Source organism: Epinephelus fuscoguttatus, linkage group LG1 (genome assembly GCF_011397635.1).
Source record: "Epinephelus fuscoguttatus linkage group LG1, E.fuscoguttatus.final_Chr_v1".
Lineage (NCBI taxonomy): Eukaryota > Metazoa > Chordata > Actinopteri > Perciformes > Serranidae > Epinephelus > Epinephelus fuscoguttatus.
Window position 1 is genome coordinate 32,035,964 of NC_064752.1, and position 144,179 is coordinate 32,180,142.

At 41.8% G+C, this 144,179-nt stretch overlaps 1 protein-coding gene across 1 annotated transcript; it reads left to right on the top strand.

The window, feature by feature from the left end:
* Positions 1-587: 587 nt before the first annotated feature.
* On the top strand, positions 588-56,928 carry LOC125891103 (A disintegrin and metalloproteinase with thrombospondin motifs 9-like). The gene is made up of 40 exons (XM_049580124.1): positions 588-971; positions 1,290-1,684; positions 3,461-3,623; positions 5,759-6,096; positions 7,284-7,367; positions 7,462-7,586; positions 7,876-7,916; positions 8,057-8,162; positions 10,042-10,188; positions 10,927-11,068; positions 11,736-11,840; positions 12,824-12,969; positions 13,378-13,559; positions 13,709-13,845; positions 14,728-14,845; positions 15,386-15,481; positions 17,181-17,347; positions 17,564-17,693; positions 19,686-19,812; positions 19,914-20,124; positions 20,246-20,410; positions 21,224-21,385; positions 23,119-23,238; positions 25,016-25,123; positions 25,205-25,372; positions 27,796-28,044; positions 29,542-29,703; positions 29,881-30,057; positions 36,604-36,774; positions 40,021-40,197; positions 46,826-46,996; positions 47,232-47,426; positions 47,658-47,787; positions 48,199-48,293; positions 48,871-48,965; positions 49,115-49,248; positions 49,684-49,775; positions 51,588-51,692; positions 52,886-52,994; positions 53,240-56,928. Exons 1-39 carry the CDS (start codon positions 875-877, stop codon positions 52,973-52,975), a joined length of 5,823 nt encoding a protein of 1,940 aa, XP_049436081.1. The 5' UTR covers positions 588-874; the 3' UTR covers positions 52,976-52,994; positions 53,240-56,928.
* The last annotated feature ends 87,251 nt before the right edge of the window (positions 56,929-144,179 follow it).

Here is a 144,179-nt window from a genome sequence, read left to right on the forward strand (position 1 = left end):
AAAAGCGTTACCATTATCCCTACACAATACCTTTTCCAGCACCTACTTAAGACCTCAAATCACTACTGTATGTGGCCACGCTGCTTGCCAGTTTGCATTTTGTCACTCTATGATCCCATGAATGTCTAAGTATACAGCCATGCCCAGATTATCTTGCTTGTGGCCCCAGGGCAGGCATTTCCTATATGGGCCCCACCTCACTGTCATGGTCACCAATCTGCTCTGCACACTATGCGACTGCCCACCCCTCTAAAACCTGGTTAGCCCAAAGCCGTTGAAAGTATGTGAGCATGTCAGTATTTTTATAGCAGTCAAATATACAGCGGAATCACCCCATTAATGTATGTACTTCATGGGGTCAGTTCATTGAAACTCTTCATGGTCACTGTGGTGTCCTGAGTATGGATCCTGTACAGGCTGGTGTTAACTTAGACTTGTACAACAGCCCCAAAGCACTTGTGAACAACCCAGTCATCGATCATATCACATCATCCAAAGTTGACACATGTGACCACTTGTGTCACTACAGTATATAACGGGAGTGGCTTCACTGTAGCACCAGTGTACCTTGCCTGGCTGATCCCGCCCCTAGCTGGGGAGAAAGCTGGTGCACAGGCTTGCAGCGGAGCCCATCGCAGTTGACTGTTTGAGCAGCCCACCCCTCTCTCTGCAGTATGCATGTTTGCCAGGGACTCGCGTTCACGTCCCTGCAGTGTACTTCACCGGCCAGAGACCATCTACTGAAGAGTCGAGGATAGGCCTAATAAAATTGGATGTGGCAGGCGGACCGGAGGCGGAAAGCCCGGAGTGACCGGAGGAATACAGTATTACTACAGGAATACAGGCTGCCGCTCTCCTCTGAACGTGGACAATCATGCATGTGCTCTTCTGGGGCTTGGGGTTCCTACTATTCCCTGATTTCTTGAATGTAGTCGCATCTACGGGGAAATTGCTTTTGAATTCAAGCACAGGTAAAGTATGCCGCTCTGACAACCCCCGCGTTTTCCCCTCATGGAGTTATTTTCTAACACTGAGGGCAGAGAATGAATGAGTTTTGAATTCAGCCATGCACATGACTTGCAGCGCTTTCTAGATACCTAAAGTTCACTGACTGATTATCATTTCTTCGCAGTGCTGTTAAAAACAACAGGTTTTTCAGGAAAGAAGACACTGATATGTAAATTATAATCTATCGATGAACACATCTGGGCTCTCTGATTTGTACTGATGCCATTGGACTGCTACTTAATCCTTAATTGCATTGTTGTTCTTCTGCCTTTATTCCCCAGTAAAAGAGGAGATCGGCGCTTATGAGATTGTAACACCGGTGCGAGTGAATGAAGCCGGTGACAAGTTTCCAACCAGTGTGCACTTCAAGAGGAAAAGACGAAGTTTGGACGAGAGCACCGGCAATACTACGGATCACTGGGCCTCGCCAAATATTCACTACAGGATATCTGCTTTCGGACAGCATTATCACCTCAACCTCACGCTGGATTCGGGATTTATCGCACCTCTCTACACTGTGACAGTACTTGGAGTGCCCCGAGGAGATAACATAACGGATTTTGCAACAGACGGGGAGGTGGAGGAGGAGGACACGGAGTTAAGGCACTGCTTCTATAAAGGACTTGTAAATGCACAAGCAGAACACGCCGCGGTCATCAGTTTGTGCTCCGGACTGGTGAGTTTTTACGCACGGTTAGACTCGTCGTGCATGTGATGACTTTACGACCGGGTGTTTTACTTTTCCACCATGGGTATCTAGGGGCCATTATTGCTTATACAAGAGTCGTAAAGCTGCCTCACCATTAGCTCAGAGAAAAATCAGTTTTGTAAACACATTGTCAGTGCAAACTTTGCGCGCAACCTGATTTTTGTATCGATCGTGCAAATATCATACTTAACATACATTATTGCGCGTGTAAACATGTTGGTGTTTAGGAGAGAATTTAAAACGGCCTATAACCCGGTAAAGAAAAAAAGTTGTATAAACGTATTGGTCACAGTGAGGTGAAGCTTAAGCTTATTTAAAAATAATTGAAAAAAAAAAACAGTGTTTGACTTGTTAAATCCTTTATTTGTAGTAGGACTCTGTTGGGGGTGCTTCCAGGGACTAAGTAACTGTCAAAAAAGTTAACAACTGTGCTGGCATGAAAGAGTCCCCAGTTATCTGCCTATAGTCACGTTTAATGAACACACTCTAAATCTTACTTCCATGCCTCTCTCTTGTCTCCCGTTTGTCGGTGACGTCTTTACGCACGCTAGTACAGCGGGAGTACGGGTGGTACCGACGTCATCACAAATTGGTCCCACTCCCAGGCTTGCTGAAGCATGAGCTTTGGAGTGGAGCAAAAGTGCAGTCCGAGTTTATACATAAAAGCCACAATGAGGTGACAGATATGAGTAAGTGGGCAATATCTTCCCAAATGACAAATCAAATTAAAAATGCTCTGAATGCTCTGTGGAGAGCTTTGGAGAGTTGAGCTGACATTTATGGAGCATATCTTAATATTTATTCAAGACCTCTGAGGACACATTTGTTCTAAAACAGGCAATACTGCTGATGGCCTCAATCTCTGTACATCCTAATGTGATACTTATTTTCTTGCAGGGAATCTTGTAGGGGGATTCTCTTTTGCTTTGCCAATTCTCCAGGTCAATCAAAGTGCAGGTCCTAGCATAGTAATGGGAAGAGTGTGTTGCTCAAGGGAATGGAAGGAAGGAAGGAAGCTTCTCCTTGTGCCCTCTCGCTGAAGAACAATCTACCCTGAGGCACATTTTAGTACATGCAGAAGATTTTCTTGTTTTTCTAATGATAATCTTTTTCATACTTTATTATCAGGAATTACAAATATGACTTGTGCCAAAGTTTCCAAACTTGAATCAGCCTCCAGGGCTGCCACGATGATTCTCCACAGCCAATAAGCAACAAGTGAAATGTGCTTGGGTTGGCATGTGCCTTATCTGGAGCATCATAGACCTCCAAGTTGGGCAGTCACACTAAACGTGCCATGTGAAATACATAGAACAAGGCTTTCAACAAGCTTGCCAAGAGACTACAGTCTGACTGTTTTCCTGATATCCATCACAGGTCTCACTCCAATTTCCCTCCTGTTTTGAGACCATTCTTACATGCATGCAAATTCACTTATTTCACCTTTTTATGAATGCCTTTGGGTCTCTGCATTGCTTATTTTCTGTAATCAATATTAAATGAGCCACATTCCACTGTTGCTTGTTATGAATAATTTGTAAGTAAAACATACATTGGGTTAGAGTGTTAAGGAGGTTCACTGATTTGCAAAAATATCTTTGAATTAGATATTTCCCTTGGTCCTGTCTGTGTGGATTTTATGCGTTCTCACTATGTTTGCGTATGTCATTGCCGTAAAAACAAAAGTGTTTACAGAAAATGGATGAGTGAAGTTTAACTGGTGTGTTTCTTTCTGCCATCCAGCTTGGCACTTTCAGGTCTCCACAAGGGGAATATTTTGTGGAGCCCCTACACAGCTATCAAGGAGAACACTATGAAGAGGAACACACAAAACCTCATATTGTATACAGGAAGAGTGCACCCAAGAAACAGACATCTGGGGAGGACTCAGCTTGTGACACTTCAGGTATAGTGTACTACGTGATGGGTATGCATGCATGCACGTTACACTAATAAGTCATTACGAATGTACACACACATACTTAAAGCACAAACACACACAGATGCAGTCTTAATGCCTCTACAAGTACACTTGCAAACACCAACATGCACAACTACTGTATGTGCAACCAGTGTTAATCCAGACCTCACCACTGAGGTGGCCAATCAGCAGAATTAAATATCTGCTCCTGTCAGCTGTCGCCCAGTGTCTCCTTTCTAGCTAACCAGCACACTGCTGCTTGTGAGCACAAAGCTCCTCAGCGCTTTATTTGTAAAAAACAGACAACAGCAAAAAAGTGTGTGTGTGGTTGGTTCATGTGCTTTCAAGTGCTGTCATGGGATGCATGTGGATTGTGTGTAGAGAATCGGCTATTTGTGTGCCTGTATGTGCATGCATTATGTGACCTTTAAATTGGTTCCCACGGACGTAAGCAGGCGTTATCATTGCATTATCCTCACGTCTCCACTATCAGCTGTAACAGGAACGCATTACATAATAGTAACTGAGCTTATTGAGCAATTGCTGTAATTCTATCACGATACTGTAGAATCATATGGAGCTTATCTGGTTAAAACAAGGAAAACCTTTTGAGTGTGTGTCTGGATACTGAAGTTGATTTTAAAACGCAAAGATTCAAGTGAAAGAAAATGGCTCTGCAGAGCTGGATACTTCACTGTCATCCAAGTCATAGAAAAATGGAACAAAAAAGGAAGGATGGGAAATGAAGGGAAAGGGAGATTGTAATTGAATGAATAGCACACTGTGGTTAACCATTCAATTGTTCTGTGCTAGGCTACACATTGTGATATATATGGTAATGAAATGGCATCATGAGTAGGCTACAAATAGAAATGAACGATGGAATTAAAGTCAGTGTATGGTGTGACACTATCTCGGCTGACATATCATGTCATAGCCTGCACAGCGCAGTGCCTACAGCTGCAGCACAGTAGTGAGGATGCTTTCCAACTCTCACACAGGAAAAATCATTTGGAAGTTCACTCTTGTATCATTCCATCTCAGTTTACTGGCTGAACTTCCTGTTGACTCTTGTACTTCCTTCTCCTCTTTGATAAGAAAGTTGGGTAGACCCACTGCCATGAAACTATATATAAACTGTATAGTAGAACAGTCATGCCACTTGAAACTATCACACGATAAAACTTAGAAATAAATCTAGAAATATTTTCTCTTTGTCTGCTGGACAGCTTTCTGCAGATGTTTGGTTTCACTGTGTATATAGCTGTTTGTGTGTGTGTGTGTGTGTGTGTGTGTGTGTGCGCGCTCTTGTGCTTTGTATTTTGTGTATTTTTCTTTTGGTCAGCTCTGTAATACAGTATGTGTGTGTATGTGTGTGATACCATAGCCTGGAGGAACATAAATTTGACTAAGAGCCATTTGTGGCCAAGAATAATTCATCCTTGCACAAAGTTCCATTGTTACCTTGTAAGTTTTGAAGTAGAGCAAATTGTTCTTTTTTGATCATAAATCATGCAAACTGAAAGCAGAGCCACTAATGTGATACAGTCCAGCTTACTGTTATTTAGGTGGTGATGCATTGCTGGTGGTCCAGGAAGGGCGATCTGCATGTGATGAGGAAGCAGAAAAAAGACTGGCATTCAGCAGTTTTGTTGCCATGTCATGATTAAAATCAGAATTAATTCCCCTCAGTGCTAAGAGGTTTTACTGCCCAGTTGTTGAACTGCCTTCTTTTGGTGTGTGCACTGCAGTTTGTGTTCCATTTTTTATGGCTGGGTGCCAGGTTTACCTAGTCTGAACTCTTTGCCCTCATCTCTCCCCTCTCCTGAAAGAGTCGGGAGAGGGGAAAAAAGGCATTCCAGGCAGCGTTCATTTGTCAACCCACTCTTTGAGCAACAATAAACAAAAGAGAGAAAAAGGCAGCAACTTATTTTAACAATACTGACTTCCAGACAGCCAACTTACCTCATTTATCTCCACCTTTAAAGACCACCATGACACACTGTCACAACAAACTTTGATTCATACCTTGTCTGTTTTTCTGATTGAATGTATTTCCCATCATCACTTCATCTTTGTATATTTACACATGCTCCATTCCCTCTGACTTCTCTCTCTAGGGCACAAACACAGACACAAGAGACACAAGCTTAAGAGAAGGCCAGTGGCCGGGGTGACCACTGTGTCCAATGCAGCCCCTGTGGTCAGCGGCGGTATACTCAGTGCTGTGGAGTCACTGGGTGCCAGCCTGGCCAGCAATGCTTTGCTCAGATCAGAGAGCGGCAGTGCTAGCGCTAGACCATCAAATGATAGCAGCGGTGACTCAGGACCTCACAGGAGATCAAAGCGCTTCCTCTCCTACCCGCGCTTTGTTGAAGTCATGCTGGTGGCTGACAGCAAAATGGTGGAGCATCACGGCAGCAACCTACAGCACTACATACTCACACTAATGTCCATCGTAAGTTCCGCTCTGTCTTCATGACTGTGAGTAGAGAATGTTTGGTTGGTAGAGGCGGTTGGCTGGGAGACGGAAGTGTTTTTATGTGTGTGTGTATACTATGCACATATATGGCCAGAAAGTAGCCACATGTGTGCATGTTTGTGCAATAAATGTATGTACCTGTTCTGCTGTGCTGCAAGTCAGTCAGTCGGCCTTTGGAGGAGGGCCATGGGAGGGAAAAGGGCAGCCTAGGGCAGGGGTAAACACCACTTTCAAACGGCCAGGGGGAAGAGAGGGCAGCTTGAGGTAGAGCCTGCCTGACAGCTTTGATGAATGTTAAAAATAAGCTCAGGTATGTCACATAGACCGCATACTCTCGGCCACTTCAAATACCAGCTTCCGCAGGCGTCTGGGGCCGACAGTCCTCAGGGGGAGGCTTAGATGACCTATATTCTGTTCTTGGCAAAGCTTGCCTTCTCCACAGGGGCTCAGGCCATTATCAACTTGATCTTCCAATCAACCAAATTCCCCAGTACTTGCTTGAAAGTGCAGGAAGGCAGTCCATGACAGAGTTACCAGTAAATAAAATGTGTCACATTTCACCTGGATTGGAGGAATACTTCACCCACAAAATGATCACTTGCATATTAGTTACTCACCACATGTTATGTTGAAATTGTGAACAAAACTTTGTTTTTCTTGCATGCTTCCATGGTGAATGAAGAATCCAAAAACAGAGAAAATTCAAAAAGGGGATAACATTTAACAAGAATGAAACCATTTCAAAACATGTGTTTGCATACTCTCACACAACTTGTGCAGTATTTATCCAGCTGTATGCTCAATACTTCCCACACACATGCATTTTCCCTAAAACCCAATATATAAAACATTTGGATTATGCTGCTTGGGGTTTGTGAGAGTTTGTTAACGGATGTTTTGATATAGTTGTGCCGTTGCTAAATGTGGTCCGTATGACTTCTTAAATTTATCAAGAATGTCCACCTTTTTGGAATTTTTTTGGTGTTGTTTGTTGTTGTTTTTGAAAACAGTTTTCTTCATGAATTCAACACAACATGGAGTAACTGATATACAAATAATTTTTTTGTGGGTGAAATATTGACTTAAATTCATGAAAACACTGTAAGATATTGATCCTGATATTAAAACTAGGATTGAGCTCATGTTCTGTTTCCTTTATTCAGGTATCATCCATCTACAAGGACCCCAGCATCGGCAACCTGATCAACATTGTAATTGTAAAATTAGTCATAATAAACAACGAGCAGGTAAGACTGCGAACTTTAAATCTCCATACTTACACTCTTAGAAGAAGAAGCATGTGGTGTGTGTATTTATCAGTTTATCTGTGTGTGTCCTCAGGATGGTCCAGTCATTTCATTTAATGCACAGACCACTTTAAAGAACTTCTGCATTTGGCAGCAGAGTCAGAACATCCTGGATGATAACCACCATTCCCATCACGACACTGCCATCCTAATTACCAGGTGCAAGAAAAATGTGAAGTTATCATATTCTTTGCTGAATACACTTTGAACAGGTTTTTAGGTCTTTCACACAGCCAAGTGTCCCATGAGCCAAATTACATTGTACTAAGTATAAATTATCGGAGAACCAGCTGCATCAAAGAGATACATTAAATGGGGTCCAGATGCCTGATGAATCGAGCTGCTGTTAAAAAATTAACCTAAATAAGAAGGATCCCCTTAAGGTTGGGGAAGTATTCTTTTGTACTATGCCACTGACTGTGACTCATCATCTGTGTCTTCACCACAGGCAGGACATCTGCAGAGCAAGGGATAAGTGTGACACCTTAGGTAAGTGGATTTGCTTTTATATGTGTCGATAAACTTGCAACCTTTAACTAATATAAACTGTACTTTATATGTCACTGGTGGAATGATCATGAGGGAAAATTGGTCAAACTGAATTGAGCCTCTTTCTCCCCGTTTTAAAGGACTTGCAGAGTTGGGGACGGTGTGTGATCCATACAGGAGTTGCAGCATCAGTGAGGACAATGGACTCAGCACTGCATTCACCATTGCCCATGAACTTGGCCATGTGTAAGCACAGCATGCTTCAACTGATTGTTTACCTTAAGTGCTGTCATTACTCCTAGTTAAGTGAAAGTTTTGGCTCCAGTGAGACATTGGTAGAGCTTCAGAAGTCTTTCTAGGAACCCACACATGCCTACCAGCAGATGGGGATCAAGGAGTCTTGCATGTTTGAACAACACAACAGCTGTACATTCCTTTATTGTTTTCCCAGTAATTTCTGATGCTTTGGTGTGTTTATGATCATATCTCCTATTTTTTGCCTGCCTTTAATTTGGAGAGGAAAAGGAAAAGGCAGTTTGTAAACTGGATTCTTACGTGTTCGAATTTACCAAAGGATTGTGTGGCTTTTGCGGCCCCTAAACCTGCACAGATAAAACAAAAAGAGTTCTCAAAGCGCCATCAAAGGGTGAAATGGACCTCAGACTGCTCTGCCAAGTAAATAGGACCATGGTGCTCCTGTGCTATTTGTATATATTTTAGGTAATATGCATACAATTGATGCAAAATTGTCCATTTTCTATGCAAATAAGCCTCATTGCACAAACAGTCCAATTCACAAAGATCTGCACTAAAGAGCCACACACAGTTACAGTGAAATTATTTATGTCTTCAGAGAGTTGGTGGTAACTGAAGCACACTGGTAGACTGGGATATTAAATCTCAAATACAGTTTCTTTCTGTCACGTTTAAATTCCCTAAAGTTTTGAACAATGGCTATGCACCTCGTTAGTCAGGACCTGTAGCTTGCAGTCTTAAAATTTCAGTTTTCTATTATCTCTGTCATTGTTCTTCTGTCTGTGTTTTTGGTGCAAAGGCAGCACTTATACTTTACCACATAGATAATTGCAGTCAGACACAAAAAGGGCAAATTGCACTCAGCTGCAAAACTTTTTGGGCATATTTGGGCTGTAATAGAACAATGGGACCTTGAGATGCAACTGATAATGGTTATGAGTGATGTGTAATTCATGGTATTATCAGAGGCCGCAATCTAGTCTTTAAATTTGCCTCTCAGAATTAAGGTCAAACTGTCCAACATCCTGACTCAGCAGTGGGGTTACAGTGGAGACTGTTACAGACCTTAACAGCCCTCATCATATCTTACGAATGCTACGACTAACCACAAAACAAAAGGTGGGATTGTTCAATTCCACGTTTATCCGCGTCAAGTGGTGACCACATACTTGACGCCTGCTTAGCCCCAGAGCTCAGTGTTATATGGTACCTGTCAGGTAGGGGGCTGAGTAGCTCAGAGGGAGGGCGGCGGGCAGGTTGGTGCTGTACGTATCCACCTCCTACCGGGATCTTACTTGCTCACCCAGCAGGAGCCTGATTGCTTCTTTTATACTCACTGTGCCCTGACTTTAATATCTAAATTTTTCCTCTATCTTATAACCAAGTGTTCATATAATTTAATATTGTGCTAGTTTCATTCCAAACTCCCCACAAGCTGGAAATACAAATGCTCTGAATCATTTTCAGCTGTAACTGTGAACGGGTTTCCTAAATCCAATATCACAGTGACAGCGGAAATATAGAATCAATGTTTAGATTTAAAACATGTGCTAAAGCAACTGAAACACACTGAAGCACAAAACAACTAGCATTTTTCAGTTGGAGTCTTATCAATGTTGGTTTGGCGCAATACTAACATATTAAAACTTTAAAGTCCCAGTCAGAAGTAATATAGAGGCTTTCATCACCATGAAACTGGCTTTTGTTACATTAATCTTTGCCAAATATTGCTCTTACGCAGCAGTACATCTGTGTGATATAAACTCTAACCAACAGAATCATTACTAGAAGAAGGAAAGAACTTCACTTTTGATGTAACATATTTTCTGATACCTTAACACAATGATACCTTTTTGTGTGCTCTCTGTAGGTTCAACATGCCTCATGACGACAGTAACAAGTGTAAGGAGGATGGAGTTAAGATTCAGCAACATGTGATGGCTCCCACACTTAACTACAACACAAACCCTTGGATGTGGTCCAAGTGTAGCAGGAAGTACATCACAGAGTTCCTCGAGTATGTCCTACTTTTTTCTTTAGGATTGTTATAAATATGCATGTAGATTATGTTTTTTTCTGTTTCTACTAAGTTTCTGAACTCAAACAGCCTGAAATCAAATAGGATATGCGAAGTAGTAAAGCCAAGTCAAATAACTGTACACTTTAACTTTATATTTTTGTCTAAAGTCATTTTTATTTTAAGCCTCTGGCCAAATATTCTACTGTACTTTTAAAACCATATCACAGAGATTTCACAGAAATGTTTCCTTAAACCTTCAAACACACACACAGAGTGCACTGTACACTGTATGCAGTTTGTTCCACTTTCAGCAGAAACAGTCTAATGTTTAGGCCTAAATACAAATAAACTGTCATCATTTCTCAGGGCTGTTGCAGCCTCTAGTCTCTTCTCTCCCTAAGGCTCCTCATCCTGCTGAGCAACACCAGGGAACTCCTACTGTAGGGAAGAGTAAAAGGGATAGTATCTGGCAACTAACCAAAATCCCTTTCTATACCCCCTACTATCCAGAGTTCTCCCTACATCCCCAACTCTTGAGATCACCACTACTTACCACATATAGCTGAATACAAACAGAAAGCCGTCAAGATACTGAGCAAGCTGTGTTTACAGTAGGGGTTCTATATATGTACAGAAAAATGACCTCTCCGGCTGTACTGAGTGTGTTTTCTGTCTGTTTGTGTCTCTTGTTTCTCCCTTTTTTCTTTAAGTCATTTTATTTTTATTTCTTAATAGCACAGGATATGGTGAGTGCTTGCTCGACGAGCCCGTTTCTAGGCCGTACAGTCTTTCGCAGCAGCTGCCTGGACGGATATACAATGTCAATAAACAGTGCGAATTGATATTTGGGCCAGGAACGCAGGTGTGCCCTTATATGGTAAGCAGAGTCAGTGCACGAATCTAAACTGTCATGTTGCACATGTTGGTCTCTGAGGGAAGCCTCTTGTGTTATGATCATGTGCTCAGCTGAATTTAAAGCTTTTCAAGTCACTTGCTCTGTTTAACTACATACTGATTGTTCTTTCTGAGATATAAACAAACAAAAACAACTTTTATTAACATGTAAAGCGTGATCTCTCAGTGCCCATCAATTCTGTTAAGACACGAAAATGAGAGGGGGTTGAATCTGGCATGAATCATCACATCAAACCATCCAGATGTCTTGTTGAACTTTAAATGAATACTGCAGAAATGTCTCCAAAATAGGTGTAACACCCTTAAGCAGTGTGGAATAGTTCTCTTGGCTTGTGTTTTCTGGCCAGACAGTAAGGTGTAGAGAGCCACTGACTGAGACACACCTGGCTAATGAGATGGCTGATACAGCAAAGTTAGTGTATAGAGTCACCTTCTGGCATAATGTTTTATAATATGTAATAAATTGCATGTCTGCCAACTCGGGTCCATATATTAAGAGTTTCTCTAAAGTGATGCTACTCGTATGACATTTACGTGCCCTGTCTTTTCCTGTAAATGTCTCATGGTTAACACTGTGTGTGTGTGTGTGTGTGTGTGTGTGTGTGTGTGTGTGTGTGTGTGTTTCTCAGTTTCAGTGTCGGAGGCTGTGGTGCACCAGTCCAGAGGGCGCCCAGCGGGGCTGCAGGACTCAGCACATGCCGTGGGCAGACGGCACTGACTGCTCCCCTGGAAAGGTAAGTGTCGTGGAAATGAAGACAGATCTGGAAGAAAAATTTAGTACTTTAAGTATTTTTCTGATAATAAAAATGAGTTAGGAGCAAGAAGTAAGAAATCAAACTGTGTTTTATTAAAAGTTGTAATTTTTTAATGCTCCACGGAATTGCCAAAATTTATCCATTATTACTCATATGGTTCTGTGTTATGATCTGACAATTCTCGCCGCATTTCCTTGTTTTGATCTTACGACTTTTCCACTGACTCATGACCATAAAATTGTTCACAGGCATTGTGTGCAAAATAACAAAAGAAAACAAGTTTCTAAACACGTCCCAAGAATTTACTCAACCATCGACACATGTGTAAACTCTAGTAATTGAACATGGCTCTCATGCAAGTAGGTGACATGAAGTTGCGAGTGATGGAGTTTTCTCTCTGGGCGACTGTCTTGGTGCAGCTTTTAATTAGGACTTTCTCACTAACCCCTTGCTTCCTGCCACTAAGACTGCGAGAACATAAAAGCGACATGAAGTCCAATGACGCTCAGATACACACACATGTTGAAACCTTTTCATGTTCACACCAACCTCTCATCCCATGCCATGCCGTGCAACAGACTAAACACTTAAGATGGAGTCTATTTGTTAAACAGTGTAAGACTATCCTCCTGTTATGAGCTGAGATATATTTACTGACTGTGTGCGTGACGTTTCCTTGTCTTCTGTCCAGCAAGATCCAGCCATGGAATATCTTTTCAGTTCCTATTTTTTCCATTTGCATCACTGTATAATTTCTCCCAGATTAGCATCAAAGCACGGGAGAGCAGATAGATGTGTTGCCAGTTCTATGGATAAGATTTCATATGCTCACTCTGGCTGTTCCTCTCCCTCTTTCCTCCTCTTCCTTTTCTTTCACCCGCTTACCTCATTTTCCTCCCTCTGCTCCTATTCTTGCACATTCATTCATCTGACTTTTTTCTTTTCTGTTTCTCTCACTGCAGCACTGCAAACACGGCCTGTGTATAGCCAAAGAGCACGATGCCACACCTGTGGAGGGGGCATGGGGAGTTTGGAGCCCTTTCGGTACCTGTTCACGGACATGCGGCGGGGGCATCAAGATCGCCGTGCGTGAATGCAACCGACCCGTGTGAGCAGTCCCTCTCTTTGTAGTCATGCATGCCTACTGGACCTTGTCTCCATCTTAGCTGCCAAAGTCAATGTTCCATAGATCAAGCCTCCTTAAGGGAATTCTTTCCATAGCAAGTGTTCATCAGGACAGGCCCTCTGATGGCAGAGCTTGCAGGGTTGTTTCCTGGTAAATAAAGAGATCACACAAGTATCTTTGAATGTTGCCTTTCATCCGAGATTAAAAGACAGATTAAGGATGAGAATGACTTTGAACCTGAAACAACACCAATGGCATACTCTAGGTGTGTGGTGGTGAGCAATGGGGTGAAAGGGAGAATGGGCAGATAGATGAATGTTGCATAAGGTTAAAATATTTGCTAAATTAAACTAATGATTGGTTCCTTCATTTCCTCGATCTTGCTTCCAGGCCCAGGAATGGAGGAATGTATTGCGTGGGTCGCCGAATGAAGTTTCGTTCCTGTAATTCTGAGCCCTGCTCCAAGCAGAAGAAGGACTTCAGGGAGGAGCAATGTGCGGCTTTTGATGGCAGGCACTTCAACATCAACGGTCTACCTCCTAATGTTCGCTGGGTGCCCAAGTACAGCGGAAGTAAGAATCCTTTTTTTTGTTTAGCCAATGCATCCTGCTCGCTTTTTTTTGTCAATCTTGTTTTATTGGCGCATAGTAGACATGATGCAAGTTTGACATTGACATCTATTTGTATTAAGTGTGTGTCTCTGTCTCTATTCCTTCGTCAGTCCTGATGAAGGACAGGTGTAAGCTGTTCTGCAGGGTGGCAGGCAGCACGGCCTACTATCAGCTCAGGGACAGGGTCATTGATGGCACGCCGTGCGGACCCGATACCAACGACATCTGTGTCCAGGGCCTGTGCAGGGTGAGGTTCCTAACTCTTATTAACTCTACAACACTCAGCCGCATGGTTCAAATGCATGTGTATAGCTAATTCTGTTATTATAACAAATGGTGAGCATTCTTCACAGTTACTGTGTGATGTGTATATAATCCATTTTCAAAAAGCTTTTCAATCCTTTGCCAAACCAGAGTGTGTTTGTTTCCTCAGACCTGTGACAGATAGAGTTTTAGTTTGAAAGCTTGATTACTAACATACCGCACACATCAATATGCTTGAAAGAAGCAGTGGGTTGCTTTGTGTACACTCTAAACCACACACAGTGTTTTGGTTAGATTGTGGTTTGGTAAGTTCTCTTCCTGGCCTTGGCAAGTGGATTTTGATCCATGCAGTGGTACTAAGGCTAAGCTCTTCATCCTTTACAGAAAATCGAAAATTTATCTTGCTAAAACCAGTTACAAGCAGAGCTCATGCCATTTCCTAGTGTGGTGTTTTAAAGGAAATTTATTTCAGATGGGCGTCAGTGAAAATGGCAATAACTCAATAAGTCCTTATGTAAGCATTTAAGGGTCACTGGGTTTGATTTTTTTCTTTCATAATCAGTATTTCATCAGGAAATAAAAATAAAAGCCAACTAGAGAGCCATTTATCTGACATGTAAATACTGCAGTGTTGATCTTTTGCCAAGCAACTGGAATTAAAGAGTGTTAGCTGAAAAAAGTCTTTATTTTGTTTTGGAAATTCAGTCTTACTCTCTTTTATCCCCCATCTAATCTTCTATCTTGCTTTTCATCTTCTCTTTCACTTTTTCCTCCTTTTCCCCTTCTCTACTGCTACCATTTATATTACTCCTGACATTTTCTTATTTCATATTTCATCCCTCCCTTCTACCTCTTTACTGCGCAGCAAGCGGGCTGTGACCATGTGTTGAACTCCAAAGCCAGGAGGGACAAGTGTGGCGTGTGTGGAGGTGACAACTCTTCCTGCAAAACTGTGGCAGGCACCTTCAACATCGTCCGCTATGGTGAGCTACAGCCTCTTTTATTACGCTATCATTTCACTTTCAGCAAGTATAGAAGACAGCAGCTCTTGTTATATTGCTTTAACACATTTTTATACGAGCTTAGTTGTCACAGTAAGTTTCACTGAGAGTGGGGCTCACTTTATATCATAGGCCCTGACTGGTTATGTCAAAAATATTGATTTATTGATACACATTGATTCTGAATATTTCAAACAGTTTCAAATTTAGCATTACTCATTTTCCACAGTATTAGTACATTGGTACTAGCTGCGTGTTCTTGCTGTCTCCTCTTGTTAATGTTAACTAACCAACGACCTGAAGTTGTCATTGTCATGTTATAGCCTTATTATAAATATATTTTAATTAAAACTTTAAAATTGAAGGCCCTCACTGTCAAGTTTTTTCTCATGGTGTCAAAGATGGTATTGAATATCACATTTTAGGGTATTATATCAAAGTTAAAAATTTCAGTATCACAACAACACTAGCACAGACCTCAGTCTACTAATGATCTAAACACACCGCTCTTGCTATTTGCAGGCTATAATGAAGTTGTGCGAATACCCAGTGGTGCTACAAATATAGATGTACGTCAACACAGCTACTCAGGGAAACCGGAGGATGACAACTACCTCGGTAAGGCATCCAACATTTTCATTCATTCATTCATTATCCGTAATCCGTTATCCTGATTCAACACTTTGTTTAAAAGAAACTGCTGTTAATATGTTCACTGTGTTTCCACATTTCCATAAATACATCCATTTCTAAAGCAGTGTGCTTCTGAGAGCTTCTGTGTTTTGTCTCTGCCTGCCAGTATATGTTACTGAAGGTGTACAGCTTTTAGTATAAGGTCATGTACTGCAGACCTAAGGAGTTGGCATATAGTATGCATGCTAAAAGGTTAATGAGCCAGAACTAGGCCTGTGGGTGCCATTCCAGCAAGGTCAGATAGTTTATAAGTATTTGCGTCTCGTGTGTGTGTGCAGCTGTGTATTTTCCTTGGTTCTGTGAATGCATGTCTGTCTGTACCATATGCCTGTTTGGATATGGATGCTTTGTCAGCCATTAGTGTACATGTCATGTTGGCATGAGCATGCTAATACTTGAGCTCACATAGCCCTCTGGCTATCATTCCATCAAGGTCAACAAATATGTGTCTGTATGTTTAGCGTATATTTCTGCATACTGCTGTTTTTTGTTTTGTTTTTTCTTTTAATCATCAGCGTTTTTGTCTTTGCCATTTGTACTCGATTATATGCCACCACATAAACTTATGAACATGGTTTTTCAGTTGTCGCCCCTTATTGTGTGTGTATATTTGTCTGAATTTGTTTATGGCACAGTTATTAGGGGCCCAAAGTGGAGATGATTTTGCCGGAATGAGGGCCGCTCTCCACGGTCACATTAGTGTAATGTGTGAAATGGCGAGGAAAGTAAAGGCAGGAAATTAGCTCCATAATCGCATTAGGGTGAATGAGTGCAGCAGACTGGCTGTTGAACAGAGCAGGATGCCCCTGGATGGGACTTTTACAGGAACAGATGATTATTTCACCCCAAAAAGACTTTACTGCTGCCTACTGCATGTGCCTTACTGTAAATGAAAACATGAGCCATGGTCTTTTTAAGCAGCCCTGTCACATGTAATTGTGTACTTTCACTTGTTTCTCTCTTCAGAATGATCAATTGCACAAATCATTTTACTTTCTTCATTTTTTCTGCAGTTATTATGTGTCAATTATGTAAGGCTGAACCAAATGTCATTTTTTATATATTCAAAGTTTTTATTGAGGTTTTGAAATTAAGATTCAAATGTCTGTCATCATGTTTCCACTTATCACCCTTAAAAGATATTTTAAAAATCTGAATACATAGAAAATTCTCGATTGGAATGAAGTGTTTCATCATTTTTATTACATCAACTTTATTTAATGACTATAACTTGTCACTTTCATCAAGATAAATACATTTAGGCAGCAGGCTAATCTGATAAGGGCATAAAATAATGATGAAATGATAAACACGCCCTTAGGCTTTTAGAATCATTATGCTACGACACAACAATCTTACGCAGCCACCACTGGAATCTAATTTTTATAAAAGTATAATATTAATGGTATTAGCATAGCCTAATCTTTATCTGTACATGTGTAGAAAAACTGGGTTTAAACAGAATGAATGAATGAATATGCAAAAAGCTATGCAGCATTAGAAATCTGAAAGCCTTAAACTATTCAGTGCAGCCCTACACTTAAGCAAGGATAATTCAATCTTACATTCTGTCACTCTGTCTCTGTGGGATCAAGCACAGTAAGTGTTTTCTGTCTCTCTGCAGCCATATCAAATAGCCGTGGAGAGTTCCTGCTTAATGGAGAGTTTGTGGTCAGCATGTTCAAAAGGGAAATCAAAGTAGGAAATGCCATCATCGAGTACAGTGGTTCTGACCATGTCATTGAGAGGATCAACTGTACTGACCGCATTGAGGAGGAGATCATTGTCCAGGTAAATTGTCCTTGTCATGATAGCTTAGTGTGCCATGCAGAATATGCAGAGCTAGACTGATTTAGAAGCAGTGTCATGAGTGAAATTTGTGCCACTTAAACTTGAATACATCTACAGGCTTGACCTCTTAAAGTATTTTTTTTTTTACTTGATTTGTACGATCTATGATGTTTAAAACTCATAATCTTATTGTATTTTAATGCATATCGTCCGCAGGTGCTGTCTGTGGGGAACCTTTACAACCCAGATGTCAGGTACTCCTTCAACATCCCCATAGAAGACAAACCTCAGCAGTTCTTCTGGGATGCCTATGGGCCCTGGCAGGAGTGCAGCCGCCTGTGCCAAGGTGAGGGGGAGGCACAAGGGGTTGGCACAGCGAGATGATGGGAGTGGTCAATGATAAATGGTGTGGTGAGAGTAAAGATGAGATGGAACAGCGAGAGGAGACGTGGGAACCACTGAGCCTGAGGCACAGGAGAGAGAGGATTGTCTGGCTAAACTTGACAGCTTCATGCTAGACATAAACGGTTTGGAACAAGTGATTAAAGTTTGACCTCATAGTATGCTGGGTCAGATTATCTTCTTTGACATGACCTTGGATATGTTGGAGTATGTAGGCGTGCAGAGGCGGATCGCAGGTAAACTCTAAAACCTGTGTGTAATGACTCAAACACTTTGTCTGAGAATTTCGTTCTCCACTTTTTGACACTGCGCTGCTTCAACAACCAACAGTAAATTCCAAAGAGAAACCAATGAGTTCACACAGCAGGATAAACAGATAACATGTAAAGCCCCTCAGCAGCTTTCGATTTTCCAATTTATGCGGCCTTTCTGGCAGTCTGGAGCACACGAAGCTCTCACAGCACTGAGCTGCAAAACTTTGTAACATGAGGTACTGATAGAGAATCTATTTCCTGCAGCCACATGAGGTTTAAATCTCTCTCCCCTGCACAGTCGGTGCACTGTGATTCAGTGCAGGGATGTCAACACAAGAGCCAAGGTGAAGCAAACACACTGCTGCTGGTAGTCATTGCGATCCTATCATGATCTATAATGTACTTGAATGAGCTGTTGCACTGGCTGAGACAACTACTTGTAGGTCTTACAGAAGCTGAGGTCAGGCAGTGGAAGGTAGTGGGGTTTGTTTGAGGATGAAGTTACAAAACCTTGGACTGCAACTCGTAAATTTTTACACAGTCACTCATGTCTTTCTCATCAAACAACATACAAATGGAGCAAAATACATTTCTTTATTTAAAACCTAAATATACAAGTTTTCCTTAAAGGGGTTCTTCACCCCCCACCCTCCCCCCAAATGATCATTTGTTTTTCAAATACTCACCCACTGTTATGTTAAATTTTGTGAAGAAAACTTTGAGTGTTTGCATGCCTCCATGGTGAATGAACAATCCCAAAACAGAGAAAATGCTTAACGGACTGAAGTCATAGCAACCGCGTTGAACAACAGCAAAACTATATCAAAACATCCGTTCACAAAATCTTACACAACTCATGCAGCCAAGTCTCATTGATGCAGTTGTATGCACAGTGCTTCCCAAAAATCATCTTCCTATAAACAGTGCAGGCACACTACTTGTCAGTGCATGAGACTGTTAAAGTGTTTAAAAGGTCCAGTGTATAGGATTTAGTAGCATCTAGCAGTGAGGCTGCAAAACTGAAAACTGAAAACGCGAATTGCCCTATCTAGAGCCAGTGTTTGATTTGACTGTTTTGGGCTATTGTCGAAACAACATGGTGGACTCCATGGAAGAGGACCTGCTCTGTATGTAGATATAAACAGTTCATTCTATGGTAACAAAAACACCACAATTCTTAATTTTAGGTGATTGTAAACTGATTAGTATGAATATTGTATACAATTTCTGCCAATATATTTCTCTAAATCCCACACACTTGACCTTTAAATAGCAGAAATGCACGTTTGGGAAGTAATGAGCCTACAATTGAGTGAGACTTGGATTTTGCTGCCAGTGTTGTGTGAGAGTTTGTAAACAGATGTTTTGATATAATTTTGTTGTTGTTGCACATGACCTTCTTTTACTCCAATTCATCATGAATTTTCCCAGTTTTTGGATTCTTAGTTTACCATGGTGGAATGCAAAAATTCAGTAAAACACAGTGTGAGTAATTGATATACAATTGATAACTGGGAAGGGGCAGAAGTATTCCTTTATATCATTAATGGTGGAGCTAACAAGAGATGGTAATCTCTGCAGTGTTTCAGTATTTGGTATATGGTGCTTAAGAATTCAAGACAAACCTTTGACTTTACTTTTAGATTTTTTTAATTCCAAACTTCATCATCATGTCTTCATAGGAGAGCGCAAGCGGAAAATTCTGTGTAGCAGAGAGTCAGACAGGGTGGTGGTATCGGACCAGAGGTGTCACGGTACAGCCAGACCTGCTGTCATCACTGAGCCCTGTAACACTGAATGTGAACTCAGGTTTGTACAGTTCAAACTGCTTTTAGTACCTGTATGAACCAAACAATAACTTTTTTTCCTCAAGTCACTGACAAGGATTTCCCCTACCACCCACGATGCAGGTGGCATGTTGCTCGTAAGAGTGAGTGCACAGCTCAGTGCGGCCTGGGATATCGTACCCTGGAAATATACTGTGCCAAAATCAGCCGTGCAGATGGTAAAACGCAGAAGGTTGATGACCGCTACTGTAGCGGTCAGCGCAAACCTGATGACAAGGAAGGTTGCCATGGAGACTGTAACCCAGGTGGCTGGGAGTACTCGCCTTGGACAGAGGTAAGATTGTTGTAGGAAGCGTGGGGTTTGTGTGTGAGCATAATCCAAATGTTTATCAAAGTTTATTACAGGTTGTGTATACGTGTTTACACTCACTTATGTTCAAACACTTGTGCTGCAGTGCTCCAAGAGCTGCGGTGGAGGCACCCGCCGTCGAGGGGCAGTGTGTCGAAAGGCAGCCGAGGCTGGCGGTGATGAGAGCAAATGCAGTCAAAGGGACAAGATGACCGTCCAACCCTGCAATGAATTCCTCTGTCCACAATGGAAGACTGGCGACTGGTCTGAGGTCAGTTCAGCTCTTATTGTGCTCTCTTGCCCTCAAAGGAAGAACAATCTGATATTTACTACTCACATAAAGGAGATTGAGGAGATGATAACATATACACTTCATATTTACATGAAGTGTATATGCTTCATGTTTACATTAAAATGTTCCTATTTAATTTACAATCACATACATAAAAATAAAACATCTGAAGCGGAATGAAGGTTATGTCATCTGTTTCTGTTAAAGCATACATTTACATGTGGCTTGTGCATATATATTTATCTGTGAGGAAGACTTCCTGCTGTTTATGAAGCTGTGTTTAGTCAATGTAAAGAAAAAGCTGTTTAAATACTGTAGTTTTAAGCCAGCAAAGTTCTGGGTCAAATGTAAAATCCAGTGTTGATTGTGCATGTCTCAGCTTTGGAAGACTTACTCCCCTCCTTCCAGTATAGTGAGTGTTGGGAAATCGCTGATTGCAGGGTGAGATTGTACTTAACTGCTGTACAGTTCATACATTGTAGCGAGGAGCTTGCAAAGCTTTGGGCCTCATTCCAGGAATATTTCAGATCTCCCATGTGGTGCTGATAAATACAAACATATACACTGCACTGTACTCAAACATAAATAGACACCCTGGCCCCGTCTTTTGGTCCCTTCAAACCGCTTTTTGTTCTAAATCTGCATATCCTGCTTTTCACAACACCAAATGATCTTCATCTGTCTTCTTCATCTGTGAACTGGAATTCCAGCAGCCTCAATGCCTGACAGTAACCAGTGTTCATGTAATATACTGTATATGTATCTCTAAAACCTGAAATGTTTTCCTTTCAGTGCCTGGTGACATGCGGGAAAGGCTATAAGCACCGTCAGACGTGGTGTCAGTTTGGTGAGGACCGTTTAGATGACCGCTTTTGTGGCTCATCTAAACCTGAATCGGTGCAGACGTGCCAGCAGCAGGAGTGTGCCTCTTGGCAGGTTGGACCATGGGGACAGGTGAGTCTTAACAATAGTGTATAGCACACACAGTGATCAAAAAAATAATTTGTGGGGAACAAGGGTATGTACTAATGCCGGGGTGTGGCAGATGAACAAATCCAGGGGCATACCTATTTTTAAGGTATACTATGCAGGATTTTCCTAAAAAAAAAACAATGTAAAGACTCTTACAGAATTGAACTCTCTCAATCATCACTTATGACCCACTAGAAGTTTGTGGCGGTGTATTTATCTGTAGAGACTCTGCACAGTGGGCGGATAAGGTCAGAACGGTCTAAACGTAAGCTGGTGTAAAATGATTAAAACCTGGAGCACTTATGAGGTCTGGAGTTTTCGGTTCTGCTATTGGTACCTCAGGAGTTGGGATTTTTTGTTGAAAGTAAGGTTTATTGAGCAATTAATATCAGCTTCGCTAACAAGCATGACATAAATCTGCAGAAATGCAGTTCTCAAATGTTTAGCTAGCAGCCCTCCATCCTTGTGTACTGCAAGTAATGCTAGCTATGCCATACAGAGTTTGTTATGTTATAAGTTAGAACAAGGAAAAGGATAATAAATGAGGGCTCATCACTTCACTAATTGTTTAGCTACAAATGTCCCTGAACCTGGGGTTGGCTTCCAGTTTTGCAGTTAGTGACAATTCCTGCATTGTACACATTTTAAGGATGTTAATTAAACCATTTATATTCCAGAGTAGGTGAAACAGCAGATCGTCTGTGGTGGAAATTGCACTGTTAGTCTTATAGAGACATCAGGTGCTCTTTTCTAACATTGGTCTGTTAATCTCATGAAATGAAATAATCTGAATCATACAGTGCAATACTGTACTATACATCTGTGCTTGATTTGAGTCTTATATCAGGAAATTTTTGTGTTTTAATTGAAGGCTAATTCAGATATCTTGATCCACAGCCACTGCTTTCATATATATGTGTAGAAGTCTGCCCAGCTGATGGAAAGCAGCACAGAGGCTGACATTTATAATTACTGTTGCGTCTCTGGTGAATTCCCCTCTGATGTAAACCGAGGGGAGGACACAGATAAGCTAAGCTCATCATTTAGCACTGTCCCTTTTTCTTTCGCCTGTTTATACACAGAGCACATCCTGCCAAAGTACATAAACAAAAGCTATTGATGATGTGGGTGGGCGTGTTCTTTTACAAAAGAATTATATAGAGCTGTGCATACAGTATATAGTGTCAGTGTGTGCAGGCTCAGTCTCATTTGTGTGTGTGCACAGAGAACTGAACACCCAAAAATTTGAGATATTTTTGTGCCCCCCATCAGAGGATGTGCGCACGTTAAGGTATATTTGAAGTCGTTAAATGAAGCGTGGTCAAATGGTTGTTGAAGTTGCCGCCACACAAGTTTGACCCTGTTTCACTAGAGGCAGTGAGGCAGAAGAGAGCGTGGGGTAGTATCCTCTGACTTGGCTACAGTGGAAAGAAGACAAGTGCAATGTATATGAGCAAATAGGCTCCTCATGTATTTGATCTTGAGAGTCTTATCTGCTTCAAGCTCTGATCTTGGGATATTTGTCAGAAGAGTGGAAGGATAAAAGAATTCTTTTTATTTGCCAACCCTGGTTTACAGTTCTTTTTATTTGTTTGTGTGTGGGAGTTGCTGTTTTGGCTCAGATGAACTGTCTGTTTTTTGCTTGCCGTTTTCTCTTTGGCTCAGTGTTGCTAATGTTCCCCCCACCACTCCTTTTTTTCCCTCTTTGAACCCAGTGCACTACCTCGTGTGGGCCAGGCTACCAGATGCGAGCGGTGAAGTGTGTAGTTGGCTCTTATGGTGCTGTCATGGATGACACTGAATGTAATGCTGCCACCCGGCCCACTGACACCCAGGTAAGGGGGGCATTCTCTTCCTTCTCTCCTTGCATCTTTTCTCCCGCTCTAACACCTTTCCTCTGCTTCTCACAGCTGTCCACAATCTCTTTACCTACTCCTCGCTTTTAGAGCAACAGTTGTTACATGACTGAGTCTCAAACTGATTCATGCTGTGAGGAGAGAGGGAAGCATCTACGTTCATGCACACTGACACTCAAAACACACACAGACAAACACACATTTCATTTCCACCTGGTCTCAATAAAGCTCTGTTGTCTGATCTAGTCTGGACTAGAGGGAAAGACAGAGGGGGAGGTTATACCAACCTTGCTATCCCCACATTGAGACACACAACTCTCAGACAGAATCCCCCAAAGAAAGCCCAAATGTTTTACAGTGTTGTTCTGCAGAACGCTCTTATCTTCATTATGTAAGAGACACTAAAGTCTGGCAGAGGGTATGCTCTCTTCAAAGTATTTGCTCTTAGTTTGAATCTTGCCTATACCTTCACTTTAAAACATCCCATAGTTGTACTAAACACCTAGTTGCTCTAGTTGGAAAAGGATTTTACAGTTTAAAAAAGTTTGCTCCTATATACTCTACCCACTGGTTATGCAGGCTGAGAAAGGGTTTACATGTGGAGTGGTTTTTGATGTCTAACTGTGCTAGTGCACCCGTTTGTTAAGTGTTACACACACACACACACACACACACACACACAAAGAGACACAGGAACACCAAAGAAACCTATTTTGAGCTGAATGAGAGTTTTGTTTGGTTAGCGAGGGGCGTAAACCCATTTCAGAGGGCTGAGCATGCACACTCAGTATGAGGCCCCCTCTAGTCGCAGCGGCTCTTAATTCCGGTGCCTGGGCCGACAGAGCCAGTGACCCTGAAGCAGTCGCCCCACCTCGTTGTGATTCTAACCAGCCAGCCATGAAGTGGGCCACCAGCCGCCAGTCCCACCAGCCACCAAGCAGGGCTTAGAAAAAGGACAGAGAGTTGGATGGAGGTCTGAGTACAAGAAGGAGAGACGTGGAGGCAAGAGATGCTTTGCTCGATAGCTTCGCCTATTGATTGTATAGAGACTAAAAAGTTGTGAACACTGCTTGGGTTTGTTAGTTATAGAAGCCCTAAAGGTGTAATGTACATGCATACACATAAACTCAAATGATCATCACAAAATCATATTTTATCAGTTTAAATGTAAAATGTGAGTCCAACAGGAAGTGTGCGTAGAGCTACTTTAAGCGCTACCATGACGGCTATTTGTTTCCATCAGGAGGCAGAGTGTGGAATGTGGAGCCTGCTCAGGGCCTATGCAACCTGATTAAGGCCCTCATTCCTAGAGACTGGGGGTCAGAGGGCACCAGAGGGCATGGGGGAAAACTAGGAAAGGGCGGAAGGTGAGGGACAAGGGGGTGGATTAGGGGTGGAGTTTACAACCACGCCAGCATGGGCATTGGAGCCCTGAATACCACTCCACTATGACCTGTTATGACAGGGATCAGGGCTTTATGCTGAGTGGCTTACTGCCACAATCCATAGTTTTAACTGACGGGGCGGACCCTGTTAATGTTGTTTTGGTAAGGTGGGGGGAAAGGGTTGATGGGAAACACAACTGCCCCCAAATGTAGAGCTGAAGGAATATAGTTTAAGTTGTTAACAACTGTCCCATGTCGGAGGAGCTATCTCTGATATTCATGGTATTTTGTGGTCAGGGACAGATGTTGTTACAGTTTATTCATTTTGTTAATCACTGCATGAATGGGTGTATGTGTCCTCCCTTCCACAGGACTGTGAACTGGCCCAGTGTCCCAGCAGCCACCCTGTTCCCCCAGGGACTAAAGTCCCCTCCCACCAGGGCCACAAAACCCAGTGGCGCTTTGGCTCCTGGACCCAGGTTGGTATTCCTGTCACATCTTCAATTTGTTTGTCTTTTTGCTGGTTTCCTGCTTCTTAACCTCTCTCCTCTGCACAACAGTGTAGTGCCAGCTGTGGCAAAGGGACACGTATGCGCTACGTGAGTTGCCGTGACAACCAAGGTGGTGTGGCAGAGGAGTCGGCATGCGCCCACCTACCAAAACCCCCTGCCAGAGAAGTGTGCTCAGTGGTGGCCTGCGGACAGTGGAAAGTGCTGGAATGGACAGTGGTAAGAAAACCACCTGTTGTAATGTAAAGTTGCTGCACCTAAATGTATTAAGTCCATCCACTGTTGTAGAGAACAGTTTCAAATAAGTACAAATTAGAAAAAAAGTTTTTCCTATTGAATCAGAAAACATTTTCCCTCAAATCTGCATCTTGTTATATGGACAGACTGTTGATTAACTTAAACTGTGTGCTGTCAATATCGCCATCCAGATGTTTTTCTTCCTGCAACGTTTATTTATTTCAGTATACTCTAAATTATTTTTCACCCACACTGACAATTAGTGTTTCCACACGCTATGTAGATGTTTGTGTGAGGAAAGATGTGGAGACAGGGTGGCAGCTGGAAGGCAAGTGTGTATCAAGGCCTGGAGGAGGGCTGGAATAAGGTTACAGAAGGAGAGTGTGTGTGTGAAAGAGAGAGAGAATTGGAGAGAGGCAAAAGTTGCTGGAGTTGCGAGATGCAAGGGGCTGCAGTGAGGGGCTCCAGTCTTGTTTACAGATGTTTCTCATCAGAGTCCTGATGATACAGTACAGCCAGACTGCAGGTCTGGTCACCATACACACACACACACACACACACACACACACACACACACACACATACACCCGCACCATCAAGCCAAAGACACTCATTGACCCCCCAAAAGGAAATAGTTCATCCCAAGGCCAAAAAAGATTTCAGAGGCCTATCCCAGCACACACACACACACACACACACACGCACGCACTAGATTTACTGACCCAAAGCAAAATAGCCTTCTTTGTCCTGCAGTGACAGAACCACTCCAAGATGACAGAGTTTTGTTATAGTTCTCAGGACAGGTACAGCCCGCAGTATGTTATCCAACAGCTTCATTTAGTATCACATCATATACATGGAGTTACTGTATGTAAAACCGCCTGACAGTATCTGAAGTCATATGAAATCCATAACACTGTGACAGTGCAGTATAAACCTCTGGTCAGTGTAATCCCAGGAGAGGTTTTAGAGTAGGCAGCTGTTGCATAAGTATAATAGATCACCTTCTGCAAGACAGAAAGTGGACTCTGCTAGGGAGGAGCTGAGTGAGACACCATTAGTGCTTGGCAGAAAATCTGCCTTGTGTTACTTTCCTAAAAAGAAAGATATGTGTGCATGGGTCCTTTAAGGAGATACTGTGTTGTGAGCCAGCACCAGAGCAGCGGCTAGGCCTATTTGCTACATGGCACGCTTAACTGGAATTAGAGCTGTGTCGGAATCCTCAGCACCAAGTCAAGCTTGCTTTCAGTTGGTGTTGCACCCTGGCAGGAATGACCCTTGTTGTTTTTAAGGCCCAGCTGAGGAATGGAGGGTTCCCACTTTGGTGGCATGAAGATTTCATCTGTTTGTAGGTGACGTAGCTCTGCTGATTGCCTATAGTTTTGGCCATCAGCAGGCTTTGGGATCATGAGTTTCCAATTGAGTGTCCACTGGAAATGGGGACAACACGTACATATCTGAGGCAATATGAAATGGGTCACCAAATTGGGAGTTGTTTGCTGCCCTCCAGTGAGAGGATTCAAGTATGTTAGGGTCTTGAGATCTACAGTTGGATATATGCAGCAGCCACAGTTACTCAGACATTGCTCCATGCTATCATGGGGAAAGAGGAGCTGACTCTGAAAGGGAAACTCTTCCTTTCCCAGATGAGTGTCACCTATGGTCATAAACCACTTCTTGAAGATCTTTCAGTACCTGGGAAGGATGACAAAAGAAAGAGAAAGGCTTTCTCACCTTTATTTCATCAGCCACACACATCACTTTCTGTGATGGAGATGTTTAGCCACTTGTAGCAGTGTATTCTGCCCATGCATGTGATGGTATTTGGAAGATACTCAAATGCTAACTCAGTCCCCCAGAGAGCAGAATTTATGGATGAGAAGGCTTGTGATCATGGTAATCATATCATAACCCCATAGTTATTATAATCCATGGTCACCTTTCTATGTCAGTGTTGTCAAACCTCTGTAAAGTGCAGGGTAAAGAGACAGGGCTGATGAATCACTTTCAGCCATTCATATTAATAGCAAGTGGGTTAGCTGCTAACTGCTATCAGCTGCTTTTTAAATTTCCCGCACACATAACACATCATCAAAACATCCCACTCATCTCATCTCTCCGGCTGTTGATTCGGCTCTATTACTGCCTCCACTACCAGGTTAAAAGCGAGAAAACTCTGTCCCCCAATTCCACGATTGTTTGTTTTATACAGAATGGTGATGCGGAATAATGGCACAACATTCCCACCTTGTACAGGCAGAGTAAAAGGGGCTAATGGCTAATCTTTTCCCACGTCCATGCCTCTCTGCGTGTAATAATAACTGTTTCTTCAAACGTGTGTTTGTATGTCTATTTATACTCATGACAGATCTGTGTATCCACTGTGTGTTTGTGTGTGTTTTCAGTGCTCAGTAACCTGTGGCCAGGGGAAGACGACACGGCAGGTACTGTGCGTCAACTTCAGTGACCAAGAAGTGAATGCTAGTGAGTGTGACCCAGACGATCGTCCTACCACAGAGCAGGACTGCGCTATGTCTCAATGCCCGTCCCGCTCCAGTGACTCCCGACCTTTCCCGTCCTCACCAAATGCCAGCAACAGGAACAACCTGCCCCGCAGCCAATCCCACCAATGGCGGACTGGACCCTGGGGCGCGGTAAGGCATTTTACACACAGCAGTATTTGGGAAAAATGGGAAACGAGACATGTTCAAATGTTGCCCTGTAGTCTCACAAATAGTGAGTCCACACAGGATTAAAGGAAAAGTTTGATACATTGAGAAATATGCTTTTCTACTTCACTTTATTTGCAAGGAGAGTTAATTTAGAAGATAGATACCACTTTTATGTCTGAACAGTAAACACGACACTATAGCCAATAGCTGGTTAGCGCCAAGCTAGCTATTTCCAGTCTTCATGCTAAGGTAAGCTAACCATCTTCTGGCTTTAGCTTTAAATTTACCATACAGACATGAGAGTGGTTTAGATCTTCACAGAGCTCACATCAAGAAGGTTAAATGTAGTTCATTTTAATGTTTTCACAATACCAGAATTTAACACTTCAACACAATACTAGTAAAAAAAAAAAAAAGAACAATACTTGATACCTCTTTTGATACCATGGCATAATACACTAGCCTTGGCTTAAAAAAATCTGGTAGTAGATTTGCTTTGGTACTTTTGATATTTTCAAATATATAATTAACAGAGATCATGTAGAGATGCACCAACCGATTGCCATTTTCTTCCTCTCTAAGAGCTATAATTGACAGCATACACAACATTTTTGTAACTTTTCTTTAATGCCTCAAATTACAGGATTGCATAGTTTTAAACACATGGTATCAAAAAATGTAATAAGTGCCCTTACTAAATTTGTCCCTTGTATTGCAGGGACTTGGGGTGGTTTAGGCACTGATGTATATTGTTAAGTCCAGCAATTTGTAAGAAAGTAGAAAGTTTGTGAACTAGTCATTTACTTTCTACGATGTGTTTGGCAGACTGATGCAGACTTTGACAAATGCCCATGAAGTGAGTTTAGGCCCTGCTCTCTTTTTTTAAACAAGGCCTTAGCCATCATGATGTAACATCGCAGGATAGCGTGACCTAAGAGCCAAAGACTGTCTCCCCCATGGATCTTGTTCTTTGTATTGTTCAGCTGTTTTTTTTTTTTTGTTTTTTTTTTAAAACTGTGTTAGTGATAATCTCTGTCCAGAAATAACTCTGACCTTTAAATAATTCTGGGAAGTGATTAAAGCTATTTCTGGTGACTCTTCCTGTCTCTGTCCTGAGGATATGTATTTTAATATAGCAGCAGACGTGGTCAGTCATTTGACATTAGATGTCTGTTGTTCTCTGAAAGAATGGGGGCTTTGTGTGCACACAATATACACCTCACAGTGCACGTCGATTTGTGACGTGTACTTTTTGCATTTAACAAACTAGGGTTTTTTTTATGTACTCATTGACACATGGATTTAATATTTTGCAGCTGGGGGTTTAACTTAAGTATGTGTCTGTACGTCATCATGTCTAAAGGAGATGTAAATAATACACAGTATGTCCCCCGGGACGTATTTACACCTCAACACTGAGCATCTGTTTGTGAGAACCGTCTTTTTGACACTGTGCTCTTTGCATTCTCTGTCCAACAGTGCTCCAGCACATGTGCAGGAGGTTTCCAGCGCCGTGTAGTAGTGTGCCAGGATGAGAACGGCTACCCTGCCAACAGCTGTGAGGATCGCAGCCGGCCCAGTGAGCAGCGATCCTGTGAGTCAGGGCCATGTCCACAGTGGATCTATGGCAGCTGGGGAGAGGTAAGACAGACACCATGGCTTTTGCGTCTCCTTGACAGATGCTGGTCTAGCTGAGAGAGAAAACTGTAAACTGTGTGATGCTTATTTGTGTTTGAGTAATTGATGTAGAAGTTGCTTTGTGTGGAGGTTTGAAAATGCATTACAAATCTAAAACACAACCTCTCCTGCTGTCTTCAGTGCACCAAGCCGTGTGGAGGTGGGATCAAGACTAGGCTGGTGGTGTGTCAGCGTCCAAACGGCGAGCGTTTCAATGATCTGAGCTGCGAGATCCATGACAAGCCACCAGATCGTGAGCAGTGCAATACTCAGCCGTGCCCGTCTAGCCCCCACTGGAGCACAGACCCATGGAGCTCGGTACGCTCATAAAAAATACTCTATACCTTGTTTTTCAACCTCATATTTTTTTCACCTGTGGTCTTACTCTTTCACAAACAGTCTTAAAGGGGCTTTGACTTTGGTGCTTTTGCACTGGAGAAATCACACTCCCATTTCTCTACTTTTACTTTTAACCTCCTCCACTTCCTGCTCCCTCTCTGGTGCCTGCGATTGGTCAACGTTTCCTCAAGACATTCGGAAAGTAAATTTCTGTTGTGCTTAAATGGCAAAGACACGCTTGGTTGCAATATGCCAAAAAAAAGTACTGTCAAAAAAACTTCAGTGACAGCTGTGACCACAAGAACATTTTTGTCAGTCCTAGTTACCATAAAACTGTTGTTGAGCCTTGTATTAGTATATGAAAAATTCAGGATCACTTTGTATCACAATCAAAGTTAGTTTTGTAAAATATTGTTTTTAAAGATAATTTATTAAGATATTTTTTTCCTTTTTATCTTTTGTATATAGCATTAACTTTTAAAAGTGATTTATTTTGTGTCTTAGCTCTTTGTATTCGCACATTTAGCCAATCTTTGTTCATATGCAAATACTGATGAATGTTTTTGTATATCAGGAATATACAGTACGATGCCTTGTTCTTTTATTATCCAAAGAATGGCCCATAATCCAAATATGTGGTGCTACACAATGTAGTCAATGTTCTGTTATGAACTTTAAAAACTTACATAGGACTGTATTTGGGCTGTGTACTATATATATACATCTTTGTACTATATACATCTTTGAAATGGCTATTGTATCAAGAATTCAATTTGTCTCAAGGCACATGTGGTTTTTTAGAGAAGTTACTAATCTTATTTAGACACTTTATTTTACAGTTTATGTATTTACCCTCTGCTATGAAACAAACAGTGGTGTTGCCCTACAATGACATTGACGCATGAATATGTTGACTCAAAAGTTCCTGAAACGTCCAGTATCAGTAGTAAACACCAGCAAACAGCAGCTGTACTAGCACTGTAAAATAAAATGTCTCACTGAGTTTGTGGTAATTAGTACTAATAGCCATTGTATTCCAGTTTGGCAGAGGGTTTTGACCCAGATTCACTTAGTGTGGCCAAAACAATAGGTTTAAAGCTCTCTGCTCCAAAGGTGCTTGATATGAGTGTATTTATATTGTGTTAGTTAATGTTTTCTTTGTACAGTAAGTACTTGGAGTTGCTAAATATGCTATGCTCAACAATACCTCATTTGGAACAAAACGCAACTCAACTAGCCATTAAACTATGATAACTTACACTACAGTGGTGCTTTGGCCAAACAAGGGAGATATAAGATATAGATATCAAAAATGAACCATCACGTTTTTGGTTGGTTAGGTGTTTATTGTGGCACGTTGCTTTTTTTGGTGCTGCCTTTTCTGTACTTTTTGTTTCTTTCCATGAGCAGTTAGTGGATTGATCAGATTGATCAGCTAAATGCAAAGTGTATCACAGATTTGACGAAATAATGTTGAATTGTTTTCGAATGTCCATCAAACAACTTACTCAACCTTTTTAAGAGAATGGGCTGTTAAAATGTCGTACTTTGAACACGTGATACCTGTGACCACAGGGGAAGTTAATAGTGTTTTGTATCCAGAGCTCTTATTCTGAGCCAACCTAATGTGTCTACCTCAGTCTCTGTTATGATTGCCCCCCTGCCGTATCTTTCTCTCCCTTGCACTGGAGGGATTTTGGCTGGCTAAGATTAAGCATGAGTTGTTGAGGCTACCCAGTGCAGCTGATGGTCCTAAACACAGATCCAGGGTGTGTGTGTCATCTCCCCACCTTGTAACACCCACCATCCTGTTGAGGACAGTGAAAACTGATCCAGAATCTGTGGTTAGGGGCAACTTTTGCCTGCAGCCCACCCAGTTGACTCCTCCTGGTCATAAATGTCTGTACTGACATCACACCTTATTTTAAGGGCCTGTTAACACAGCAGCGAGCACATTTTTTACCACACATCATTTACTAATGAGAACTATTGCTTGTAATGACTCCCACATGTGTGATCGTAAGGCAGCATAAAATCAAATTTAGGTTGAATCAGTGAAAGTAGAACACAGTAACATTAACACGGCACATCCTATTATTCCTCTTTAGTTTCATTCTTCAGTCTTAGCAGTTTGACTCGTCGTGGTCAACCTCTCGGTGCAAACAGCAGTACAGGTCAAACACCATATCAACAGGCTCTTGAAATAAGCATATTGTATGTCTCTTATTCACAAATGGCAGTATTAGTTTGTGTTTCAAGAAGATTTCTGTATATTTATGTAATTACTTGTATTTATTGTTACTTCATTATAATGTCAATATTTAATTTTTTTATGGATTTGTTGGATTTCTGTTCATTTCCAGAAAAGGTTACGATTAAAGTGAAGTAGAGGTACTATCAAAGGCTTTTTTCATTCTTATGTGAACAGTTTATTTTGATTACTGTTAGGATTGTGGCCCAAAGTCAGCACGTTTTTCTAATGGTAAACTAACTTCAAACCAAAACTGAGCAAACCTTGCGCTAAAACCTAAAACCACAGGCAATGGCAATACAATTATTAGCCTCCCTTAACAACAGAGGACAGTCTCAGCTGCCACTCAGTTGACCAGCAGACATCAATGGTGGATGCTTATGTATGACCTGTGCATGGCCCTCGAGGATGGTCACACTCATTCATTCATCCTTTCATTCATTCATTCATTCATTCATTCATTCATTCATTCATTCTTTTGTATCTACAATTTAAATGTCGTACTTCTAAATGTTCTCAGATTGTGAACCCTTTGTTCCCCTTAAAGGTTCTGTACGTGACATTCAGAGCATTAATACAGCAGCTAACCACTATTTGCTATGTAAAGATATCGTGGAGTAATGGTCTCCTGAGCAGCTAGTGACGTCACACTATATCCGTGTGTATTGTAATCTGAGCTTCTCTTGGGTTTGTTGTCATAAGTAGCGCATGCATGTTAGTGCATGTGTTTAGCCCACTGGCTAGCCCTGTGCTCATATGGCCTTTATAACTATTTGGACAGCGTCATCGTGAAAACGTAGCACCCATCCTCCAGTTCCCCCCCAGTTAACACTCAGTACGTTTACATGCACGCAGTAGTTGAGCAAAGTTCATAGATCGGCTAATCAGTGAAGTCGGACTTCTCGTCTTGTCTGAGTATACATGCAGAAGAGAAAATCGGATTTCTGACCAAGTACGTCTGACTCCACCTTGATGGGCGGCGCTGTGTCCTTTTTAATAACGTGCATATTGAACTAGTTTCCGGTTCTTGTTCAGACACTTTTTTAAATAAATCCGCGTTTCGCGTTTTCCTACCATCCATAAACTTCAAAATGTTTAGCTCTGGGAGTTACTGCACTGCTGCTACATCATCTCCTTCTTCTTCCGGGTGAAAGCCCACGAAAGGTGCATGCACACAACGCTTAGTCCAACTGAAATTGGACTAAGTGGATACACACAGCAATAGTTCGATTTTCAGTTGAATTATCTAGGTGTGTTAGTCCAATTTCAGTCGGACTAAGCTGTTTACATGCAATTAAAAGTCCGGTTTCAGTCGTACTAAGCCAATAATTCGATGTTCTCAAGCTGCATGTTAATGTACTGAGTGTTAACACGGTCACCACTGTTGCCGTTTATGGACTTAGCACTAATAACTGCTAGCGTCTGCCTCATCCACCTCTATGGTGAGAACCATGACTAGAGCCCCCTTAACTTCACATCTTGTTCACTTGTACCTACATAAATGTAATGATATATACTGCACTGGCACATGGTATAACATTTACATTGTACATTTTAAAGAATTACACTGTGCGTTGTGGGCTCTAATCTAAAGCGTTATACCAAACATGTCACATGCAGTCAGCAGGTCACTGCAAACTGAGGAAAAGGAAAAGAACTCACTGCTCACTGGCAACTTAAATGGACTGTGCCCAAAAAGTCAGAAACCAAGATATCTAATGCAAGTACCAGCTTCTAACAGCACTCATTAAGCCAATAGCCTCACTGCTTGCAACATTGTAGTCCTGCTGCTAAGCCCTATAATGAAGTATTTAACTCAAGATTACCAGCTCCTGCTTTATGGTAATTACAGTGTGTTTCAGGATAAGGAAGTGTCCTATATTATTTAGTGTTTTACCTTTGACTTCGGCTAAAAGATTTAACAAGAGAGGCCTGGCAAATAGCTTATCAAGCAGTCCTCCCCGCCAGTCTATTCAACGGGGGTGTTTTTCCTGAATGAAAACGCACAAATCACTGAGCAATATCCTTGTTATTTTAAGTGGTCAGTGCCTCTGCTGACCTCTTTGAGCAATCGTGCTTTTACCGTCTGTGTCAGGAGTTCAAAGCTCATCCCATCAAGGTAAATCTTTGTCCTGTGAAACAATGCCTCAGTATTCCTCGCCATTTCATTTACTTTGTTCATTCACTCTTAATGCCTACCCCGGCTTTTTCTGGGACGCCTGGTGACGCGTGCTCTGCTATGAAGTCGCCAGCACCCTTTGCCCCTTTCTGTCAGGGCCCCTCTACTCTGGTCTAATGCAAGTTGATGACAGTGGACCAATATGGGGGCCAGTGACAGTGACTCGAATGAGGGGGGCAGTCAGCAAGACAATGCAGTGGTGTATTGGTGGGTCAAGGGTCACGTTTGATCTGGGGAGAGGCCCCTTCCCGGTTCATCCCATCAGCACAGACAGACTTCTGGGAAACTGCTGTGATCCGGGGGGAAAAAATCCAACATAACAGAGCTGAATAGGATTCTCAAACATTATGCTGACATTGGAAACTGGTTTATTTGGGGGGGGGGGGGGGGGCTTTACCGATGCTTTGTCTGTCTATATTCTTACACCTAAAGCGTAAAGCGTTTAGTATCTGCAGTTTTATGGATGGTAATCACCCTTTGTGCTGTGTTTAAAATGCAGCTTGTTTAGATTCCATATAGCATTGTGGTGAATGGTAAATGCTTTACAGTGCTCATTCACCCATTCATACACACTGATTGAACTGCAATGCAAGGTGCTTGTCTGCTCATCGGGATCAACTTGGTTCAGTTGATACATCACTTTAACATGTGGCAAGGAGGAGCCAGGGATCAAACTACCCACCCTGTGATTAATGTACAATCTGCTCTGCCTCCTGTGAATAAAATTGATGCAAATAATAATGTTCATATAGTGTATTTATTGTATGATGAAGTATGAAAGGTTAAGTTCATGTATGTGTGAGCAGTGGTGTTTGTATCGGTGAACTGCTCTGGATAATTACAGAACCCCAGAGGACTTGTGGGCAAACTTAATGAACCCCGCATGAGGCGGTTCATGTACCAATACACATGGTGTTTTAATTTGACCCATTCGCACTGACTCTCAAGGTATTCTGAGGGCATTTCAGCACGTTACAACAGCAGGAAAGCCCTTGTAAAAAAGTATATAAACCTTTGGAGGAATGGCCCGATGTTTGAAAAGAAAAGCAGCCTGGAGGAGCGTCTTAAAATGCTTTCCTTTAATGACTTGAACCTTTACTGGAAAACCCAGTTTCCCCTGCGATGACCCACTTACTCTCCACAGTTAATGTAAAAGAAATGTGCTGCCTTAAAGACTGTTCATGTCAGGGAATAACATTAAATATACAATCTTATTATTAGAACTTTAAAGGATTTACTACATCAATTATTAAGTCAGTCTTCTACTCTTTGGAAGTGCGGTCCCAAAGACATACAAGCAACACAAACAGTGTCATTCTTCATGCACATAAGTTTCACACACTTGATAGGATTCATTGTCTTTATTTCTTGGCAAAAAAACAAAACTCAGTCATGATTTTTTCATCTTTATTGATTGCCAACAATAAATCCAGCACATTACATCCCACAATTAAAAGGGGGAATAAGCATTTTATTAGCCCCCTCCCTTTGTGAGCTCTTCCTCCTCCCGAATGAGGTGAGAGGTCACAGCATGTTCCTGTCTAGTACAGTCCCTTGCTGGTCAGGACAGCACCACACGCTGGGCTGCATACTCGTTCAACTCTGAGCCTGTCGCTTCCCATCCATCCCCACATGCAACGCCCCCTTTGATTATCAGAGCACAGTCCAGCCCTTCTCCAATCCCTCCTGTAATGTTGCTGTGTGTGTGTGCATGTGTGTGCGTGTGCCTGTCACATCGAGTTAGACTCCCAGTAACTCGATGAACCCGGAGGTGAAACAAAGTGCTGCCGGGTGATCGGGCACGCTTCGCCATTGGACCAGCTAACCACGTGGAACTGGGTCTCATAACACTTTTTTTTTTTTTTTTTGTAGTGAAGCAACATCCACAAGGTGATCAATGTTAATCTGTTCAACAAACACTTGGCTTGTTTTTAAATAAAGCTGTGCTGACATCTACTTTTTATCAATTTAACAAATGATATGCATTACGAAACCCATCATGTTGTTTGGAAAAAAAATTAGAGTGTGTACTTGTTTTTTTTAGAGTCACACTTTAAACACAAAACTTACCTTCTGACCCATTCATATTCTGCAGTGCTCTGCCTCCTGTGGAAGAGGATTCAAGTCCCGTAAGGTGGGCTGTGTGACCGGGTCAGGCCGCCCCGTCCCAGAGGAAAACTGCCAGCATCTGTCCCCCAAACCCAGGAAGCAAAGGCGCTGCAGAGGTGGACAATGCCCTAAGTGGAAGACTGGCAACTGGGGAGAGGTAGGACTCTTTGACCCTGCTATAAAACACTCCTCCACCACTCTTGTTCTCACGCTGCCAGACATGTAAGCTTTTTCTTTTTTTCCCCTCTCTCTCTTTCCACTGTAATGCTTACCAGCTTGCTGGCAACTATGTGCATATGTGTGAAAACATCTGCAGCTAAACCTGACTGTGTTTATACACCATGCCAGGCCACTAACTAAGGCCAGGTGCTTTTACACATCACATGGTGGTTTGCGGCACAGGCCTGGGGCGGCTGCTAACAGGGGATTTGAGGTAGCGTATGACAGGGCTACGACTGCACAGGAGAGGGACATCAGGAGGAACCTGTACCCCCCCTCCTTGATCTAAACTTAAAGGAATACTGCACCCACAAAATAATCAATTGTATATCAGTTACTCCCTGCGTGTTAAGCTGAATTCATGACTTTATTTTTCTTGTATGCCTCCGCGGTGAACAAATAATCCAAAAACAGAAAATTCTTGATGAATTAAAGCACAAGGGGGTCGAATTTACTCATTTACTTACCAAAAACATGCATTTTCACTATAACATTACTATTTTAGAGTAGCACACCTGGGCAAGCATGTTCCTAGGCATGCTACCCATTTGTGTGTGAGAGTGTTTATGCAAACTATGTTTTAAATATTAAGGTTTTAGTCAAAATGTTTAGAAAGTACTGAGCATATGACTGGTTAAATGAGACCTGGATGATACTGTACGAGATGTTGTGATATAGTTTTGGTGCAGTCTCCAATTCATCAAGAATTTTTTCAGTTTTTGGATTCTTCGTTCACTGTTGAGGCAGGCGAGAAAAAGTTTTCAGCATTCATTGATACACAAAGGATCATTTTGTGAGTCAGACCTTCCTTTAACTGATGTAAAGTCCAGCCAGTGTTAATCTACCCCTCTCATGTCTATATTTTCTCCCCTCTCTCCGTCCCTTTTATCCGCCCTCTCTCTCTTGCACTTTCCCCCACTCCACTGATCACTTTTTCTTTCAAGCCCTCTTTCTCTCTTTCGCTTTTCTCCCTCTGTATCTCCTGCCTCTCTAATGGGAACCACATGCAAGTCTTTTCTTTGAATGTCCTACTAAAGCGGCAATCCACTAACGTCATCATGCCAGACACAATCACAACGTGCACCTGGGCTGCTGCTGCTGCTGGAGAGCCCGTCTGGTGCCTGTTAGCTTTTTCTTTCCCTCCCTTTTACTCTCTAGGTCTCTCTCTTTCTCTCTCGCTCTCTTTTCTTGTGTCCTCTTTCTCTGAATTCACCCCACTGGCCAAGAGTCCAAGCTCAGAGCCACATCTGTGCTCCACACGTCAGAGAGGATGTACGTTTGCTCTGAACAGCTGTGGAGCGGGACACATGCCAGGAGAAAATGATACTCCATATGAGGCTCTTAGTCAAGTACAGCAGGATTACCCATGATGCAGCAGGCAGAGAGATGAGATGATAACATACAGTGAAATATGTAAAATTGATAAGGTGAATATCAAATATCACAATTTTTTTTAACAAATACCTTGATATCAATATTGCGACAATATTCTAGGGTTGACTATTGGTGCTTTCACTTAAATATACAATGTACTATGAGAAAGGTGGATTTAAGGTCAGAAATTTACACCACTTTACTGTAATACAGCAGGGTCAGTAAAAAAACAGCACTTACGATATCCAAAATCTAAAACAATATTTAGTCTCATGTCACAGTATTGATATAATATCGATATATTGTCCAGTCCTAGTTGTGTCACATAAGACGGGACATGTGGATGTGTCTGTAGCAGACTGGTGGAACCTCAGCTTGGTCATCTGCATATGTTTATCACTTCTTGCCCCCATAACCTGCAAAAATATAAACAGTTATGATGGTGGTCTCTCACATACACATACACAGAGACTAAAACTTGCATCAGTCAGACTTTTTGTCATAATGTACCCCAAAAATATGTTCACTTCAAAGCATATCTATAATTATATGTTAGCATTACATGAATGTTGACGCAGTACTGGTTGTTTAGAATCATCATCTGTTTGAAAAGAGACCCAAGATAATTAAGTTTTAGGCTAAAATAATAAATGTATGCACCGCTTGTATCGTGTAACAAAACAGCTTCATCATCCCAGGGTGTCTACAGATTTAACTAAGTTAAATTTAAGACTTTTAAAGACATTTTTAATACCAGTTTATATGAAATTTAAGGCCAAACCTGCAATGGAAATACACATTATATGTGTGTGTGTGTGTGTGTGTGTGTGTGTGTGTGTGTGTGTGTGCGACACACATGTAAGTACTCTTTCCAAGTAAACACACTTATGTCAGTTCAAAATGAGCAGTCAGGAAAAATGACAACAATTGAGTTTAAGTTTAATGTGTAAAAAGAAAGCAAAATCTTGTGGCTGTCATAAATGCTATTTATTATTGCAGTTCTCCTGTCTGTCCAATGATTGTAAACAGTCACTGGGTCTGTCAGGCTGGAGACATTGTCGTGGTAATGTGACCAAAAATATTTAAGACCCATTGAATCTGAATTTAAGACTTTTTAAGGACCTGTGGACACCCTGCATCCCTCTCATTCTGTTTTCTGCAGACATGTGCTCTGTATTATAGCAGAGATGACAAGCTTTCATTACAAACATTCCTGCTGTGGCTTTGACACAGCTGCACAAAACCAGATACTTTCCAGGCTCCAACTTGAATTCCTTGACAGTTCTGTAAAAAAATATATCTATTAGAACATGGAGGTGCTGGTGCAGCCATTTAATCATCACATATTTTCCCAATAGCACTTACTAAAACCCTGAGCGCTGTGTTAAAGTAACAGTTGAAATGCCAATGTCTCAACCTTGGAAAGTAAAGGAAATTAAATTAATAATAACCATAGACATCTGTTAAAATCAAATTCAATACTGGCCACACATACAGACAGGATGTCAACATAATTACTTGAGTCAGAAAAAGTTTTAGGTGAAGCAACACAAAGTGACATCCAATACAAATCAATAAAGTAGATTAAATATATGGTGTTAAGTAAATAAATCTGTATGATTCATAAAAAGTTAGCAAACAAATGAGAAATCCCATCAGGTGGTTGAACTCGCAGGACTTGTATTCATCGCGACAGTCACAATCTCACAGGAATAAAAGCTGATTTGTTTCATATGCAGTGAAACAATAAAGTTAAACAGAGTAACAGTCTGAATAAACTTTTCAAAGTACTTATCCGTGCCTCTTCCAGTGTTCAGCATCGTGTGGTGACGGCATCCAGCGACGGGAGGTGTTCTGCCAGGTCGGAGCCCGCCGCAGCCCGCAGGAGACCGGCTGCTCCCAGCGCTCCAGACCGGCGTCCAGCCAGAGCTGCCGTGCGGCCGACTGCCCCTCCCGGTACCGGTGGAGAGAAGGAGACTGGCAGACGGTAAGCTGCCTGTGCAGTAAAGCACGGCGACCTGCTGAAACGGGTTCTTGTTAGCACTTTGTCTCCAGCGGGCGAGGATGAATTTGCTCTGTCATATCTGAGGTACGAGTCGCTGCTGCAGTCAGAGGAGCTGCTGTCAGGAGGCCAGAGGGGAGGAGAGGAGGAGAGCTGCTGCATGGCCCTTATGAAAATCAGATGATCGAGCTTTTTTTTACCAACACATCCGAAGCCTCGTTGTCAAATGAATTATTCCGTCTTGATGCTGATTGGCTAATGCACTTTTTGGGAAACAGTTGAAAAATCAAGTAAATATGAGTAAATCACACCAGTTGTCAGTTCTCACAACATTAACAAGCTTACTACATGTTGCTGCTCAAAAGTTAGATTAAAGGCCTCTAGGAGAACTAGAATTGTCTCAGTTAGCTTTTTATTATGAGCAACACGAACACTGTGTTTTGCCAAAGTTACAACAACTTTGGTTATTTCCTGAGATGTTCGTTTTTCTTTTTTTTCTGCGCTCACACTGGTTTAAAGTGGCAGTGTCTCAGTAGAAGATAAGGGTGCTTTCACACCTGCCCTGATTGGTTCAATTCATTTGAACTCAAGTTCCTTTGCCCCCTAAGTGCGGTTCATTTGGGCAGTTGTGAACACAGTAATCACTCGGATGTACACCAAAAAAAACGACGAGACCTTCTTGAAGAGGTGGTCTCGGTCTGGTTACAAACGAACTCTGGTGCAGTTTGTTTGTGGTGAGAACGTGTTCCGACCTCGATCCGAACCAACTGCAGTCACATGACACATTGTTTGGGTTAAACATGAGCATGTTACAGTCCTGGAGGATTATTAATGTGCACCTCCTCCTGTACTGCCTTAATATGCACATTCAGCACATCCAACGCATCAAAACATTGTTTTCTAGTTGGAGCCACGCCTCGTTTTCAAACTGCATGGTTTGACTAAAATGAACAATGACAGCAATATAGTACAGGATGAGCAGCGCTAAAACCAACCTGCGTAGTTGTCCCTCCATTGTGACATTAGAAAGTGTCACATTCATCTTGCAAGTGTACTCTTCCTCAACGTTTTGTTTACTTCCTGGATTTTTCCCGCACGGAAATTCTGACCAATCAAGAGCAGCTTTCTCACACAAGGAATTTGATCTGTTCCGCTTGTAAATGCTGCCGTGAGAACACGAACCAACTCTAGGCAATTATGCAACTTTGTAACAAAATTAGTTCCCGATTCAGACCAAAGCTAGACAACTCTAGGTCTGAAAGCACCCTAAGAGATGTGGCATACAGCTGTGCACCAATGAGGATTTAGCAATATCTGATCAAAACATGATGGCAGTTTTAGGGCTGTTTGCTTTTGTTTTCCGACCACTGTTGATTAGATTTCATCAAACCATATTCCAGCAGCCCTTGTGAAGCAGCTTCGCTGAGTTTTTGACTTTACAGATCGAGTGTGTAGGATTTAGGCAGATATATATATATATATATATGTATATATATACATATATATATATATATATATATATATATATATATATACAGTACAGGCCAAAAGTTTGAACACACCTTCTCATTCAATGCGTTTTCTTTATTTTCATGACTATTTACATTGTAGATTCTCACTGAAGGCATCAAAACTATGAATGAACACATGAGGAGTTATGTACTTAACAAAAAAAGGTGAAATAACTGAAAACATGTTTTATATTCTAGTTTCTTCAAAATAGCCACCCTTTGCTCTGATTACTGCTTTGCACACTCTTGGCATTCTCTCCATGAGCTTCAAGAGGTAGTCACCTGAAATGGTTTCCACTTCACAGGTGTGCCTTATCAGGGTTAATTAGTGGAATTTCTTGCTTTATCAATGGGGTTGGGACCATCAGTTGTGTTGTGCAGAAGTCAGGTTAATACACAGCCGACAGCCCTATTGGACAACTGTTAAAATTCATATTATGGCAAGAACCAATCAGCTAACTAAAGAAAAATGAGTGGCCATCATTACTTTAAGAAATGAAGGTCAGTCAGTCCGGAAAATTGCAAAAACTTTAAATGTGTCCCCAAGTGGAGTCGCAAAAACCATCAAGCGCTACAACGAAACTGGCACACATGAGGACCGACCCAGGAAAGGAAGACCAAGAGTCACCTCTGCTTCTGAGGATAAGTTCATCCAGTCACCAGCCTCAGAAATCGCAAGTTAACAGCAGCTCAGATCAGAGACCAGATGAATGCCACACAGAGTTCTAGCAGCAGACCCATCTCTAGAACAACTGTTAAGAGGAGACTGCGAATCAGGCCTTCATGGTCAAATAGCTGCTAGGAAACCACTGCTAAGGAGAGGCAACAAGCAGAAGAGATTTGTTTGGGCCAAGAAACACAAGGAATGGACATTAGACCAGTGGAAATCTGTGCTTTGGTCTGATGAGTCCAAATTTGAGATCTTTGGTTCCAACCGCCGTGTCTTTGTGAGACGCAGAAAAGGTGAACGGATGGATTCCACATGCCTGGTTCCCACTGTGAAGCATGGAGGAGGAGGTGCGATGGTGTGGGGGTGTTTTGCTGGTGACAGTGTTGGGGATTTATTCAAAATTGAAGGCACACTGAACCAGCATGGCTACCACAGCATCCTGCAGCGACATGCCATCCCATCCGGTTTGCGTTTAGTTGGACGATCATTTATTTTTCAACAGGACAATGACCCCAAACACACCTCCAGGCTGTGTAAGGGCTATTTGACCAAGAAGGAGAGTGATGGAGTGCTGCGGCAGATGACCTGGCCTCCACAGTCACCGGACCTGAACCCAATCGAGATGGTTTGGGGAGAGCTGGACCGCAGAGTGAAGGCAAAGGGGCCAACAAGTGCTAAACACCTCTGGGAACTCCTTCAAGACTGTTGGAAAACCATTTCAGGTGACTACCTCTTGAAGCTCATGGAGAGAATGCCAAGAGTGTGCAAAGCAGTAATCAGAGCAAAGGGTGGCTATTTTGAAGAAACTAGAATATAAAACATGTTTTCAGTTATTTCACCTTTTTTTGTTAAGTACATAACTCCACATGTGTTCATTCATAGTTTTGATGCCTTCAGTGAGAATCCACAATGTAAATAGTCATGAAAATAAAGAAAACACATTGAATGAGAAGGTGTGTCCAAACTTTTGGCCTGTACTGTATATGTATATATATATATATATATATGTATGTATATATTGTCAGAAAGTGAATAAAATGTTAATAATTATGTCTCTAGAAGTATTATTGTGTTTTTGTTACCTTAGAATGAGATTCTTTTATCTACTTACGGAGTGGGTCCTCTTACACAGAATCTGCTATGTTGTTTTTCAGTAGCCCAGAATGGACAAGCCATGCTCTAGATAGGGCCATTTGGGTGTTTCACATCAGCCATTGTAGTTCTCCTAAATGCTTGGCACACAGGGGAACTTTCAGTTGGTTGCAATCTACAACCCCACCACTAGATGCCACTAAACCCTTCACTCTAGACCTTTAAACTCTTATTATTAATACCTTAATGTTTTTGCTGCTAACATTTTTTGTTTATTTAGTCAAGAATTAGTTTTTTTATTATTGAGAAATTGATTTGAAACCACATCTACAGAGACATGAAAACACAAAAAATACTTTTTTCACATCATAATCAAATATGAGTAAAAGTCTTTTATCTGCTCTGATTCAGTGAACAGTCAGAGCTGAAAAGTCTTGCTGCTTGATATAAGTTTGCAGTCTTACCCAGACTATATTTAATGGGTCCGTTCCCACTGAGTAACATTCAGCTAGTATCTATAGGTTAGAGGCTACAGAGCCTTGTAGAGAGATGGAGTTATTAGAACAGGCAGCTGCAGCAGGAGTTTCTTCTTCACTTTGTTCAAATGATGTTGAATCTGGGTCACTGAGCAGCATGAAACGTCTTCTACGAAAGGAGAGTCTAATTAGTTCAGAGAAGTGTTTGGAGCTCCCTGCCTGGGTGTCCCAACATTTTACTTCTTTGCACACGTAGCTTCTCTCTATGGGCCTAACCTTGCTAGAATTGAATATTTTTGCTTATATTTCTGTCTACTGTCGATATTATCAAGCATACTGAAACTCAGAGACCCCTGGACCTCTCATGCAGGTTAGTCTCATTCCTGCACAGTACAATAGAACAGCTCACAATTACAGTTCCAGGCATTTCAGTTGTTTGACAGCGTTGAACATATTAAGAGTGATGAAGACCAGCTGGGGTTGGCTGCATTTGTAACAGCACAGTGTTTCTGACGCAAGTGGAAGACTCTCTGAGCCCTTGCTAGAATGTTATGTGCTTAACTTGCCTCTCTTGCAGATTGAATGTCATAATGGTTGAGTTACTACATGGACCTGGATGCAGTAAGGCACGTCCAGGTGGTTCTGTGGGTTTGAACCTCTCAGTCAAGTACACTTCATCTAAGGACACCACTTTTACTATTAAAAATAGGTTTCATCGCTCTCTTGCTGAGATTTGGATGAACAGATCTCATGTCTGTACGTTAAATATGAAGCTTAAACAGACACTTTGTTTAGGTTACAATGCTATTAATAAGCTGATGGCACACTAAAATGTAAGTGAATTCCACCAGAGATAAAAACTCATAATTGTACCATTCTCATATGGTTCTAGGAAAACTCTGACCAATCAGCCGAGCGTCCTGTCTGTCTTCCCCATGTGGAGGCCTCCGACTGACGTAACTGCTCACATTTAAAACTCCTGGGTTGCGTTTGACTGTCTTGGTTGTAATGTTACACTCACTCTCCTCTTCCGTGTATCTAACGTTACCTTGCCAACGTCTACATCTATCATAGACGTAATGAGGACGTAATGGAGGAGGGGGAAGTAGGCCTTTGGAGGGAGGTGGAGTTGCAGGAGGAGGATGGGACTTTGGAGGGAGGTGGGAGTTGTGGATGTGGAATTTTTTCTAAGTGCTGTGTGAAATGCAAGAAAGGTAATAGTTGCTTTAATGCAGCCTGAGTTACCTGAATGAACTGTAATCCAGTGAGTGTTTATTTTCATCGTCTGTACATCTTTTGCACAGATTAGGTTACATAATGAATTACTCATATTGGCTTTTCATGGGGAGTGCAGTGGTTCTCTGTTACGCACCACTGTGTATCTCTTCTCCACTCACAGTGAAACCCCATGCACCATAAATGTAAGATACTCTCACTCAAAGCTAAAATGAAGCGAGTGCTCATAATTTTGGTAGAAAACATAAACAGTCTCATACTGAGTATGTGCTGTCGTTTATGGCGTGTGGTGTTTCGCTGCGGTCGGGGCTCAGACCCTGCTCTTACACACACAAGGGAGCAGGACAGTCAGAGACAACTGTACTCTTTGCGTCGCTGTATGAAAGCTTCACAAGTAAAAAACAGCCATGTGATATCTGATATGAAACAAAGGATCAGCTCCTCTAAATAACTCAATATAGCTGATCCTGATCATTAAAAGAATGCCTTGAGCGGCCCCAATCCCGATCTTTGAGATCAGATTGGACATCCCTATCAAAAGGTTGAACTATATCTTTAAATCCCCCCTTTCTGTATCCTCTGGGTGGCTCATAAGAACACAGGAACCCTCCTCTCCTGATTGAGAAAACAATAGATCAGCACTCTCATGGTTCCCTTTTCTAGCTGTTTTCCTTTCTTACCTAGAAATGTGCACCAACATTTACCAAGAGCAGAGAACATGATGAGAAGCCTGAAAGTAGACATCAGTACCCATTACGGTTATAGTAATCCAATAGAAATTACAGAATTATGTGTTCACCCTTTCGTACCAACACTGACCCTTTACAGATATGGTGCCAACCCAAATTGGACGGGTTGTAGTCACAGAGATATTATTCAATGGCATATGTTGTTGCATATCTTTCCACAAGCAGCTCTGTTTAGAAAATCCACAGTATTTATATTTGGTCTGGTCTAATTCATGGTTTAACAGTGATGTGAGAGACTGATATACATGAGTCAAACACAGGTGTGATGTATGAGTTTTATCTATAAAACACTGAGATGGTGGGTGTCTGCCACTAAGAAAACAGCTCAATAATTTGTCAAAAGCATCGACCGTGTTGTGATATTCTTGTCTTTTGGGGGACAGCGTGCAGTCACTTACTGCTAGTGAATTTCAGCTCTGACCTTTCATCGGACACATTGTTGGCATGGACTGTGAACTGTTTCAAGAGTTACAAGTTGTTAAATCTCATCTCAGGATTTGGCCATGTCCTCAGCTCAGGTTCATCTGCTCAACACTCTGTGCTTTCCTCCCTGCTCTTATCTACTGTTTTGACATCTTCACGCTGCAGTCCCATGTGGTGAAGGTAGCACTTCACAAGGAGACACAAATCACAGACTGGCGATCCGTTACACTGAGAATTTTGATAATCCATACCTTAAAAAGCTTGTAGTTGCACATGCAGCTTCCTGTTTGCAGCTGGACAGATGTGTATTCATAATTGGTCCCCTTTAATCAAAAGAAAATATAACTTTTATAGCATCAGTTGCAATGCACCTATTTAGGAATGTCGTAGTGTTTCTCCTCATACATGCTTTGCCATCTCTGTAAAAGTCCACTGTCTGTCTTGTCTCCACTACAGTGCAGTAAATCATGTGGAACGGGCCACCGACGACGAGCCTTGCAGTGCATGGACCACAACCAGCAGGAGGTCCACGAGATGTACTGTGTGAACCAGATCAGACCTCCAGACATAGAGAGCTGTAACACCCATGCTTGTGAATTGATCTGGATCACAGGAGAATGGACTGAGGTGAGAGCCAGAGAAGCTGTGTGCCATTTAAGTGATGTAGTCCCACTAAAGTCTTCAGCATCTTAATTGTAAGAAGTCAGTTTGATCCAAATAGGCAAAACTTTACTCTTCCAAAAAGCTATTCATGCGACTCACCATCTTCAGATCCAGTGATGCGGAAATGACAGAAATCAGCCATGTTTCCTGTGTGGAATACTGTTGTTATTTCATGCCGGTGATTTATTCTCTCCTCCAGTGCTCAGCCAGCTGTGGTCAGGGCTACCGCCAGCGTCTGATCTCCTGCAGCGAGGTGCATGTGGAGAATGACAACTATGAGTACGGCCATCAGTCTTTGTCCAACTGCCCGGGGACCCCCCCTGAGAGCTACATGCCTTGTAATTTGGACCCGTGCCCGCAGCCACAGGAGTGGAGGGTTGGAATCTGGGGACCGGTGAGCGAGTCTATGTTTCTAAATGTTGTCCAGGCATTCATCAGTATTTTGTCTGGGGGCACATGCATGTTTTTAGTGTTGGTGTCCTGAAATCTAATCTTAACGTAAATAACCTTCACATTGTACATTACACTTTTTGAAGTGGCCACTCCGAAAGATGAAAACAGCAGACATGACTGCCATCCACAAGTTTTATTTTCACACTGTCATGGTTCTCTTCCTCCCCTCCAGTGTTCAGCGAGCTGTGGTGATGGTGTGATGGAGAGGACGGTGCAGTGTGTGTCAGCAGATGGTCAGGAAACCAATAGGTGTTCTCAAGGTGCCATACCAGAGGCCAGGAAAGTTTGCAGAAATCCAAGCTGTGAGTCCTGCGAGAAAACTGCTGCTCTTTTAACAAAGGTCGAGGCAACCGGGGTTAAGCACAGGCCAACTGAATGCATCTCGAATTCCATTATTAGGTATGGCTTAAAATTGAGGCGGCCAACTCAGAGATTCGGCCTTTAGTGAAATATTTATGATCCGAGGCTAACATCAGAGATTCACTGTCCAGTGTATTTGCCCTCCTACCGTAGGATGGGACATCAAAGAGTGAGTGGCTTTTCGTTTTCTTTGATTCGACGCAGCGATTTGCCACACTTGACTTAACTCCTGAAATTTGTGTTTGCATGCATGCACGTGTGTGTATAAAGCCCGAGTGCCTGTCCTGTGTTAAATCTGTTCACAATACACCACTGTATACGTACTTATTTATACTTTTTTTTGTGCCTCCAAGGCCATCTGCCCTCTAGCTGTCAAGACGTCCAGAGCACAAACGGCCCCCTCCCAGACGGCGAACACCTTCTCAATATTCAAGGAAGAGCTCTCAAAGTAAGATTATATGTTCTTGTTAAGCACACTGTTTATGAAGTCATAACAGGTTGTATTTATGAACATAGAGGGACAGCTGTCATTTCAGATGACTGAGACACTGACAGAGCATTTTGTTTCTGTGTTGTGACTGTGTGACTGCCTGCATAACAGTGCAAAGTGCTTAAAATTCATCTCTACTAGCTTGTGTTTAGGTAATGTTTGGTACTGCTGCTTGTACAAGATTGCAGAAAGATGCAGCATGTTTCATAAGAGTCAGAGGAAATTCTTTGACTGCCTTCAAAATGACTTTTAAGGACCAGTCAGCTCAAGTCAGCTGGAGGGATTGTCTGCACTGTGCTCCTGTATTTGCTGGGGCTTGTAACTGCAGTCGTAACATTTTCTATTTAACTCCTCCTCACCTCTTCACACCATTACTGTTCCTCACTTCCCTATCTGCACTTTATCCTTTACTTTCCTACTGTATTTTTTTCCCCTACCACTTCCATCTCTTTGTTTACCCTTGGTTTCCTACTCCTCCTCTCTGGATACCACCTCTCCTTTTCCTCCTCCTCCTCCTTCGCCTTTTTCTCCTCAGGTCTACTGTGCAGGAATGCAGACAGAGACTCCGCAGGAGTACATCACCTTGACGACCGGAGAAGGGGAGAATTTTTCGGAGATCTTTGGCTTCAGGTAAACAGCTAACAGGATAACACTGAGAATAGCCTGTATCATTACAAAATCCAGCTGACTCCTGGCAGTGTTTCTTGTCCGTAAATGAAGAAATTCCACGGAAGTGTAAAACTGAGCTGAGGTATTTTGTGTTTGTGTGTGTTTCCCAGACTCAATGACCCCACCCAGTGTCCAGCAAACGACTCCAGAAGAGAGGATTGCGACTGTCGGAGAGACTACACCGCCGCTGGCATCAGCACCTTCTCCAAAGTCCGCCTGGACCTCAGCAAGATGAACATCATCAGTGAGTGGCTCAGATGGCACACACAAACTCAAACACAAACACAAACACATACAAGAGCATCCTGTGCCAGTGTTAACTCTACATTACTCTCAAATAAGAACTCCCTTTGCCATTTAATTATGTCCGTGCTCACGAGGGTTAATGGGCTCAAGATGTTTTCAAGGTTCATTTAAGCAACACACAATTACAAGGCTTGGGGGGATTAAACAGAACTGCTCTAAGTAGATGAAATTATACTGATATTGCCATTAGGCTGACCCTAAAACTAAGGCTAGATTTAGACCGGTTAAATAACACAAGTCATTATGGCAGAATGTAAGCTATCATTATGAAAGTTCATCTGAGGTCCTGTAGCAGCAAATTCTAGGAAACAGACTTCCAGGAATATTTGTCAGATTTTACATGATTAGCTCATTGGCTCATGTTGTTACTCAGCTACAGACTGGCAGTTTGCTGTCACCCGAGAAGGCAAGAGTGTTCCATTCGCTACAGCTGGAGACTGCTACAGTGCCGCACGCTGTCCACAGGTGAGAACAACAACAGCAGCTGGTAATTGTACCACAGGGAGGGAAATTCCTTTTTACAGCAGACTGTAGAATTATCATCGCAGGAAAAGCACAAGTTTAACTAATAACATTAATGATGGCTCAGTTCTTTTAAAGGGAAAATTCACCACCATTTATGAAGATGTCAAGCTAGTGTTGATGGTAAATGTTGTTGAACACTGAAGCAGCAAATTCCTCAGTGCTTGCTATCTGCAGATCCCCCTTTCACACCAACATGGAGCATTTCATCAGGAAAAAGAGCATGCAGTGGTCTCACTAATAGTTGGTCCATGCTTGTTTAAAAAAAAAAACAATAACAGGACAAAGCTAGCAGGTAATCGGTGCGATCTGTCATCTTGCTACTACTGTTTACCTCTGTTGTGCATTGTGCAATGAGCTCCGTTGATTCTGATGATTCATGGTGATTGAAACTGGAGGAAACGTTGACTGGTTCACTAGATAGCACCAAGGATCGAAGAGTCCTGAATGGAAACGGTTCAAGAACCAGAGCTCATTTGGTTGAAAAGGGGTAAGAGGAAGTGGAGTGCTCCTGCTGGCGTAGCCGTGCCCTCAGTACCTGCATGCACGAGGATGCACTGTGCACATATACTAGCCTATAGCTATTATTTTGTTTCCCAAAACATAGCGTAGCCAAGGTCTATAAGTTCTTCCTAGACTTCTGCAGGTAACAAATAAAATCTGGAGGTTCTGTAGTTTGAACCAGAACAGCAACAATCTTGATTATTTTTCCCATTTTCCACAACAGCGCATTACCGCCTCAATTTTTACCCTTCACAGTAAAAACCCAACTTAAATTACTCAGCATTTTGCTAATAAGCAATTCAGCAAAATAGCTTACAATAGCGTTTTATGGTGAAAATACTTGATGGCCATCTACCCACTTGGTTCTGCTAGTCTTGGTTGTCTTTTTCTGTTTTGTCTTCGGGAAGGTCTCCGACACACCTCTGTCCAAGTGAAGAGCAAAACATTCATTCATAGTAAAGCACACACAGGCTCTGTCAGGACTGCTATCAGCAACGGCCTTCAGAAACTGCCTGCACTAAAATTCATTTCAGCAGGCTGATTCAGTTTCTGATGGCATCGCAGGGCAATTTGAGCGAAGGCACCTCCAATCAGAGTTTGTTCTCGGCAGCTCAGGTTCTAGAGGGTCTCTGCCTACCATATCCTGCAGCAGTTTAGCAGCAACTGCAGTTTCGGCTTCTCTTTGCTGTATTTCTTTGCTGAACACTCTGGCTCAAATAAATACGGCTAAATATCTGAGTCAGCCAAAAAGCTTCAAATGTATCCTCGTTCATAACATCCCCTGTCCTCATACTGTGGGATGCTATTTTTGCTGTTGGAAACATGGCTAGTTTGCAATACAAGCAAAGACAACAAGGAAGTTGTGTTTTTAGACCATGCCCCCTGGCTACCTGGAGGCTAAATCCAACCTGTAGTTCTTCCTTCTTTCAACTACGACACTGTCACATCAAATGGCGACACTGCATGCAGGAAGAGCAACAGGTTTTGCAGCTGCAAACCCAACTGTCTCGTTCAATATAGCACGCACTGCGGATTTTATTGCTTCATTGCTACATTTACTGTCAACACTGATTAGCTTTCACATTAAAGGTGAGGATTTTTTAAAGTGTCCTAGTGAGCCATTCCAATAAGCCAGAATAAACATGCATAAATGCTTTGCAGTGCTATTGACCTCCTGCTACAGAGTGGCATGTAAAGTGTGCTTTCCATGGGATGTGTTATTCATGTTCTGTCTCTTTCTCTTTTTTCCAGGGGCGGTTCAGGATCAATCTCTCAGGAACAGGTTTTAAGGTGGCTGAGGACACCTCGTGGATCTCCCAAGGCAACTATGCAGTGGCTAATATACGAAAATCACAGGTACTGGCAATATGTCCCATACGTACATGCCCATGTTATGGAAAAACTCCCAAAATTAGAGCAAACTTCAACTAAACAGTGTATTATCAGTAAGGTCCTGGGCACCTGGCTTGTTAAAATAGTGTAGAAGTGTATTCTGTAACTTTATATCATTCATTATTGCTCATTGTCCTCTGGCAACTCTTTAGAGCATACATTTACCTACCTATCTTTAATTCTTTCTTTTACCGCCTCATCTTCTCTATTCCTTTCTGTTACCTCCTTTACTCCTTCCCTCCCTCCACTATTTATCCTCTCTGCATGTCCTCTTGGCTTCAGAGCTCTAAGTGGGCATAGTCCCAAGTGTGTTCTGTATTCCCATCTCCACTTCTCCCTATGAACTCACTGAGAAAGGACCCTTATTGGGCAGCTGCTCTCTCTCAAGTGCCCCTACACCCTCCTCTTTTGAAATGGAGCTCAAGCTAGAAAGTGCATTTTGGTAAGGCGAAAACAGGAGACAGTTGTGATGCCAGAAAGTGTTCACAGCCTGATTTCCATAGCCAGCATGCCGCTGTGGGCACTCGAGGCAGTTTAAATAAAGCCAGGTTGTGACAGTGGGACGGGGAGAGCACTCCAGAGGAGATCAGACAAACCACTCGCTACACGCTGAGGCTTTCATGTCGTGGGATAGTGCTTTCGGTGTACTCAACTGATGCAATTTCCTTTTTGTTGCTGGATGTTTGGACGAAACCGTTCATTATGCTGCATGTGATTACCCAATTCATACCTGGTGACAAACTTGCCTGGTGGGCCTCGGTCTTTGTGTGCCTTATGAAAAAGAAAAGCTAATTTAAGAGTTACCACAACAACCCTCCCCCAAATACCTTTAAAAATGATGGGGGTTTTTTCTTAACAGATCCCTCAAACTAACATCTGTTTTACACTGACAGCGATCAGTCACAGGGGGAAAAGTTTCTTCAACACAGGACAGAGAATTTTAAACAAGCTTTTTATTATTTAGCATCTCTCTGACTGTTCTACAAACTGTATTTATGTTCCCTTAAATGTATAATATACAGGAATTGTCACTAAGTGTTTTCTAACAGTACTGCTAGTGAAAGAAAACGTGAGAGCCAGCCTCAGATTCACTCTTGTTTTGGATCACAATCACATACCAACTTTAACAAATGATGTTATGCCTTTTGTGTCCACAGGATGGCAGCAGAGTGTCAGGAATATGCGGAGGCTACTGCGGGAAATGTACACCGTCCTCTGGCTCCAGTCTGCCTGTGATAGTGGAGTAGATCTAATACCATCAAACAGGTGTGAGATGCATTTTGAATATTACAACAATAGTTTTTAATCAAAAAAGTGACAGAGGAATAAATTGTGAATGAAAAATTATTTTTTCAGTCAGTGACACCAGTCATGTGTATATAAAGTGTGTCATGCTGCAAAAATATACCACAGCATTTCTGTTCACTACACATTTCTCCTTTGTCCGATCATTATGCAGGTTTATGAGGTGTTAATGAGTAAGTGACTGATGTTTACATGTCTTTTTTTAGCATCTATGTCCATTCATCTCGGCAGTCCTCTTCAGGTCCTCATTGTGTCAACACGTCCCTCCTCTTTGGTGCTACGGCCAATTCAGAGCTCAAACTCGCCCTGACCTCTCTCACTTCCATGTGTGTATAGTGTAAATGAATGTGGTGTAAGTACTGTACATAGCAGGATAAAAAATGTCTTATTTATTGTACTCTCCATTTATTTTTGTATTGTAATATAATTTAACAGTTTTGTTGTCTATAGCGAACACCACACAGTTACACACAGTTTATCAGAGTTTAGCCAGAATGTGCCTTCCAATTTGGACATTTGCCATTTGGAGCTTTTCATACTGTTGTTAAATCACACTGCATGTGTTACAGCCATATGTTCATTTTTAGACCAGTTCATTATGTTGGGTTTATTACAGTTATGTTATTGTTGTGATGGTCACCAGACCTGTTCATATTCAGGGGGGTGTCAGTCAGTGGACTATTTTTTTTAAAATCACTTCGGGCACATACACAGATGCCCAGTATAACTATAGTCCTATTTTATACTGTGTGCCAACAAGCAGCTCCTTTAGAAAACTTTCTTGATTTAGTGAAGTGAGAGTTTAGTGATGTTCTCAGTAAGATGGCACCAGTGAGTCCACTTCTAAGTTGTAAGTAACTGTTGCTGTAAATTCAGTCCAGCTACTTCCTGGGCTGCTCTACTCTGTGACAGTCTGCAACTTTCAGTGCTTTGCTCATCAACAGCTTCTCAGCAATTTTGAGGTGTTGCATTTGTAGCCAATTATATCCAAAAGTGTGGACTAGCTGGATTGTGGTCAGGCTGCTCCACCTGCATCTCTCCAGCTGTCAACTGCAGCTGTATGTCTTCCTCCAGCTGGACAGGAGAGAGGAAAGTGCGATAAATAATAACACACGGCAGGAAAAAGCCAGAGGCCTGTACTACAAAGCAGGATTTGGGGTTAATGAGGTAACGTCAGTCTCAAACCTAAGACTTTCTATTTTCACTCTGGTTTTAAAACAGCATCTGAAAAGAAGGAGAGATCATGTAAAACACTAAACACATAATGATGATTCTAGCTTCATTTTAATTGTGCAAAGTTTACTTTATCCCCACAGTGATAGCTGACAGTGTGGCTCATTTTACACCGATTCCATCACAGCAGCTCAGAATAACATGAGGCACCTGTGTGATGAGAACAGGAAATAAAAACATGAGCTTGATTTCTAGTAATGGCCTCTGGTGTTGCTGCCACGACAAACACACCTGCATTTTGAAGATACACCCATATTGATACTGTAATTTGAAGTTGTTTTACTGAATGTCAAAAGACACTCTGGGGATAAAGTCAATTCAGTGTCTTTTAGTTTTGTACCAAATATAAGGTGAAACAGTGAGCACTCTATTTTTCAGTAAGCCTGAATATCTGAACTGTCTATGATACATACATCAGCATCAGAATCATTCTCAGTATGTTTCAATTTCAGAAAAGATCCATTCATGCTTCTTGCTGAGTTGTAGCAATCACAGCTGCATCCTCTCTGCAGTACGAGGACAGTGGGTATTAGAGAGCAACTGTGAGGCAGTTGAAGGGAATGATGATAATGTATGTTCCCAGAATGAAGTGTGCTAATGCCAACAAAGAGTTGGCGTGGAGGTGGGATTTACAGGCCAGACGTAGGGAGGAAGTGAGATGTTTACCCATGCACAAACACACTGTACACACACACAAACACACTGGAACACATTACTGGGTCACGAGGAGGAGGCTGTACTGTAGGTTACACGAACTGTAGAGATTACGCTGCCAGACATCAGAGAGAACCGAATTCCTTTGTGTTGTTGCATATCTCTCAGGTAGCGTGCGGTGACCAGGGAGAGCCATTAGCCTTTAGCTTTTACAGAACAGACAGGTTAGCTTATCTGGAGCAACTTGAAAGAAAGACCTCACCTCAGGCCAATAGAATTCCAGTAGACACTCCGGAGATGCGATGCACTGGTTCGGCCCTGGAGACACCTCTAAAACTGCTGAGCCCACAGGTCCCGCAGCGTGATTTCTGTCCAGATGCTGCCTGTAAACTTTACCTTCTGTACCTCACATTCTTCTCTCCATCTTTGTGTTTTTTTTTTTTTTTTTTAATGAGTCTATCCAAACTGTACATACCGATGTGCTCCTGTGTGGAGCATTCTGACATGTTGTTTTTGTGACAATATCAGGGTACTTTTTGTGTATATGTATGTTTTTGTATTTCTTTTGCAGGTTTACACAGTTTTTATGAGCATTTTTTTCTGTTTCAGAAACATTGAAAGACACAGGAAGAATTCAGACATTATTTAAAGGAACAGTGTGTAAGATCTAGGGGGATTTAGTGACATCTACTGGCAAAGATTGCCAATTGCAATCAGCTGAATCTTGTCCCAGTTAGAATTCTTTTAATGTCTGTGGTTCAGGAGGTTTTTAGAGTGAGTCGAATTATCTGCAGAGGTCTGCTCCTCTCCAAAACAATGTGATTGAAACTGATAAAAAACACTGAATAAAGCAGTTTCACATTACAAATCAGTGTTTCTCAGACACTGTTTGGCATGGCGGAGATGGCCGCTAGCCCAGCACCTGCTAATGTGTGCTCACCTTTTTTCTCTGCCAACTTAAGATTCAGAGAGCCAGGAGCCAAATTGTCTTCAAAAGTCTCTTCCTCTCCAAATCAGATGTATCTGGTGATTTAAACCAGTAGAAACACAGAATAAAGCAGTTTCACAGGGGCTGCAAACTACGGGGAAACTCGAATGGCCCTGTCTGGAGCTAGTATTTGGTTTGTCTGCTTTTGGATACTGTAGAACATGGTGGTGCAACGTAGCAGACTCCGTGGACGAAAACCTGCTCCATATGTAGATATAAATGGCTCATAAGGTAACAAAAACACAACTATTTTTATTTTCAAGTGATTTATACACCAACACACTTAGTGTATTATATTCCATTTCTGCCAATGTGTCCCCCTAAATCCTACATGCTGGACCTTTAAGCCTTAACTGTGTATAGGGTAGATGTGCAGGGTGCATACTGTATGTACAACTGTTTAAGAAGCCATATTTGCTTTTCTAAGCCTTTCTGTATATGGTGCTATTTCTCAGCCTCACTGTATGTGATAATGTGCACACTTCAGCCAAAGGGAATTTCACAGTCTTAATCTGCCTCTATACCAGTATGAAATTATTTCTAAAGACACGGGGAAGTAAACATTTTGTGTCTTACTGACAGTTGCAACTGATAAATGCACTTCTCATTGTGAATGTCAGAAGTTAATCAATAGAGTTCTCAGGTGTCATAAATGAAGGGATTATTATGATATTTAAGTGTATTTATCTTATTTTACACATTTGCCACATGTTTATCAGGTAACTGAAAAATGTATTATTAAAGTTTAACAAAGTGTCATTATATTATGCTTTATTTTATATGCAAATATTTATTTTATCTTTTCTTTGTGTGAATGTACATAGGCTTTGGCCATAAGTGACTATGAATTACCATTCATTATGGCCATAAAATGAACCGTCTGGCAACACATTTCCTGTTTTGTGTATACGTTTATTTATATGTGTGTGTCATATCTGCGTACACTGTATAAGCAGAGTTTGGTGCTGCCATATGAAAAGCATGATTTATGTATGAGATCAGATAAGCAATGATCAGAAGGAAATAAAATGCCTGATGCATGCCATGCTTGCCCGTCTGCTTTTCACACTAATATATCAGTTTTACAGTTTGTCCTTGATGTACCATCCAGCTACAACACCGGCTGTAAAAATCCCAAACACACAATAGTTAGATTAATGCTCGGATCATAAAATTCTCGCTGCATAGTGCTTCTGCTTAATTATGATTACACACCTTCCTCCATCATAACAGTCTGGCTCGTAACCTGACAGATGTGTTTTATGGATCTAATCTAAGCTCTGTCTGTATGCATAACAGTGAATTATCAGGCTATCCAGCAGGTGTCAAAACTGTTCTTCTTAAATAAATATAATTCACTGCTGAGCAGATTTCAGAAGACAAAGGAGCAGACGGGGAATGACCTTTATCAAAGCCAGATTTTTCAGGACATGTCTTTTAACTCCTTGTAACTGAAAAATTCTGTTTGTTTCAAAAGTTTAACCGCTGAACAAAAATGTATCGTGCCTCACTAAAAACCCCTGTTCTACATCCTCTTAAAGTTTCCTCTCAGCAAATGACTTTGAGGACAGTCTTCTAGTGTTGATCTCTGAACATACATTATGTCGCACAGTGAAAGTCAAACATTCAAATGAAGCAAGCACATAATCATTGCATATCGCCAATATATGAAACATGTAAATATGTCCCCTCCTCAATATGTGTAATAATAAAAGTCATCAAATGGCTTCAAAAGCTAAAAGAAAGCTACAGTATTAAACCAACTGCAAAACACATTAAAGCTCACTGAAGTCCTCCTGCTTCACTTTGGTTTCCATGGCAACCAGCAACCGTCAACAAAACAGATGTGCGCAAAGTTTTTGGTCATTCGGTATCCTCAGCGCACAGCTCACTGATAGAAACGGACCACTCACATGTCCAGATGAGCGAAACACAGCCTGTTTAAATTGCAGTCACATGTGAAACATAAACCACTGTATTACTGTTGGTTTGTCTGTGTAACAGGCTGGACGATGACCTGAGACCGTAGTATTTTTCAGCATGTTTTAGCATCATAAACACTATCAAAATTATTTTACAGTTTTTACTTGTACTGTAAAACGAGATAATGTAACTTTTGAGTGTAGAAATAGTACCGTCTTCTTTAAAAGCTGAAATATTGGATTCATAACTCATCTCCATATGTGCAAGAGTTTTGGTGCCATAGTCTAACTTGGTCTGGTATCACCAGTAGGATATGGTGGCAAACTATTGCTGATGACAGATAGCAGACATTACTGAGTCAGTTCATTAACGTCTTTTCTAATCTACTTGTGCTACTGTTATTGTACTACGTTTCAGTATTTTCCATTATCCCATAATTGTCAGTTTGGGCCACAGTCGTCACTGTTTAACAAAAGTCAGTTTGGGGTGCAACTTTAGACGTAAAACACAGTTGGCTTGCCTGTATGCAGCTGTATGCAACTTAAGAAGGAGACAGACAGACAGACCTTTTTAACTCCCCCCTGAGTGTTTCTAAGTGGTGTTATTGTTGTTGCAAAGATAATGCGATTGCTTTCCATTTTCCTCAGAGCATAGCAGCAAATCACACCCATATCTGGGAATCAATTATAAATATCAACACACTCACTTGTAAGCATTAACTAACAGCAAGGAAAAACACTATTTTAATATCAACCACAACTAATACTGCGGCTCCAATTACGTCACCTAGGTGAAGCAAAGTAAATTACTATCAGAACGAAGTTTTAGGTTTATTTCATTTAAAGCAAAATAGGTTTAAACAAAATTTAAACACAGGGAATCGAGTGAAAAAAAAATAGAAAAATAGAAAAACAGGTCAAATACAATTAAGAGCCAGAGAATAAAAATGGTTTTGAACTAGTTGTGGATGGTAGATGGTGGCCTAAGAAATGCCTAGGTAGACAGTAGTCCAGCCTGGATGACATTAGTGTATGAATGAGTCTTTGTAGATCAGTGAGGGATACAAAATGTCTAATTATGGAGATGGTTCTGAGCTGGAAGAAGCTGAACCTAACAACAGAATTTAGGGGGGCCAAAGAGTAGGATGTCTGTCTTGTCCTCATTTAACTGTAAGAAATTATGAGCCAACCGGTCTTTAATGTCCTGGAGACAGTTTTCTAATCCAGTTAAGTCTACTTGATTGCGGTAATTGAGGGGAAGGTAGATCTGAGTATCGTCAGCATAACAGAAATGTTGCAAAATTGAATGATGTTCCCCAATGGGAGCATGTACAGACAGAAGAGAAGAGGACCTAAAACTGAACCCTGCGGAACCCTACATCAAATATGTGCAGGTGTGGAGTATGAGCTGCCAATGAAACAGTGAATTGTCCAGTGAACCAATCAAGGGCAGACCCTGAAATGCTGACCCTGCATGTCAAGCACTCCAGGTGGATTGTGTGGTCGACAGTATCGAATGCTCCACTGAGACCTAAAAGGATCAAGATGGAGCATTTACCAACAGCCGCATCACAGAGCACGTCGTTTCTCACTCTTAGGAGAGCTGTCTCTGTACGATGGTGTTCCCTGACTGGCATTTCTTAAAGATATTGTTTTATTTTTTAAGAAAAGAGGACAGAATCTGATTAAAACAACATTTTCTAAAACCTTAGATAAAAAGGAAAGATTGAATATCGGCCTGAAATTACTTGTAATAGCCAAACAAGACCAGGCTTCTAAGGGAGTGGCTGGACTACGGCATGCTTAAAACAAGATGGGACTGTACCTGTGGCTAAAGACCTGTTGAATATCATCAGTATGCTTGGACCAATTGCTTCAAATCACTGTTTTGGGAGCTTTGTTAGAATTATATCAGTCTGACAACCAGTCAGCATCATACCTGCAATTATGCGTTTAAGCAGAGGTAAAGTGACTGGGCAGGAATTATTAAAAGCAGGAGGGCTCTCAATAGCCTGTGGAAAATCTTTGATAGGATGCGAAATGCTCGATCTAGTGCTGTAAGTTTTATTTGGAAAAAGTCTTTAAAGAGCTCACAGCTAGTTGGTGACAAATATATTGTGAGGTACACAGAGGTGTAACCAAGGGGTTTATGGTATTGAAAAGGATCCCAGAGTCGTGACTGCTCTTGCTGACAATGTCTGAAAGTTATCTTCCTTTTGAATGTTTAACACAGCACTGGTACTTTTAAGTTCCTTATATATTTCATAGGAGACGTGCAGTCCATCTTTTAGCTCCCTACGCTCTACTTTCCAGCAATCCCTTCAAATAGAGCATGTGGACTCGAATTAATATTGCACTGGTATGATACATGATGCAATGATACATACTGATATTTGGTGGTCTATAGACTATAATGGACAACACAAGTATTAGCCATTTAGCACAAAACCTAAAAATTAATTTTTATAGATCACAGCTACTCCACCACCGTGACCAGAAAGCCTGGGTTGGTGAAGATATGCATAATCAGGATGTGTGGCTTCTGTTGATGAAAACATGTCTGTGTTTAACCAAGTTTATATAATGAAAAATATATCTGGCTTACTGGAGGAAATAACGTCTTGACATATAAATGATTTATTTGATACGGACCTCACATTCAATAGGGCAGATCTGGTCGGGGTTTGATGAGGTAACCTGATTGGTTTAATGGTGATAATAAGATTATTGTAACTGCCATCTGAATACTTTCTGCACGCTACAATGTAATAGCATTTATGTGGTCTATATGTAGCTAAAACTCTGTTCTAGAAAAGCTCTCCGAGCTGTCATGAAACCAAGTTGGGCAGCAGAAGGAGCCAGTGGCACAGACCAGAGGAGAAGGAAAGGACGCTTGGAGCAAAGAAGAAGAATAATTAGTGACCTGCGTGCAGTCTGGGTCCACTGTGGAGCGCTTAGCATTCAGTCAGGGATGTGGAGCTGTAGCAAGTGCATGAAAAATGCTTGGCAAAACTGCACATGCACCTTGGAAGTTGGAGTGGATGGCGTCAAACACAGCGATGTACTTTCTAACATACAACAATACTCTTTGGTAACTAGGGATAGCTTCTGAGAGCTTCTGGGCTGCACAGTATTTGACTCACTTCACTGGCTTCCTGTTAAATATCGCATCGATTTCAAGATTCTGCTTCTCACCTTTAAGGCCCTTCATTATCAAGCCCCTTCCTACCTGTCTGAACTCCTTAATATCTACACACCCTTCCGTACTTTTAGATCCTCTTCTGCAATCCAACTCACACTCATGGCCCGCTTGAACACCATGGGTTCTAGAGCCTTCATTGTATCCGTTGCTGGCCATAATTGCATAATGGAGGCACGGCTTATAGGGGACAAATCCAAATGCAGACGGTGTCGTTATCTACAGCTATTACATTGAGCAATCAACAGTTATTTCATAATAAGTAACATAACATAATAATAAAGCTGTTTCCACTTTAATAATAATGCAAGTAGGGATTCAGATGTTACAGCTGACTGCAGGGCAGAATGAATATACATGTCAGTAGCTCTGACTAATTTACACAAGCGTACCAGATCTATATTTCATGTTGTTTTGCTAATCTCAGGTGAGCTGCAGCAATAGGATCCGACACATCGTTTGGGGATTGATTTCTTAAATATCTGTCAACAGTTTGAGTAAGCTGCTGTCTGAGAGTGGCTGTTATACGGGGGATAAGTACAAGTGAGGAAAGGAAAGAGGGGGAAGGAGGTTTGGGGAGTCTGGAGCTTTCAACAGCTCCAGAGGGCTTGTCTAAACTTAAGGACGTGATTCAGAAGTAGATTTTCAAACATCCCAGGGGTCAGTTTGTTGAAAAACTCTTTGCGTTTCCCTTCTCCTCTCTTGCTCACACATGAAAGCTGTGAGACAGCTCCTCTGTAGAGTAGCTCGATGACAGCAGCGTGTCAGCAGGTTTGTATTACATCAGATATTCCTGAAAAAGAAAAGACAGACTTACAGGGAAATATTCCTCCAGATGTAGCCAAATGTAATCCAAAGAGCTCTGCCTCACCGCTCATAAATAGTTGCATCACTGTTGAAAGGTAGGATGAATTCCTCCAAGCGTGCTGCATGCAGGTTTAACATTACGAAGACAAGTGGCTTCTTGCTGTGAGACTGTATCGGCTCCTCGCCGCAGGTTTTCAGCGGCATATCTGATCAAAGTGACATCAGCACTTACTGTGTGTATAGGAACTCAGGTGAACCGTAGTTTGGAAGATATTCATTTTTTCCATTACAAGAGATAATATGTCACGGTCACTGGTAATCTGACACATCTGATCTGTTGTGCAGATATTGACTGTGACTCAGAGACTAAGTGCACCCTAGCTCCTGTGATATGAATTATAACGACCTTATAATCAGTGGTTCAAGTAGAAAGGGACATGGTTTATTTCAGTCAATGGTACATGTCAAATAGCGTTTGATTCACCTTTAATGCGTATGTGACATCCATATAATTGTGTGAGTTTGTGTGGGTTGTTGAGGGTATCTGTCTCCATGGCGACCTCACAGGGGCGTGCTTTGTTAGACACAATACATCAGCACATGCATGCAGGCTGGGCAGGTGGTTCAAAGCAGGAACATATAACCAGTACTTATGACACCTCAGAGGTAAGAGTCCCAACTCAAAACAAAAGACAATGATAATCTTAATATGCATTAATGAGTTTGTCCAGCCATGCATGTGTGAATTGGCCTTATTTATTCTTCTGTGTATTTGTGATCTGTGCAAAACAACTTCAGCAAGTTTTTGTTGCCCACACTACATGCATTCTAAAAAATGATTCATGGTGTTTACCAGTTTAAAAAAAAATTGTTTCATTAACGTGTTTTAGTCAGTTGACAACTTATTTTTACACAGCAAGTTAGTTATTTTTGGCATTTTGGGGTAGGATGGAATTAAAATAAATAATTTAGAATATTCTAAATAAAATAAGTTGAATACTAAATACCACCAAAACTTACCAAAACTAAATTATGTTGGTTCAACTTAATTTAGATTTCTATTCTGTTCTATTTCAAAGCAAATCATGTTGGTTGTGCTAAAATAATTGGGTTTGTCAGATTGTAAAACACGGTTAGGATTTACTCAATAAAGCCAGAGCTGGAATTACTTAAAAATACGTATGCAAATTGTTACCTTTATTTAATTTAATTTAATTTAATTTAATTTAATTTAATTTAATTTATTTTATTTTGTTTTATTTTTTGTTGAGGCAGTGGATTCATTTTAGAGTGCGGGTATGAAAGCAGATGATTGCTATCAGTTAGATTATATATATCTTTAATAATGTGAACTTAAATGGGGGGAAAGTTTTTTAAATTGTGCAAATTAAAATTGACATTTCAAGAGGGAGAATTCAGACCACATAAAATCAAATACATGTTTTTTGAAGTAGGATATTTATGTGCTATGTATTCAGTTGAATTTAACGTTAAATTTTTTATTGCATTTACCACGTTATTTCCAAATGAAATGACTTCTGAATCTCATGATTATGATTTACTATCTCAAAATTATAAGAGAAGATCAGGATCTCATAACTACAAGATATTTTTCCTTATAATTAGGAGATCTTTCCTCTGAAGACATGTGTAAACTCATGTGTAAATATAACATCCACTCAGTTTGTGTAACTAAGTGAGTACATTCATTGTTTTTATGGGAGCAGTGCAGGTAAAGTGCCTCACCTCAGTGTTCTTGTTGGTATTCTTCACTGGCCTGTAGTTTTTCCTCTCCTTTGGGTCCTTTAAAGTGATCTGAGGCCCTCCTGCAGCTAAATGGCACCAACCACTGCCATCATTTACCTCCACTCACAGTGGGGTCTGAAAGCACACTGATATGTGTCCCTGGCAGAAAACATAGGTCCTGTTATTGCTGACTGAGGAACAGAGTGAGGGTGAATTAGGAAGCAATGAAAGGTTGCTGAAGCCGGGTTTTCTGACTGCTTTTAATGGTGCAAGAGGTTGCTGTCATCTCTAAGTGCTGTTAGGTGTGAGGACGTGTGTGTGTGTAGGTGCCTGTCTGTGAAAAAGACAGCGTGGCGTGGGTGGGAACAGGGAATATTTGACACCGGTGTTGACAGCACTAGCTCAGCTAACTGAGACAGAATATCAGATTTTTCCACTGTGCAAAACAGGTGATATGAATATTAGTGATGAATACCATAAAGATACACATGTACATACTCACAGAGACCACTGGAGTGTATTTCCATATCTGTGTTCTGATGAGTGCAGCTAGTCTCACAGACCTTCCCACAAGGATTAGACCAAAGCAGCTGTAGGTTTCAAGATGTACTAGACGTTCCCAACACTTCTGAACATCATGTCCGCCACCTTCCAAGCAGCCATTTGCTGAAACCAAATCAGTCCTGACGGACTTCTGCAGGTCCAAAGTTCACCAGCGAGATATTTGAGATAATACGATGCAAACTGCACAGCATCAGAAATCCCACATTTATGAAGACTGTTGTTTTCCTAAATGACAGCAGCAAAAACTAAAAAGCCCAATATCAGCTTCACAAACACTCTTTGCTGACTGTACAACCAAAAAAGGAGATTTTGCTCTGAGGAGCTGCACACAAGCTGGTTTTGATTCTGCCACCAGTGCTTAAGCTTTTTTAAGACTTAATGAGGGGAGTTTTAAAGTCATGAGTCCCCAGGGTCAGCTCCCTCTGCCATCATTATCATCATCATTCCTCAAGGTAATCTAGGATGGCTTTGAACTGAGGCTTAGTGGTAAGCCCCAGGCCCACATGCACACACAAATAATTTGGATGCCCAGATACTGTATGTGTTTATCTGAATGTGGAATGGCTGCACGCCTGTTTTGTGTGTGTGCGTTTTTCTTCTTTCCACTCCTTTCTGTGTCTTTCTCTCTGCCATCATTTGATTTCGGACTGCATATGTGTGACAAAGATGCTTCGTGTTTTTTTTTACTTCTATCCACTGGTGCAACTGAGTGTCTCGGAGTAAAAGGTCCGTCCGTGAGACTTGCCGCTTTGTCTCGATTCGATTCAGGGCAGCAACATTTTTGTTTTGACACAGCAACACTTGCTGCTGCCTTCGTTCTCTGTTCTTGCTCCAAAGAAAGTGAAAGACAATAAAAGAGCAAAGATGAATGTTGTGCAAGCAGTAACTCTTCGGGAGAGAGAAAAGAGCAGAAAACTGATTTCAGACTTTCTTTTTTTTTTTTGCTCTTTTTTGTCAGCCAGCCAGATCTAAAGGGGGGAGAAACTAATTTATTTATTTTACAGTTCATTTGTTTCATTATTGTTTTTGCTTTTTCAATGCTTCATCTGTATGTGCATGATACTGATGTTGTCTTCTGACACTTTCATGTTGATGGTTTGAAATAAACTTGAAGGGGAATTAATGTTTTTTTCAACCTGGGCCCTATTTTCTGATCTACTTTTGTCTAAATGAGTGATAGGATGTTCAATATTTGACATTTCTCCAGTACAACGCTAGGGCTGACCTGCCTGCAGCCCGTGAGCGCGCGCTATATTAAATAATAGGGCACTCAGACAGTGTCAAACAACGTCAAAATACGTCCACTAAAAGTGCATTTTTTTCGCACAGACAGGCTCGGATTGTTAGTATGATTATCCGACAACATAACGGAAAGGAGGAATTTCTTTACCTTTAGCTGGATTCTGACATGTTCCTCTGCCTGTTGCTGCTCCCTCTCTCTCCTCATCCGCTCTTCAATTTCAATGAGCTCTGCATTCATGTACTCCGTGTTCAAATAAATACGGGTGGTCATCAAATTCAAATGGCTCATCCAGATCCAGTTGGTCAAAATTGGGTAATAATTCGGACATGTTTGTTGTGGCAAGTCAAAACACTCTGGCTCTGAAATCTCACGAGACGTGAGCAACAGGCAGAGGAACATGTCCGAATCCAGCTAAAGGTAAACACAGACGTTCATTTCTCCTTTCCGTTATGTTGTCGGATAATTATACCAACAATCCGAGCCTATCTGTGTGAAAAATGCACTTTTAGTGGATGTATTTTGACGTTGTTTGATGCTGTCTGAGTGCCCTATTAATGCCCTTATTTAATATAGCGCACGCTCACAGGCTGCAGGCAGGTCAGCCCGAGCTTCATACTAGAGAAATGTCAAATATTGAAAATCCCTGTCACTCATTTAGACAAACATAGATTGGAAAATAGGGCCCAGGTTGAAAAAAACATTAGTTCCCCTAATGTAGAAAGAATGCCAGAGAGACCATAGGTATGGGAGAGACCATAGCAGTTAAGCAGCAGCTAGGAGTATGGCGGAAGCTGTGGTGGAAAATCCTGAGAAACATCCAAGAACAGTTTCAGGAGTGGATGCTCTGGAAAAAAAGAGACGCAGTGCTCAGAGGAAGGATTAAAATCAATGAAAGACTTAAAGAGAGCGCTCCTGGGGGTGCGAGGGATACTGGGAGCTCACCTGCAGGCATACGTCATCAGCACACGTCAACAGTGTGTATATAATTACTCTCAGTGCCAGAGGAGGAATTAAATGTTCTGTACTCTAACTTTAAAGAAATATACAACTACCACTTCTAATATTAATACGTCCTCTTACTTGATGAGGACAGGTATCAATAAAGATAGAATGACACTAGAAAATATTCATATGGAATCAGACCAGTGTGATTAGTTAGAATCAGTTTATTTTCTCATACACAGCAAGTAGAATTTTGATTATTTACACTATATACAGCAAATTAAGAGACACTAATTAGCCTATACCTAATTAAGCAATGACTGTATAGATGTTTGGGTTTTCCAGCTGATAATTTTACTATTTTGGTTCACTCTCATGGCTCTCATAGCGTTGTTTTCGGCCGCAGCTGACAGCTCTTTTCAGTGAAAAGATGAACATAGTGAAGAATCAATTCTCTTTGTTAGGAATTAAAAAACAGAGCTCTACACAGAGGGACTATTGGACTTACATTACACCAGATGGACACAAACATAATCCCAAATGAATAATGCTGCTCTGTATGCTGGATGTGCAAACCTGCAGCTGTTTGCTGACAAGTATTTGTTCCAACTCATAGGGTGATAAGTCAGTAAAAATCAATGTCAGTGTTGTGTTTACAGCTTGTTTCTGCTTTGTGAAACAATCAAAAGCTCCAGAAAAGCTACTGAATGGACCCTGTGGTGAGATTGTTGGCACTGTGGTGAGAGGTTGTATTGCCAACTGGCTATCTGTCGAAAAACTGGTCCAGGGTTTATAGTCATTATGTTAAAATGAATTTTGGAAAGGTCATTTGATTTCAACTTTTAATTCAACAACTTAAAACACTGTCTGTCTTAGCTGAATAGGTACATATGTGTCCACTGTTTCATTTCTCTGAAACGCACTGTTATATTGTTTTATTGTTTCTTTTGTAAAATATTTTATTTTACAGTGGACTGTTTTATTATTTACTTTTCTAAATGCTTTCTGGAGCTACAGGCACAAGACATTTCACCACATGACATGCTGTGTATGGATTTATATAAATGTGACATGTGGTTTGATTTGTGATTATTCTTAGGACTCACGCAGCACAATTCACACTTGTTTAGTTACTCAGAAGCTTCACCCTTTCACAATAAAGCAGGAAAGTGCATTAGAGGCCTGGGTTGTCTATAGTAGTGTTTCTGAGATGGTGTGCCGTGATGCTAATCAGGGTGTGCTGTGAGACTTAGTGATAACCACACATTATTATTGCAATATTCAAATGGGCCTATACAAAAAGTTGAATTTTTAATTGACTGTATCAGTATGTAATGTGGACTCATTCCTTAATAAAGAAAATTTTTAAATAAAAATTAAATTATTTTTTTTAACCCTTTGATGCACAACATGGGTCTAAAGTGACCCGACTGAGTTTTTATGTTCTATATCTTTGCAATAAATTAACTTCATCATTCAGTATTCCAGGTTTTCCTCAATTAACTTGTTTTTGATCATTATACATCCTTATTTTATATTTTACTTTCTTACTTTTTTAATAAAAACCCTTTTTGTATCACTACCCTTCTAATGCACAACATGGGTCTAAAATGACCCATATTCATTTTCTATGATATTTCATGTATGGCTGAGTGTTTCTATGATATATCTTTGAAATAAATGTATTTTATCATTTATTATTACAAGTAATCAGTAAATATCTTGTTTTTAGCACAAATCATCATTTTTACTTTTTCCTTTCTTATTTTATGAACAAGCACAGCTTTTGTATTTCTACATCAAGTTTGCACACATGGGTCAGCATTTGGCAGGAGCCTGTGAAAGTTGTTTGTTTGCAAGTAGGAACATACTTACCACGGACAACTATTCACAGCTCAGCACAGCTCCTTTGTACATCTGATACATGTTAGTCTTGTTTGACAATTGTTCAAACATTACCCTAATAAAATATATGATGATAATTGTGAAATATAGTTGTACATTATATTTGATTAGGTTTAGGTTACCTTGAGAGTGAGTACATTACTTGTAAGTAATTACTGTTAGCTAGCTAGCTGTTGACATATTCTATTTTAGTTCTTTGTAGTTAGCAAACTATTGTAGTTAGCTAAGTCGTTATCTAACTATTTGGCTAAGTAGTTGGCTAAGCTACTTAGCCTAGGAGTTAAATAACTAACTTAATAGGATGGTGTCCTCCAGACTTGCTTCGTTTCAATGAAAAAATCTCTTCTTGAATAAACTCTTCTCTTCACAGAAGTACCCATTAGTAGTTGAGAAACATATAATAAAATTCAGTAAAACTAAGTAAAATTGCAGAGCTACCAGACTTTGCTGCTATAATAGTTGAAGCACGTGTTCTAGAATGAACCACCCCCACCCTCCTTGAAGGTCAAGTTAATTTTATTTAGTTTTATTTTCTATGTAGCACCAGATCACAGCAGAAGTCATTTGAGGTTACCTTTCCTATAGAACATGTCTATAACTTGTCCTTTTATTAAACAAACTCAATAGCCCCATGTCATTTATCTTGTTTACACCATGGCATGTCATTTCTGTCTCTACATAGTCATGTTATCTGTTATCAGAGGTATGTGTATGTGACAAAATGATAAATAAACATGTTGCAAATATTGTATGAGTGTTTGGCCCCACTCACTGCTGAAGTAATTATTTGAAACAAATTATTATTATTGTATTAAGTCATTTGATTTTAAATCACACTTGGATGAATGGGTCATTTTTGATCTGTGTGTAAACTTGATGTAGTAATACAAAAACTATTTTTGTTCATAAAGTATGAAAAGAAAAATGGAAATAATGACCTGTTGTAATCAAATACAAGATATTTAAAGAATACTTGGAATATTCAATCATAAAATAATTTGATTTCAAAAGATAGAGCAAAGAAACACTCAGCCAGCATGAAATAACATGGGAAATGGATATGGGTCATTTTTGACCCATGTTGTGCATTAGAAGGGGTGTGCATATGTTGTGCATCAAAGGGTTAACTTGATTTAATTTAATTTAATTTAATTTGAAAAACCTTCATGGGAAACCTATTTGTCACTGTTCACACGAGGGAATTATAAGTGCGTGACACATCACATTATCTTTCCCATTTAAATGGGTGTGTTATTGGTGCTTTGATGTCATTTTTAGAAGTTTAAAATGAATTCTTGAATAATTTTCTTAATAAATATTTCATGTGTAATGGTTGGCTGTCAATGGTTATTTGATATAAGAAGATAAAAACAAACATTTATGTTGTGATAAGAGTCATAACACACATTATAGAGGCTTTTGTGCACAGATATACAGTCACACGCCTGTTAGTCTCGCCACGAGACAATCAGAGATCTCCGCCTTCTGATAGTCTGGGGACACTCCTTTGTAAAGTGTGTTTAACACACCGGCGAAAATGTCCGGCAACAAAGCAAAGCCTCTTGCATTTTTTAAAAGGACACGCCCTCCCGGAAATGTGCGCTCCCCCTTTTCTCGTCCACAAGGATACAAACACACAGACAGCTTGAAAATGGATGCCGAGAGATTTAACTCCGTTTTATCAAACGTGTGCTCAGTCCACAAGATTGTGGAAATGGACTTACAGCGACTTGAGCCATTTTGTACCGCTGCACGTGTTTCTAGTCGGACTATGTTTACGAGCACAAGAGTTCAGCGAGCCACCGAAGGACCGCCCTGCGGATTTACTATTGGTTCTGCAACGTAGTTAAACTCTGAAATTGTACCCGCCCATCTAAACACAAAATCAGGGAGAAAGTCATCAGTCTTTAGTTAAACAAAGCGTCTAAAGACTGACTTGTGAGTCTACACGCCCGTCAACAATCATGCCATGTTTGAACTTCAGCAGGTCGTCTTGACCATGTCTACCTGCCTATATGCATTGAGTTACTGCCAAATGATTGGCTGATTAGCTATTTGCCTTAATGAGCAGATGTACAGGTGTACCTAATAAAGTGGCCGGTGATTGTAAATACACGTGTGCCTTGAGATTTTGGCTCGCCTTTTGGTGTGCCTTGGGTACAAAAAGTTTAAAAACCACTACCTCTTAGTACCACTCCACTTAAAAAGAAAATGGGTGGTGTGTCCAATAGAAAGAAACCTATCCACAAATGCATGTCATCCCCCCACATTATCATGCATTCCTACACTTTAGAGAGGCTGACGGGGCTGCATATGGTGGGCTATAGAGCAGAGCCTTGAGCATAATGTGTGTCTAGCACATCTTGGTATAGGAGTGCCTCTGAGTCAGAGCTCTCTCACACCGAGGCTGTGTCACCGAAGCCTTTTCTCTGGTGATGAATGGTCGGCACTTGCTGGAGAGAGGCAACGCTGTCAGACCACCGGGAAGAAAACACATCGCCCCATGGGGCAGATGGCAGGCATTTCTTGTGAGGTGAATAGAGGTTAGAAATTAATCTGAACAAATGTGAGGTAAGAGATGCTCAGAGAGAAAAGGAAAGCATGGGCATGAATGCATTGTAAGTGGGAACAGGAGGAAAGAATACTGTGTTGTCCCTGGGTCAGGGTTGCATTCTGTTATACTGTGACTCAACAAGTGAAAGTATCTTCTGAATGCATTCACCTCTTTCAAACTGACTCTTTTGGCTTTTACCTCCTGGCCTGGCAATTTATAGCGAATAATAGGAAACTGGTTATATAAGGACAGACTGTGTGACGGAAAACATTTATTTCCTCAATGATTACAGGGTCTGTTATTTGCCTTGAGATTTTCTCAGACTGGACGTCATTACTCGCCCACACCGTCATTTAACCACTGCATCACTGTTTTTGTCCAAGTGTAATTACAGTTTGTCATTTTTTTTTTCCAAAAGTATTTTTTCTAGTCCTCCATTGGCTGTGAGGGAGAAAAAGGGTGGAGCTGTAATCCGGAACAGCTCCATTCATTAATGAAGCTGGTAAATAGGATAGGACTGCAGCCTGGGCTCGGTGCGTTTGGAAAAGTCGTGAGGACATTTGAACAAATAAGCTCTGGTTCCCAGTTTCCTCTGTCACCACCAGTATCCGCCTGTGCCTCCACTGTCCTGAGATCAGCCTGTCATGTTCAGCCGCAGCTATAAGAGGAAAGATTCCAGCAGATCGGTATGTAGGCAAAACAAAGTTAGAGGTTTGATGTGGCGCACGTATCGACTCGCTTTTGCGCGCTAATTAATAAATACGCACGCGAGTTGTGTTTGTTTGATGTGGAGTTTTCCCTGTTGTGTTTCTGCTCTGTCCTGTTGCTAAGGGCATCAACTTACATCTGCTGTGTGATGATAAGGCTGGCACGAGCCTCATTAACAACACAGCAGGCAACATGATGAAAGATATCTCTGTTTCAAACACTGGCTTTAGTTTTTCAATAAAGACATGAAGTGAGTTGTGTTCAGAGCAAAAATGTTTATTGCTTGTAGGTGTTTATATATTAGTTTCTTATTGTGAACTGTAATCAATGCAGGCTATATGAAGAGCTCAATTTAAAGGGGCAGTTCACCCCAAAATGAAAAAATACATTTTGTTTCTGTCTTGTGGTGCTATTTATCATCTGGATTATTTTGGCACAAGTTGCCAAGTGTTGGAGATATCAGCCATAGAGATGTCTGTCTTCTCTCAAATATGATTAAACTATAGATCCTTTCACTGTTAGGACGCATTTGGTCCGCTTTAAACGAACCCTGATCCACTTCCACGATAGTTCGGTTTATTTGGAGTCTGGTCCAGACCAAACAGTCCGCTTGAAAACTGGGGGTTTCGGTTCACTTGCAAGTGAACCCTGGTATGGTTTGCCTACAGTGGGAAATGCAAACGGACTATCTAGTGAACCAAAGACAGGAAGTGAACCAAAGAGAGGAGGTGACATAGAGCGTCAGTGAGCGTTTCGGGCAATACCGCCCCCAAACAAGCAGCTGTCCAGGTGGTTTGGTCCACTTTAAAAAGTGCAGTGTGAAAGTGAACCGAACCAAATGAAGGTGTGAAATTTTTCGTCATTCCATGCCCAATCGAACCGAGTCCCCCAGACTATCCTGGTGTGAATGCGCCCATAGTAAACAGTATGACATTTTTTGGTGGGTGGGGCATAGCTGGAGGCAAAACAATTCTCCACAGACATTAACCAGCGCTAGCTAACGACTTCTTTTGGCTTGTTTTAGACACTGGAGGAAGATTATACAAGTGGTGCATTCAGGAATACTCATTCCGAGTGTCAGAACATACCCTGGCACAAACTGGACCGTTCTTACATTCATAACGCTGTCAGTTTTGAGCCATGACTTCTATTCTAGCACCCAATAAAACAACAAGATGACATTTTAAGACTCCTATATAGCCTACAGCCTGTGGTGGCAAGTCGTGTTTTGCCTCCAGTTAATGAAATGACGTCATTGTGACGTCGGCCCTAAAAGGGTCTATATTGCACTTGGCTTGTGGTGCTCAAAGTGCCAAAAAAAAAAAAAAAACCTTGGAAAAACTCAACAGCAATGTCTCTTTCCAGAAATCATGACCCAGTTACACAAGATAATCCACAGAGCTTGTTGTGTGTAGTTTCACGTAAAAAGTATTTTCTTTCTACATAATTAAATCCGCCAAACATATCACCATGCAGGAGGATGCATCCGCTCACAAGAGGCCCGTGCTCATGACAGTGCGAGATGTAAACCTTAACGGCGTCTTCCTTGGCTTAGCTAGTTCAGTGGTGTGTGGTGAGCAAGCAATAGTTGCACATTTCCTTCTGATACTTGGCGGGTGTGCTTCGGTAAAAAGGAAATAGTTCCCACATGAAACTGCTCACAACAAGGTCTGTGGATTATGCTGAGTAACTGGGTCATGATTTCTGGAAAGAGACATTGCTGTTGAGTTTTTCAAATACATTTTTTGGCGCTGTGAGCACCACATGCTGAGTGCCATCGAGTTCCATTTTATTTGAAAGAAGGCAGACATCGCTACAGCTGATATCTCCAACACTCTGCAACTCACATCATAACAATCTAAAGTGATAAATAGCACTATAGGTAAGAGGAAAAATATGTATGTTTTTTATTATGGGCTGAACCGTCCCTTTAAAATATGTGTTACATTATCACATTATACTGTATGTGGTGGTGCTTTGAAAACAATGTAGTCACAGATTGTGGATACAGTTAGTGAAGCAGCTCATGGAAGAAGTCCTGACATTCTGACATTTAGACGCAGTGTTGTTTAAATGGACAGTGCTGGTGCAAACTATGACCCATCATCTCCTCTTCCTGTTTCTCCCAAGCTGAACCCTGCAGATGAGCCTCAGAGAGGACAGCCCTGTGTCAACTGTGGAGAGCAGTGTCCTGGTTTTGCCCTGCACAAATGGAGGTAACAGCATTGCTTTACTCCGTGCACCAAACTCACATTGATGTCCACACAGTCGGCTTCCTTTCTGTTGTGCAGATGTTTCCATGCCAAAAGCAGGAGTGTAATTAATATGAAACCATTTTTGCAGATGTGAATTTGTAGTCAGCAATGAATTAATACATCATGACCTGATATATACATATAACCAGCTGAAAAAGCCAACATCAATTTGGCAAGGTAGCCATTCTGTTTTGTGATATACATTGACATGCAACGGCAGTATTTCTCCTGCACTCTTAAGGAACCCTTTCAGGTACTTTGAATAGAATCAGTCACCCATACTGCTGTGAAGAAACCATTGTCCTGCCCCTGTGTGCTCTAAGATAATAGTTTTTACTGTAGAGACCATTCATGCAGCAGGAAGGATTCAAGCCTGCAGCCTCTACAGTCCCTCTGTCACAACCAGGAGGACATACATTTACTTATGTTTTGAAACAAACCATACATTGTAATAAGAAGTGATCCTGCTATGGAGTACAGGTGGTTCGGGTTAGTGTGTGAAAGAGTGTGACTAATGTGTGCAACTCTGTCTGAGGAATGCAGGACAAATAGCATCATATACTGTACATATGAAGAGAGTGCTGAACACTGTTAGTTTATCTGTATCAGCTGATTCCTATAACCACTTATTGCTCTGTAACAAAGTCATGCTATTAGTGGCTTAAGGGAAATTTGAGCTATGCTGGTGGCTCTCTGTTTAGTGGCTGCTGAAGCTCATCTTGTGGAAACAACAAAACCTAAAGGCACATTATGTGCTGATTTACAAATTCCACATTGTAATCGTGGGACACAATAAGCTGCCTGACTTGGAGCACTCAGGATAATTTGGAGAGGAGAGGTCCAAAATTATAAGATCCACAAAACTGAGCAGCAGGAAGACAACACAATAGTTTAATTCAGTTTTAATTTAATTTCCACCTTTATGTCTTTATTCTGTAACACACCAGCATTACTCTTAATACCTCCATTTTCTCCAATTTCCTCCGTAAGCACAGAATAAAGCGGAGAAAACTACAGTGTTTTAGTAAAAGAGAGGTCAGCCAGGTTGGAGCCAGCATATCCGAAGTTAACACGGCAGCCATGGATTCATCAGGCATTTTCCCTTGTAATGGGAATCCACAATAGGAGGGGAGGGTCTGAACCGTAAAGACCATCTTTGCTGTAAAGTAAACTATCACAGGGGCAACAGCGAGCTCAGGAATGCAGCCCTTAATTGCCTGTCTTTGCAGTCCCACAATAAAAAGTCAACTTTTTCCCCTCCGACAAACTGGGATAAAACGTTGTCAGTGGACACAGACTCAAGGAGCCTGACTTTCTGTGTCGAGGCTAAAGGCTGTTTTATGGCTCCAACAGGTCTTTGTTCCTGCGGAGAAAACTTGAAGAATTTCCTGTTGTTTTTTTTGTTATTGTTTTGTTTTCTTTTTCTCAAGCAAAAACAAATGTGTTTTCATGCTGATTTAGCAAGGTAATGTAGTGATGGTGTGTTTGAATGTGGTGGACCCTCGAGGTTAGAGATATGGAGGTGAAAGACGCAGGTGTGCAGATACTGTTCTCTGGTCACATACCGCATGTTGTTTGTCTGTTGCTCAGTTGACTTAAGCAAAACAACAGTTTTGAATGGATTTGGTTTCCTGATGCAGCCTAAATATTAAGAGTTGTTATGGTATTCTCAAACTCACATCCACCCCACAAGGTATGTTTTATCTTGTGTCCTTCAACACTGGGGGAAATGGCAGTCACCAAATCAACGGCATCTTTTTTTGCCATGCTAGCGGTGTGGCTTTATGGATTGCAATGTTTGTCTGTCTTGACAACTGTTGGATGGACTGTTAGAACGTTTGATGCAGATATCCAAGAGGATGCATCCTAATGACTATAAGCATCACTATGAAGTCGACGTGTTGTTTTGAGTGAAAACTATTGGGTAGATTGGCATTAAAATTTGCCGTAGACAGTCATGTTTTCCCGGGTGAATTATTTTAATGTTGGTTATCCCTTAACTTTTTTATCTAGTGTCATTATTAAGTCAAAATTTTAATTTGTCAAATACTGGTTCAGGACTTAGTACCTGCATAACCTGTATCTCCATTGGGCTCAGCTGTACTCTGTATTTAGCAATTGTTAGCATGCTAACACACTGAACTAAAATGGTGAATATGGTAAACATCATAAATATTAGCATGTTAGCATTGTCATGTTTCTACGCTAGCATTAGCATTTAGATCACTGCTGTGCCTAAGAAGCCTCATAGAGCTGCTAGCATGGCTGCAGGGTTGCCTATTGTGAGGCCTGTTTTAACATTGGTCATCCAGGTGTTGAAACTCTTATTTTTTAGCTACCCAGACCATAATTTAGCCACATTATGATTACGGCTGGCAAGAATAATGTTGCAGCTGGTAAATTTTAAGAGCACCAGCTGCTGACGCACATGGAGGTAAAGCAGTGGTTCCCAATGTGACCCCCAACAACTAGCCTAATTTGTCATCTTATTACAGGCTATGGCGCTGGTGTGGACGTGAGCTTTTAGCTGTTTGACCAAGGTTGAATTGTGTCGAATTGTGTCGTTGAAAAGTGTCTTCCAGAGACTGTGAGGCGCTCATTCCACCTTAGGCACCCAGGACCCAGCGGTGCGTGCGCCAAGGTGTGGGCCTCTCTCCCTCCTCCTGGTACTGTGCTGGGGTATCAGGGGCATGAACCAAAAGCTTAAAAAAATAAAAGTATTTAACATAAAAATGCTGTTTTAATATTTATTATTTTGTTATATTCATTCTGTCACCAGAGTGCAGATAACAGTCTGTAAAGCTTAATGTTTTCTGAGGGATGATGCCCACACACCCTGCTTTGATTCTGAAATCCTCCCTATCTTTGAGGTCTCAAGGTTGGCAAGTATGGGTAAAAGTATTCAATGCAAATTAAAAATAAAAGTGAAAAATAATGGGACCCCTCGGAGTCTGCCAACCCTTGAGAGCCTCTGTTGTAAAGCAACCATCACTGCATGGCGCTTAAATTTGATTAACCGAGTTCATGTGCATAATGAAATCTGTATCAAGCTCTTGCAAGTGGGTCTTTTCACACCAGTTTTCCACCATTTCTTTGACATATAATTCACGCGTGTTGCCAGACGTGTTGTTTGTTGTTCACAGAGAATGAATTTTAACTGAAGTTACTGTGCTCCACCGCACAGCCCCACCGTTCACCACACTTTCAACATGTGTTTGTCTCAAAATTCACTGAAATATTGATGATTCTCTAAATATTCAATAGATGAATATACAGTACAAGCACTGTTTTTCCTCCCTTTCCTTTCTTCTCCTTCTTCCCCTCCTCTCACGTACTGCCTTTGTATGAGATGTTTCCACTGAGCTAAACTCCCGGGGGTGTTTCGGCCTGCTCTTTTATAGTAAGTTGACTGAGTGTGTTGAGGCATTTACCAGTTGGAGTCAAGAGAGGAGCCAGTCTAGTGCTGGGTATTTAAAATCACCCAGGCCTACCAAAACATTACCCTCAAAAATTTGCTGTAGATGTTATTTGACTCAAATGTGAATCTGAAACGCAGTGGCCTGTGTCTGCAAACTTTAAAGTACAAAAAGTTCTTTCCTAGTGGCTGAAATGAGGATTCTCTGCACAGCGCTCAGTCTCATTATTTGTGATGGAAGTTTTCTAAAGAGCTGCTGCTTCTTTACAATGACAGAAGCAAGCTCCTGGATCTGGAGGATGTGGAGGTGCATGTTGAAAGGCTTGGTAGAAGATTCAGGATACCATCCTCTGAGATCTCTCTGGATAAGGTGGCGGAAGTTGCCGTGGAAAATGACACCCTGACTGCCCTCCTCACCCCGATGTGGGTAAAAAAAAAAAAAAAAAAAAAAGTGGACAAATGAAAGAAGAGCTTCACTTACCTGCCTGCTTGTGTGTCAGTGTGCCTGTGTAACCCAGTAAGCTGAGTGGGCTGCTCTGGGCTAGTTGGGCATAGGAGTAGATTTTCTTCGCACAACATGCTCCTTGTTGAATTATTAATGTCTGCCTTTGGCTCGATTGATTTTCCTTGTGCTAATGAGACTCATTACCAGGCTTATTAGCATGTGCCCTGAGTGTAAATGTGCTACCTGATCAGCCCGATCACATGACCCTCCTCTGCATGATGCTGGTGTGTTTTAGAGCTGCGTGTAATGTGCGCTTAAAAGGTTACACTTGACCTGATGGTAGGGTTAGGTCAGCTCAGACACCAATCAGACTACAAATGAGGATTTATGCCATGAGATCTTACCATTTGCTGTTCCTTTATTTCCTCCGGCCAGCAGCCTGACGTAAAACTTCATTTAGAGCGGCAAGTTAAGTTCAGGTTTCTAGAGCTGACTGGCACTCGACAAAGCCCATCCTTGTATGCAGAAGGGCCTTAGCTGTAACTTTAGCTGTCTAAAAGCAGCAGTGAGGGGGTAGGGGGGGTTAGAAGAGGAGGAGAAAAGAGGATGGCTGCAGCAGAACAAGAGGGGCTGAGGTTGAGTTTTAACCCGGCCCTGAATGGCTTGCTGACGTCTGTCCCCTCGGTAACCCAGTCTGATCTGCATAACACAAGCAGGCCCCGCTATTCACTGTGTTAACAAGATGGCCTGGCAAATAAAACTGTCAGGGCGCCCGGGCATATGAAAGGCTGTTTCGGCAGAGGAGAAGAAGACTCAGTATGAGGTGAGGGGAGGGGGAGAGAAAAGAAGAATCCATTGGTGGTCGGTGCTACACAATAGAAACTTAGCAGATTTATCACTAAAGCTGTGACTGTATGTTTGCATGGGGATGGTAAGCATCCTCGCTTGATCTCTTCCAGAAAACACTCCCTACCCTGCTGTCTTCTCTCCCTCCCTGGGCTTGTTTTGGAGTGGAAAGCAGCAGCAACATCTGTGATGGCGCTTGTATGGGTCAGGAGGCAAATGGCTTGTTAAGATGGGCCTTTTTATTGTGTAAATGGTGCGTTTTGTCTTTGTCATTTGGAGGAGATTCGTTTTGAAAGGGGTTATATTTTGACGGGATTGCAGGGTCATGTGATGTATGAGTGATGCTCACAGATAATGTAAACCCAGGGAGCTGTGGAGCCCTGATATAAATCATAGTTTGACCTTTGGGTTCTCAGACAGGGTTGGGCTCAACTTGTCGCTTTCCATCTTTCCCCTCTCACTCTGTTGGTCTTCTCTCTGCTGCTGTTTCTTCCTGTTTGCCATTTCACCTTGTTTTACCTCCATCTTATTCTGTCTGAATCACCCCACACAACACTGAGGTAAATACACAAAAGTCAGCATTTGATTTTACTGTAATGGTTCGGACTTTGTGGAGATTAAGCATGGCAGTCACAGAGACAAAGATGGTCTACGCATGCAGCTGGCTGAGGTCCTGAGGGGCCTGTCGGTCAGCTGCTGAATTCCAATGAAATCCCGGCATAAAAATTCAAGAGCTTGTCTGATGTGACACAAAAACACACACAGAGGTCAAAGCCACAGAAGGCACCGCAGCTGAATTCCAGTAGTATTCCTCATTTCCTCTCTCCCCGTGGTTAAGATTGGCCGGGATTTTAATAATAAGCACAGGTAAAGAAACAGTTGTTGTAAGCAAGCACACCATCCTGAGATATTGTCTGATATTGTCATTGTGAATGCACGCAGTGTTTCGCTACTCTGGGCAGGACGGTACACTGTGATTCTGTGATATCATTTTATTAGAATTCATGAATGTATTCTCAAGCACCGATAACAACACAATTTATTGCTTTTCCAGGCAGAGCAGTTTACGCCTCTTCTGTTTGATTTGCTGCGATGGAGCGGTGTTGTGTTGGCTGTTATGTTGGCTGGCTGAGTGTTTGTCGACCCTATCATGAGAGGAAATGATCCCCCTCATCTGGTTTAGATGCAGCTTGTAATTACACACATATGACACCTCTGGAGCAGATGCCAGAGCTGGAGACACAGAGAGCGTGCATGTTTGAGGCTTTCGACCTCATGTCTAAAACAAATTTGGATGTGTCAGCAGAGAGCTTTAAGGCATAACAGTAGATAGAGTCATCTCATCCACCAGGTGGGTTCATGACGTGTAACAGGAGATCCTGTGAGGTGTTGGGTTGCTCTTGTGCTCTATATGCTTGTAATTGCTTTTGTAACTTTCTGTAGCTCCTGTATTATTAGTATTCAATGAGTTGTTTAGGTGAAACCATGTGTATTTTCATTTGTTCAGTCAGTAGAATATAGTTCAGTTTTCTTTAGATTTGTGTGTTTGCCTGTGGAAGAAACTGTCATCCTTGTGTTGTCCCTGAACAACAGCACCACATGAGGTAATAGAGACGCCTAAGTGAGGGCCATTTTCCCACCTCACTACAGACATAGTGACTGCATGCTCACCACTGTTGCCCCTCTTTCTTTACATTCAGAGCAGGCTTGCAGCGGTAAACCTGTTTTCAGGCTTTACAGTGGTATGGAATAATAATAATTATTATTATTATAATTGTGTAATACCAAGTACAGTCCTGAGACAGTTACCTGTGAAAATCTCATACAGTTGCAAACTTAATTCAAACTGAACTATTTAAAGGTCAGTGTGTCAGCTGGCATTATAATTATTCCTGCCATTTAGACTGTGGCAGTTATATTATTTTATGCCTCTGTGTCGGCGTTAGCCGTGACTGGAGGTGTTATGATTTCAGGTTGTCCGTCCATCTCTTGAATTGAATACGATATCTCAAGACTACCTTGAGGGGTTCCTTTTTTTTTGTTTGTCCACTGGGACTCAACAATGAACTGATTAGTTTTTGGTGGTCAAAGGTAAAAGGTCAAGGACACTGTGACCTCTTCCATCTCATTCTTGTGAATGTGATACCTGAAGGATGCCTTGAGGGGATTTCCTCAAATTTGGCACAATGTCCACTTGGACTAAATATGAACTGATGAGGTCAAGGTCGCTCAAAAATTCATGCTCTAATTATGACTACATTTCACAGAAAGGTCTGATAGAACAAAATGATCGAAGTAAAGACATTTTATATCCAAAGTGTCAAAGCTCAGCTTCACTGTGACATCATAACATTCTGCAAAAACATTTTTCTGGCCATTATTCAACATCATAACAGTTGATACTGAATTGGTGATCTGATCACTGATCTTGGGTGACCTGCTTGAAGCAGTGCCAGTTAGATCTTCTGTGCTGCCATTTTGAAGATGTGTGTGAAACATCCATGTTTTTACAGACATGGATGTAAACTGTAACTTCAACTTGACAAGTGAGCAGAGGCAAACAACTGCGAGGTAGAAATTTTAGTCTTAGTTTGATTGTCTGTATATTTGCCTGTTGTCCTATACCCCAGTATTATAGTTTGTATCACATCTTATTTTGTTTGTAGATGATTTATTTGTAGATACAAGATTTATAAATAGCGTTGAAGAGAGGAGGTTTGATATTTCCCGTTTATCCCAAATATTTCCAGAGCTTTTATTTTAATGTGAAATGAAAAATGTTCTGTTTATCTTACTAGCAATCCTCAATTAAAATGCCTTTCTCCCCACAACTGATCTGGCATTGATTTAAATTTTTGAAAAAAACTTTCAAAACATCAAATTAAGTCCTGGTGTGACACATGAAGTGAGAATGAGATGCTCTCCCAAGCTGTTCCGAGGAAGCTCTATTGCTCTGTCCTGAGTTGTTTTCCTCTCTGGTGGTGAAGGACACAAAACTGACCAGCAGGAGGCAAACATGTCCAACTCAGACACACTGAACTCCAGTAGCCACTTGTTTGTAACAAGGTCACTCCCCAGGTCCAAGATAAAATCTGTTGCAGAAGAGACAGGGAATTTAATTTTAATCTGATTAAATTTTTGGTGGGGTGGGTGAGTCTTAGTTGGTAAGCACAAACAATCAGTAAGGAGTTAAGAGAAAAAGGAGACATGTCAAGAAAGCAAGTAAATAAATAAATAGTGCATTGGCATAAAAGTGTCTTCTATAAAGTCTTCCTTTTGTTCATTTCTGTGGTGGCAACAAGGCTGATGATTGCGTTTTTCAACAGAAAGACATGTAACGATAAACCATAATACTGAGCCACCACATTATTTGACTACTCTTAGGCTTAGAAAGCAGGCAAAATACAAAAATAAGCATCAACATTATGATCCATAATCTATAATCTTAAAAAACCTAAATACAGTATCGTCTTGTTCTGCACAAAGTTCATTGCTGTACTTCAGCAGTTTTGAATAATTCACTGTTATCTAATCAAACCCAACATATTCTCTTTCATATAGTGTTAGTGGAGCTTTATTGTATAGCACAGCTGTGTAAGTCTCTGTACTGTTTTCTGGCAGCTTCTGCAATAAAGCCAGCAGCTTTACTCAGATCCACAGCGCCAGTATTCTCTCTGCTTCTCTTATCAAGGTCATCTCTAACAGGTGCTCATGCATTTTGATTAAGACTGATAGGCATCAGAAAAGTCCTCTTAGTCCCTCAAAGAAGATGGTATGTGTTTGTGAATGTGTGCATTTCAAGCATCATATGCTCTCACGTCAGCTCATGCGTAAAGATAAACAGTGACTGATATTTAAATCCTCTCCTTTACCGACTATCTATGAAATCAGTCTGTTACATTTCACTTGTTTAAAACCATTCAGACTTGCACTCAGAAATGAACTGGTGCAAGTAAAAGTATGTATGCAGGTCAGTATCAGTGTTAAGTGATGTTTTTTTTCATGCTTGACTAACTTCTTCACATGTCAGTCATTGTGCATGGATGAATGGCATCTGTGATGGAGGAGTCAGATACTATCTGGGGATGAGAGTTCAGAGCTTGGATGACTGAATGAAGGGATTAAGATGCAAGCGTTTCATATGTAAATCCCACAGTGTAAAAAGTAGTGTTCTTTTTGAAACAGAAGGAAAATAAAACTACTGTCAGAGAGAGAAAAAGAACATCGAAGTCATAAATGCAGCAAATGATTAACATATGAGTAAAATTAGATGTAAAAACTCTGAATTTAAACACTGTTTTGCACAACTGTGATGCAGTTGCTCTAAATTAACACAACATGGTTGTAGCCTTGTACCGCTCGCAGCTAGTTTTCATTCTTCTCACATTAGCAAACCTCTGTGATTCTCCCCGGCCTGTGCGCCAGCGATGTTAATTCACCCAGATTTTTGCCCTGGTGCTGATCCATGCCTTAATGAAGGCTTAGCGTGCTAAGCTTCCTTTGAACTGTCACTGGAAATAAAGGGAGGCAGGCTCATTGCTGTCATATGCGCAGCAAGTTAGCATTTACTGTGCTCAGGCCTACAATTCCAACCCGCCCACCCCGGTAGAGAGTTCATTCATGTCATCCTGATCGTTTCTCCTGTTAGTTACTTCATGCACTTTGGCTGGTGGAATGTTCAGCTTTTGACTTCAGCTAACTGATATCATTGCTCGCTAAAGCTGCACTCTTTGAACAAAAGCACATCATCCATTTATTGTTGTGGTAGTTCAGGTGTTCATTTACTGCGTTGTGCTTAAAGCATTTGGTGCAAGCAGTTCTAACACACCATCAATCTACCGTTGCTTTTTCCATCTCTGTCACCCACATAAACACAGAGTGACTAAGAATGGTGTGAAGCACATTATCGCTGGCCCCTTTTCAATTTATGTTAGAACACACACACAGACACACTCAAGCACACACCTGCTCAGAGTTCGCATCCACATCCTGTTGTGTAAGCTCTCTCCATGCTCTCCCACTAGATGCACAAGCTCTCAGCAGTCTTAATAGCTACAGTACACACCAACTCCCGGGTAGCTTGAAAACACTTAGTGGAATAGATTCTCCTTGGAATCATTAAAGTCTCTCTCTCTTTTATAACCATGCTAGCAGCTCTGCACAGCAGTGCTTTGAGCATATTAACATTAGGTCAGCCAGTATTAGTCACAAAGTATTGGAGGATTTGACCTGGTGATGGTGCTTGATGAAAGGTCAGAGTATCAAAACTTTTACATATTGAATCGTCCTCTGGGGACCACGAATGTAGGTACCAAATGTCATGACAATCCATACAATAGTTGCTAGGATAATTCAGTGAAAACTAAAAAAGTCAACCTGCTGGTGGTGCCAGAGGAAAAGTCAGGGAATCACCAAATTTGTTAGAATACATCATCTGGGAACCTTGAATGTCTGTACAAAATTTGGTGTCAGTCGATAGATGCTGAGAAATTATTGGAGCTTAGGAAAAAGGGAACCAGAGGCAAAGTTAGAATTTATCCTCTGGGGACCTTGAATATCTTTAGGGGGCAGCTGTGGCTCAGGAGGTAGAGCAGGTCGTCCACCAATTGCAAGATGAGTGGTTTGATCCCTGACTCCTCTAGTCTGCACATCAAAGTATCCTTGGGCAAAATACTGAATCCCAAATTGCTCCAGATTGCAGTTCCAGTGTAGTGTGAGTATGTTTAAAAAACCTAAGTAGCAGGTGTGTGAATGTGCACATGAAAGAGTGAATGTGACATGTAGTGTTAAAGTGCTTTGCGTGGTTGTACGACTCGAAAGGTACAGGTCTATTTACTTAAGCAAATTCCACAGCAATCCATCAGTTCAACCTCAAAAGTGTGGGACTCAGCAAAGTCATTAGGATTCATCTTCTGGGAACCATGATTGTGTTTTTAATGGCAATCCATTCAGTGGTTGTTAAGATATTTCAGCCTTGACCAAAGTGGTTGATTGGCCAACTGATGGGTAAGGGGAAAATCGGATTGATAGAAAAAAAAGAGAGTGACAGAAAAAGGAAATATTTCTTGCTATTATGTTCTGTCTTTCCATACTTTCCCTTTTTACACCAGTGTTACTTAGGTCTTTTAAAATTTCCCCAATGTCTCTATTGTTTTCTCTGAGCTGTGCTCGCTCATCTGATTCTGACATACCCTCTGTATCGCTGCCTCACTAACCCTACATCCCTGCGGCCCCTTCTGTCTTCCTCCCTGCATCCATCCACCCGTGCACCTCCTCATCTATCCCGTTTAAAGACTGCCAGCCCAGTGCAGCGTGGTTTAAGCACTGCACCACTTCAAAGACCTCTTTGATTCTCTCCTCCTCTTGTTTTATCCCCCTCCCTTTTCTCTCAGTCCAGCCACCTGTTCCCATCCGGGGGGGTAGTGGTGTGTGTAAAGTAAAAAAAAATCCTTGATCAGAGCCGTACCAGTGGCGAGGTTTGAGCACACAGTCCTAGATGGATTTCATGTGTTTGGAAGACTTCCTCAGTGGTGGTTATTTTGTTAGAAGAGTGCCCTGTTTTATGTTTCAGATTGTAGCAGCCAACAGAGGTCAGCATTGTACAGCAGCAAAGTAGCGTTATCCCATCGACCTTGTTTCATTGGTTCATGAATAGGCTGGAGTATGTGATGGTCAAAATGACCAAGAGTGAATAAATGAATGATAACAGATGTTCAGAGCTACTGTATGAAACTGGACAGAGATCATTACTTTACTTTTTAGGTTAACCTCATAAGTTAGAGACATGCTGACAGGTTCTCTTTGACTTCCCCATTACTTTAATGACTTGTCCTATTTTCATTACAGACCCAAAATCCCAGTGGAACTCAAAGCCTCATTTGTCCAAACTGCAAAAGAGGAGCTTGATGACTCTGCAGTGTTAAATTATTTGATTGGTTTATTGATTTGGCGAGCCCACTGATTATTGGTCGGCCTAAGTGGCATATTGACCTGAGAGAATTGACTGTTTCTGTCTAATATTGAAGAAAGGGCCCAGACAGCCACTCCATCAAACTGCACTGAGGAGAAAACACAAGGCTTATTTGCTGTATTGATGGAGCATTTTTATACCGCAAGACCAGATGTGTTAGCTGGAAAACAAAAGTGTGTGTCTGTTTGCTAAACTGCACTTGGCTGTCTTTTTTACCAAATAAACTCTTTAATCTATTGTCACACATCATCACAGCTTTGACCCTTCCTCTTAACCTCCATCTCTCTCCATCTCTCTCTCCGCCTTCCTCCCCCTGTCTGTCTGTCTCTGTTTGTGATTTGTCGTCATCTGAGGAGTGGGCGAGGTGTCGTCTTAGTTCTGCTCACAGCTCTGCATGAGTCAAAGCTGAATCTAATAGGCTAGATGAGCTGTGATGCTGTTCCTGCTTATGTTCAGCTGGTTCACCGACACTTTGTCTCTGTTGTGTAGTTTTTTTCTCCGATCCATGCGTCTCTGTGTGTGTGTGTGTGTGTGTGTCTATGTAAGTATTAATAGCAGAGAGGCTTTTAAGTGAAGGCTGTAGCTCATGGATGAGAGAGTAGGCTGGCTCTCAGTGCCAAGCTGTACAGGTATCTATCAACCGATCTGGGTGCAGAGAGATGGAGGGGGGCAGGAAGCAGGAGATGAAAAAAGGCTCTGAAGCATGGCCAGCTTCCTCTGATAGAGGCCTGAAGTAACACACTGCTTCACTGAGATGTTAGGGTCAGCACACACACAAACCAGGGAGAAAACAGGGAGACTACAGTCATGATTATGGTTGTTCTGTGTTATGTTGAGTGCTCATCTGAAACAATTCATGAACATTTGGAATATATAGGCTGCAGTTACAATCGATTGTGGCTTTTGCTACAGCCCAACAGATACTGGATTTTTGAGGCCAGGACCAATATCAATATTTGAGAGTATAGAAAAACCTGCTTGTAAAATATTCAACGGTTTTTTTTGCCACTCATGGCTCCAGGGATGACAGTGTCAGCCTGTCGGTTGATCAAGAGAAATATCTCAACAGCTATTGGATGGCAGTGGCAAAGTGCAGCTTGCCACAAAATTACATTTTACTGCATCCGGGAGATGTGTTCATGCGTTTCAGGAGGGAAGAAATTAGTTCCAACATGTCACAGGAGTCACAAGACTCTGTTTACTGATTGGCTGTAGATATTCTCTGGCTGCAATTTGCTGCTAAAAGTTAAACTATATCCAACTCTTAGTTTGGCTGCACTTCATCGCAGAACCAAATAGCTGTAGATCGGAGCAGCCACCGCAGCTTTCCATAGCCACTGCATTGCAGCTCACCGTGTCCCTCACTTCGTCACTGTTTGGTTGGTTTTCTGTGAACTTGGCGATCCCCTTACTTTTTGTAAAGGCTAGATGGTAAACCTAGATTTGCAAAACTTGAGCAAGTCACTTTAGAATATTCTTGTCTTGGTGTGATATCGCTTTGGTTAAGGTCTGGTTAGGTTAAAGCACAAAAAGAACTTGGTTAGGGTTCAGGAAAGACGTTTTGGGTTGAAATTTTCAGGTGAATCATGGAACATACTTTTTGCGTTCTCAAGACCTCTTCCTGCTTAATGTGCCATTTGCACGCACGAATCATGGTGAATGGGCTTTCAAGCATTCTGCTCCTTCGTCATGGAACACACTGCAGAATGTGTTAAAACTTCATAATCTTATTACTTTGACTGCTTTTAAATCTAAAATGAAAGAAATAGAGTCTGAATCCTTACACTGATGCATAAATGCTTGATGATGTGTATTCTTGAGATTGTTTTTATGTTTAATTCCCTGTATTTTTGTTTTTGTTGTTCTGTCTGGAACTGCTTTTATTGTTTATTGTTGCTGCCTGTCTTGGCCAGGTCTCCCTCACAAAAGAGATTTTTAATCTCAATGGGACTTCACCTGGTTAAATAAAGGTTAAATAAAAATTAAAAAAACATGAAGTCTTGTGGGAGTTTTTAAAATCTTGCGTTATGATGTAGGCCCACCACCATTTAAATATCTTAATATCCAACACATGGACTGGCACAAAATTTGTAACAGGCATTCATATTCCCCAGAGGATGAATCCCACTTACTTTGGTGATCCCTTCCTTTTTTCCTCTAGCACTACCATGAGGTTGACATTTTAAATTTTGAGTGAAATATCTTTTTGATGGATTGACATGAAACCAATATTTATCCCTTCCTGAAGGACAAATTGTAATTTATTTGGTGATACCTCAGCCTTTCATGTGGCACCATCATCACGTAAAAATCTATCTTTGTTGAAAACTTTTGTTAGCATGCTAACACGCTAAACCTAGATGCTAAACATGGTAAATATTATACCTGATAAACATCAGCATGTTAACTTTTTTACTGTGCTCATTCATGTCATTATCATTCATATGAATTCATATAATTAGCATTTAGCTCAAAGCACCACTGTGCCCTAAAAAAATCTCATTGAGTCACTAGCATTTACAGATAGACTGTACTGTTTAGTTTTGTCTGGTGGACAAACAATGCAGGAATGACACCTTAACTCCCTCTTACATATCTTCGGCATTTCTGCACAGCAATTTATTTTTTCTTCTTGGCCTACCTGCACTAAGCTATAACCCAATATATCAGCTATGGACTATTTATCAGTCCAGCTCCAGTTTCTGCATATTCCATTTTAAAAGTTAATTTTCGAATGCTGTATGTCTCTGCTAATGTACAGTTCAGATTGAAGAAACAGATGGATAGATAACATAATGTGACGAAGGCTGAATTCAACCACACGAAGCACGTTTTCAAGGTGCATGCAGCAGCCAGTCCAGACAGGAGGATGTGAAGTACCATGACATGTACTTTTAAGGCCTGTGTGCTGCATAGAGACAGCGTGGGCACAGACATTGAGTCATTTTGGATTAAGATGGATGGAAATGGGAGGCAGTAATGCAGACACCTGACAGAGTTACCTCAGATTGAAGCCATCATCGCCCTCATTGTGCAAAATAATGTCTCTGTTGCTTCAGCTTAACTACTTAAAGCTCTGCTATTCTCTCTTTCTTTATCACTCATCTGGCCAAGTTTATTTGTACAGGTTGATTGGTTGCCAAGGCGATGAGTGTGCTGTAAGTTTGCTGCTGCCTTGACAACAGGCCAGACAAGTACTGCATTATCAGTATGACAATAGTAGCAGAACAAATAAGGATAGACAGAGTGAACACACGCAAGAGAGAAAGAGAACTGAGAAACAAAGAGGTTGTTGTTGCTCACTTGACGTCAGACTTAGCTGAGTGTTTTTCTCTCTCCTTGTGGTCAGTAATACAGAGAAGCTAAGGCCTGTGTGGGCAGAGCTGATACCCAAAGAGAATTAACATTGTTTTTGAGGTTTTTATTGGCTGTGGTTCAATGACATGTTGTGTTCCATGATCTGAAAGTTGTTTGAAAAGCTTTTTGACCCCTACTAAGAATACAATTCTGGGAAACACTGCAGGCCTTTCTTTCTGATGAAAAGTGTCAAATTTAATTAAGTTGAGTGTTCGGATGTGTCAGCCCAAACAAATCACAGTATCCAAATCATAACCTCGATTTGTCACGCTTATCTTACTTATTTTAAAGTTATAATTTCCAAACGGAGTGCTCATTTGTTTCGGTTTGATTGTTGATTTATTTTTGGCTTCACTCAAATAGATGCTCCAGTTAACAGGAAAGTCTCGTGCTTTAATAGATACCACATAGTTTGCATTTCTGCCAGTGACATTTGACTGACTTCCCCCTGTGAAACATAAAACAGACACATGCGTCAAAAGAATCAAAACCAGACGTTTGTGGAGTGCAATACTTAGATATAGTGTGTAGAGAAATGTCTCTGATTCATTCTTCGCTGAGTAGTGCGGCCCCAAGAGCGCTCGAGCTGTGGAGGTATGCCTTCCATTTGTAAAGTCTGAAAATCTTATGAAACCAGAGAGCAGAGTAACTCACCAGCAAGGTATCGTTCCATTGTAAACCCCCTCTGTGATTTATTTCCCAACCTGATACTCTTGTAGTTATGGCTAGCAGACAGACTGTAGCAATTCTTGAATTTGAAGTTGAAAGAGCTCAAATTAGCTTTGACTATGATTGTGATACCCAACCCTGGAAGCATGTATGGCGTGGTAGGTTAGAGTTGGAAAAACTACATGTGCACCTGGAAATATAATCAAAATGGGAGCCTTCAGTTTCACCTTTGACTTGGTCCAGTTTATCACAGGATGATTCACATCAGCAGCGTGGCTGTATCACACATTAGTCTCAGGGGCTGATGGAACGCCAGTAATGTGTGATCACACTCTCTGTGCTCTCGGCAGCGTCCCAGGCTGTCTCGTCAACCATCCTGTCGGTCACATAACAGACCCCGCATATAAACCCCGTGTTATCCTGCCCAGGCCATGACAGTGAATGTGACTTTGGTTAACTGACAGCGTGACTGCAAAGTCCAGAGGCGGAAAGCAGAATGAGCTGATCTGTTGAATCAAAAGGCTGTTGTATGCATGTCAGAGGTCAGCTTTTAACCAGCAAATCCCCTTTTCTCCCATCTAATCCTCTGCCCTGGGGTTTTCCCACACCACAGGGCTCATCTCGGACCAAGCAGACCGCAGACAGACAGGCGTGATGGCTCCACACAAGCCACAGACAAACAAACAACAAAGATCTTTTGGCCTGCAGGTTTTGACAAATCTGGTGACTGCTTTGTGTGTTCCACGATCAAGTGATGCCATTACTGTGGTGGCAAGTTGTGGTGTCTCGTGCTGCCTGCTGACAGTGACAGCAAAAGTTGTCGATTTTCTAAATTAACTCAGTAATTGATGGCAAGCTTTGGCATAAAATTTAGACAATATTAACTGTCTGCAAAATTATTTCTGTGGATAAAGTTTTACAGTATTTGGTTTAACTGCAGTTAACATCCATGTCTGTGAAAAAATGGATGCTTCACACATATCTTCGCTTGGCAGCACAGAAGATCTATACAATCACCACAGCTTCTAGGCTGACACTTAAGACTGGAGTCAGCAATTTAGTAACCGCCCCAGTGTCTCTCCTTCTGCTCCTGAAATATGACGTTGAGTAATGGCCAGAAAAGTGTTTTGGTAGAACATCATGATGTCACGGGGAAGTTGACCTTTGACCTTTTGGAAATAAAATGTCCTAATTTCTTTATTTTATCCTATTAGACATTTGCGTGACATTTTGTCATAATTAGCATATGAATTCTTGAGTTATGGCCAAAAACATGTTTGATGAGGTCACAGTGACCTTGACCTTTTACCTCTGACCAACAAATTCTAATCCATTCATTGTTAAGTCCGAGTGGATGTTATTAAGTTTTAAAAATATTCCCTAAAGGTGTTCTTGAGATATTTGCATCCACAGCAATGGGATGGACAACCCAAAAACATAATGTCTCACCAGTGTGGAGGCATAAAATAATAATAATAGGCCTAATAATAATAATCTGTTAAATGATTGGCTGATTGCATGTGAAATATGATAGGCTGTTTATGAGCCAGGGAGAGAGCACACTTGGGGTTTGTTTATGCAACTGAACTTTGCGTATTTATTATGCGCTTTCCTGCCTGTTATTTAATTTAAGTGAAATGAGTGAACATTCTATTAAACAGTTTTTGTAGTGCTATTGACAAAGTGTCTGTCGCTTATTTGATTATTTGTTTGGGGGGCATTTTTGCCTTAATTTGATAGATGACAGTGTCACCTGGAAATGGAGGAGCGAGAGGGTTATGACATGCAACAAAGGTCCCAAGGGGGGAATGGAACCTGCATGTTGCAATAATGTGGCATATGCAGTCACCACTTTGCTACCACTCTGCAGCTATCGTTTCATAGCCCAGGCCTTCTTCCTATGTGAGGTAATGTGGTATCCTATAAAGAAAAGCAACACATCTGTGCCTTAGGAGCCTCTTCCACCTTTCTGTTTACTGGTGGTATCATCAGTCCACATTTGCTCTAACAGCGAGTCAGCAGTTTAGGCCTGTAAAGCTGACTGGACTTGCTTAGTCAGGGAGGCTTGTGATCTGCACTGTGTATCTCTGCATTCTTTAACAGTGAGCTTAGCCTTGCCTCAATTCTACCCCCTCTGTAAAATAAGGTGGCCTGGGGCGTACACAGTCTACACTACACACACACACACACACACACACACACACACTCGCACACAGACACTGATCATTTCCCCCCACAAACCCAATCGCTCATTTGGTGTGGAGATCAAAGACTCCACTATTTATAAGTGGTCTTGGGGTGTAATTTGTTTCTCGTTTGATACTGACGAAATCATTCTCCGTTAGCCCTTTTATTTATCTATGTGTTTATTTATTTATCTGTTTAAACCAAACCTCTTCTTCCTCATTACAGCCGCTTTAATGTCCTCGCCGAGCACAGACTTAATTGACATATAATGAACGCCGTGCGAGCACATTGGGAGTGAAATGTAAATTGTTTGCCTGCAGCTCTGGCGATGAAACAGGAGGAAGACAGATTACCCGCAGTGTATGGAAAAGTCCTGTCTCCTGTCATGTGGGAACACAGAGATCACACCGCCCGAGCTGGGGCCTGTATATTTTTTATGGCACATCTTAACTCCCATCTGGTCGGCTTATGAGACCCGTGGCTTTGTTTGTTTGTTTATCATCTAATGTGTTTTAAGGCCGTTTTCATCTTCTTTGCCCTTTTATAAGCCGACGTTTGATCCGCATCTGTCACGGCCGTGCATACTGATGCCCCGTTTGTTCCCTGATCTGGTCTCCAGCCACTCAGATGCAGCCTCTTGTCTCTGATTGACACATGAGAGTAAATGTCTTGTAATGACAATAGGGATAGGCAGTGTTGACATAATGTGTTTGTGTGGTGGGGGATGTGGAGACAAATAGGAAATGTTTTGTCTCACTCTCCTCTTGTTTCTGTTCTCTAAATTGATATTGGCGTCCTCACACAGGTGGCACACGGAGTGTGTGTGTCAAAGACATGTGGGAGGTGACAGGTATGGGCCAGTGTTTGACAGCAGGTGCTAAATGCTGGAGACTCTTTGTGTAACTAAGGGATGTCCTGAGGCAGGTGTGGCCCATGCAACACCTAAGCACCTGTGGGTGTGTGTGTGGTTGTGTGTGCGTATATGTGTGTGCATGCTGCCACACATGCCAGCCCGTGCTCGGCAGCATACAAAGAATAGCCTCGGCAAAGTTTAAACCTGCAATATTTAATAGCTTGCCACCTGAGCCAAGAAGCGTGCCTCAGTTTATGTCTTATTGTCAGATGGTGTTCAGCCCAAAATCTCATGTTCCAAAGTAAGATGGGTGGGGTTGGGCACTGCTCACATTTGAACTGATACCAGTTCCTGAACCTGTAATTCAGCACTGGTACCCTACAGTAGCTTTTTTTTGGTACTTTACTTTCCCTGGAATAACAAAATGTAATTTTTGAACAAGCTGCAGGGGCGAGGTATTCGACTAAAAGGCAAAACTGCTCCTCTGATGGTTTCTAATCAAGCAGAGCTAATCTTCTGTCTCTGTCTATGTGAAATGTATGTGTATATGTGTGTATGTGTGTGTTTCGCCCGTCTAGTGGTGATACTGGACTACTACTATCTATCTTGAAAAGAAAATAGACAAGACGCCAAAACTATTGCAACAGATCAGCACTGCGGTGATAGTTACTGGTTGCTGGGAAGCTGACGAAGCAGCTGACAGAGCGGCCGATAGACCGGCCAATAGAGTGGTCGCGGAGTTCCGTGATTGGTGTTCGGAATGCAGGGTGCTGATGCCTCCTGTTTGATGTTGAACCTGGCGGGTCCATGGAGTTCCGTTGCTGATGTTGTGTCAAAGACTGTTCCCTAAACCTGAACCAAACCCTTAGGCCTAACCCTAACCACAGAGGGGGGCGCTACGCATTAACAGGAGGAGAACACTATTTGACGGAGCAAACACTTTTCAATACAATACCAGCCTCGGAGTTTCATGGCTAGCTTTCAGGTGCTTAGCAGCACATCTGCCTCTTGTCTAAGCCTGGTGTTTTAAAACAAAAGCACTCTCAGGTACCAACATTTGGCACCAATTGATAATGCAAATCAGTACTCGGTAGTGCCAATATAATTTAGTCAGTACCTTTAAAAGTGCTGAGTTTGGTAGCCAACCCTAAAGATGGGATGAATTGCAGCCAGACTCCAAGCATGTGTGCATTGTTTAAATGGTGTTTTGTTTATCTAGACATGACACACTGACCTTGTTGTTCTCTAAATTGTGACCTTTATTATCAAGACTGAAGAAAAAAACCCATCAGTTGCTGCTCGAGGCTCCTTCCTTTCCTTCTCTGTATTCATGTGTTGATCGTGTGTGTGTGTGTGTGTGTGGACAAGTAGACAAGCCTACACATTCACTCAGAGGACACACACACACACACACACACACACACACACACACACTCAGGGATGTCAAATTGATGAAATTTTAATTCAGCTGCTTCACCATTTTTTTACCCCTCCTTCTCTCTAGGTAAGCCGGTCACGTCTCAGTGTGTGTGAGGGGGCTGTTGAAGGTACGTTAGACGGGCTGCTCGCTGAGTCCCAGCTCCACCTCTGGCCTGTTTGAATTGCAGATGCTCTAACTCAGACAAGCTGTGCTCCAAGTCCCTGAATAATGAATCTCGAGCACAAGGAGAATGGTTGATGGGAGCATGAGTGTGTCTGTTGTTGGAGGATTTCTGCTTGTTTCCTTGTGTGTGTGTGTGTGTGTGTGTGTGTGTGTGCCAGCCTTGATTAGTATGCTGTTGTGAGTGTTAGGTTGCTGCTCTGGCAGAAGAAGCTGGCTCACTGCTGATGTTTCTGTTCAATGAAACAACAACCTGTTGTTTTTATCCTTCAGTTTTTGGAGAGATTAAACAAATGAGATGTAACGTGTTAATTAGTGAGCTTTAGAGGAGCTGCTTCCAGTTACATATTGATTGTACAGACAAGTACAGGTAGCACTGATTTTTTCATTTAAGTCTTGGCATTAAAACAAACAAGCATATTTCCTAAAATGTTGAATTACTTCCTAAAAAAGCTAAGCAATTAAAAACTAGAGCTGGCTCTTGAACGTCTGAGATTCGCATCATCAGTTGGAGACCCCTCAGTCGACTGAGATTGCTTGAAGTCGAGTAGTCATCTTTTTCTTTCTTTTTTTTTTTTTTTTTTTGTTTTGCTAGTCAGTTTGATGTGCGATTGAGCACAGACAGCTGCAGATGTGATGCAGCAGCACAGAGGAGGAGAAACCTTCCACCACAAGGCTCCAAGATCACATTATCTTCTCTCTTCTGCTTGGAAGAAGTGAATTTGCAGCTTACAGATTCTTAATACGACAAAGTCCTTTGTTTGATATAAAAAAATGTTGCTTCCAATCAGTCATTAGTGCCGTTAGCTTCTGAATGCTGCTGTCACACTGAATGTGCCACTGAGCCTCGTTCAAACTTTAAAACTTTATATGGAAAAAAAAAACAAATCATCAAATATTTGTATTAAACGGCCAAATCTGATTAGACTGACATAATTTTGGGTTGGGTACAGCCCTTTTTAAAACACATACTCTAACTGAGCCATGCTGTTGCACTGATTCACATGTCTAGTTTGAGTCAATCCCACATACACCGTTCTGCTGATGCAAATATTCACAGTTTACCAAATGCATATTAGTCCACAGCAATAAGTAGTCCCCAGCAAATTCACTGTTTACTCCAGATTGAGTAACGTGTACTAAAAACTACAGTGCCCAGCTCTTTTGCCTTTTTTGAAAGTGAAACAACACATTTATGAGCTATGTATAAAAACTTAGGTCTATTATGAATGAACATGCTTGGGTGTCACTGACAGGGTGGGGGAGTCGGAAAGTAGGCTAGTTAGAGACTACATTTACATGCACACTGATATTATTCTGAATATGACAATATTCTGAATTGCAGGTCATGTAAACAGCATATTCCATTTAGATATTATGAATTAGACCTTATTCAAAATGTAGCATTTTACAATTAAGACGTTGGATACACGAATATTATTTGGGTTTTAGAAGCACGGACATGTACACAGTGCATTCAGAATATGCCTCTCAGTTGGGGTTTCTACCGGACTTTTCAATGCAGGGCTTCTTGCCTATTTATGGTCTGTTCTGTGCGTTGTCATGGATACGTTGTACACTAACTAGCCAACATTTTGTAAGGTTCTGGTAGTGATGCATGCCCAAAAGAGAAACCCATATTTTGGGTTGAAAGAAGAAACATTATGAAAGACTTGGATATCAACAGGTTTTTGGATGTGTGCAAATATCGCAACACCGACCTTTTCAAAAAGGTGGTTGAAGGAATGAGAAAGGGAGACAGTTCGAACGGTCAGTCACAACCGTCAGTCAGTCACACTTTGAAAAAATCCTTGTTTGACTATGATTCTGACAAAAAATGCTAAATGGCACAAGCAGCTCCAGCAGTTTCCCTTCCCATACATTGAGGTGATAAACGAAATGTTAGAGTACATTAATTGGTGTATGCATGGCTGCATGTAAATGGGCATATCAGTGGAATATTTATTTGCATTAGCCATTTCAACAGCTTAGTAGGAATGTTATCTTTTTGGGAATATTTTGTGCAGGTAAAAAGTCATTTTTTGTTTTGGTTGTTTCATGGGATTTGTTGACAATAAGAAAAATATATATGTGTAGTTAAACTAAACATTATTCTCTGCGTGTCGACTGAGTCGAAAGACCTTGCCATTGTCCTCACTGGTTTAGCTCCTGAGCTAGTGGTGCATATTATTAGCACAGCAACTATATTCTGTCTGTCTGATTAATGATGTGGGACAACAGGAGGGAAAGTGAATGGGTCTGCTCCCCAAACACAATAGACCTACACTAGACTGTCACTGAGACACACACAGAGACACACAGAGACACACAGACACACACACACACACACACACACACACACACACAAGTCATTTGCTCTCGCCTCACTGCCTGCCTGCCTGATGCAATTGGATTTTTGGTTAGCTGACACCTGTGTGCTTTAGCAGGTTATAGCGGGAGAGAGTGATAAAAAATGAAATGTGTGTGTGTGTTCTGCCAACTGCCTGAGACACCGAGAGACTTACCTATGCATATGGCTGTACATATAGACATCTAATCCTTAGAAGTCTGTCTATACTGAATTGGAAATTCACCCCAGAGGCGACTGAATCATAATGTTGGTCGACATCGAGCTTCACAAGTCTCTGTGGAAGCGACTGTGATGATAACTGCCTGACAGCTGCGAAGCATCCGCAGAGCACTCCATGTGTTTGGCAGGGCTCCCGGAGCGTGAGCGTGCTCGACCTAAAAAGTTTATAGCCGTGGTTGCACAACGGAGAAGAAACATCAATGCCTACACACGCTCATGTCGAGCATCACTTGTGTTGTAAGGAGATTCTGACCCCGCTGTTGCTTGGAAGTGTCAGTTTCATAACTGGTGAAATGGTGTTTTTATTGTAACTGCCATATCGTTACCCCACTGGCTTAATTTTATAGTGCTTGGTTTTATGGTTGCACAATACGTGTGAAGCAATTTATGGGAACATCTGTCAGCCCCCTTTCCCGGAAGGCTTTGTGACTGATGAATTTATCTGATTATCATGATCAAGTTTATCTGTGTGTAACCACCAGTCAGTTAGGCATGCTGTTAATGTCCATCATTTATCTCGTCATCATTCAGTCTCTTATCTATGCAATCAGTAGGTTGCATTTTAGTCTCCCGTAACTTTGAAAATGTAGTGGCATTTCATTGCAGCTTAATATGACGTTCATACACACAACTTTTTTGTGTGTGTTTCCTCTGTCCACACTGTGTGATGTTTTCATTCTTCTGTTGCTGTGAGTTCTTTGGTTTAGGCATGCATTACAGTATGTGAAATAAGTAGAGGAAGCAGAACCAGTGCCAATCTGACGATCACACGTTTAGTTTACGTAGTTGCTGTTTTGTTTGGTTGGTTGGTTGTTGTCAGTCCAGACTGAAAAATCTCAACATCTACTGGATGGATTGACAGAGATGGTGGCTAGTTCATTAAAAGGGTCAACATGTTTCGACCACTGCAGGTTTTCGTCAGGGCTTTCATAACATAAAACACAGGTGTGGCCCCTGGCAGGAACCAAAAACACAGTGATATGAAATAAGATACCCAGAAAAAAATAAGTATAAATACATACACACCTATTTGAACACATAGGCTGTGAGAAAAATGGTGACGCCTGTAGAGAGTTTGTGTATTGTATCTACTGGATGCATTTCCTTGAGGATGATATTTGTGATTTAGAGTGAAATCTCTTGCCAAACATCAGACGAATTGCCATGAAATGTGGTACCAACATCCATTTCCCCCTCAGGATAATTTGTAATAACTTTTGTGCTACCATCAGGTCAAAACTCCAATGTGTCAGATACTTTGCTTTATGACTACATACCTAAAAATGTAGACATTCCTTTCTGCCTCAGCTATACTTTGTATTTAGTGCTAATTAGCAAGTGTTACCATGTCAACATGTTAAACTAAGAGGTGAATAACTACAATAATTCCTTCTTTTTTTTCTCCATTGTTGACATTCCGAAGTGAGTTTGTTTCTATGTTTTATGGTTCAAAATCCAAATTTCTGATCTATGAAAAATTGTGATTACAAGTTGTAAAACTGAAATATGTAAACACTGTAACTTCGATTTTGCTCCTTTTCTCTTTCCTATTTCTCTCTTTTTATTTGTCCATTTCCCTATTTTCTTGTCTCAGATATTTATAATTTGTAATTTATTTGATTGCTAGAGTTCAGGAAGGGCATTTGTTCCCAACTTTTTTGGCTTGTGACCCTTAAAAGCACAGTAACGTCAACTTCTGACCCATTACCATAGGATGCATTTGTGTTTGAGTTGCAGAGTAACTAAAGAGCGATATTTCTTTCTCAGAATGGTTCATGTGGACAGTTTTTAGATTTGACAATAAAAAGCAACAATTTCAGAGAATAACGAAATATTATAATCTTGTGATCCTGAGATTTATCTTTTGACAATGTGGGGGTTCCAGTCCTCAGTTTGTTCACTAGTCTAAGTCATGTGTGAAGCATGGCTAAACTACTGCAGGTAAAAGTCTTTACGGTTTTAGTGAGTTAAAATATGACATGTTGTAGATGAAGCTATATTAGAAAGTATAATTCAGGAAACTTAATGATGACTTCTCTAACACCACTTCAACACAACAATGTGTGTATGTGTGGGTTTCTGCTGTGTTAAACCAAAAGCTGACTGTTGACTAATCTTCTGGCTGCCATCTGTTGTTTGACCTCCTCCTTATTGACACACAACCAGCCTCCACAGGTCCTGTGTGTGTGTGTGTGTGTGTGTGTGTGTGTGTGTGTGTGTGTGTGTGTGTGTCCATGCTCAATAATGTGTTATGTTTGTTTGTGTGTGCAGACCATGACTGTCAGTCAGCCATCATGGACCAGACGAGGGCAGGAGGTTTGGGGGGGTGTCATTAGTAAAGGCCCAGCATCAGCCTTGTTTAAGGTTAATAAGGTCGTGTTCCTGCCAAATGTGAACATGTGGGACTTATTTTAGTCCAGAGGTTAGCCTGGCAGAGGGGGAGGCGGCAAGTTTTGGGGTTCACTTTCTCAGTGGGCATCCGTCATGATCATATTTCAGAATGCTTTCATTCATTGATTTAAGGACTACAGGTATCTAAGGCATTACAATTCAGGAAGCTGATTGAAATTCAGCCCATGAATCTGAAAAACCAGTATGAAGGAATAATGAACAATTGGCATTGAGATGATGAATTCCTCCTCAGGGTTTCAGTCAGGTTTATTGAATGAAAAAGCTTCTAACTCCTATTTCATTAAGAGTTTTGGATTTGTTCACTGTTCATGTCTTGACTGACCCTCATAACTCTTGTGTTCCATTGATTTCCATTCAAACAAGAGAAGTGATGGAGAAAATCTGTCTGTCTGGTTTTTATCTCTTTGCTCTTTACTTACTAAACTTGATGCATTTGAGGAATATAAATCATCTTGACCAGCAGCAGGATTCAGTAACTCTGGAAGTCTCACTCCATTTGCCTCTCTTTAATTGTCCTGTATATTGTACTATGTGTCTTTAATTATCAAACAAACGAAAGACGGTCTGTACAGTTTGCTGCAGGAAACTGCAGTATAAGATATATGTATTTGCTTTCTTGAGTTGGACGAGAAGTTCAATACCACTCAACCAGCAGCAGCCAGATAGCTTAGCTTAGCAAAAAGATTGAAAACTGTGCAGAGTGTCAGACTTTGAAAGCCCCGGTGCCAAGCCTACCAGCTACTCGCAGCCATGAGAGAACTATTGACTTTGTCATTACAGCAAGAAATTGAATAAAAGTTGCTGGGCTCAATACTAACTTTTAAAAGTGGTTGCTAGGCTGGCTAACAAAGAAAGGACGACAGAGGAGACACCCTCATACCGACACAACTGGGCTGGACAGCCACAGAAAAGGTTCACAGTCTGAGATCAATGCAAAAAATGGCGATATGTAGAACAAAAAAAGAAGGGTGCTCAAAACGCAAAAAATAAAATAAAGTGAATAAAAAAAAAAAAGCAGCAAACGTTTCAGTCCTTGACTATCATCAGTGCATTGATTGCATTGATCTCAACCTGTGAACCTTTTCTGTGGCTGTCCAGCCCAGTTGTGTTGGTGTGTGGGTATCTCCTCTGCCGCTGTACCCATGATAAACTTTTTTGCTGCCCTAAGTAGGTGCACTTTCACAGCAGCCCTGGCTAACAGGCACTGACTTTTGGTTGCCAAACACTGAAAATACGGTTGCAATTTTAGTCACCTTATATTTTGAGTAATTAAGATACAAATATACATCAACTTTATATGAAAATCTGACATAAAGGAATGTTTAAAAGCTTTGGATCAAAACTGTTAGGAGATAGTGTTTTATCTGAACCCTGATGCCTGTACCCACACAAGTAAACGCATCAATGTACATCTGTTTCTGGTTCAGACTGTAACAGCAATATTTAAATATCACTATTCAAACAAATTATATGTTAATAAAAAAGTAATTATTTTGGAGTGCAAGTTTTGTTGTTTGTTGTCCCTGTTTTTCATATGTTAAAAAGTGTTTGCCACTGACGGCATCAAAGGTCAACAAATTCTCAGGTTGCCAATGGCAACATGGCAACTGTTACTGTCGTGACTGCAGTATTTCCCAAAATACTCCCGTGAAGGAAATACTCGAGTGGAGAAACACAGCTAATGCAGATGCTTCTATAGTGACCACAAGGGGTCACTCCTCTGAGTGTGAAAATGATGTGAATCATATGATGTGGCCTTGAATTTCAGTGGATCTCAACCTAGCTGAACACCTATGGTCGACTTTGGAGTGACATGTTAGACAGCGTTCTCATAAAAGCACCAAAGAGACTGAGTGCCAAGTAGCTTTGGAGCTGCTCTGGTGGCCCCAGATCTTATGACAACACACGTTTTGTTCTTTATTTAGATAACAGGAAAGACCCAGCAGTTTATTTTGAGTGTATATGTAGTTTATTTAGACAGAAAGAAAGCTCTGGTGGGGTGTGATCTCAGGCCGGTAGCAGACACTAAATCACACAAACACCTCTGGCCAGTGGGCACACAACTTGAAACCCTTTGAAAGCACTTGTTTCTGTGTTCTTGGCTTCAATATTATCTTGACTTGTAGCAGTTTGCCCAGATCCTGTATGGAGTGATTAATCACAGCCAGCACAGTGCTCTGAGTGGGCAAGTTAACCTGACCGTTACAGTCCGGAGCTGCTAACATTTTTATATTGTCTCATGGTCAGTGTGTTTATTAAGAGCAATCAGCCCTGTTAGGTAAAAAGCATCTTTATGTGTTCAGCTTTTATAGAGATTGAGGTCAGTAGTCTTTATGAGGCATGTTTGCTCATCATCATGCTGAAAAAGAGTATTTCTTCAGTTCAAATCGCTGTATTTTTACACCCACCCTGCTGCTGTTGTTCACTCTTTTTCCACTCTTGCGTCACGGCAGCTTGTTCTTCAGCTCATCTCAGTGATATTTCTGACGGTCTTTGTGGCATGAGTCATCCCATTTCACTGCAATTTGGCCAGAAATAGGTTTGAATTGCGACAGCATCAATTTTAGTCCTTTTGGGAGACAGGTTTTTAGCTCCGTAATGGAAAAAGGTTGCAGCAGAGTTGTGGTAGTGTGGAGGCAGGCATAATATGAGGTCCTGTCCTGAGCTGCTGTGTGGGATGTGTACTGTTTGTTGTTGACAGCTTCTCTTCTGCAAGTTATCGTCTTTATGTCCTCTGAAGAAATCTTTCAATATAGTTTAAGAGGTCATTGGCTGGTTGAGGTATCCTCATACAATGGTTCATTTGTTATCTAACGAAGTAGCGCCCAACGAATGGTGTGGTCACAATAGGTGCTTCATGTCAAGTACTTAACACAAAATTACAAAGGTTAGGGTTAGGAAAAGAAACATGGTTGGCAACATAAAGTTACCTAGAAGTTAGTTATGTAGGTTAGGTTTAGAAAAAGAAACAGTGATGATGTGCCTTAAAATAACTCAGAGTTCATTTGGTTTCACACAGGACATGTCCCCCGTCTCTTGGGAGAAAGTCCCATGTTTGTTTGACCCATCCACCACCCCATTCTTGGGCCTGGCAGTAGCTCAGTCCATAGGGACTTGGGTTGGGGACTGGAGGGTTGTCGGCTCAAGTCCCCGTCCAGACCAAATATGGAGCGTGGACTGGCATCTGGAGAGGTGCCGGCTCACCTCCTGGGCACTGCCAAGGTGCCCAAACCCTCAACTGCTCGGGGTGCCTGTCCATGGGCAGCCCCCTCACTCTGACATCTCTCCATTTAATGCATTTATAGGTCCTGTCTGTGCGTGCGTATTTCAGGCCTGTGTGTATATGACAAACAGAGAGAAGAAATTGGATTTCCCCTCAGGGATTAATAAAGTATATCTTATTCCTCTTCTTCTTCTTCAATCTGCATTCTTTCATGGAGCTTTGCTTTTTATACTATAGACTGACTTACTCCCGTCATGCATTGGTCACGTAATCGCAGCCTTCCTGATTACAATGGGTTATACCTGGATTACTGGCTCATGATTACATGGGTTATATATATGAGTTCTGGTGCATTACTTTGGTATGTATATGTACGAACAGTGCATGTGAACAACCTGGGCTGGTGTAGGACCCTAAAATACCTGTAGAAGAAGATCGCTTAACACCACTTCTGCTTTGTTATGAATAAGTTTCATTTAACAGGTTTCAAAGACATAGGTGAAAGTAAAGATGTTTTCATTTTCATTTTGGAAACACTATACAGAACATCCAGCCTTGACACAATAGCACTACAGTCCTGGCAGGTACGGACAGTTCCTCTCCGCATTGTTCAAATCCCACAGAGGGAGAAGCATCCAAGGCCAGTCCTGCTCCACACACCAGACTTCCCAGTGATTTGTGTGGTGTCTAATTTGTTCTCCATATGGCGCATACATACACATGCACAGACACATAACATATTGGCTGATACTCCGTACACACTGACTCACAAGTACACATACACAAAGCTAACCCCACCTGCTATTTTATTCCATGTCTCTTCTTTCAAGCTGCAAATATAAACTGGGCCACATGCGCTCTACATGCCTGTCACAGTGCAGTTTCTAAGGAAAGGTGCAGGTTGGCTGTCCCCATCAACTAGCATTAATCTGCAAGATTGGATTTAATGAGCCGCATGGGATTCATCTGCCATTCGGGCCTGTCTGTAGCTCTGCACAGCGTACGGTCTCCTGGTTAATGCAGGATGCTGGGAGGGTTGGAGATGTAGGTGGGAAACAACATGGGGTTTCTGTGGATATCTGTTCTCTGCCAAAACCGTGTTGCATGTTGGCTTTATTAGAGCGTCACCTCTGATTTAACTACCTCAGAGGAGCGCTGGTTTGCTCGACCAGAGCACCTCATAGGGGTGGGGCTTTGATGTGGAGGAAATGAGGCTTGACTGGGAGACACCAGGGAGGAGAGGTCACATCATCACTGAATGAGTTTGAGAAGATGCAGAGGCAGGGCGTTTCAGCACGCTAAACTAGTGAGAGTTTCTTCTTTCCACAAGAGTAGAGAGGGAGGGAGCGGGAGTGAGGTGGTGAGAAAAAGTGTGTCTGTGTGTGTGTGTATCTGCCGGGTTTCCAGGTGGTGTGCAGAGATGATGACCTGTTGCACCATCACCAGAAGGAATGATTATTTTTCCACCCAGCAACACTTTGAAGTCCCCCTTTCTCTGTTTTCGTCCGTCTTTTTTCTCCTGTTTTCACTTTTGCATTGATTTACATCTTCATACCTTTGTAGTTCAAAAGGCAACCTCACTTTAATTTCAGCTAATGAGGGCTGAATTTTAGAAAGGGATATTTTTTCAGGATGAGGCAACCTTTTTCAGGTGAAAATTTGCAATGCAAGTGGTGTGGATACTATCATTTGGAAAATAGGGCAGCAAGAAGCATTTGGAAGATTATTTTCGGTTTGAAGAAGTTCTTTCTTCTACATTCACAGCTCACAGAAAGAGGAGAAATTATAAAGTTGGCAAAATATTACCAATTAGAAAGTTATTGTAGTTTGACTAAACAATGAGTAAACCATCAAAGGACTTTCATGGAGGCTTGTCATTTTTCTTCTTTAAAAGACGAGGCTCGAGCTGTAAAGTGAAGAGTCAGGAGTCATAACAGCAGAGACTTTGTGAGAGGTGATTCAGGGAAAGAGTGAGAGAATGATAATACTTGATGACGAGCGTCCACTATAAATGTCATGAAGACAAATTCATCTATTAGTGTAGTCTATCTAGGTGTGAAGTCGTTATATATTTTCCTGAAACCATTAGCTGTTTAACAGAAAGGGACTAGCACTTGTATAATTAATAACCTGAATTACTGTAAACCATGCAGGTGTGTCAATTCCAGGATCCTGGTAAAGACCTGGGGCCATGTTCACAAAAAAAAAGTGTATTCACTGTTAGGAGGCCTCCTAAATGGTGAAAAAAGTTCACAGCAGAGTTTCCTCTTAGGAGCAGAGCTCCTGAGAGAACCTTTTACTGACGGACCGGGAGAATGGGGCAGCTATTACCCCGTTGCCACGTATAACATCATGCTGCTGAATCAACTTGCTCTTTTGGTCTGTGAATGTGAAATAAAATAATCATACTTTGGAGCATGAAAAAGAACCACATTGGAGCAAATTTGATGAAAAGTTATTAAAATTTTAATTTAATTTAAACAAAATATTTATTTTTTGAAAAGATGGATTGATACATTTCAATTTAAAAATTAAACTACATTTAAATAAAACATTAAATTAAAATTTATTATTAATTTAATTTAATTTAAAAATTAGATTAAATAAAATGAAAAACAGGAAGAAATGCACATTAAAAAACAAATCTGAATGTATATCAGGAGGCTAATGGTTGAAAAATTGCCATAAATAACATGACATTTATAATTTCATCTATTGATTATTTGATTTAATTTTTCTACTTTAAGTCTTAAAGGATAGGTTGTGAACATGTTCATTGGACTGTAGCCGAAATTACTCCCTCGTTCAGTCATTGTTTAATCCCTATGTAATAAACACTTCATAGATTACTCTATATGGCAGAAATCTTAAAATGATTAAGATTCCAGACATAATGTATCATAATTATTTTGTGTGTACAGTCACACAATGGTAATTTTCCAGTCTGTTAAATGTGAAATACTGACATTAATAGAGTTAATTTTTCAAACTTTGGAAAGCTCCTCCAGAGCTGCAGAAGACATCACACAGCTGTTCTCACAGGTTGAGTAGAGCTCCTCAGGACAAGTAAACGTAACTTTATGTGTAAAATCAGCAGAGTACCCCTTGAATGATGGAAGACCTAAGAAAGCTTTTACATCAGAATCCCTGGGCCTGTACCCAAGTACACTCAACCCCAGAGTTCAGTTTATTTGATTAATGTGAACACTGTGTGCCGTACCTTGGTACAGTATGTTGATCTGTGTCTGGGACCACTTGAAAAGGTGGTCTCAAGTTTGGTTCCTCTGTACCCGGGGACGGTTCACATCAGGTGTGAAACAGACTGTGCCAAGACACAGAAGTGTGCTACTATTTAACACGAGCAGTCAAAAGTCTCCTATAGACTCCTTTGGCAATATTATAGGGTTAGTGCAAGCTACACTGTGCGACATCGATCTAATAAACCTAGGTATAACTTCAAGTTTGACGTATGCAGACTGTACGATGACGGCAGCTACTGAATCCCAGGCTAGAGGGGGATGTGGACGTGGTTGTGGCCAGAAAAAGACGGTCACTTGGCATGCCAATTTTGCAACAAGAGCTCAAAGTGTATTAATTAGCATCTACTACCATTTAGCATTGTCCTGCTGATCATTGCGTCATTCTATGCTGCATTTCTGTTGGTTGCTTAGTGGACGTACAGTAGGTCGTAACAGCAGTCACACAGTGAGATGGTCATCCTGAATTTCTGACACTGTCAGAATTTAAACACAGGCTGTCTTTGATCGCATGACAACAGCCAGCCTTGAACTTCTCTTACTGTGTGACATTAGAGCCACAACCAAAAAAATCGTCTAGTCTTGCACGTTGGTCATCTTTTGTCTGGGGCAGCCCAAAATCACACACTGTATACTGGGCTTACCACGAGACAACTTAACGAATCATCGACACAATTGTACTTGAGTATGGAAAAACATTACTAATGTGAAAGTTTAGCAGCAGAGGAGTGGAAGAAGGTACAATCGGTCTTGGGCTTGGTGCAAATTGATTATACCCAATGTGAACATGCCCTTAGTGGATTGAAAAGGTCTATGTGCACGTCAGCTCACTGAGACACTTCAGCTTTAATGGAACCAGCGTTATGGTTATTAGTTCCACCTGTGCTTTTTTTCTGCTGAGAAATGTCAAAAGACAATGAAAAAGGCTTATAGCAAATGTTTGCTGTTTCATCTGCTCAAATAAGAACATTGGTCTGCTTTCCTTAATTTCATAACACTGCAAATTTAATAGCTTTGTTTTTTAACCTCATTTTTTAGATTGAAATAAAGTAGATTGATCGATAACAAAAATGCTCATTTGCAGGCCAAATACAATTACCGCGCTCCTCTCTCCTCTCTCCTCTGTTCTAATATGCCGCTTCTCATGAGATCTAATCAAGCATCCAGTTTCTACCAGTGCCTCAAATCAAGTAATTAATTTAAGCTTCACGTTTTTTTTCTTTTTTTCTTTTTTTTTAACAGAGAAAAACAATTCTCCTTATTTACCACTTTATTTTTTGCCTGCGCAAAGTCTTTGTTCAGTTTGTAGTGTTTCAGACTGAAGATCACGCCACTTCTCGTGCAGGCTCTCTGCGGCCTGATGCAGCTCACATTTCATTCTTCTAACTGCCCCCAGTGTGTTTCATTACGTGCAATGTAGCAAAAACAAAAAAATACTGATGGCAGTCATATTTCCATCAGCAGATTTTCATATGCTCCATTGTTTTGAGGTTTCCCAGTCTATCTTATTTAATAAAGAACATTGTCCAATATACAGATGACACAAAGCAGTGTGCAGCATGGCACCGCTCCAAATTATGGTGGGTCTTTCTGGCCATTTGTATTTTCTCTGTGTCCGAGCTCGGCTGGGGCCGGGGCCGGCAGTTGACAGCAGATGATCCTTTCTTTAATGAGATTTTTTTTTCTCCCCTCTCTGTCTCGCTTCATGGCGCCACAAGGGAATCATTTTAGGCAGATAGAAGCCCTGAACCATGAACAGAAAAGGCCTGGACACAGATAGGACACCAGCGCTAAGACAGAGAGGGAGTGAGAAGGGGAGGGAAGGCGGGGAGAATGAAAGGAGGAATGGAAGAAAGGGAGAAATTTTCATCATTGTCACACACTGACAGATGCCTCCTCCTCTCCTCTTGGCCTAACTAGTATCAGTCAAAGTCCTGCTGTTAGTTTCAGGTATGAATATCAACATGAGGTGATACAGTATTTGTCGCTGACACATCAGCTGCAGTTTGCTGGTCATGAGTGTTGATGTGTTGGATGTTACATTGAACAGCTCATGACTATGCATAATTGATGTCTCTCATTTCAGCACTTTGCAATTATCTTTGTATGTCATGTACAGTACATTTCAGCTCAGGGGGTTGTCAAGGTGATGTTCAGAATTAATATGAATTGATTTAGAAAAAGATCTTAGATTTATAACACATGTCACGCTCCATCCCTCCACCCATCTATTATTTATCCATAATATCTAGATTCAGTCTAGAGCTCATATACTTGGACTGTATTTACATCCATCCAGTCATCCTTTAGCTCTACCTGCATTTCAGGTTTAGGGAACCAGCTTGTTTTTTGGAGCACATCTGTAAAGCTGGTATACACGCTGAAATTTGATTCGACCTTACATTGCCAAAATGGATGTCTGGTTGTCTCGCTTGCCCCATAGTCTTGAGTTATTTTATGTTATTCTGTCTCATATGGGCTTGTGGGTGTGACTGTATTAGCCATTCTCGTGTCTCTAGGGATAGCAATGTTGGTTCATCTGTCATCCACTACTCTGGTCCACACTGAAATATCTCTACAAGTGTTAGATGGATTGGTCATTTATTCATGTTCCTCAGACACTGTGCCTTAATAGGTGTTTTCAGACCAAACTGTGAAGGGGGCTCCCTGAGAGGAACTGCCCACTGGGGAGCTCCCAGGAGAACTACATACCTTCAAGGGATTTTTATATGTTTGCATTTGCACCACCAATAGGAATGGCAAATGCCATGGTGGTATAGCAGTGTCACTTCTGCATGACATACAAGTCAAAATCATGGAATTCACTGTTGGTCCACTTGTCCATGTTTTCTTTACCATGTTTCTTTTGTTACGTGTAGTTGTTTGTGTTTTTGTTGTCTGTTGTTTACACAGCTAATTGGTTTTTTAAGATGGTGGTTGCCGGTGCTGCTTTGGCTAATGTGTTCAACCAATTACCATACACTTAAGTTATTAAAGGTTCCTCTTGTGCAGGGAAAGTACCTACTCTGAAAAAGGGGCTTAAAAAATCCCTCGAAACAGCATTCTAAGAACGATGATCATTCAGAGTCGTTGCAGTGCGTTCACATTAAAACAGGGGGATTATTAGAACTGTGTTCTAGAACTATGGTCTGAAAATGTTAATGATCCTTAGACTTATGATTTGTCCAATGCTGCAAAACTGACAGCCTCAGCTTTACCCTGTGTTTAGAGTTTATCAGTGGTTTAGTGAAGGGTATAAGCAGGTATACGTGATATACCCACCGCCTCTCCTGGCCATTTACAGTATATATTTATCAGCCAACAAGCCATTGGAACATATAAGAGAGTATACACACTTCTCTCTCTGTAACTTACCCATCTACATAGTAATACACCCACTTTATGAGCTACCACTACACCACTGGCCTTAATTGCAAATGGCAAATGTTAGCATGCTAACATATTAAACTAATATGATGAAAATGGAAAATATCATCAGCATGTTAGCATCGTCATTGTGAGCATGATGGCATGCTGATGTCACAGCCTCACGGAGTCACTAGGGTGACTGTGTATTTTCACTCCATTTACAGCACCCATATATTTAGAATATTGCATATACACTTTAGATATACATTTTGTCAATAATTTTGCCCAATGTACCTCTGACTACTTGAATAATCTGATCTTCCGAGCTTCTCAGATGGAGCTGAATTTCATGCATTTTCCACTCTAGCAGAGTGGAAGGGTTCCTCTAATTAGAACCTAATTACCTAAAATGCATGTTAATACCAGATGCATAGGGGTCATTTATCTGTCCATTAATCTAGATATCTATCTTACCGCCATCTAGCCATACAGGCAGCCAACCCCCACCCTCCATTGTGACTGATGACTTCTGCTCAGCTCCAACAAATCATAATGAGCCCATCTGACAACCTTTATGGTGCCTTTTAGCCTGAAAGCAAAAGCACAATGGGAAGTCCCTCAATGGAAAAGCGAGTAAATTCACCGCAAATTACTTTCTTTATTGTTTACCAGAGAAAGTCTAGAGGCAGTGGGAGGGATGGGGGAGGAGGGGGAGGTGTGCACAGTCAGGGGGTTAGAAGATGATACACAGGTAGAGGAGAGGTTTGCGTAATGGTGTGGTAACCACATCCTCACTATTGTTACAATCCCTGTGTGTGTGTTTGTTTGTGTGCGTGCTGGCTCGCATTGTAGCATGTGGGATCTGACTTTGAGCCTGCTGCCCTCCCTGGTCACTCCTTTGTTCCTCCTCTTTTCCACCCCTCTTCGCCTCTCCCTCCCCGTCTCTCTAGCAGCGTGGCTTCCTCAGAGAGATGTTGATATATGACATCTGTTTGACTGGAATTGGATTGTGGACATCCCTAGTGGCACACGGAAATGCATCTCTGGTATTCTCTCCATGCGTCGTGCATCTGGATTGAGGGATGGGGCTGCAGAGAGGGAGGAAAGCAGGGGTTTGGATTGAAAAACAAATAACTAAAAATCACTCATGAAAGAGGACTCACTCATTTACCACTGAAATGGCTCCCTGAACTATTAAGAAGTCCCTGACAGGGACAGCAGGAGAGACCGGAGAGAAGGAGGAAAGCAGAGAAATATGGAAATAGAGAGTGTGAGAGAATCACTCAATGCGAAATGGAGGAAAACTGAGGCCATAAAGAGAGAGGAAGGCCAACATCAAGCCTTGTTAAACTGACAGGCTCCTGCCAGAAAGCTTATTGCCTTGTTTCCATCTGAGTGATAGACCGCCCTAAACTCTTGTCTTCCTCCAGCATCCACTTTGACTCTGTTTCCTGTCTAAATGTACATCCACTGATAAAGCAGAGGAATTAGGCACTTTAGCAGCTTTCTGTTAAAGCCACTAAAGAGAAGGGATTTCCTTTGTCATGGGGAAGTTATTGACCCCCTTTTTACTTGCTGTCTTCTGTTGAATGTTAAGTCAGAATACAGAGGATGTTCAGACCATATGCCTTGAAAGCCTTATTGATGGGACAAGTGGCTTGGCTTCCTCACAGAGAGGCTGATCTAAGACATCTGGTTAACTGGAACTGGATTGTGCACATAAGGGGAATTCAAGGAAGAAGAACATTAGCTACTGCTAAGGGAATTTTCTGTGTTGTAATTTGCTTCACCTCCTCGTACTGAAGGATAGCTCCATTTTATATTTTATTACACCTTGGGTCTTATTTTTTAGTTTTGGCCATACTTTTCTGTCAGTTATGATAACAATGTCAGCACTGAAGTAACTGTTGAGATTTAGCAACACAATGATATTGCAACAATGAAGTCTGATCAGCAAGAAATACCAGCAATCAGATGGTGTTTGTTTTATTATGCCTCTGCGCCAATGATAGCCGTAGCTGGAGGCATTATGTTTTTGGGTTGTCCGTCTGTCCCATACTTGTATACACAATATCTCAAGACTGCCTTTAGGGAATGTCTTCAAATTTGGCACAAACATCTCCTTGGACACAACGATGACCTGATTTTATTTTGGTGGTCATAGGTCAAAGGTCAAGATCACGGTGACCTTGTCTGTCTCATTCTTGTGAACGCAGTATCTCAAAAATTCCTAGAGGGAATTTCTTCAGATTTGGCACCAACGTCCCCTTGGACTCAACGATGACCTGATTAGATTTTGGTGGTCAAAGGTCAAAGGTCAAAGGTCAAGATCACTGTGACCTTGTCTGTCTCATTCTTGTGAACGCAATATCTCAAAAATGCCTAGAGGGAATTCCTTCAAATTTGGCACGAACATCCCATTGGACTCAACAATGAACTGAACAGATTTTGGTGGTCATAGGTCAAAGGTTGAGGTCACTGTGACCTTTTCCGTTTCAGTCTTGTGTGTATATTTTAAGAACACCTTGTGGGAATTTCTTCACATTTGACACAAATGTCCACTTGGACTGAAGAATAAGCTGATTAGAATTTGGTGGTCCAAGGTCAAAGGTCAATGTCAGTGTGACCACACAAAACATGTTTTTGGCTGTAACTCAAGAATTCCTACACTGATTATGGGAAAACTTCCCCCAAGTATCTAATAGGATATAATGATGAAGTGATGACATTTTATATTCAAAAGGTCAAAGGTTGGCTTTACTGTGACATCATAATATTCTACATAAAACGTTTTCCTGGCCATTACTCAATGTAAAACCACTGTACATCAGTAACTGTGATGCTGAATTGGTGACAATAATCTTGAAACTGTGCTGATTGTATAGCTCCTCTGTGGCCTATGTTACTGTCATTATATAATTATTTTGGCGGGCTGCACTTTGCCACTGGTTGGTCTGTTTTTCAGTACAAGTCAGTGTGCTATCATAATAATTAGCATTGTCATCTAGCAGGGAATGCTTAACATGGTCATCATCTTATGCCAGTTTTCCATTGCATGGTATGGCAGGGCTCTGCTCAAGCCGACTGGCTGTTTTTATGGTTTTCCATCAGAGATGTGGATTGTGGCCTACTTGGCACCTTTTCTGGTACTATCACGATCAAGGTTCCAGGCAAGCTAAGTCAATACAAGAAGGTGGAGTTAAAACACTACAGACTAGTTAAATATGGTGTCACTATGACAATCACCTGTGAATCCCACCTACACTGAGGGGTAGGCTATTAACCACACACACAGGCTTTAAATGGAGTGAGATGAGAAAAAACTGACTTACTGGACACTACAGAGGGTAACTCTGGGGTTGATGATGTCATATACAACATGAAGTTACTAATGGTAAATATCTCTGTAACGCTGCATGCAAGAGAGAGACTTTCTATTTTTAGCCCAGAAAATAACATCAGCCATTCTGCCCCTCCAATAAGTGCTCCGGTGTGATCGTGTCACTTTCTGAGGCTTTATAATCCAGTCTTGAGCTGCAGTGTCTTTGTGAAGACTTAATAAAATAAATCCATAATGATAAATCCGCCCCTCAATGACTTCTGTGATTATTTATCCATTTTACAATTAAAAATGAAAGTTGAAAAATGTTTAACTTTGGGTTAAATGTTGCATTCGTCATGGTCACCAGCCATCTAATTGCAGTACAGAGGGGGTGGGACAAATACCACAAAGACAAACTGTCACAGAGGACAAATGCAAGTGCTGAACAACAAGAACTCTTATTTCCAGCTGGGAAAAGAAACACTTTAGTGGACACACGGCCTTATTTAAGTAACATTAGTGATTATCCAACCCATGAGAATTTGGTTGGACAAGAGCATATGGACCAACCAATCAACCAACTGACCAGAAGGTAACAGCCCTACTATTCACAGTGGAAAATGAAATCGATAAATGAACCTGTTACCAAAGTGAGTTGAGTCAAGTAGAGTTGAGCTGAACCTTGCAGTGGAAAAACAACAAAGTACAGCTGAGGCCAATTGAATTGTCTTTAGTTATGCTGGTATTTAGTTATAAACCAAACAATAGTTGTTGAGATGTTTCAGTCCAGACCAAAGTGGCAGACGACCAACTGACCAGCAGTGTTGTCTCTTGAGCCATGCATCAGCTAAAAGCAGTTTAAATAAAACTGGAATTGCTGCACCTTAAAACATCTACACAAAAGCTGCAGATTTGGAGCAACAATCACTGACCTTTTCCTCTTTTCCACTGAATAGATGATGGTCCAGTTAACGCAACTTGTACAACACATGTGAAGTCTCCTCTGGATTTAAGTGGAAGGATCATTTCAAATTAGTCATCCATCTATTTGCTGTGATGAATAGCTCAGAGGCAAACTTTGAGTCTGGACGTCTGGTGTTTGTGTGCAGACAGGCTGTGTTCAAATTATGGAGTGATGGGCCGTTAGCGGGTGTTATCTCATTTTCCATTTAATTTTCCCAACTTAAATCCCCCTGCCCCCTAATGCTCATCTTTAAACAGTGTCTGCATTATGCATGGACCAGAAAGTGTATCATAGTAGATATGAAATATGCATGAGCCCCTGTGACTCCCCTCCACATCCCCTCATTCCTTCCCCCCAAAGGAAGGAATCATTTTGTGTTGTCTGATTGTGTTAGGGGCTAGGATCAATGAATTGTTTTGTGTGTGTGTGTGTGTGTGTGTGTGTGTGTGTGTGTGTGTGTGTGTGGGTGGGTGGGTGGTTGTGTGTGGCGTTTTCTCCAAATGGCAACGGAAATGAAAAAAGAAAGATAGGTTGGCAGTGTGGTTGGTGGTGACAGAGAGAAGTACAGGATGAAAGAGTGGAAAGAAAATGGATATGGACTCAAAGGTCAGCGTATGAATCAAAAGAAGGACGAAGAAACAAAAGAGTGAAGTAAGAAGTAAAAAGACAGAGAGAAACAAGGGCGACAGATCATCAAACAGAAGGAGACTCTTCTGGGGACTGTCAATAGAAGCAATATCTACTGATTGATTGTGTCACTGTGTCGCACTGAGCTGATCCCTGGAGACCTTGTGTGTGTGTGCGTGTGTGGAGGGAAGGGGTGGGGGGCTCAGGGCCTCAGCTGTTGTGAGAACAGGGGGCCACGCGCCTGTTTTGGAAACACTCCAGAAATCCCATATTGTGAAGCCACAATCACCACAAAGGGAGCGCCTCCATTTTGTGGGGAATTTTTTGCTCCTCCACCCTGTTCTTAATTTACGATTGTATTTGTTTGGGGCGCATGAGAGAACGAGGCGATGGCTTTTTAATGAGACTGGAGAGCAAAGCATGTGTTGTGTGTATGGTGAGAGGTTTAGTTTTGGAGTGTTACGCTTGGAGCCCGTTATTGAGTGAGGTTTCCCCCAGTTTTTCCCCCCTCTAAGTTGTGAGGACTCGTCGTTAGGATTGGCATGGCATGAGGCTTTTCAGCCACAGTTCATCAATGTGGCTGTGGTGATAAACAAAGACAGCATCTCTCCCACGCACTCCCACAGCTGTACACACACACACACACACACACACACACACAACCTGACACAGACGAATACACTGTGCTGAGATGACACAAACTTTTATGGAGAATTTTGTAAAAAGCAAAAATCTGTTTAGAAATTTGTGGTTGGATCATGAATTACAGCTTGAGCAAGAGATGCTTACGTCACTTAGGCATTATTCAGAAAGTGGTGACTATCTTTGTGCATCACCATGACACACACACACACACACACACACACACACACAAATATGACCCCACACACAGATAATCCAAACAGGTCAGGGTTCACTCAGGTCATGGCCTAATCAGACATGGCTGGGTTAGGGCTTGCGTCTGATTTCATGATACCTTCTTTGTCTGTGATGAGATGGTGTTTAATTCCCAACATGAAAACCTACTGCAGATGGACTGTCTGCAATCACAGCCAGTGGTTGATTACTCAGCTAAGTGTGTGCTCATGAATGTGTGTGTGTGTGTGTGTGTGTGTGTGTGTGTGTGTCTGGTTTACTTTGTCTTTAGGACTCCCGCTGAGGACTTCTCCTCAATGGATGATGATGCAGTGATCCTGACCGGAATCTGATTCAGCAGGCAATTAACATTTTAGACATTTAGCAGACTGTCTTCTCACAAACAACAGAAATTAGTTTTCTAAACTGTTTCGAGGACCTTTACTGCAAATTTGGCAGTTAAAGGACAGATTTGGCAGTTCAAACCTCTCAGTGTTCCTGAAGAGTTTCTCTAGCTGTTGGCCAGTTTGCGTGTTCTCTACTCTTACATCCACCTAAATATACAAAATAAATTGACACTGTTTAATATATACTTGACATAAAAACATGATCGTAAAACTGATATTAAAATATGCTCTGCATTAAAGCTGCAACAATTAATTGATTAGTTGTCAAATTTGTAGTTAGTTGCCAATTAATTGTACAATCGATTGATAGTTTTTGAGTGGGTTGCAATTTTAACAATATTTTTTGGAAAGAGAACATTTTACCAAGTTCTGTGGAAAATGTACACAACTTGCCAGGTGCTGTACGAAAAATATACATTAAGGAATGATAAACGGCATAAACACATTCTTTGTCTACAAATATAAGTTCCGAATTATGTCAATATATGTTGAATGCTTTGTTGGCATATTAATTGTGTTCTCTCTTGAATTAATTTTTATCAATTACAATTCTGAGGAATTCAGTGAGATTAGAGTAATTACATTATTCCCAAGCGAGATCTTTCAAAATGAATCTTTGTCTTTATATCTTAATTCTTTTTAAATATTTATTGACATGTTGTTTGCTTTCACTCATTCTGCATAATTTGATAAACTAATGTTGTGTTATCAGGAAACATTAAGGGAAAAATATGTAAGGCATATTTGGTATAATTTGTGTAAATAGAAATAATAGAGGCCCAAGAATGGACCCCTGCGGAACACCGCATTATAATAGTGCTTTGTGAGAATGGCAAGCCAGCGTCCATTCTCTGCAGCATGTGCTTTATCAATGGGGCAACAAGAAAAGGACCCAGCAGAGGTGGAAACAGGAGAGATGCTTCTACGGTTTGATAACTGCCCAGAAGAAGAATGTTGTTTTAGAGGTAGAGATCTTAAAGTGGTAACCCAACAGGTGCCAAATATTATCTTTGGCGATCATTGCTGTGGTGCTTTTGCTTTGCAGTACCTAGTGAGTCCATTGCAATGGCTCAGTATCCTTGTGTGCTAGAGAAGCACGATTGAAAATTCGAGATGAAGTATTTAATCTCAATCAGCCGAAGTTTACATTTATTTATATAAAATGTGACAGATAATTACTTTAACTATATCGTTTTAGATTCCCCTATCCCCCTTCTTCCCCATCAAGCTGAAATCTATTTTCACTGTGTCCTCATTATGATGTCAGCAGACCTTTTTATATTCATTCTTTGCACCCTTCATCCCTCATTTTCATAAAAAAGACGTAGTTATTATAACAAACTTATTGCAGCAACTCTTTATCACCGAGCAGACAGCTGGTGTTTGCTCCATTTTAATGCGCTGTCTTCCTGTTTGGTTTGACTGACAGCTCTGACAGCCACTGTGCACACAGGTTATTAACTGCTGTGTACTCTGCTGGAGCTGGACCGGACAGTTTGTGATGACACAGCGACTAACTGGGGAGACTATGAAAGTGTGTGTGGGAGTGTGTGTGAATGTGTTGTGAATAAATGTGTGTGTGTCCACTGTTCCCCAGAGATTTAAGATCTATTGAGAGAATGAGAGGGGAGCAGATTGAAAGATGAGATGGAAAGAGAGAAGAAGGGATTTAAAGATACAGAGGAAACAGGACCCCTTATGAACTTAATGGCTTGATCTTCCCCTGCCTTGAGCTCGTTCCCCTGTACATTGGAGGTGTGTGTGTGTGTGTGTGTGTGTGTGTGTGTGTGTGTGTGTGTGCGCGCGCGCGCACATGCAGTGATGCCTCTTCACTGTAAGCAGGAATTTGCATGGGCTTTACTTGTGCAAGTGAAACAGCTGGGTGTTGTGAAATCCAAACCTTCCTCTTAGCAGAAGGATTGTCCCTCAAGAGCTCACTGAGGACGTAGTTAACTCCTGTGGCACTGTGTGTGTTTCTTTGTGTGTGTGTGTGTGTGTGTGTGTAGTTAAATGGTGACTGGCTATTGAGTTATTGTCAGCGTAGACCTCTCCTCTTTGGATCTCTTTTTGCCCGTACTTCTTTGCTTCCTTCCTTTTGTGTCCTCGCTTTTCCATTCCTCTCCCCTCCATTCCTCTTCTCCGTCCACGAGAAAGCTCAAGCAGATCGGAAACAGCTGTGAAAATTATTCTGGTTAATAAGGGCCAATCTTGGCTTCTCAGTTAGTTGTGGTGCGATGCCTCAGACTTTGTTTTTCACGAAGAAAAAAAAAGCACACGCCTTGAAAATCCTCTCAAAGTTTGCAGTGTTGTTTTAACTTTGGTCCCTTTGTTTGTATGTGTGTGTATGTGTGTGTGTGTGTGTGTGTGTCTCTCTGTACAGGGTTACCCATATGCAATGGATACCACAGGTTGTGCCAAAAGGCTGACTGCCAGGCCGTAGAGAAGAGAGGAGAAGAGCGGGTGCAAACTCCCTCTTCTCATCCCTCTCTATTTCAGTCCCTTGACTTCTCTCCCGGCCACACAGTCCATTTATTCTCCACTCTCCCTCCTCATCCTTCTTTGTTTTTATTCTCCTTCAAACAAAAGCTCAGATATTTCAGTCTGTCTCTCGTCTCCTTCTTCTCTTCCCTTTTTTATCCCCTTCCATCTTTCTCTCTCTTCTTGCATTGTTCTTGGCTGAGGTTCAGCTCGTGGTCTTCGGCCTCACCGCTCCTCTCATCACCCACCACACTGTCTGAGAGAGAAATGCAGCCAAGCCCATGAGCTGAGGGAACTGACAGCCAGAAACCATGAGATGATGAGTTCACTGCCGAGCTGCGTGTACATCCCAGGTCACAAGACAAATTCCAGGCCTTTTTGTGGTTACATGTGATAAGCGTGGCCTTGAAGAGGAGGCAGACACCGAGACTTTTTAGTTTCATGAAGCAGAAATTCCATTATTGCAAGCTTGTCTTTACCTTTTCATCCTATGATGATCCATTTCCATCTGAGGATTTCAGAGAAGGGAGTGTTTCTCTTACAACACAGACCGGCATTTTTATGCTGATCATCCTCTGCTCTGCCTGTAATTAGCCAAAGCCCATTTTCAACATGACAGTGACTTCACTATTGATCGAAATAGCTGCAGCTCTCTTTGTGCAACATCTACTTGCTTTCTGCAGCCGGCTCGTTCTTTGTTGCTCAGTAAGACTACCAAAGAAACCTTGATTCACACAGGTAGGCATGGCAACTGATGATTTTTGCACCTCTTTTCTCTACATTTGCATAGATTCCATCAAATTAATGTTCTGAAAAGGATCTGGCTTTTCAGGGAAAACCAGTTTCTGCTGTGTATAGACAGTAATGATTCTGTGCTGACAGTTGTATCGTCTTTTATGTCTTTATAGGGTATGCAGTCTGGTGCAGTGTAGCACATGTGTCTGATTGTAGACAAACCCTTAGATTGGTATGCATACAATACCTTAAGAACCAAAGCCAAAGCTTTTTTAGATATCATTATTTTTTGGAGCAACTTGCAGTATAAATCTGCATATTCATGAGGAAAAAACACATTTTCTTGAAACAACTATGACTTCTTTGAACAAGCATTGTTTTAAGCTTTTTCACACATTAACAAAACAGGAGGCAACATTTGAACATTCATTAGGAGTCATGTTGGTGTCTTTCTGATCAATATACGTCACCAACACCAGATCAATAACTAGCTAGGTAACTCAGCTATGTTCCATGCAAAAATTTAACATTTTCTTACCTGATGTGTTTTATCCAGCAACTCTTGGTCTTTTTATCAGCTGGGAAGTGGAAGAACAAGCAAGACCCATTGTTTGTATGAGGTCATCCCATCTTGAAACGCACAGGCATTGTAGCTTAAGCAAGACAGGCAGTTATGATATAATTTGTGCGACTTTACTTCATCTTTCTAATTATGTGTTTTTACAGTCAACATTTCAACGCTTGTACAACAAACAGTGACTTTCTTGACTTGCAAAATTATCTTTTAAATTGATAAATGTGTCCACAGTAAGAGGAGGGACTTCGCCTCTCTATTAGCAATAGATGATTCTGAATATGTACACATGAAGGAGCCCCTTTTGCTGTCACAGCAGTGTGTCATTGTGTGATTCACACTCTCACATATACAGATGCGTGCAAACATAAGAACTGATATGCATGTATAGAATCAGCTGTCTGCTACTGTGCTTTATGGCTCTTCCTGAACACAATCAGCTTGTATTCATGGAGTGTTTTTGGCCACCTCAGCTTTAGTCTCTGTGTGCCTCTGGCCCTCTTTTCCCTCTCTCCGTGGGACTGTGGGATTGATTGATAACTTCATTTGTTCCTGAAGGGAAGAGGGGGATGAGTACATGACTTATCCTCTCTGTGTGAGGACGAAGGGGCGAGGGGGCGTTTTTTTTTTCTTCTCCTTTTCCTTTCCTCTTCCTGGACACACCTCAGGCCCTCGTCACGCACATTTTGTCTTTAACAGTGACAAATGATCTCATTTTTTGAAAAGCATTAGGTCGGTCATTAGGAAAGTGAGGTGTTTTTTTTTTTTGTTTTTTTTTTGCTGAAGAGAGCTCTTGCATGCGGTCAGGTGGTGCCTGGTCATTCCTGTTATTTTCTTCAGTACAAATGGGACCAATTTTGCCTGGCACAGCAGGGTGATTCTCAGCATATTTGGGGCATGATGGTAAGCTTTTGTACCAGATTTGAGAGATGTGGACTGCAGCAGTTCAGTTTCCATAGTAGCAGGAAAGGAAACATGAGGCGTTGTGGCTTGTTGCCTGTATCTGATTTAATCTACATAAATGTTGTGAGACAGTGTGTGTCTTCAGGGCTGGTGACTGGCGTTGTATACGCATTATTTTTCAAGCCTGAGTGACTTTTTGTCCTTGCATCTTTGTCTTGCTTTATTTTTGTGTGTTTGTGTCTGTTCTTGTGAAATGTAAATGTCCCGTGAATACCTGCATGTCCTCAGCAGGAACAACACAAGTCTTTGTTGTCAGGTGTGGACAAGAGCCACCTCTCTTGGCTGCAGCGCTGTTTGTTCTCCAGAAATCCCTCAATATTTACAGCTGTGAGTCTGGCCACCCCACACTCCTGAGAACAGTAGGTGCATAGTGTGAGTGCCACATAAGAAGTGATGACATTCTGCCCACATCACAGTCGCTGACGGTGCCAGAAACCTCGACCTCGGACTGCGCCGAGATAGATCACTCTTTCCTGTGTTCACTCTCTCCTTCACCGTTTCTCTTCCTGTATTTATTTGACATATGACTGGCAGGCAGGGATGGGGGGGGGACCTCCCTTCAGAGTCGTCCATTTTGGGCTATGGTTAGTTTAGGATTTGGCACCCAGAGACCCATTACAAGGTTGCAGTCAACTTGGGCTGATTTAAGTTATCCGCTGCTCACTGAATGTACATCAGTCCAACTTTTTACAGAAGAGAGCTTTTGGAAAGTGCTCTAGCAGATGTTTCCATAGACTGTTGCCCCTGTGGACTTAGAAGAGGGAGAGTAGACTGATTGACTGCTGAAGAGGGAATAATACACTCGTACTCTCTAAAAACGTAAGGATCGGTCATTGTACAACTGAAGACACCTAATTTGCATTAAAAATTGATTCAGTGAAACAGTTTGTGCTCATGCACGCAGCATATTTAAAGTACAATAAAAATGCCTTCGGGCTCAAATACTGAGCTGCTGTGTGGAAAAGACAGGACACAACATCAATCACCGTTTCACACAGTCCTTCCAAAGTCTGCCGACTTGATAGGTTTATGTGCTACCACATAAATTAGAAACATGAGGAAGTGAGCCACACTAATTTTTGTAGCCTGTTAATGCAATAAGATATCAACATTATTTACATCAATTCTTATTACTTGTTTTCTGGGCTGCTTCTCTATGTTTAACTTGAGAATCTACTTCTGGATATTCAACTGTGACACATCGGGATTCTTCATTTTTGGCTATTACCTGACAAATAAAGCTGTTAAATTTAGAGCTGTATGTTTATTTTCATAGTTTAGTCTAAGAAAATATCAAAAAGTGAGAGACAAAATGGCCGTCGCCTAAAGCCAAAATGGATGCTATCAGGTTGTTTTGTTGCCTGACTCTCCTGAACCCTAAAGATAGTCAGTTTACTGTCACATGACTAACACCAAAAAACACGCTAAGCAACGCCAAATATGGGCTTTCTTCAAGAATCACATTTTTCTGCAGTGGGGAGGAGTGTTTATGTGTTTCAGGCAGGAAGAAATTCTTTTCACTTTGTTCACTGTGGTTATTCTCTTGCCTATGAAGAGTTAAACTATCCCTAACTTTTAGTTTCATTGCTTTTCGCAGCAGAATCAAAGGGCCGCAGCTCAGAGCTACCGCCGCAGCTTTCCATAGCCATTGCATGACAGCTAGCTGCAGGCTGCACTGCACCACTACTTTTTTTGTGTTTTTGGTGTAAAGAAAAGCAGCAAGATTTCACATTAGAGAAGCTAGAACCAAAGAATTTCTCATTTCTACTTCAATCCTAGGCGGTTAATTGATTACCAAAGTAGCTGATTACTTTTTCTGTCGATCGACTATTGATTAATCAATGAAGAGTTGCAGCTCTAATGAAATTGATGCAAAAATGTAATATAACAACAAATAAACAATAAGCAAAACCAACTTGAGATTCACTAGAAGTTTGCTCAGATCTGTTGACATCCAAGCTTAGCTACTGTGTGTAATACAGCTGAAAACTCAAGATAATTTCAAGTAAGTGGACCTTGAGTTGAGTCAAACTTCTATTTCTGAAGTCAGTAATGAACTTTAATGCTCAACTTTTCAGCTAACACAGACTAGAAGTCATAAAAGTTTTATAGATTAAATCATAACAGCTACTGAGCTTGCATGTCGATGACATCCAACTCCATCCAGTGATGATGACCATGTTGAAAGCTCTGGGAAAAGCAAGTGGTCTTTGAGTTGGGATTGTTATGTCAGTTGAAAGAGGTCATTACTTCTGTAGAAACAGTGAAGCAAATTCTCTGCTGCTCCTCTGTGTTTTGTCTTGCTGCACAGACAGAGCTCCTACAGCCAGCTCTAGTGTTTGATATCAGAGCTTCTGAACTGTCTGCATCTGTTGCGATTGCTTCCTCTGTAAGAATTTCTTAACTTATAGCTTTCATCCAGTGATTTTGCTTGGTTCTGACTCTGCAAGTTGCTGTAAACCTTCTTACGTGGAAAGCCGACTGGGCTTCCTGTTCCCACATGATGTCAGCGCAGAAGACTGCCTGAACATTTACGGGTTAATCACATGTGGGGAAGGGGCTTAGGGGAAGAAATGCTGACTGCTGTTGACAGGCAGTGGGAGGGGTTAATGTTGGGGACTGTTTGCCCTCTCAGCAACCAGTTTGGTGGTCACCCCTGATTGCATGCATCTGTTGAAAAACTCTGTCGTCCTCTTACTTCCTCTTGGTCTCTTACTCGCACTCACCGTTCTCACCCTGCTGACCATCTGCAGGCAGAACCGCTCCTCTCCTCCTCATCACCTCAGCTCACGGCATCTGTTTCTTTTCCCTCCCCTCTCTCTCTCCCTCTCAATCTGAGAGAGATGAAAACAGAATTTTTCAATTAGGGGGAGCCGTTGAAAGTGTTTGCTTCAGGCTGCCGCACTGCTGCTGCTCTCTGCCCCCCCTGAGATCCTCCTGTCGTTTAGTGTGTTTCTCCCCCCCTCCACCTCATTCCCAGCTCAGCCAGGGGGGAAGTGGGAAGCGGTGAGTAACTTTTAAAAATTTTCATCCTTTTCATTCAGCTGCTGATTTGTTCGTGCCGGCTTCTGAGGCACTGATTGGAGGAGAGGAGTTGTCTTTGGCAGGGAGTCAAGACTTTTCCCCTGGGTGGTGTAAATTCTGCAGTTTGACACCTTCGTTCTGGATAGCTAATCCCCTCAGTGATTGGTTAGTTTTCTTAAGAACACTGTTGACTTATCTTCACGATTGAGACATTATGGAATGTTTTAATTTCGGGAGGGCATACATACTGCAGCAATTTGGGCAATCCATGGTGCGTGTGTGTTTCATGTCTGACTGTATCTGTGCTTTCACAAGTGTGAGAGTAATTTTTAGCGACTGTGCCGGCACATTGGTGCACAATCCCGCCTGTGAGATTTTTACAGTGAATTACGACTGACGAGTGACAACTGAGTAAAAGCGTCACTTGAATCTTGTCTTTCCGTTCCCAAGGGTGCTGCTTTGTTGGGCTGCCAACGCAGTTGTCAGGAGTGGGTGGCGATATCTTTAGACAAGGGAGAGAAAGATGGAAGTGAGAAAATATGTGTCAGGGGAGAAAGAAGGGGAAGAGAAATGGCTAAAGGTGTAGTGATGGATTGAGTTAGAGTGAGAGGGGAATAAAAAGCAAGTGAACGACAGAAGGGAGAAGAGGAAAAGGCAGTTGCCTTGTCATCTCAGCTGTTGCGATTTAAGTAGGCTGACAGCACAGAAATCTCCCAGCATCTCACAGCTGTGCGACATGCCTTCCCCTTTTTTATTTTTAACCTGGACACTTATATTAGGCTGCCAGGTCCAGGCAGCGCGCAGACTGTTGTCTCCCAGACTCTGTATGTGTTTGGGTCTGCATGTGCCAGAGGGGGTGTGTGCTTGGCCCTGTGTCTTTTGTGTGACTGTATCAGCGCATGCCTATATATGTCAGTGCCATGAGTTGCCGGACAAATCGAGGGCTCCTTTCCTCCGTTTCCTAAAGCCTCCAGTGTGTGTTCTTCCTCAAATCATGTCATATGTGACAAGTTTAAGAACAGTTTACATGTGCGAAATCCAGCGTTGGCTCAACAGTCTTTATTGACCGTGTGAGTGTGTCCGTAAATTGCCAGAGTGCATTCCACACAGACATGCTGCCAGCTCTGTTGATGGCACCCTTGTGTGAGCGGCTGGTAAAAGACTAACAAGGGGAGGGAAGAAAAAAAAAGAGGCTTGGATTTAGAGCACAGTGAGTCCTGCAGTTTCCTGCGCTTCATGCAGCTTGCAGTGTCTCTGCACCTGGGCTTGGAGCACCCACCCACAGCGCCTGCACCTACAAGCAAAGGGCCTCCGCGTTGACTGATTTAAACGTGTTGCTAGGGAACGAAATGTGAATTTTGTGTATGTCTGTATGAAAATCATTTCATCAGTAGAATTACGAGATAAAGTGGATTTGTTGACAGTTATGGAAAGACCTGCCCTCTCATCCTATAACCGCTTCCTTCCCGACCTCAAGACAAACATCCCTCATTTCAAAGTTTCACCGGAGTAAAGAAAGATTTAAAATCTGCTGAGCTCACTAAAGCAGAAGGAAGACGTTCATTTCAGGGTCAGGGAGGGGAGGGGGATGGAGAACACAGGGATGAATGAATTAGCTTCTGCAAGTAGATCTTCAGTTGCTTCTCAGGCGGTGAGAGTGGCAATTGATTTGGTAAGTGAGTGGTCGCCTCACCAACCCCCATTCTTCCTCCTGCTCCCAGACTCATCGCCTGCATTCGCGTGCTGTCAACCGATCGATGTCAAGGAGCTGGCTCACAGTGGTGTATCAACGTAAAGCTGCATTGATCAGTTCCATTGATTTAAATCCTAATTATGTTTCATCATCTGAATCTCTAAAAGGGCTGTTATTGTGCTTTTCATTCACTAGGTTCAGAAAAACACGGTATTTTCTTCCTGTTTGTCAATATCACCTTTATTTCCTTCTTTTTGTGCCATGAATTCTTTAATCATACCTCCTCTTGTTTGATCAGTATCAAATTTATTAAATGACAAATCTAGGATCTGTTATTGTGCTGATTACACTCTATTTTAACTCTATATTCATGTTTTAGCTGTGAATTTTCACCTCCCACAATATTCTTCACATATTCAGAGTGAGACGTCATCTCCTGGCAGTGTAGCGTAGTTCCTGCCTGGATGAGAGAACCATTTTAAATAACAAGACTCAAACTCTAGCCATGCTAGCAACGCTGTTGGGCTGTACTTGATATGATAGTGATGTATATAGTGATGAACCAATGTAATTTCAGGGAGTTCAAAGCTATTATAATCCTGAGGGGGTTTGTTTTAGGGCTGCAGCTATAGATTATTTTAGTAATTGAAAATTCTACCAATAAATCCATCTATTAATCGAGTAATTTGATAAGAAATACTTTTTCTTTATTAAAGAACAATAGTAAATATAAATTGATATACTGACATAATGCTATTGTGGTAAGCTGGTTTGGTTTTACAATAGATGCACTGTACAGAGTTTTAGTTTTGTTTCAGCTTGAAATTTCACAAAGTTTGGACACTTTCTGTCTCTGGCCAGTCTCTTCTGTTCATCCCTTGCTATTTTCTCTCTCTTCCATTATTTTGCCATCCGTGCCTTCAAATCACATCTTCTACTTTGAGCATGGATGTATGATCTTCAGTCGGTCACATGTCCACAGCATAAACACGTTGTACCATAGTAATAATCATCCATGCAAAACCAATATGCAGCAGATATAGATTAAACAAAGCATTAATGCAGATCATTTGTATAGATGACTTTCAGTAATTGAGTTACTCAAGTTTCTCGAGGAACTGTTTCAGCCCTAGAATTTTTGTACCAATTCTCATGCCAGTCTATCCAGTTGTTATTGAGACATCTTACTCAAAACCACAAAATTATTGTGGCCCTAGAGGAAAAGTCACTGCAGTCAGTAGCATACATCTTGTGAAAAGTTGTTCATGAACATACAAAATGTTGAGGTATTTCAAAGGATAAATGAAAACATCCTGCTCCTGGTGCTACAGGAAAAGTGCAGAAACACCCAGATCAGCAGGATTCATCCCCTTGGGATCATGAATGTCTGTGCACAATTTAATGGCAATCCATCCAATATTTGCTAAGATATTTCAGGCTGGACCAAAGCAGTGGCCCAACGACCGTCAGACAAAACAACTGACCCAACATTGCCATACTGAGATACGTGCTACTATCATGAATAAATATTGGATTTCAGTTGTTCGTACCTCAAACATTGGGGCTAATGTAACCACAGACAAGGCTGTATCATTGTGACATCACACAGAAAGTTTGAAGATGACTTTGGAGAGAGGAGACAGAAAACGTGAGCCCCCTCGTGTATTTCGTCTGCTTGTTTTCCTCATCCTCATCCTCTCTTCCTTTTTGTTGCATCCTTCCTTGCTGTTTCCGATCTATGGATCGTGGAACCGTAAAGAACCTGTACTTCATCTCTACCCAGTGCCAGACATCATCAGTCTCGGGACATTTACAGTAAGCTCTCAGGTTGGCCGTCTGAGGGATCAGACAGGATGGAACTTGAATGAAATAACAGAGTAACTGGGTAATTGGGTTGCGTCACAGTTATGACAGACTTAACGTGTGTGTGTGTGTGTGTGTGTGTGTGTGTGTGTGTGTGTGTGGCGGGGGGGGGTCTAACTGAAACAAAAGCTCTTTCAGCCCAGCTGAAGCACTGAATGACTTTTGAAGGTCATTTCAAATAAGAAGAAATACAAAAGCAGCAGCCTAATTTGAATTAAACAACAGATTGCAATTATAGTCTCTTGTGTACTTCGACATTTGTATCAGACAGGCCTGTTCGCAGATGTGTTGGAATACACACACACACACACTGTAGAGAGACCTCTGGAGACGACCAGAGGCGAAAAGTGCGGCCAGAAAAAGCCGGCTGCCACTCAACTCTGCCAGGCTTGGCCAGTGATAAGGTCGACCGCGGGGAGATGTCTGCACTCAGGACCTGTCTGTCAAACACAAGAGCCTGCTTCCCTCCCCTCTTCACAAGAGAGTGATGGGAGTGATTAGGGGGGAGGAGTGTGAGGGAGGAAGATGGAGAGACAGGGAGACAGATATAGAGTGGCCTGGGAATAAGAGGATTGAGGCAAATGAATAAAGAGAAAGGGAGTGGAGGAGGGTCGGAGAGAGAAAAATGGACCAGGACGGAATCCACGAAACCATGAAAGATTGGTAAAATGAGGAGGAAGTGGAAAACTGTGGAAGAACAAGAGGGGCGATGTCTACAAAGAATGTGACTATCTTGTCATGTGGCAGCCAAACCAACCACCCTTAACAACGCTCCTCACTGTAGCAGCATGTCGAAATTATCTCAGTCAAGCCATACAGAACAGCGTTCTCCATTTTCTTCTGTCTCGACCACAACGTCACTCTCTGTTCTCATTTTCTTGCTGTTTACTGCATGAAACTTTGATTAGGTTACAGAGATTAAGTCAATTACCATAAAAATCTCATGGAAATCAAGTCATTGTCATGCTGAGACCCGGACACAACAATAGCGCTTTGTTCAAGGTTCACAATGGAAGGCATTTTTTGTAAACACAACCCTGATTCAAAAATGTAAAAAAAAATTGCCTGATAGCAGCAACTTTTACAGGATGCATCAGTTCGAGGTGACTGGGTGAAGAGTCGAAGCCCTCGGTATCCTCCAATTGAACTTTTTCTGTCTGAACTTTTCTGCTGACAAAGACGGAAATGAGCTTTTGCCCATGCTGTATTTTCAACAGCGGATGGACGCATCACTCTGAGTCATTTGTGTCCTTGATAGCACATACACAAAGAGAAATATGTTCAGACTCGCTCCGTCTTTTTTCATTTTCTTTCCTCCTTCCTTTTCTCTCCCACGTGGAGTCATCAGTGATCAAAGAGGCCCCAGATGTTGTTCTTAACCTATCTCCTTTCACCATCTCTTGACATTGCTGTGAAAGTGGCCTGAGTAGCGTTCATTTAGCTGAGGGCTGCCTCCCGTCCTGCAGCGTTCATTACACATGAAGAGATGGATTGGAGTTTCATGGGATGCGGGGTGGCCTTACATCTCTTGCGAGGGTTAATAAGGGAAATGAGACACACAGCTGAGCCGCAGCATTAGCCACAAGCTAATTTGATTTTGTTCCACACCTCCCATGTTTTTCCATCATGTTTGGTCAAGAACACAGAGCTCCCTAACAGCCCGACACACCACCTCTGACTGTGGAAAAAAAAAAAAAAAAAAAAAGTTTCAGGGTGGAAAATTTGGCAGTGGAAATTCTTTGTTTTTGATCCATCTGCTGCATGCTCCACACAAAACAGAGCTATTTTTGGTTTCACAGCGAGCAGCGGAAGTGCCAGCTCTCACACAGTTCATTAAAGTCCTGATGGAGGATAATTATGAACTGAATCGCAGCAAGAGCAATGCTTTCTCATGCTAAGTTGATGAGCATTTTCTCCATGTTTGCCCATTCATTGAGGTTTCAATCTTCATTTACTGTGTGTGGTTCTCACCTGGATAGTGTAGCAAAGCGTGGCCATTTTTCAGGCTGTGTGAGGGCAGCTTCTCCGCACTGACCTCAGCCAGTGAGCGCAGGGTCATGTGTTAATGTTTCAGTGTCATATGTCTTCTGCTCGGGTCACCCTGAGCTAGTCCCAGAGGTATGACTGCTATGTGGGATAGGAGTGGAAAAGGCTGTCGAGAAGTGCTTTGTGGACTGTATATCTGTCAGCTTGATCAGTGTCGTAGATGGCGAGCACAGATAGGTAGAGACACATCAGTTATCTTCCCGAAGAGCATTGCTTTGACTGCCTTGATTTTTCTCTGATATGAATACATTTACATAACAACAAATTCACTTCTTTTTATTCCATGTCTTTTAAAAACATGTCTGTATGACCATAAAATCCGAGCAGTTCACATGACAGTGGCACTATTTACGGTCATAACGTGGGCATGTGAGTTGGCATTGCTGGTTAGCTGCTGTGTGAACTTCTCCTCTGTCTCTATGGCGACGTGCAGAGAATTTAGACTCGTCTCCGCTCTCCTTTTATCCTTGTTTATAATGCCAAGTTGCCATAAATACAGGACTTCAGGGAGCACTTATGGTGATACACCCAGTTTGTGGGGCAACAAAAGCTTTAATTAGGCTGAATGCCAACCATATGGGACAGCAGGTAGGCTCCCCACTCGTGTGGTCCAAACACACACACACACACACACACACACACACACACACACACACACACACACACTGTACAGATTCAAAGGGTAAAGGGAAAGAATTGTAAAGGGCCAAACACCAGATTCTGTGTCAGTGAAAAGACTGAAGCCTCCCCAGGTGTTGACAGTATATGAAACTCAAACAGCTACCTCTTCAAGGGACAGTTCAACATTTTGTGACAAGCTTATTTGTTTTCTTTCTAACAGTGAACAGACAGAAGCCCATTAGATTAGCTTAGCATAAAGACTTGCAGCAGGGGAAATGGCTCAGATCTGCCTACCAACACTTCTAAAGCTCACCAATCAACATATTATCTCTTATTTCTTTAATCCATACACAAACAGGAATGTAAAAATGGTCATTTGTGGTTTCAGAGGAAGTGGTGTAACTATTTCTTGATGAAAACCAGTTTATTCTCTGTGACAACATGATTCTTGGAAGTCGCTGTACCTGGCTGTTGCCATGGATGTAAAAACAGACCTGGATACAGCGTTGGAGGCAGGGCCCCGTTCATTCCTATGAAAGTTGCTCAGGGGTGCATGAAGCCAAAAAAGTTAAACTGATGCCTATAAAATTAACCAGATGACTGTCACTGCCTCTGTACTGTGTGGCCCATAGAGCACTACAGACTTACACTGACCAACCTGGCTACTTCTGGTTAGGCTCTCCGCTAACTTGATTAGGGATAAAAAATAATTCAATTGTGCGGCTCTTCTAGACTTTCCATATGTTTTTGAACTGAATGGATCAAATTCTGATAATGAAACGAGTCATTTCGCAGGGGTTGTGATGCTCGAAAAAATGTATCCATTGATTTACAGACGTCCCTTTCACAATGTAAGTCAATGGGAAAAAGTCTTTTGATCCACAGGGCATCATGTGAAGGTGTAATTGCACTGTTTGGCCACTACAGAAGTTGGGTTCAAAGCCCAGCTCTCTGCCTGGAGCCTTGCTGTTGCTCATCAAAATTTCATCAATCTGGTCCAATAATACATGTAAAGTCTAGAAGAGCTGCACGATTAAATCATTTAATTCCTATCCAAGTTAGCAAAGGGATGAACCGGAGGTTAGCTGCTCAGCTGGCAGAAGTTAGCCGCTCGGCCTGTGGAAGTCTGTAGCGTGCCTGCTTCCTGTGTCCGACAATGGGCATGATCGGAGTCATTTTATACCCGGGAAGTCAAACTTTTTTACCTGACTGAGAAACTTTCTTAGTAATTAATGGGAGCTAATCTCTAATGCTGTATCCAGTTGTCTTTTTACATCCATGGCTCAGATACTACTAAAGTTAGCTCCTGCTATCATTTTCATCTTTGTGGTTGCCATGCTTATATTGCAAGCCACAGCAGCAAGAGCAAAAAAGTTCAACCATCATCAATAGCAAATAGTCCTGCATGGACACAGCGTTCTTTTTGGGAGTACCTTATGGCCAGAATACATGGGACATGGGCGCAGCGTGACACTTCAGCCACAGCATGCACACAGCAGACCTTGACCATTATAATCGACTGAAGCTGCTACACTGAACCCGGAAACTATGCTGGCCTGTGTGGGCACAACACCACTCAACCATATCTTTATGCAGCTGGTCTATTTTTCCCCGTCTGTGTGCAGCTCTGCAGCCCTCCAACAGGTAAAAAATACATAGAATTGTGTAGAAAACTAGCGCAATCTGTTTGAAATTGATAAAAACAATTACCTTATTTTACCAGAGAGATGCAAAGCAGCAGAGCAGCCCTGTGTGTTTTTATATTTCACATTAAAATAAATCAGTCAAATGAATGCATCCTGTTGTTAAAATGGTCCAGTTAATTGATTCCAATATACTCTAGACACTTCCAACTGCAGTATCACTTGGCAAAAAACTCAATACACACACACACACTAAAGCTGGCAGCAACCACACGCTGGAGTCTATGCAGCAGGTAAAAAACCCTGCCCCGCTCTGCCTACGTGAGATGCTGCGTCTGTGCCCCATGTATTTTGGCTGTTAGAGGTGCTGGTAGCAGCTTTTTTAAAATTCTGGGCAGAGCCCTGCTTGCTGTTTCCCTCTTCTTCCGGTCTTTATGCTAAGCTAGGCTAATAACCTCCTGCTTCTAGCTCTCTACGTAATGTACAGGAATGAGAGTGGTATCGACCCTCTCATTTAACTCTCAGAAAAAAGGCGTATTTCCCAGAATATCAACCTACTCTAACACACATACACACAATTATGTCTCAGTGGTTCTCAGATCATTTATGGGAGGAGGAGAAGGAGGAGTAACAGGAATGAAAAATGAGCCCAGTTTATGGGAAGAAGGAGAGAAAAGGGAGTGAGGAAGTTAATGAAAGCCTGGGAGGGTGGGTCAAGACAGAGGGACACTGAGGATTAGAGAGTGAGTTAATTAAAAAAGAGAAAGAGGGTATAGGGTGAAGCTTAAAAAAAGGTAAGTAAAGTGAGAGCGGGGGAAACACTGGAGCGAAGCAAGCAGGCACCAGAGTGAGGGGGAAAGTATCTGACCAGAGGAAAGAAGAGTAATAAGCACAGAGGAACAGTACACTGAGGGAGGGAGATGAGGTGAAAAAGGTAGAGGAGATGCTAAGCGAGGGACCTGTGCAGCTGTAAGTAGAGAGGAGCGAGGGACGAGGTTGGAGGGAGGAGAAGGAGGAGGAGGGATAGGAGGAGGGGGGCTGAGAGCGGTGCCAAGCTGTCCCAGGGGTGATGAATGAGGCCATAATGAAGTATCTGTGCTCCTCTGAATCTGCCTCTGGCTGGAGAATAACCGCAGCCTTGGCACGGCCGCGAGACCCGCTCAATCATGCCAAGGAGAACACACACACACACACACACACACAGAAGTTTGAATGATCCACACACACACAACAGAGTTTGTGACAAGCTCCTGCATTGCAAAGCACACACACACATTTACACACACAAACTTATGACAGATGATCTGTCTCTTCCTACCACGCACTGTATCCCCATCACACACACACAGGAACGCACACATTTTTACCTTCGTTGTGTTTCTGTCTCTCCGCCCAGACCAGGGGTGGCAGGAGTGTGGGTTTTGTAAAACAACCTATTGTTCAGCATGACAGGCTGGTAATGCACAAGACACAGTGTTTCTCCACAGACACAGACACACACACACACACACACACACACACACACAGAGCGAGTGATGGAAGTCAAGACAAATGGTAAATTCCTCCTCTGCAGTAAACAAGTCGTGCTGTCCTGCGGTTTCCGCCGCTGTCTCCAGTACACTGAGACGTCAGCCTGCCAGTTTGTCACTGGTGCACAAACAGTACATGTTCAGTGTGCAGGGAAGACAATGGCTAACAGTAAATGTGTGTCTCCTCCCCCCTTTGCATGTGTCCGTACACGCAGAGGCCTAATAACAGCGATATCCAAGTACTCGTATCAGTCAGAGAGGGCCCAAAGGATGGGAGCGACAAGTCTATACCAACTCAGATGCAGATATTTTCAGCTGAAACAAACAGCAAACACAAAGTCAAACAGTCAGCCAGAACTGAATTTTTTTCATCTGTGCTGCATTGCAGTGATGCATCCAACCAAAGCCCAACCAGGAAAAAAAGACTTTTTTTTTGAGTGAAATTCACAGCGCTTTGATTTTTATCTTTACATGGGTTAATGTCAACAAAGTGATGCACTTCAGAGGAATCTGAAAGTGTCATTTTCTGGCTGTGTCTCTGCGTGTGGTTGCCTGCCTCCTTGACTGTGTGATGCCTGTATCTAGATGTAGACAGGTGAAACCTCTCATTCACCCCTATGACACACAGCTCTCTGTAGAAAACTGCGATTAAACTGTTGATGTAATGTGGTGTGTTCAGAATAACAAAGAATCTCTTCTGAAAATGATCCTTTTGTGCTGCAATGGGTGCACTGATATGTTCATATGTAGGTTATTTATGTGCTTGTTAATGCTTTATTGTGCCAGCCTGTAAGTCCTGTGAATCTGGTATCTGCTGTTGAAATTGGATTTCTGCTCCCTTTCATTGATAGTGTTGCAGAGGGGAAGCTTTGAATTAGGAGAGAACAGCACTGGATGTACAGTAGAGCCTGAACTTTGCTGACAGGCAGTTTTTCACTGATCCCTCCCAAAAGACTGGAGCTGGGAGAGAGAAGGAGAACTGTGGTGGAAAGTAGGACAGGGACGATGGATCTCTCTCTCTCTCTCCGACTCTCTTCTCTTTGTATGTACCCACAGGATCTCTGTGTGTTTTTGTGTGTCTATCCATGTGCATGTGTTGTGAATGTGCTTGTGTGTGCAGCATAAACAGCAAATGTTGAAGTGCAGCCTGGGATTCATTACCTGAAATCTAATGCCAGCAGACAATATTTTTGTCTGTTGCGATGGTCACTGTGTCACATGAGGCAGTTATAGTCATAAATTCTTGGCTGAGACACATGAGAGACTTGCGTCAGTCCCCAACCAATCAAAGCTTGCCGTCATTCGCGGTGTGCATAATGTCATCAGAAAGGGGGGGCTAGGAATGGACTTCCAGGAACAATGATGTAAACAAACAAAAGTGTTTTTTCTGATGCTGTCTGTCTTCTTCGGAAAAGCCCCCAAAAAAGTAAGAAAAAAGAACAGTGACCTTTCCTCTGTTTCACAGTTCCACCTCGCAGCACCAACATCATTCTCTTTCACTTTGCCATGTTTACAGTTGTGTGTGGACGTGAGGGAAGGTCAAAAAATTCAGAAGATGGTAAGGCATCCCAGTTGTTATCCACTATGACGCACCACACTTGTGTGTCGCGCCCGACGCCCATTCTTGTTCCCGATCCAAGCCCACACACCCTACATCTGCCGGGTCGGGCTATAATCAGGCTGATATCATTTAACTCGTCATAACTCCATATGTCTGCAGACATATCCATGTTGAAATTAAAGTGACTGTGTGACAGTAACTATAAGGTGTGTCTGATGCCGGATGTCCCGTCTCAAATCGACATCCCTCCTATTGTGTCCTAGATGTGATACATTAATAGTTAACCCCCTGCTGTGGTATTGATGTAAAAAGCCATATGGACCCACAGTCAGCCTGATGCCCACTCACACATCACCAGTTGGAGCAGGTTTCAGAGGATACCACCCCCTGACACTTCATCTAGCCCCCTGGCACCCGCCCACCATGCCAACCTGGCACAGTGACTGCTTGTCATGTTGGCTGGGCCTCTATACAGTATGATAATCAGTAGCAGGATGGGTGGAAGGTTTCATATTGTTACATGTTATAAATAGTGTGTAAATGCAGGCCTGGGCTGTTTCATTGATCTGATAAAAGAAAATATCTAATTGACATATGGGTTACGATTCTAAAGTCTAAATTAATGATATACTGGATGGAACAGTATGGAAGTAGAGTACAGCTCACTACTGTGGATCTCTTGCCTTTCTGAAATGATCCAATTTCCACATAGCAGCTTGCAGAATGATTGATGAGAAACTCTGTTTTCTTTACCCGGGCAAAGGATGAGGAGAGCACAGGTCACTCTCTGGTGGACAAAACCAATTTCTTGTTAAGACTGTCCTCTCAAGAGAAATGACCGTATCAGTTGTTGAGCAAGTGCCCAGTGATGACATATCACTGATGTGTGCCAGGACTTCGATATAGGAGATCACTGTTTACCTGCAACCTCAACAAAGTATTTATTTTAACCCCGATCAAAGAACCCATCAACTATCGGTGGCAACGGGGCGACGACCAATATTTCAGGGGTTCAGGATTAGCAAGTGGGTATCCAGGCCAAGACTTCCTCTTCTGTGCGGCAATCATCTCAGCTAATCTCCATAAACAAATATCTGTATATGAATGTAGATTAATACAAAAGAAGCTAATAAAAAGGTAAAACCTTCATCAGATGATAGTCAATGGCTTCTGAGATTGCATTTCAGTTCTCCACACAGACTTGTTACCTCCCACTCAAGCGTGAAAATACTAATCAGACTACAACCGCAAATCACTTCCAATTGCAAAACCTTGTACTGTTGCCTACAGATTCTGTATCCAAGTGGGCTAAATAAATTATGCTGCTTTCAGTAGACACAGTCAATCCCTCATTTCTGATAATAGTAAAAAAAAATGTTGTCGACAGTTGTTTCTTTACACAGTCAGCAGATACAGGGTAGGATAAGCATTCACTTGGAACCATGCCTCTGATCCTCCAATGAACTTAGATCCAACATTTACTCTCCTTTGAGCTCTGTTTTGCTCTCCACCGACTCCTGAGGGAATGCTAAATGCTCCACTAGCTAGTTAGCTGGTAACAAACTTTGCCTGCCGTCTGGTGCTGGACAAGCTTATCATGTTTAGGGTGGTGGAGGTCACTGGAGTGATGGCTGTGTGTGTTTCTGTGTGCGTGTGTGTGTGTGTGTGTGTGTGTATACTTTGGCTCCGCTTCATACAGACACACAGCCTGTAGATTGGTCTGATTCCAAACAAGTCATCTTTCCAGCAACCCAGCCTACATACTGCTCTCTGTAACTTGTTTCTCCTCCACTGCTGCAAGCTGTTCTTTTCCCTGCTTCATATCTTCATCTTCGGGATTTCTTTCCTACTTTCTTTCTGCTGTCTTGCCATCTTTGTTTCTGTCTCTCTGTAATTTGGCCACTAATGGTTTAGAAATTGATTCCCGGCAGTCTGTGATCCATGTCTCCTCCTGCTGTTTTGCCAAATCTATACAGAAAGGAATCCCACAAAGCAAACACACACATACATTCACATACACACACACACACACACACACACACACACACTCACATACACATAAGTAGAGCCTGTGTGCCGTTGTCACAGTGAATTGTTGAGGTTTTGTTGTGTCTCTCTTACAGGGAGGGTATGCATGTTGGGTTGTGTTTGATTTGTGAAGCAGAAGGAGGGAGTGAGAGATCAACATCGGCAGTGATCAAATACTAAGGAATGTGGAGCAGAAGAATGGGGTGATGATAGGAAATTATCTCGTTTGGTGGAAGGAAGATGAGGAGAGACTGACAGAGAGGGAGATGGAGAAAGTTGCTTGCGGGTGCAGCTGCAGAAAGACGTTTGTGAAACCTTTTTAAATAGAAATATTGCCTCTGTAACCTCCTGTGACATTACTGAGTTATTCCACATTTCCATAACTCCATATTGGAACACAGAAACAGCGAGCGGTGTGCTCCTCATTGCTTTCTCATTACAGAATTTGGCCACCAGTCTCAAGTTATTTGTTAGATTAGTTACATACTAATGCAACACTATCACATCCTCTCAGTTTCCTTATTCAGTTTCCATCACTTATTAAGAATTCCAAGTCAGGCTCCCAAAAGGCGAAATCTGACAAATCAGTCTGGAAACCTGCTTAATAATGAGTGAATAGTGCTGCCACTGTTGTTTTGGAGGACAGACTTTTCCTATGTGTATGTGTGTGTGTTCATGTGTGTGTGTGTAACCCCAACGGAGCGTGTAACATTAATGAGAGGGCCGGAGACAGGCCTTATCACCAGCTTTCCAGTCCTGGCCAGACCTTAATTAGCTCATAAATGCTTAGCGCAGACCTCGCTGCGGTGCTGCAGGGCCGAGCACATTTACGCACACACAAATGCACACGAGTAGACAAAAGACATGAATGCCTATACACTGACACAAAGATGCACACAAACTGAAATCTTCACCAGTGTGCAGAGGGTAATATTTGGATGACTTTAAAACCTATTGGATGTGTGAGTTTATATCATATACTGTATTTAAATATGAACGATGTGTCTCCACTTCCTCTCACTGTACAAAAATGAAGCCAAAATATCCCGTAAATGGCCTATGGCATCTTGCGGTGGGGATGACATTTGGAGCCACAGTTTATGCAGTAACAATTTCTGTAATATCGATTACCTGCCCATACACCCATCCAACCAATCGCAAGCAGAGCCACTGATCGCGAGCACACTGATTGCCGCACAATACTGTCAATCATGATGTCAAACTGCCTTTTTATAGCATCAAATAACTAGTTAAAACCAAACTTATCAGAAAAACAAACAGCGTGATGAGAACTACCTAAAATGACCTCTGGAAAAAAATGTATTTGACGTTTGCTAAGAGGTTTTAGTTTTGCCTATGTCCTGTCCGCTAATGTGGGAGGGCAGGGTTTGTGAGCTGTACTGCAGCCAGCCACCAGGGGGCAACTGAGATGTTTTGGCTTCACTTTCTGGGAGCTGTCATGTCACCCATCTTTATATATAGTCTATGGTTCACATGTAAATAAATAAATGACCAAACAAATTACTAAATGTTTTCCATGTGTGCAGGCTAGAAAAAATTTTGCAGGCACTTAGCACTCGTATTTGCGAAGCACATGTTGTGTGTGTTTGTGAAGGCACTTCTATATATACGAATTAGCACCCTGCGGTCTGGCCTATCAGTGACCTGTAGCCCTCAACGCTGAATTGTAAGCCACATTATTATGTCTCAGATGGCAGATTTCACTCTCTGGAAAAACAGTGATTTTCAGACCACCCCTGAATGTTCCCACAGTCTCTAACAGAGCCCAAACTACAGATAAGATAGCCCCAGTCGTTCCTTTGGAAGGCTCTTATCTTTATACACCCACTACTGTGTGACAAAACAGATTTCTTTTTAAAATAAAACTCAAAATGTTGCCTCTCTATCAGTGTCCCCTTCCTCTTCCCTCTCTGTCTGTCTGTGTTTTCTCACGGTTGCAAAGTTCTTTTATAGTTGAACCTTTGTCCCTCACTCACGCACACACACACACGCACAGACACACATGAATGTTGGTGACATCGAGGTGTAAAAGCAGCCACTGCCTTTAACCCCCAGCCCCCACCCAGAAGTCAAAAAGGGCTCCACTGTTTGCTTCAGGTCAATGTTAGTTAGTGGAGAAAGTTGGTTTTGCCCATCCCCCATCCAACCATCCAACCATCCATCCATCCATCCATCCATCCAAGCCGGTGCCTGTTCCTGACCAAGAGGAGACCACAGCCAGGAAACATACACACTCCCAGAAACTCAACGGTGTCTGTCTGCCTCTGCATCGTAAAACAGCACATAAAGTCAGAGTGGTTTGGGGGTGGATGCCTGGGTCCTTTGAAGGTGGACAATGACCTCCAACTTGTTGCTTACTGTCAACCCCCCTTTTCTCAATATTCATACACACAATTCCACTACATCCCACTGCTGCAAAACACCCCAGAAGGAGACACTTCCTGGATGCACTTTTTGGGGCTTTTCCATACAAGTACTGTCTTGGTTTGACTTGGCGCATCAGCCCAGTGTGTCAGGGATTTGCATCTCCAAACAACAGAGCTACAAGGGTGTGTCTTATACTGGTAACACACTTGTGCTTGTGAACAAGTGGAACATTTTCTGTCTGCCTCAACAGCTTTCTTGTATTGATGTCAGAGTTTTTTAATTTTCTCGTGGCATTGCGCGAACGCACTTCAGATGCCCATTTCCTCCAGCTTGCTTGCAGTGTCCCAGAAGTATCGGTGCAGTGCTGCCGAAGCGCACTGAAACAATGCTCCGCCACATGTTTCCTCCAAATAAGAACATAGAGTATTCGCAGATTGCCTGATCAGGTTGAAATCCATATACATGTTTAAAGCGCTTAGAGATACAATCATAACTAAATTGTACGTCATGCGAGAGTTGACATTGAGATTGACATGTCGCTAAATCATCACTGAAATGTTGACTTTGAATAATGTTGACGAAACCCATCTGACATCACCACAACACCGCTTGGAGGCGGTCAGGTGCTGATGGCCTGATTCTGGTGTACGTCAATCTTGGGCATGGCACGTTGAGGCATGACTCAGCGTGTTTATACTGGTAATAAGAATGCAAATCCATGCGGCATGGTTTAACTTGGCGAGGCCAAAAGTGCCAATGGGAAAGTCCTATTAGTGTGATTGGCTGGCTTAAAAAGATGAATATGTGTATTGGTTATGAGAAATAATCGTGGTTTTTTTTCATTGAATTAACTTGTTTTTATTTTGCAGCCTGTCGACCTGCAGGAGGTTGTTGCCACAGGCGACAGGGGCATCATGGAGATATTTGTTTGAGATTTAGTTTTTGGTCATTAAAACGATCCCTCGTGGCCCCGTCTCTAATGTAATTGGAGCAGACCGCACCCCCCACACAGCGCTGCGTGTGGCTGAAGACCCCCATCTACAAGTATACAGAGATAATAGGAAACAGATTTAGCCTATTAATTAATCTGTATAATACAGTTAGACCCTCTGGTATCTGGCACACCAAGTTCTTCCCCTCCTCCAGACACACACACACGCACATCAGAGTTCCCCTGTTCGTCATTGAATCTGTCAGTTATCTGTCCCGTAAGTAACTGGAGGAATATTGCAGTGGGCTGCACAGCTCCAGCAGAGAAAATCAATGTTGTAAGGAACAAACATTGGTTGAACTCCCTGCAAGACTCCCACAGAACACAGCTTTCATGTTTGGCTACAAGTCAATATATTGACAATTCACTTGTCGCTTCTCTCATTGGAGCCGCTGGAGCATTTTGTGTTAGGAAAGCTTCCTCCATTTGTCAGCGATTATCTTCTCCATCCCTCGTTCTCCATCTCTACTTATACATGTGTTTATTGGTCTGTGTGTGTACATGCGTGCTGCTGTGCAGCAGGCGGGTGGTCTTGGGAAATGAAAGACGTTGAGATGGAGCCACAGGGATGGGAAACTCTGCCTCTCAGTCATGTCCTTTATTTATCTTGACTGCACTCTCTATCTCTCTCTCCCCTTGCAATTATCACAAAGTCACGCACAATCACACTCAGGCTATTTCTCTCACGTGCACCTGCAGGCACAAACATGGCATATATCTCCCCTCCAAGCATCCTATTTAACCCGAATCTGTCACATTGCACACTAAACAAAGATGCAGCCACCTGGAGCTTTTTTAGATCAGACAGCCTCGCACTTCAAAGTCAAAAACAAAAAGCAGAACCAACATCATAGTAGGCCAATACCCCACTGTGTCGAACACATCCTCCACTGCTGCTTGTTGTAGCACTGTCCTTCGTCTGCATTTTCCATCCTCTCAATTAACTGTTTGCTCGAATTCAGCGGATGCCATACTTTGCTTATGTATCTTCCAATGCCAGATTTTATGTCTGCCTAGATATGACACATTAGCGACCACCTGCTTCCGGGCTTAATTGTTCACAATCTGTGCAGTGACAGAGTCCAATTCTGGTCGCTGCATCTCGATTAAATAAAAGGGTATTTTTAGAATGAAAAAGTAATCCTGGCCTTTAGCCTGCTGCTCTGAACGGTTTGTTTCCATGTTGTTGTTTTCAGCCCACCTCAGGTAAACGGAACGTGGCTACATGCCAGTACAGTGCAGTTCAGATACTGTAGGTGCAGAGTGGTCGTCAAAGTGCAGCACAGTTCCACTTTAAAGTGGACTGCTGACAGATGGGACATGATATCACTTCCTTAGCAAGCAATGCACTCGCCTCTGCATTTATGTGATGTACTTTTTTTTTGTACTTTTTATTATTTAATATTTAATATTTTTGCAGCAGTGTATCTGTCACCACCATATAGATGACTTAAAGAAGCATTCCACTGCTGGAAAGATGGTCCTTTCATAAAAATAGGCTGTCTGTGCAGAAGACAGGCACAAATACTTTTGACGTTGGTGCTAAATGACCACAGAAACTGAGGAAAATGACTGTGGCATTTTCTTAAGCTCAAGAGGTAGAAAACTTCTAAACTACACGAATGCACTGCACCGCACCAAACTAATAAATTCTCCTGCTGTTGGGTGAAGTAGTTTGTGTCGGCTCATCTGAAAAGCAGCATGGCAGTTGGATGATGATACAGTTGAACAGCAAGTAAATTATGTTTGTGAAAACATTTAAGGCAAGAAATAGGCAACTAGGTAACAGAATCTTGGTTCATATTTGATCAGCACTGCTTAGTTTTACCGTTTGATTTCTGTTTTTTTTTTTTCCAGCCTCTGTTTATAGGATATAACATGGCACTCACTTCCTGTTCTCACATTCTCATATCACAGCTAGACAGTGCACTACATTTCATTTCTGAAGACATTTTGGGGGGAAATAGGCAATAGAATAACAGAATCTCGGTTTATATTTGATAAGCACTGTCTAGTTTTACAGTTGGATCGGAGTTTGGTCTGAGTTTAAGAGAGACAGAGAAAGGAGCAGGTCCGTCTCTTGATCTGCTTCTATATTCTTTGTGTCCGTGGTGGCGGCGGGATATGAGGGAGTGCAATCCATAATTCAAGCAACAGCCCAGGCAGAGAATGTGCAGGGAGTTTTGGGAAGATGGAGGGAAGTTAACCACAGCTCATTCACACATACTGCCCACATTGTTATGATATAAAGCTGGTTAAAAATCCCAGTAAGGCTGCTGCATACTTGAATGAAACTTAGCCAAATCCTGTAGGAAAAAAGTCTTCTGGTTATAGTCTATAGATATTTTTTGAATTCTAAAAGTTTTTGCTAATTAGCCAATACGCCATGCCTTCCCACCTACCTAAACTCTGCCTGGTTACATTCAAGTCCAGCACAGCTGAAGGGCAGCCATCACAGGCTAAACATATGACCTACATTCCAAGTTTTACATTTGACCTGCAAGACTCATGTTTAGTTACTTTTGATCATCATCTGTGATGTGAAAACCTCACATTTGCACACAGGTCAAAGACATGAAAAGTGTGTGATCACAGTTCAGTAATAAAATTCACACACAGCGTGTCTGCTCTCAGCCAAAATATCCTTCACACTGGGCAGCAGTAGAGGAGGCAGTGCCAGCCTTGCCTTGTCCATCATCCTTCTCTATTTCCATTAATGATCGGTTGCCGTTAGGTAAATTTGCAGAAAAACTCTGCTTGTAAGTTAATAGCTTGCTGTGCTGTTTTCCTGTGTTCCTCTGTGTGCAATTTGTTTTGAATGACACCAAAAGATTCAACTCAGGGGCTCCTCAATGGATGATTTGAATCATTGATGCATAGGAGGCACCCCGAGTCATTTTGTTGTGATGTTTTCCTCCAATACATCCATGTCTCTCACATGTGAAATGTACAGAGGCAAAGCAAACCAAGTCATAATGCAATTAAAATCAGTCATGTAATGTTTTAAATTCTGTCAATCTTTGCCGTCAGTATTTGGAAACCCTCAGAGAAGAACCTTATTAGTCTGACAGTGACACATTGAGGAGCCTTGTCTTTGTCACTGTCATGATGTAGTCTTTTTACCATAGCTATGTGTCATACAGGACCAGATAACGTATGATTCACTTGAACACACAGACGCAACCTCATACGCTAATTACCCGCAGCAATGATCAGAGCCAACATCCGATTTAAGATGGAGGTTTTTTTGTCAATATGATGGACTCTTTATCATAATTTCATGTTTGAGTGCGTCATCTGAAGCTATTGCTTGCTGTTATCTTTCATTACAGCAGGCATATGACATCAGCTGCTGACGTTTGCATCGAGACAAAGTGGTTGGAGGTGTAAAAGCCTAAAGCTGTCCTTGAGCTCCTTCACCCCCAACCACTTTGTCACCTGTGATATCTCACCTTGATGAGTATGACAGAGTTGCAGTTATTTAACTGCAGTACTACGTCAATGCATTTTTATTCTCCTCTATCTCAACCCCGTCCGCATGAATCCAGTCCTTCAAAAATAAGGGAGGAAAAGCCATCTTTAATCAGGCATTTGAATGAATAGCTTATATCTATTTATGGCAGAGCACAACTCCTTCAAACTTGCATCCAGTTCTTATCCCTGGAGGGTATATGAGAGGGTTAGGGGTACACAGACACATGCATACACACACACACACACACACACACACTGAAATACACACACCCGCTCCCTGGTTGTGTGTGTGTGACCTCTGAGGTTTGGCTAAACAGTAGACCATGGTGGAGCTCTAAGTGGGTGCAGGCAGACCAGATGTGGCTGTCTAACCCCACAGACCTAACAAGTGGCTGCTTGGCCAGTAGCCTCACCGCCGCTCGCCTGCTTAGTATTCTGCCTAGAAAGCCAGTGGACACGGTAGTGAGCCACCAGTAGGGTGCTGACTCCAAACAGAGGCTGACTGAGGTTTTGCTCTGAGGTTTAGTCGAGGGCTGGGCGGGCCATCTTAAAGCTTCATGTTAACTAGGTTTATTAAAGCCATGTCTTTATGTCTTTGTTGGTTTGTGTGCAGCCCATTAGGATTTAATGTGGCTTTGGGTCAGTGGTACACCCTGGCAGTCTCCATAAATTCATGCTGTTTTTGCTCATTATTAACAGTATGAAACTGTAATGTACTCAGAAATGTTTTGCAAGGAAATTATAGCTTTTTCCTCAGAAAGGACGAGCGCTGTAATGAATTACTGAGGCAGTTTTAGTCTCTCCCTGAATTCTCAGATTTACATCTTACTACGCCACGAGCTTCTTTTGTCCAAGAACTCAGTGTTTTTCTTACTGTTGTCTGTCATAGCTGAAAAATAAAAACAAAACAAAGCATAAAAAAACCCTGTTTTTGTAAGCATTCCAAGAAAAACCGAACATCAATTTTGTATGGTCTCTGTGATTATTCATGCATCAGCACAACAAAAAGAGAGTTATACTTAGATATCAATGCAAGAGTGAATACAAGCCCCAATTTTGGTGGTGTAGTGGAAAAATAATGTCATATTACTGTACTGTTAGAGCTTACGGGTTGTGGGATAAACAAAGAAACGCCATTTTTAAAATACATAATAATGTGTATTATATATTTTTTTGTTAAAGGAATAGTTTTAGGGAAATAGGCTTAATCATTTTCTTGCAGAAAATTAGGTACAGCTCTCATGTCATAAGCCATGAGATGGTTAGCTTAGCTTCAGCATAACATTGTGAAACACGGGGGGAAACTGGAAGTCTGGCTCTGTCCAGGAAGGCCAAGAAATAGTCCGTAGTCCGGCATGTACTACAATTAATATGTTTTCTTTTCTTATGAACAGAGCAAAAATAGCTGTTTTACCCTGATTCCATACCTTGTAATAAGTTGCTCAGA

What these genes read in the sequence shown, in the direction of transcription:
- LOC125891103 (XM_049580124.1), top strand. Translation starts at nt 875, where the DNA reads ATGCATGTGCTCTTCTGGGGCTTGGGGTTCCTACTATTCCCTGATTTC. An exon ending in CTCAGCTTGTGACACTTCAG is followed by an intron (nt 3,624 to 5,758) that starts GTATAGTGTACT and finishes TTCTCTCTCTAG; the next exon opens with GGCACAAACACAGACACAAG. An exon ending in GCCCATGAACTTGGCCATGT is followed by an intron (nt 8,163 to 10,041) that starts GTAAGCACAGCA and finishes TGCTCTCTGTAG; the next exon opens with GTTCAACATGCCTCATGACG.